We start from the raw sequence: 144,179 nt of genomic DNA on the forward strand, positions 1-144,179 counted from the left end.
ACCATGCTGCCCGTCTGAAGTAAAACCTCCTATCCTTCCAGGGACCATATCCCTCTATTCCCATCCTGTTCCTGTATTTGTTCAGACGCCCCTTAAAAGTCACTATCGTATCTGCTTTCACTACCTCCCCCGGCAGCGAGTAATGGTGTTATGGTGAGTTCTCACATACCTGATGCGCGTTATCACACACGAGGCTTGAGATGCTCAGGAAATAAAGGCTTTTATTTGCTGTAACAACGAAGCTACTAATTATATACACGATCCCAGACTGAGGGGTCCCAGACAGAGCAGAGACCTTTATACCTCTCCCAGGAGGCGGAGCCCGACTGGGATGTACCACAATAACTATAATACAAGGTGTAACAGCCCAACCCTAACCCCAACAGCAACAAGTAGAACAACCCATCCCTAACCCCAACAGCAACATATATACATACTTGTAGTACTGGCCAGACCCTGGCTCAGTACTATCTAGTGGGAACCAATGATGGTTCACCACATTACCTCTCCTGCCTCTCTCAACACTGACTGAAATCAGGTGGAGTGGTGTATTTCAATGGAGCAGGCAAGGAACTCGCACTCCCCAGTCTGACTATCTGTGTTTTTAAAATACAGACAGTAACTGACACAGACTTCCAGATATACTTGAAGCTTTGAAGATACCAACAGGCCTAATTTGACATTTTAACCTGAGATTGGAATCTGCGTTAGTGAGGGTGTCACCACCAGGCAACAAACCAGGCCAGAAGAGGCCCAGTAAATATCCTTCAAAAAAGACATGAGATTCTTTGTGGACTAAGAACAGCAGGGAAACTGGGTGCCTTCTTGTTTCCGGCTTCCTGGGTACTCCTTGGCGATATATTCTCACCACACAATTTAAACAGTAGCCCAGCCTACCAGCTGTTTTTGTAGAATAGAGTCATAGAATCCAGTGCAGAAGGAGGTCATTCAGCCTGCACCGACAGCAATCCCATTCAGGCCCTATGCCCATAACCCCACTTATTTACCCTGCGAATATCCTTGACACTAAGAGGCAATTGAACATGGCCAATCAACCTAACCCGCACATCTTTGGACTGTGGGAGCAAACCAGCGCACAAAGGGAAAACTTACACATAAATGGGGAGAACATGCAAGTTCCATAAAGACAGAAACTCAGCTAATGTTCTGGGGACCCGAGTTCGAATCCCGCCAGAGCAGATGGTGAAATTTGAATTCAATAAAAAAAATCTGGAATTAGGAATCTACTGTTGACCATGAAACCATTGTCGATTGTCGGAAAAAAAACATCTTGTTCGCTAATGTCCTTTAGAAGAGGAAATCTGCTGTCCTTACCTGGTCTGGCCTCCATGTGACTCCAGAGCCACAGCAGTGTGGTTGACTCTCAACTGCCCTGGGGCAACTAGGGATGGGCAATAAATACTGGCCAGCCAGCGAGACCCATTCCCACGAATGAATAAAAAAATTCACTCAAGGCTGGAATTCAATCCAGTTCCCTGGTGCTTTGAGGCAGCAATGTGCCACCATGCCGCCTGTTGATTGGGAAGTTGGGGCGCAACATGCTAATGAGACCTGGCCGTTAAAATCGGACAGGCCATCTGCCACATACTCGCTTTGCTGCCATCCCATCCCGAAGTTAAATTCATATCCCTGGTTTCCAAAAAGGAAGCCAATTATTTGTGACATGCAAGGTCCAGTGAATGTCAAGCAATCTGTTCCACGTGTCTCACCAAATGATTTTGAATTCGTTATCACTTCCTGCCAAAATGTAAACAATTCTCATTTTCAAGCATTTAATCCTTTGGTACCATAGATGCAATTTTCTATTTCACTGCTGCAATGCAGAGTGGATTCTTATTAACACTGCCAGCTCCAGCTGTGACAAACAGGAGAAGCGTCTCATTAAACCAATCAAACCTCTTGTCACAAAATGTGTCATGAATTATTAGTGTACATGTTTATTTCAACTTGCTGTGAAAAATCTTTGCAGAACCATCCACTGTGTTTTGCAAGTTGATCACAATCCATCTAAATGCCGTTAAGGGAGTGCAGCGAAAGTTTACCAGGCTGAATCCGGGGATGGCGGGACTGATGTATGAGGAGAGATTGAATTGGCTAGGATTGTTTTCACTGGAGTTCAGACAAATGAGAGGTGGATCTCATAGAGACTTATAAAATTCTAACAGGACTAAACAGAGTAGATGCAGGGAGGATATCCCCGATGGTGGGGGAGTCCAGAACCAGAGATCACAATCTGAGGATTCGGCGTAGGCCATTTAAGATGGAGGTGAGGAGACATTTCTTCACCCAACGAGTGGTTAGCCTGTGGAATTCATTACCACAGGAAGTAGTTGATGCCAAAACATTGAACGTATTCAGGAGGCAGCTAGATATAGCACTAGGGGCGAATGGGATCAAAGGTTATGGGGCGAAAGCAGGATTAGGCTATTGAGTTGGACGATCAGCCATGATCATAATGAATGGCGGAGCAGGCTGGAAGGGCCAAATGGCCTCCTCCTGCTCCTATCTTTTATGTTTCTATCTAAATTAATTATTTTTAGGGTACACATTTAATAAATATTGAATAATACTGATCAACTTTCAACATTTTTTCGTCAATGTGGTTAGACTGAACTTTTGCTTTTCTCATTTAAATTGTGAGATGTAAAGTCAGAGTTTATTGTGTTTATTAAAAACATAGTAAAGGCTAAAGAGTCATTACTCTAATCAGGCATTGCTTCCTTAAAAGCTACCTCTTTGACCAAGCTTTTGGTCATCTATGGAAACCTATAGAGGTTTATAAAATCATGAGGGGCATCGATAAGGTGAATAGTCAAGGTCTTTTCCCCAGGATGGGGGAGTCCAAAACTAGAGAGCATAGGTTTAAGGTGAGAAGGGAAAGATTTAAAAAGGACCTGAGGGTCAACTTCTTCACACAGAGGGTGGTGCGTATATGGAATGAGCTACCAGAGGAGGTGGTAGAGGCGGGTACAATTACAATATTTAAAAGATATTTGGACAAGTACTTGGATGGGAAAGGTTTAGAGGGATATGGGCCAAATGCAGGCAAATTGGACTAGTTCAGTTTAGGAAACCTGCTCGGCATGGACGAGTTGGGCCGAAGGGCCTATTTCCATGCTGTATATCTCTATGACTCTATCTGCCTGTTGCTTTATAATGTTCTGTGAAGTTCCTTTATACACTTTATTCCATTAAAGGTACTATACAAGTGCATGTTGTTGTAGCCAAATTTAACTTTAGTGATAGTATTTCAGTTTTTAAAATGAGTTGTCAAATAGGGCGGTGTTCTTTCATTTGGCTCTTTCATCTCCGTGGTCTGAATGTGGATTTATCCCAAACAAACAAAATGAAAGTCTATCTCTATTGGTGTCAGCCTTGGCTCAGTGGCAGCCTTCTTGTCCCCTGTTGTTAAGAGCTAGAACATAAATCAGAAGAGAAGTTTTTCGCAGATTCCTCTTGCATTGAATCTACTTTCATCGTGGACTTGACTCCAATCCTGAGAGAACGTTTTAAATAAATGCTCTCAAACCCCCAAAACTAATCAAACAATATTCCCCAATGCTTATCCATTCCCACGTCCTCAGTTTTCAATAGCGTCTTTATGCCAAAATGACACTAGGCCCCAGTGGTAAAGAAACTGCTCCACTGCAGAAACCAACACGTTTCAAGACAAATCAATTAACTTTATTCAATTCTGGAGTCCAAACTAGTATCAGTGTCAGGAACAATGTGTATCTTTAATTTATATTTGTGTGTTTAGAAAGATTTCAATTTCATTGAGTTTTTTTCTGATCTCAGTGCCAGGTCTGGAAGGCCTCCTCTCAAGATGGTCAGGTTTTCTGGATTTGTTTGGATAACATGCATTTTTAATAAGGTTTTACAACCTTTGAAGTGAAAAGAAGGGTTACAAAGGGGTTAATAGTTTAGTGATTTTGTGGGCGACGAGGTGGGGGAGGGTGGTGGAAGTAGAAAAACCCTTGCTGTTACCTAAAGTCGTTTGCAACTGGACCAGCCCATATTGGTCCTTGGTGTTAAGATAGTGGTGAATCTTCACTGGGTTTTCGTGTCTGTAAGGGTATACATACAAAGTAAGAGCAGAAGTAGGCCATTTTGCCCCTTGAGTTTAATCCACCATTCAATAAGATCATGGCTAATCTGTTTGTGTTGAGTTCCACATTCCCCAGTTACCCTCGATAATCTTTAATTTCCTTGCCCAACAAGAATGCATCTACCTTTGCCTTAAAATATTCAGTGGTCCTGCTTCACCCACCCTTTGAGTCACAGTGCCAATGTTGCACAGCCCTCTGAAAAGGAACAATGGAACTTTCAATCCTTTTCTGGCGCTTGCACTGAGATCTTTCTAACCTTTGTGTCTGGTATAATACAGTTCATTTTTCCTTGCTTAATAAATGTTTTATTCCTTATGTTAAAGGTTCATCAGTAAACTCCTGTGAATTTCTTCGGTAACTTTCTTAAAAAATAAATAAAATTAGGATCTACCAAGGCTAGTTTCACCCTGGGATCTGACATGTCCAGTAGTAACATAAGCTGGGATTGTAACTATCAGTTACAGCTATCATTGTAACGAGCCAATCTTTTCTAAATGATTAAAGTCAACTGAAGCGAGAAATTGGGTTTGTGGCGGGAGAGTGGTGTGGAGCAGCAATGGACCCAAAATTGTTCAGGACTCCCAACTTCAGAATGAAAGAAACTGAGCCACACTGGTAACTGCTCCACTGTTTTATTCCCAGGAGAATTAGTGTGGCACAGTGGCAAGCACTGCTGCCTCACAGTGCCAGAGACCCGGCTTCAATTTCAGCCTCGGGACACTGTCTATGTGGAGTTTTCACATTCTCCCCATGTCGGATTTGATTTCATTTATTATTGTCACATGTATTAGGATAGTGAAAAGTATTGTTTCTTGCACGCTATAGAGACAAAGCATACCATATGTAGGGAAGGAAAGGAGTGCAGAATGTAGTGTTACAGTCAAAGAAGAGTTAGAATAAAGTTTTAGAAGCACAGAATGAGAGTAAAAGATAGAATTAGAAGGTACGCTGGGCACAGCTTGCAAGAAGTCACCTCGCTCTGGTGCCATCTCCAGTCTGCGTGGGTTTCCTCCGGGTGCTCCGGTTTCCTCCCACAATCCAAAGATGTACAGGTTAGATGGATTGCCCATGCTAAATTGTCAGGGGAATTAGAGGGGTAAATACATGGGGTTACAGGGATAAGGTATGGGTGGGATGGTTGCCGGTGCAGGCTTGATGGGCTGAATGGCCACCTTATGCACTGTAGGGATTCTATGAGAATTTAATAATTCATTCACCCCAGAATTCATTAAACTTAAAGCAACATGATCATCAGTCTGAGACTGGGAGGGGTGTGGCCTGAGAGTGCATCACAAAATTAATTTTCTGGTCATGAGATTGGGTAGAAAATTTGCCATGGGGGTTCAGTGTAGAGAAAGGGAGGTTTTCTGGAATATGATTGGTGATTAACCAGTAGGAAGTGACCAATTAGGAAAAAAGAAAGAAATCATCAGAATGAAAGCTGCTCGTAATACAACAATGTTTCAATATAAGCGTAAAACTTTATAAGTTTAAAAAAAAATTCTTTCCCAGGGTATAAGCATCATCAGTAAGGCCAGCATTTATTATAAAAGTAAAATACTGCAGACGCTGGAAATCTGAAATAAAAACAGAAAACGCTGGAAAAACTCAGCAGGTCTGGCAGCATCAGTGGAAAGAAGTTAATGTTTCGAGTCCACTATGACTCTTCTTCGAAACCAACTTTATTATCCTGGTTACGCTCGAGACAGGATGGTAATGAGCCACCCTCATGAAATGCTGAGGTCCAAGTGTTACAGGTATTCCCATAGGGCAATTAAGGAGTTCCAGGAATTTGACAGAGCGGTGATGGAGGACAGTGACACATATCCAATTCAGGCTGCTGTCTGGCTTGGAAGGGTACTTGGAGATGATGGCGTTCTCATATATTGGCTGCCCTTGTTCTTCGAGATGGTGGAGATCATGGTTTCAGAAAGTGCTGTTGGAAAACAATCGGCAGATAAATCAACAGGTAATATAGGTCGGAAAAAGAATATTGTTCAAAAACATTGGTCTGAATTCAACAGTCACAACAATAGGACCTTGTCGTCAGTAAGGCCCTCCTTTGGACATAGGGGGCAGAATTTTACCGGCATGTCTGCCTGGGATTCGTATGATTCCGCCCGAGGCCAATGGAGAACGCCGTTCTCCGAGCCTCGCCTGCCCCCGGAATCGGGGCGGACGTGTCGGTAAAATTCCGGCCAGGGTGTTCCTGGGGTGGAATATTAAATTCCACACATCATTTCCGGACAAATTAATTTTTACTAAGTTCAAAATCGTGAAACTTTGACTGGAAGAGAGATTTAGATTTCCAAATATTTGAACTTGCATGCGTGTTCCCCAATTCAAAATTTCACGTGATCCTTTCACATACAAGTGTGAATGCACACTTTGATTTAACTAATGGGTGAACTGGCAATTCCAGTTGTATTACTGTGAAGACAGGAAGTAACATGATGCGTGCAGGTTGAAATGCTAACTCTTGTTTCATTTACGTAAAGTAGTTATTAAGCTGGATATTGTTTGTTTCTGAGAAATCACCTTGGTCCACTATAGTAAAAGGTAGCACAATGTAAACAGCAACAGTCAGATCTGAAGCATTTTCTCAGCAGCTGCTAAATGATACAAGAAATTCTCAGTTGCTGGTGGGAAGCGGTGCTCCTTCAGAATCTCCCGAGTGATTTTGGGCTTTCCTCCTCCATCCGTTGCCAGCGAGGCTAAATTGGCCAAAATTTCTTTTGTTTTCTGTGAAATGTCCTAAAAATGAGCAATCAAAATGGAGGTCAGCACCAAGAGCAACAAAACCGGAATTTATTATTTTAACCTTTTAGTTCAAATCTTTACCCTTTGCTTCCCGATGGCTCTGGAAATAGATTGCACAAGATGTACAAACCAGGAAGGTCTGGAGGTTAATCCCCAATCAGTACTGAAGTAACTGGGACTATGGTCAATGTGCTACAATTAGCCTCAGTGCCCTGAACAGTGGAAAGTCAGTATGGGCTCCTGCTTAGGACATCAAGATCAGCAACCATCCCTGGCGAGTGTACATACGGGGACTTGGGTGAAGACAAAGTTAGCATTGGCTGTGACGCCAACCATGCCTTAAAGGCCCAGCAACACAGACCATGAAGGTTCATGCATGAATGCAATATGAGTAAGGCACAAAGATAAAAGTACCCTTGCATAAGATTCAACACTTTTAGGAGGGGAAGGGAGGAAAGGAATCGTAAGCAAGTAATGGGAGCTGCAACCTGAAACAAACTCATTGCTTTTAACACAGGTGTCCATGCTCTGGGTAGTGCAATGGGTCCACACATTGTTTTTTCCCCTGCAGGACTGGAATTAGAATCCAATTTAAAGGATTCAATGGAATGGGAGTGAAGTAGTCTTAACCTAATTCCCAATGCATTTGAAGCCTTCACACAGAATTTGTCACTCTGAAAAATCATTAAATAATCCACTGCGATATGGATATTCCATTGGTTCAAGTCTCTTAATTCTAAATGAAAAGCTTCAGATTCTTTTATGAGGCTCTATTTGCCTCCAGTAGGAAACAACTTGGGAAGAATCCATTCTGGAGTCAGTTAGCTCAGTTGGCTAGACGGCTGGTTACAGAGTGATGTCAACTGTGTGGATTCAATTCCCGTACATACTGAGGTTATTCATGAAGGCTCCATTATCTCAATCTTGCTGGTGATCCTCAGGTTAAAATCACCACCTGTCAGCTCACCCCTTTGGGAGCTATGGTCATCTGGGACTATGGAAACTTTACCTATTTTATCTTTATATTGTGCTGGTTCTCTCATATCTAATTGCAAACTAACTATTCTCAAATAAAATAAAATGGTACGTGTGTTAGCTCCATTTGTCATCCAATACTAGTTGCCCTGAGAGAATGCTATACAGTATTACAAATATGAAGTTTGTAAGATGGTTATCTTTTGAGACTGTGGAGTCATGTGACCTGTTCTGAATTCCACCCGACAACAAACTTGGATGGCTTGGTGGTTAAAGGAAGGCCCATGATGTCTTACTGGGAAAAAGCTGCAAGTTATTCACACCTGTAAACAATGACCAATGCAAGTCACAGGGAGGTGTTAGGAATGTCAAGTTTTGTAAATGGTAATACTTTAAACTGTCTATTTAATTGCAAAATAGAAGAGTGTTGGGGTTCAATAGGAATAACTAAGTAGCATTACTACCTGAATACAAGGTCCATATGAATCACTTTGGCGTGAATTTGGCTTTGAGAAGGGAAGAGTCCATACCACCATTGTAATACCAGGTTTCAGGTTAGATATCGCTAAAACTGACAGACAGATCAGTCTGCCATAATTTGAGAAAGAGAGCAGAGAGATAGAGGCAGTCAGTGCTGCACCTGAAGCAGAGAAAATCCTGGCCCTGTTGGTCAGCATGCAAAAAGCAGGTGGGATCTCAAGCTTAGACTGAAGAGACCAAGTTCATGAACATTTGAAGGAGACTGTAAATTTGCCTTGCTTGGCTAGAGAGAAGAAACTCTAATTTGTCTTTCACCATGAAACTCAGTTCTGGGGTTAGCATCCTGCTGGGAAAGAGAAAAAAGGTTGCAAGTAATCAAGAGCTGAGAATAGCTTTGTACAGACTCCTGAAGAATTAAGTGTCCACTTAAGGGACAGAGTAAAGTATAACCATGGAGGGGAAGTTTCTGTCATTTCAAAATTAAATGGGGATCGTTTCCATAGTTTAGAGCCTAAGTTGTCCACTGAATAATGTTTTGATAATGTTGCCTTTAGTTTGTTTATACAGTAAAAGTCTTAAAATTTTAAATTTTGCCACATGATTAGGCACTGGAAGTTTAAGTGTCTTTCTAAAGGTATTGGTGTCTATGGGGATCATAATAGGAGGACATTTTGTGTCACATGTAAAACAGACCGGGTAGAAGTGGCGAGTTTACTTGATTTAACTTTGTTAGTAAAGCAGTTGGGTTTTGATAATAATCAGACAGCCTTCATGGTTATGGCTTTCTGTTGGCAAATGTATTGAATTCATTGCAACACAACAACTTGACTCGGTAAAATTTGAAATTGAAATTAAGCTTCAGATTGCTAATCCAATGTCATAACCATTTACTCAATCCCTCTTTTGAAAGATCTTTTCTCCTTATCACCCATGAAAACTTTGAGATTGGGAACTCGTGGGTTTTTGTTTTTCCACTCACCCTCTAATGTATGCAGAAAAGAGGGTAAGGTTTGTGAACCACAGGGGAAAAAAAAACTTCTCACGGGCAGGTAATTCTGTATAAAAGGCTTAAAAAAATAAAATGAACCAACTAACTGTGAGTGAATGGAACAGACACTATGTATTCTCCAAACTTCTGCAGACAAAGACATAATAGAAAATAATTACCTTAATCACTTGACCATCTGATTTCTCTGCATCACCGGCTGACTGAACAATGAGTTGTCCAATATCCTTGTGTAGTTTACCCATCGTCATTGTTTCTATAAGAGAGAGAGTTAAACAGTTCCACCTATGTCATTAAAGAGTAATAATAAAATCAGTACTAATTTCATCCTGTGTTAACAGATCTCCCTGATGTGTTGTGAAAATTGATGTTTTTTAAAATATTTTTGGGGAAATAATTTTATGACACTAGGATAAGGGTAATAGAGACAGCCTGCCTGTGGGAGCTGAGGCATGAAAAGGAACTGAACATGCTAAATGCATGCATTCATAATGATAGTATGGTCAAGTGGTGTTAGACATAAATAGGCCAGGTTTAGAAATTTGCATTAGGAGATGCATTAGGGATCTTTTTTAGCATGTGATGATGCTGTGTCTTTAAGAAATGTATTTTTTCTCATTTTTCTTGTGAGGGCTATGTTTAATATTCAGCTCTGTTTTATACAGCAGCAATTAGTCTGTAAACCAGGCAGCTCACATGCTGAGAATGCAGGCTAAGGATTCATTTTAGCCAGGGATGTGTTTTTTAAAATCTGTGTTAATGCAGTTTTGTTTATTTTGTTTTTCCCCTGGGGTCTCAGAGTAGGGTTTTGATTAGGTTGGTTGACAGAGACAGTCATGTGCTTAATGGGAGGAGCTAAGCTTGCAGGGAAAAGCGTGCGGTTATTGCTGGATTCTGAAAGAAGCAAGAAGTGCCTCTCTCTCTGAAGGTCACTATTTGAGACCTGAGGAGGAATGAGTCTCTCTCTCTCTCTCTCTCTCTCTCACTCACCAGAGGTATTCTGGAGGCTCGAAGACTGGCAGTCCAAGTCTAATCATGTAAGCCTGTATTTTGCTAATTGATTTTGAAGAGGCATTTAGGTCCATAAGAGGAATATTGCTTGAAGTGGAACTAATGGAGATAGCAGTTAAGAATTATATCTTGTCATGTTTAAGTATTTCAATTGGTAAAAGTTAAGCTAATTCTTTTGTTATAGTTAAACTGTATTGTTAAAATAAAGTTTGTTTTGATAAAAGCTTCTTAGTGTGTCAATAGAATCACACCTGGAGTGAAACATCTTATCCTCACATTAATGCCAAAATAGAAATAACTGTTGAGGCTAGTCAGGCTTCATAACATACTTTGGGGTTTCTGTTCTGGTACCCTAACAAGTGGTTAATTTTTAAAATTCATTCATGAGATGTGGGCATTGCTGGCAAGGCCGGTTTTTTATTCCCATCCTTAATTGCCCTTAGACTGAAGGGCAGTTAAGAGTCAACCACATTGCTGTGGATTTGGAAACACATTGAGGCCAAACCAGGTAAAGAAAGCAGATTCTTCCACTAAAGGACATTAGTGAACCAGCTAGGTTTAGTCAACATTAGACTCTTAATTCCAGATTTTTGTTGACTGCAAATTCCACCATCTGCCATGGTGGGATTTGAACCCGGGTCCTTGGACCATTATCCTGGGTCTCTGGATTACTGATCAAAGTGGAGTAAGTAACTTCTACAACTTACAAAGGTTTCATGAGTAAACATGGGAAAGTTATTAAATTTTATTTGAGCTGAAAGTTGGGGCCATGGGAAACAAGAAAGATTTTTATATTTTGAAAAGGTTGAGTTCAAAGAAGTGCTGAAGACAATGGAATTCTGGATGAAAGGGAAAAAGGATATTTAAGGAGAGATGTTGAGTTGATTAGGTATTGACTGATTGATGATTCTGAAAGAAGCAAGAAGTGCCTCTCTCTCTCTCTCTGAAGGTCACTGTTTGAGACCTGAGGAGAAATAAGTCTCTCTCTTAGAAACAGCTCTGGGCCAGGAAAAAGTGCAGTTTGGAAGCAACCATGCAGTACAAAGAACAAAGAACAAAGAACAATACAGCACAGGAATAGGCCCTTCGGCCCTCCAAGCCCGCGCCGCTCCCCGGTCCAGGATTGAATCCTGAATCCAGGATCCCCGCCCAATTTTCCAGCCTATCTACATACCAATATCCTATCCACCGAGCTGTCCCCCACAGCTACGATGCTTTGTTCATTACAACCTATTAACTCACCCCCACCCCCCCATTCCAGACCATGTGATCTCCAGGGAGAGGCGAAAACCCAGAGTGAAAAACCCCAGGGCCAATATGGGGAAAAAAAAATCTGGGAAATTCCTCTCCGACCCCCTGAGGCGATCGAAACGAGTCCAGGAGATCACAATGGCCTTGATCGGAAAATGCTTCCCAACCCTAGTCATTTCCACTTCCACGAGAAACAAGGAACAATTAGCCCGCGCCGCTCCCTGGTCCAAACTAGACCACTCTTTTGTATCCCTCCATTCCCACTCCGTTCATATAGCTGTCTAGATAAGTCTTAAACGTTCCCAGTGTGTCCGCCTCCACCACCTTGCCCGGCAACACATTCCAGGCCCCCACGACCCTCTGTGTGAAATATGTCCTTCTGATATCTGTGTTAAACCTCCCCCCCTTCACCTTGAACCTATGACCCCTCGTGAACGTCACCACCGACCCGGGGAAAAGCTTCCCACCGTTCACCCTATCTATGCCTTTCATAATTTTATACACCTCTATTAAGTCTCCCCTCATCCTCCGTCTTTCCAAGGAGAACAACCCCAGTTTCCCCAATCTCTCCTCATAACCAAGCCCCTCCATACCAGGCAACATCCTGGTAAACCTCCTCTGTACTCTCTCCAAAGCCTCCACGTCCTTCTGGTAATGTGGCGACCAGAACTGGACGCAGTATTCCAAATGCGGCCGAACCAACGTTCTATACATCTGCAACATCAGACCCCAACTTTTATACTCTATGCCCCGTCCTATAAAGGCAAGCATGCCATATGCCTTCTTCACCACCTTCTCCACCTGTGACGTCACCTTCAAAGATCTGTGGACTTGCACACCCAGGTCCCTCTGCGTCTCTACACCCTTTATGGTTCTTCCATTTATCGTGTAGCTCCTCCTTACATTATTCCCACCAAAATGCATCACTTCGCATTTATCAGGATTGAACTCCATCTGCCATTTCCTTGCCCAAATTTCCAGCCTATCTATATCCTTCTGTAGCCTCTGACAATGTTCCTCACTATCTGCAAGTCCTGCCAGTTTTGTGTCGTCCGCAAACTTACTGATCACCCCAGTTACTCCTTCTTCCAGATCATTTATATAAATCACAAACAGCAGAGGTCCCAATACAGAGCCCTGCGGTACACCACTAGTCACAGGCCTCCAGCCGGAAAAAGACCCTTCCACTACCACCCTCTGTCTTCTATGACCAAGCCAGTTCTCCACCCATCTAGCCACCTCCCCCTTTATCCCATGGGATCCAACCTTTTTCACTAGCCTACCATGAGGGACTTTGTCAAACGCTTTACTAAAGTCCATATAGACAACATCCACGGCCCTTCCTTCGTCAACCATTTTGGTCACTTCTTCAAAAAACACCACCAGGTTAGTGAGGCATGACCTCCCTCTCACAAAACCATGTTGACTATCGTTAATGAGTTTATTCCTTTCTAAATGCGCATACATCCTATCTTTAAGAATCTTCTCCAACAACTTCCCCACCACCGACATCAAGCTCACCGGCCTATAATTACCCGGGTTATCCTTCCTACCCTTCTTAAATAACGGGACCACATTGGCTATCCTCCAATCCTCTGGGACCTCACCTGTGTCCAGTGACGAGACAAAGATTTGCGTCAGAGGCCCAACGATTTCACCTCTCGTCTCCCTGAGCAGCCTTGGATAGATTCCATCAGGCCCTGGGGATTTGTCAGTCTTTATATTCTCTAACAAACCTAACACTTCCTCCTTTGTAATGGAGATTTTCTCCAACGGTTCAACACTCCCCTCCGAGACACTCCCAGTCAACACATCCCTCTCCTTTGTGAATACCGACGCAAAGTATTCATTTAGGATCTCCCCTACCTCTTTGGGCTCCAAGCATAATTCCCCACTTTTGTCCCTGAGAGGTCCGATTTTTTCCCTAACAACCCTTTTGTTCCTAACGTATGAATAAAATGCCTTGGGATTCTCCTTAATCCTGTCTGCCAAGAACATTTCGTGACCCCTTTTTGCTCTTCTAATTCCCCGTTTGAGTATTTTCCTACTTTCATTGTACTCCTCCAGAGCTCCCTCCGTTTTTAGCTGATTGGACCTAACATACGCCTCTCTTTTCCTTTTGACCAGTCCCTCAATTTCCCTGGTTATCCACGGTTCCCTAATCCTACCCTTCCTATCCTTCTTTTTTACAGGCACATGCTTGTCCTGTAGCCCTAACAACCGTTCCTTAAAAGACTGCCACATACCAGATGTGGATTTACCCTCAAACAGCCTCTCCCAATCAAGAGCTGCCAATTTCTGCCTGATCCCAATAAAGTTAGCCTTCCCCCAATCCAACACCTTACCCTTGGGACACCACTCATCCTTTTCCATCACTATCCTAAAGCTAACAGAATTGTGGTCACTATTTGCCACATGTTCCCCAACCAAAACTTTGAAGACCTGACCGGGCTCATTCCCCAGTACCAGGTCCAGTATAGCCCCCTCTCTAGTTGGGTTGTCCACATATTGTTCCAACGAACCCTCCTGTACACATTTTACAAATTCCTCCCCATCCAGAGTCCCTGCCCTCAGCGATTTCCAGTCTATACCAGGGAAATTGAAGTCTCCCACTACAACAACCCTATATTTCCTGCACCTATCCAGTATCTCCTGACATATCCATTCTTCCACTTCCCTTGGGCTGTTGGGGGGCCTGTAGTACACCCCCAACATAGTGACTGCGCCTTTCCTGTTTCTAAGCTCCACCCAGAGTGACTCGCTACACGACTCCTCCGAATTGTCCTCCCTCTGCACCGCTGTAATATGCTCTCCAACCAATACCGCTACTCCCCCACCTCTTTTGGCCCCTCCTCTGTCTCGCCTAAAACACTTGTACCCTGGAATATTCAGCTGCCAGTCCTGTCCCTCTTTCAACCAAGTCTCTGTCACCGCAACCACATCCAAATTCCTCGTGCGCATTAAGGCCCCAAGTTCGTCTGTTTTACCTGCTACGCTCCTTGCATTGAAGTATAAGCACTCCAGACCCCCAGGCTCAGTGAGGTCGTCCTCCCCCAGAGTGCTCTTCTTCTTTGCCAGCCTTGTCCCAGCCCCAAGCTCGTCCCCAGCCACCACACTTATAGACCTAATAGTTTGATCCCCACCCCCCTGCCATACTAGTTTAAACCCCCCCGAACTGCATTAGCAAAGCTCCCAGCCAGGATATTTGTGCCCTTCCAACTTAGTTGTGACCCCTCCCTCTTGTACAGGTGCCATCCTCTCCTGAAAACCTCCCATTGGTCTATGAAAATAAAGCCCTCCCTCCTGGACCAGTCCTTTAGCCAGGCATTCATTTGAACCAACTCCCTATTCTTAGCCTCACTGGCACGAGGCATTGGGAGCAGCCCAGAGATGGCCACCCTAGTGACCCTACTTTTTAGTCTATTTCCCAACTCCCTGAATTGCTCTCTTAGGACCCCCCTACTCTTCCTATCTACGTCATTTCCACCAATGTGTATAATGACATCCGTTTCTTTATCTTCCCCTTTTAAAATGCCTCCTATCCGCTCGGAGACATCCGTGACCCCAGCACCAGGTAGGCAGACTACCATCCTGGAGTCCCGTTCGCCCCCACAGAATCGCCTGTCTGTGCCTCTAACTGACGCATCCCCCACCACTATCGCTCTCCTAACCCCTCTCTTCCCTTTCCGGGCCACAGAGCCTGACTGTGTGCCAGTGACCTGGTCACTGTGTCTTACCCCTGGAGAGGCACACTCCTCCACACTATCTAAAACAATGTACCTGTTTTGGAGTGGGACAACCACAGGTGACCCCTCTTCTAACTGTCCACTCCCCTCCCCTCTCACACCTGTCACCAAGCCCTTCCTATTTTGAGACACCTCTGGAGTCCTCCCTTGTACTTTACCCTTCTGCCCTTTACTCCTCCTAACTGTGACCCACGTGTCATTCTCCCGATGCCCTGGTGTAACTAGTTGCCTATAACTGCTGTCAATTTTTCTCCCATTTTCCCTGACTAGGCTAAGGTCAGCGATCTGCAGCTCCAGTTCCCTAACACGGTCCCTTAAGAGCTGCAGTTCCACGCACCTGGCACATATGTGAACCTCCGGGAAGCTAGGTGTTTGCAGGAACTCCCACATCCCACATCGGAAGCACTGAACTGGCCGATCACTCATACCTGCCATTATCCTTTACAGGGTTGGGTAAAAAATAACTAGCCTTGCCTCGCCCTTTCAGCCCAAGCCCTGTGAGCCAAAGCCCTTATAGTTCACACTCTGCTTCCCCACTCACTCCACTGCCCGCTCCCGACGCTGCCCGCTGTATAGTGCAGACGGCTTTTTATGCTCCCGGCGAACCCCCCAAGTAACTGCCTTTTATACTAAGACTCAACCTCCCAGAATCCCCTTCAGCTGACCTCACTTCCTCAATTCAAAACCCTGAAAAAAGCCCGCGAAATATACTAGGAATACCCTTAAATGAATAAATGAATAATTAAATCAGAAAAGTAAAGCCAGAAAAGTCTGGGGTGGCAAAAAAAACAAGTCTGGTTTCAGAAGGTTTCTTAGATTTCCACAGCAGAGTGGAAGAAGGCTTAAGTTTTCTTTTCTTCTTGTAAATAAACCTTTTACTTTTAATTTTTTGAAAACCCAAAAATATCACAGGACTTCTTGCTGCCAGGATCACTATGTTTTCTTCTTGTTTACAGAATACAAAAAAAGGCTATGGCCTGTAGGCCAAATTTCCCTCTAGGATTTGGTTTGCTCAGCGACTAACATCACAGTGAGTCAGACAATGTATTACAATTGGCCAATAAAATGTGACAGGAAATGTTGCAGGATGTTAATGTCGCACAAGAAAAGAATGCTATACATAAAAATTTTAATACATTGGTTAGAAATGGGTATAAAATCATAATTCTCTGAACATAAAACCTATTGATGGCATTGAACACATGAACCAAAACTGAACAATATTCTATTAACAATAATGAGATTATGTTAATGTTCTGTTGAAAATAATGCGAGACCAGTATGCTTCTTGCATGGAATTCTTAATCAACAGCCTCAAATTGCTCTAAACACGACCAGCACCAGTGACAGATCTGCAGCTACCATAACATCTGCTGCCTGATCAGAGACCAACATCTCCCCAATACTGGTCACACCATTGGGAACAATGACCCCTGCTGATACTATACCCAGAGCTTGAGGAGGTAAGCTGTGCTAAATCCAGCCCAGCAGCTGAATCTGGGATCTCCACAGCTGTCTTGCTGGAAGGCCCCATAGAGGGGCATGGGAGCCAGGGTTTGTGAGGCCATAGCGGAACCTGGTGGAGTAACAACTTTGAGAGGCCCATAAATGAAGAGGTCTCCTGAAAGTGGAGCCCTCCCCCTGCTCACCACCAGCTCGCACAGGAAACCCTGCAAGGCTGGGAGCTTGGCGTGGGCTTCTCCCGCCAACACTTAAATCCCAATGACTGTGGGATCTCTTAAGTGGCCTTAAATCGCGGCACTTTAGGGCCTCAACTGGCCCAGTGGTGAGCGGGCTCTCCGACAGCATTCCCACCACCAGCCCCCGCACCACCACTGCTGGTAAAGCTGCGGCAGGGGCAGGGATGGTGAGGTAGGTGGCAGCAGGAAGCCTGCTGGATTTTACATTTCCTCTGCCATCAAACGCACTGGATAGGGAGCATACAATCCAGTATTATAATTCTACTGGTGCATAAAATCTTAGCGCCGACACTAATTTAGAGTTGCATTATGTAGAGTCTTTTGTAAGTAATAAACATCTCCAAGCACTTCACAGGGCTGATACTAAACAAAATAGGATGATGAGGACAGGAGACCAAAAGCCTGGTCAAAAGACAGGTGTTAAAAGACATCTTAAAGGAGAGGAGAGAACCATTGAAACCCTACAGTGCAAAAGGAGGCCATTCCTCCCATCGAGTCTGTACCAACTCTCCGAAAGAGCATCTTACCTAGACCCAACCGTCCACGCCTTATCCCCGAAACCCCGTGCATTTACCATGGCTAATCCACCTAAGCTACACATATTTGGACACTAAGGGAAATTTAGAATGGCCAATCCATCTTTGGACTGTGGGAGGAAACCGGAGCACCCGGAGGAAACTCACGCAGACACGGGGAGAATGTGCAAACTCCACACACAGTCACCCAAGGCCAGAATTGAACGCAGGTCCCTGGTGCTGCGAAGCAGCAGTGCTAACCACTGTGCCACCCTGCCGCCCCAAGTTAGACAGATGGAAAGACTCCAGGGGGAAATTCCAACAGCTCTGGGCCTCTGGATGAAGACATGGCCGCAAAGGGCAGCACGATGAAAAATGAGCAAAAGGCCGGATTGGAGAAGCACAGAGATTATGGAGAGGTGCAGGATTGGAGAAGGTTAGAGAGATAGGGAGGTTCGAGGCCATGATGGGACTTGCAAACAAGGATGACAGCTTTAAAATCGAGGCAATGCCTAACCGAGAGCCAATGTAGATGAAGCAGTACAGGGGTGATAGATCAATGGGACTTCAGTGAAACAAGAATGACAGTGAAGCACACAAACAAACACCAGTGATACCTTTAGCATGTGGTGCAATAACGATCTCACTTTCTACCAGGTTCACAAATACATCATAGATGTCGGAGCGGTCGGTCACTTTTAACTCTGTGAAACCAGCTACATAACCTGCATGTGAAGTGAAAACAACTGTTACTAAAGGCTATGGATATTTGCCCTCTATTAGTTGGGAAAATATATCAGAGTTTGCTGCCAGATGAATGGACAGCTGGAAATTCATAAGCACTTTACACATCCCAGAATTAGACAAAGTTTGCATTTTCCTATCAAGTTCCAAGTGGAATTAGAAGTTGCAGGATTAGCATAACAGAAATGACTTTCTATGTAGTTTTGGAAAAGCAAACAATCTTCTTACCAGTACAAGTCTTCAAGGCCTCGAGCTCATCTTGATTTAAATGCACATAAGGATGAAGTACTGACCAGTCCTGCCGATGCCAAATTAATGTGGGCAAAGTCCTGGAATACAAAGTTACAAAGCACAATGGTTAGCACTAGTCCCTCACAGCGCCAGGGACCCAGGTTCAATTCTAGCCTTGGGTCACTGTTTGTGTGGAGTTTGCACATTCTCCCTGTGTTTCGGTGGGTTTCCTCCGGGTGCTCCAGTTTCCTCCCACAGTCCAAAGACATGCAGGTTTGGTGCATTGGCCGGGCTAAATTAACCCTTACTGGCCAAGATGTGCAGGCCATGTGGGGGGGGGGTTAGGGCAGGGATTGGGTCTAGGTAGTGTGTTCTTTCGCAGGATTGGTGCAGACCCGATAGCTTAAATGGCCTCTTCTGCACTGTAGGGATCCTATGATTCTATGAACATGAATATTTGTCACACTTCTCTGCCACCATATCTCTAAGTGTCAAACCATAGGTTGGGGTGGTGGGGGGGGGGAATTCTAAGTGTTGATTTCATGTAAAAACTGGAATAAATCCCGCTGTTTACTTCAGTGGGAATTTCCAATCATTTCTCCATATGTACAGAAAGAGACAAGTGAGAACCCACACAGTTGGTACAGATTATTCATTGCAAAGGACACCTCCAAATACGGAAACAATGAAAGGATGTTTCAGAGATTGGGGGAAAACAAGATAACAAGGTAAAGCCATGAGTAAATGGCATAATAGACCACATCCTTGCTTACAGGATACTAGAGATAGCGCCACGTAACTTACATTCTTTTCTTTTGCAGGATTTTCATAGTATGCGCTGCCAATGCATATTCAGCCAAGAAGAATACAGGATATTGACACAGGTATACAAAAGACTGATCAGCCAAAGATTCTAGCATCACGCTTAGGCGCTCACCAAAGCATACTTTCCCCATCTCCAGCTCAATCAGGAGCGCCACTGATACAAATCAATGTATTTTCCCAGGATATGTTCTCTGTCTGCAAAGTTACAGGAGTCCGTCTGGGATTCCTTGATCCCAAAATAACCAAAATACAGAAACAAACTATGCAACACCGATAGTTCTAAGGGGGTTTTCCTCACCAGCAGTGAGAATTTGTTGGATCATACCGCATCCTCTACCTCAAACCACCCACCTATCTCCCCGCTATGGCGCTACTCATATTAGCCAGTTCAAGAGTAAAGGATACCACATAGTTTTTTCCTCCATTATAAATGCAAGGATTATAAGAAAAATCACGTGCCATACAACCTACCCAGATGCTCCCCAACATTCTTAAGCTCTTTAAGGCTATTAAACCATTAGGATTCAATTTTGTCACAGGACCAGAAGCAATTCAGGTAGTCCCCTGTGCCCACCTTGCATCCCTGACATAACAAGGATATAGGAGGAACAAATCTGTGTCTCAAGCTTAGAGTAAGTAAAGGAACACACTGAGAGATGCATTCCATTATAAACTAATAGACATCCTTGGTTTTCAAAGGTAGCAGGCAAAATTCACCCCAGTGCTCATACTCTATCGCCCCTGTCAACATGATAAATAACATGACAAAATCAAAAAAAGGAGTGTAATGACAGTGAGTAAAGTCCAGGATTATCGACGAACTGCAAATTGTGACTCTAAATTATAGCCATCCACGGAGTTTAGAGAGGCCAAAGCCTTAGTAGGATTGTGGTACAGTCTTAAGGATCCATCAGATGTTACCCTTAGGGTAGCAGGATAAAGCAGGGCCAACTGCATTCGGATGGCTTTCAGATCATTTCCAGCCTCATTGAAACCTCTGACCAAAGCTATGAAAATGCATGATTACCAACCGGGGGCAAGCCTCGAACGCGGGAATGTGACATGCACCTTCGAGATTAATGCAGCCGGCTTTCGTGTTGAGATTAAGAAAATGTGGTAGTCAGTTCTCAAATTTAGCTAGCAGCTCGCCCTCAGCTTCTTTTGGAAAGCCGGTCACATGGACACTCCTCCTCTGGCCTCAGCTCTCCAGGTCAATCAGGATATCTGACATTCCATGTAGCTGATTTTCCAAGGATTGAAAGCAAGCCTCAACTGAGGAAGCTGCATTCTCGGCAATAAGAATTTTTTCCTTCGCTTCGTCAAGCTTCTTATCAGTACTCTGCAGTTCAGCAATCTGAGCATCGAAATTCTGTGCCAAAATGCTAATCGTATTGGCAGTCGTCATTGACAATTCCTTCAACGTCACCGGGTCAAGAGCCCGCTCACTGACCAAATCGCCACATTGTGAGCTCAGCTCCACCTGGGCTGCTTCTTTCCATCGAGGATTTTCATGACTTTTACTCGGCATTTTGTCCCAAAATTTAACCAGAAATCTTCCAGGGATATAGTGCGGAGCTTTCCTTCAGGATCAGGTACTAATGGGCTGTGCATCAGGATAAATGAAAGGATTAAAAGATGCGTAGCGCCAGAGCTCCTGGAGACACAGATATTCCCACGCTCACACCATGTGACCCCCTCTGAGGGTTGTTTTTACCTGGTAAACTCCTGCAATGCTTCGATGCGAGGATGGTAGACCACAATCCTCTTCTTTAGCATGAGTGCAGTGTACAGGATAATGGTTTCCATTCCAAACTGATTTACTACATCTGTGAAAACAAAATGCATTCCATTGAACACAAAAACGTCTCTACGCATTTCACATAATCACCAGAAGAAAACTTGTTTTATACCGAATATTAAATAGTGCAAAATAAGACTATAATGAAAAGTCAAAGAATCCCGGCTCACTTCAAAGAAATCAATTGACATCACCACGATCCCAGGTTTGAGTTACCTCCTTTCAGCTGAGACTAGAGTTGAGGCTTCTGGGCATGACAGAAGAGGGATGCAGTGCATTGTGATATTGTCGCTAGACTAGTAATCCAGAGACTGAAAGGAATGCTCAAGGGACCTGGGTTTGAATCCCACCATTGGTAGTTGGATTTTAATTCAACAAAAAAGTTTGGAATTAAAAGTCGAATGATGACCATGAAACTGTTGACGATTGTTGTAGAAACCCATCTGGTTCACAAATGCCCTGTAGGGAAGGAAATCTGCTGTCCTTACCAGTTCTGGCCTACATGTGACTCCAAAGCCACAGCAATGTGGTTGACTTTTAAGTGCCCTCTGAAATGGCCTAGCAAGGCACTCAGCTGCATCAAACCACTAAAAGGATGTTAGTAAGGAACAAAACCAGATGGACCATCTGGCATTGAACTCGGCACCAGAGATGACAATGGCAAACCCAGTCCTGTCGACCCTGCAAAATCCTTGGGGGTTTGTGCTGAAACTGGGAGAGCTGTCTCACAGACTAGTCAAGCAACAGCCTGACATAGTCATGCACATGGAATCATACATTATAGATAATGTCCCAGATACCACCATTACCACTCCTGGATATGTCCTGTCCCACCGGCAGGACAGACCCAGCAGAGGTGGTAGCACAATGGTTTACAATCAGCAGGAAGTTGCCCTGGGAGTCCTCAACATTGAATCCGACCCCATGAAGTCTCATGTCTCACCAGGGCAAACATGGACAAGGAAACCTCCTCCTGATTGCCACATAAATGTTCCTGCACCCCCAACACTCTTCCCCCCCGCCCCTAACCCCTGCAGCTGATGAATCAGAACTCCTCCATGTTGAACACGACTTAGAGAAAGCACTGAGGGTGGCAAGGTCACAGAATGTACTCTGGGTGGGGACTTCAATGCCCATCACCAAGAGAGGCTCGGTAGCAGCACTACCGACTCCTAAAGAACATAGCTGCTAAACTGGGTCTGCAGCAGGTGGGGAGGGGATCAACAAAGGGAAAAACATAACAGACCTCAGCCTCTCCTACCAGCCTGCCTCAGATGCATCTTTGAACAGATCTAGCAACTCAAGACTTGGCAACCATGAGGCACTGTGGGCCATCAGCAGCAGCAACAGAAATGGACTGAACCACAATCTGTAACCTCATGGCCTGGCATTTCCCCATTCTACTGTTACCAGCAAGCTATGGGATCAACACTGGTTGAACGGAGAGTGCAGGAGGGCATGCCAGGAGCAGCAGCAGCCTACCTAAAAATGAGGTATCAACCTGGTGAAGCTGCAACACAGGAATACTTGCATGCCAAACAACATAAACAGCAAGTGATAGACAGAGCTAAGTGATTCTACACCCAGTGAATCAGATCTAAGCTCTGCAGTCCTGTCATGTCCAGCCATGGATGTTGGTGGATAATTAAACAACCGGGGGGGAAGAGGTTCCACAAATTTCCTCATCCTCAATGATGGAGGAGCCCAGCACATCGGTGCAAAAGTTAAGGCTGAAACAACTTCTGTAATCTTCAGCCAGGAGGGCGGAGTGGATGATCCATCCCGGCTTAGTCCAACGATCTACAGCATCATGGATGCCAGTGTTCAGACAACTTGATTCACTCCATGTGATATCAAGAAATGGCTGAAGGTACTGGCTACTGCAAAGGCTATGAGTCCTGACACTATTCCGGCAATAGTACTGAAGACGTGTGGTCCAGAACTTGCTGAGCCCCTAGCCAAGCTGTTCCAGTACAGCAACAGCACTGCATCCAATGTGGAAAGTTCCCCAGGTATGTTCTGTGCACAAAATGTAGGGCAAAGCCAATTGGGCCAACAACCACCCCATCAGTCTACTTTTGATTATCAGCGATGGAACAGGTCACCAACAGTGCTATCAAGTGGCACTTGCTTAGCAATAGCCTGCTCGTTGACACTCAGTTTGGGTTCCACCAGAACCATTCAATCCCTCTTTACAACGTTAGTCCAAACATGGACAAAAGGGCTGAACTCCAGAAGTGAGCTGAGAGTGACTGCCCTTGACATCAAGATCACATTGACCAAGTGTGGCATCAAGGAGCCTCAGCAAAACTGGGGTCAATGGAAATCATGAAGAAAACCCTTTGAAGATGGTTGTGGATGTTGGAGGTCAGTCATCTCAGCTCCAGGACATTGCGGCAGGAGTTCCTTAGGGTAGTGTCCTTGGCCCAATCATCATCAGCTGCTTTGTCAATGACCTTCCTTCCATCATAAAGTCAAAAATGGAATGTTCCCTGATGACTGCATAATGTTCATCATCATTCGCAACTCCTCAGATACTGAAGCAGTCCATGTCCAAGTAAGACCTGGACAATATCCAGGTTTGGGCTGACAAGTGGCATGTAACAGAGACACTACACAAGTGCCAGGCAATGACCATCACCACCAAGAAAGAATCTACCATTGCCCCTTGACATTCAATGGCTTTACTATTACTGAATCTCCCATTATCAATATCCTGGGGTTACAACTGACCAGAAACTGAACTGGACTATCCATATAAATACTGTGGCTACCAGAGCAGGTCAGAGGCGAGGAATTCTGTGGTGGTTAACTCACCTCCTGACTCCCCAAACCCTGTCCACATTCTATAAGGCACAAGTCAGGAGTGGGATGGGATATTTAAAAAAGTTTATTTAATAGTCACAAGTAAGGCTTACATTAACACCACAATGAAGTTACTGTGAAATTCCCCTAGTCACCACTGTCCAATGCCTGTTCGGGTCAATTCATCTAACCAGCACGTCTTTCAGAATGTGGGAGGAAACCGGAGCACCCGGAGGAAACCCACGCAGACACGGGGAGAACGTGCAAACTCCACACAAACAATGACCTAAGCTAGGAATCGAACCCGGGTCCCTGGTGCTGTGAAGCAGCAGTGCTAACCACTGTGCTACCATGCCACCTCAACCTTTGCCTGGATGAGTGCAGCTCCAACAACACTCAAGAAACCTGACGCCACCCAGGCCAAAGCAGCTCACTTGATTGGCACCCCATCAACAAACAGCGATGCCCACATCCCTGAATGAATGAAACATCAATTATTGGCCCAAGCCCTGATTGCTATCCATTTTTCCTTGCTGAAATATCTGTATGTGTCCAAATGTACTGAAATAACGGAATTTAAACTCCATAGCTACCATGTCAGTCTTTGAACTCACATCTCGAATTATTAGCCCAGTAACATAACCATTATACTACTGTACCCTTAGGTGAATGTGAGTGTGGGTGAGATATTAGAGGATAGCGAGTGGCTGTCTACTTTCAAGAGAGGCTGCATGTAAAATTAAACTATGAATAGTTACCTAATTATGGATAATGGATCATCATATGTAAAATGGTTAAGCTAAAATAAAACCAGCTCCAAAATAAACAATTCCAGATACAATATAGGAGTATAAATATGTTTGAAATAGATATTCCTATTATTGTAGTTAGTTACACATTACCATACTGTTTGATACAAATAGCTTAATATATCAATAGTTCTAAAGTTCTGCTTGGTAGAAAGTGACACAGTACTGTATCTAACACAAGTTGCAGGGTCCAAATAGATCAGACATTAATATGTGTAGGTGACCATATTTGCTCAGAAATAAGGGCATTCTCATACACGCAACATTGCTTATTGCACAAGAGTAAATCGGTAAAAGGAACAAACTCTTCCTTAACCAACTGTCCCATTTAAGGGACGTTATCTTGCCCTTGGTTCCGGCAGTTTTCCCAGACAACATACCATGCTCCATATCATAACTCAAGAGAAAGAGCAAACGAGGTCAGGGAACAACATCACTGGACTGGACTGCACCTCAACCGCACTCAGTACTTAATGCTGGATCCTATGTTTAACATTTTTTGTGCTTACCTTTAATGGACCCAGCAAGATATGCCTTTCTTGAATCGTAATCCTTCATAAGAAATGACCCATTCTCTTCACTTTGACAGATGCCATTGGTAAGAACAGAAATATAACCTTCCATCATCCTGGCTGGGCTACCATATTTCATGTATATCCTTTGGAAAAATTAGAAATCAAGAGATTTAATAACTAATTTTATAAACATTTTTTACGCGAGGAAGTGTGTTTTTAATGACTGGAATGGTACAGAAAGATACTAATTGCTCTGGCATGGAAAGGCTTTCCCCCATTACCCCCCCCCCCCCGCCCCCCATCCCCACTCCGAAGTGAGAACCAGGGACTCAAAGGTTAATCTTTCTAAATTGCAGGAGCCAGTAAATTTTCAGATTCAAATTCTCGACTCGTGCTTCCTGTTTATCAACTGCCGCTGGGTCAAAATCCTGGAACTAACTGTCGGTATGCCTACATCACAAAGACTTCAACTGTTCATGAAGATGGTTCATCACCACCTTCTCAAAGGCAATTGGGGATGGGCAATGAATGCTGGCCTTGTTGTTGATGCCCATATCGCATGAATGAATAAAAACAAAAACCCACCAGGCAAATGCATTTCAAGTTTAATTTGTACCAATCATGTCTTATCTATGCAACCAACCAGATATTAACTACATATCTCAGAAATATAATATAATGTGACCCCATAATACAAAGTACAGTAAACAGAATAACTGACTGGCAAAGCCTTAATAAATGGCATCATAGAATCGGTCATTGCAGAGCAGCCCAAAAATGTTTTGTTGTTGCCTAAGCATGGCAGCCAATATCTATCAATTAGTCCATGAGCAGGCTTGAGCTTAGGAAAAACTCCAGTGGTGGAAAGTGTTGGGAACTGTAGGTCAAAAATCATCAGTTCTTTCTAAGCATGTTATGTCCACCATATTTCATGTCTCAAAATAATCATATACTGTATCTTAAAATATCATTTTCTTCAAGAAATCTATCTCATTTGAATTTGAATGTTTCAATACCATCTGTTTCCATTGTCTCCCTAGGAAGCCTGTTACATAAATGTACCACTTGCTCAGTGAAATGCTAGCCCTGATATTTATGGTGTGGGAGACCAGATCAGAAACTCCAAGGTATGTTATGAAGTTAGCTTAAACCCCAACTTTTTTTTGATTCACTCGAGTATGATTCAATTGATCCACTAGGAAGCCTTTATTAAAACAAACTTTAATTTTAACAACATAGTTAAAATATAACAAAAAGAGCTAGCATAACTTTTACCAATTGGAAATACTTAAACATGACAAGGTATAATTCTTAACAGCTAACTATCTCTATAGTTCCAACATAAGAAGTGTCCTCATAGACATAAATCCCTCTTCAGAATTGGCACAAAACAGATATGCTCTTGTGGGTGCTACGTTTCCAGCTTTTTAACCCCTCTAGAGAAAGATCCACCCCCAAACAGCAGAACCCCAGAGAAACAAATTTACTTCCTGGCAGATCCCAGTCTTAAAATCCAGAGAGAAAAAGTGACACAGAGAAAGCAATCTCTCTCTTCCAAACACCAAACTGATCTTGATTTTTTTTTTGTAAGCCTAGAGATTTTTCTGTCAATCAACCTAATCAAGCCCTACTCTGCAAGATCCAAGAGGAACACACTAAAATAAGAAAACAGCATTAGGCCAGACTTAAAACACCCATTCTAGCACTTGGGACCAATTATGCTGCTGCAGTAACGACAGAGGTTGCCGGTTACGTACCAAGCGGCAGCAGTTAGAACAGACTGCTAAAAAAATCCTGCATAGAAACATGACTCAAATACATTTCTTAAAGGCACAATATAGTCACAGTGGGATGTAGGAAGAGTGTCAATGAAGTTGAAAACAGCTGAAGAATTCAGTGAGGCTAGGAAGTCCTGATGATTCACCTCATTTGGATCTTGCAGCCAGCTCTACTTCCTGTCTGGCAGCTCGGGAAACACAAAACTTGGCTGGAAGGTAGAGGGGTACACAAGCAGCAGGAAATCACCCTTGGGGACAGTCCCTGGTAATTGGTGGGAGTGGTCGGGAATTAGGAGAGAGCAGGAAGCTCCAGTGGGCAATCGAGGTGGGGAGATGCCCACTTGTAGAGTGCCAAAGAGGAGGCTGGAGATTGGGACTGAGGGAGATGGAAGGCTTCCTAGAAGGGATGGGGAAAAGCACTCCATAAGGGCAATCCTTCCCATAAGGCTCCTCAGAAGGCCCAACCCTGGCACAGGTTGGCACTGCCAGGGTTGCACTGCCAGAATGTGATTCTTAATTGTTTTAAGTTCTTCCTTCTCTATCACCTCCTGATTCACAATTATTTCAGGGATGTTATTTATATTCTCTACAGTGAAGAGAAACACAAAATATCTGTTAAATTCATCAAATTTCCTTATTTTCCACTATTAATTCCCCATGCACACTCTCTCGAAGACCAAAGCTCATTTGACTTACTCTTTTCCTTTTTAAATGTCTGCAGAAATTTTTAGTATGTTTTTATGTTTCTAGCTAGCTTTTCCTCATACTCTAATTTTGCCCTCCTTATTAATCTTTTAGTCATTCTTTGCTGTTCTCTATATTTTGTCCAACATTCTGATCTGCCACTTATATTTGCAGAATTATACCCTTCTTTCAATTTGATACTATTTTTATCTTCTTTAGTTAGTCATGGATGGTGCGCCCTTCCCTTAGAGTCTTTCTTTCTCACAGAAATGTATCTTTTCTGAGTATTCTGAAATATCATCTTAAATATCTGCCACTGCATCTCCACTGTCCTTTAACGTAATTTCCCAGTTCACTTTAGCCAGTTCTGTCTTCATATCCTCATAATTGCCCTTATTTAAGTTTGAAACACTACTCTCCGATCCACTCCTCTCTCCCTCAAACTTAATGCGAATTTCAATCATATTATGATCACTGCTACCTAGGTGCGCCTTCACAATAAGATCATGAATTAATCATGTCTCAATGCACATGATGTGGAGATGCTGCATGATGCACATGAACAGCTCTACCTGCTTGGTGCTAAAACATGCTGCGGCCTCAGAAATTGTCCTGGAAATACCCTATTCCTTAGCTAACATCACAAAAACAGATTATCTTTTTGTTGTTACTAAGACTGTGCAAGTTGACTGCAATGTTACTTATATTACAACAGTGAGACACTTAAGAAAATAGCGCATTAGCTGTAACACCTTTTGGGATGTCCTGAGGCCATGAAAGGTGCTACATAAATGAAAATTCTCTTCTCAGTATGCAAGAGAACTAATCAACTAAGTCACTTAAGGAAGCTGATTAAATGTAAATTCTTTCTTTCTATGCATATAAAATGATAATTTGTGATTATTTTTAGCCATAAGCCACTGAGTATATGAACTGTACCCAGCAAAGTAGGATATTGATGCATGTGCAATCCTCAGAGAGATCCATAATGATGGTGATATAAGGTGCAACATTATGTAAAAACTTGTAACTCACCTACATAACACTCTCCCAAAAGATGCATATTTCTCTGGGTTAAAGTCTCTGGCAGTTAGAACTAAAGAAAAATGGGTCACCTGTGGTAAGAATGAAGAAGAGGATAAATTTCATATGCATCATTGTTACACTTACACTTTTATTTCAACTCTTAAGTTCTATGCAAAATATGAAATAAGAGTTTTGGAGTGCAAACTAATATGGCAAAGACATAACAAAGTTCTCCATATTCACTGCCATATTATATACTATTTACAGCACAGGTCATTCAAGAATTCACAGAGTTTCCTGACTCTGTCTCTGAACAGACATATCAAACAATATTTCCATTATCCAAATCTTCATTTCAAGGCCTCTCAGAATTAAAGTTGTTCTGTTCAAAATAAAAATATTAACCAACCAAAGAACAAAGAACAGTACAGCACAGGAAACAGGCCCTTCGGCCCTCCAAGCCTGTGCCGCTCCTTGGTCCAACTAGACCAATCGTTTGTATCCCTCCATTCCCAGGCTGCTCATGTGACTACCCAGGTAAGTCTTAAACGATGTCAGCGTGCCTGCCTCCACCACCCTACTTGGCAGCGCATTCCAGGCCCCCACCACCCTCTGTGTAAAAAACATCCCTCTAATATCTGAGTTATACTTCGCCCCTCTCACCTTGAGCCCGTGACCCCTCGTGATCATCACTTCTGATCTGGGAAAAAGCTTCCCACCGTTCACCCTATCTATCCCCTTCATAATCTTGTACACCTCTATTAGACCTCCCCTCATTCTCCGTCTTTCCAGGGAGAACAACCCCAGTTTACCCAATCTCTCCTCATAGCTAAGACCCTCCATACCAGGCAACATCCTGGTAAACCTTCTCTGCACTCTCTCTAACGCCTCCACGTCCTTCTGGTAGTGCGGCGACCAGAACTGGACGCAGTACTCCAAATGTGGCCTAACCAGCGTTCTATACAGCTGCATCATCAGACTCCAGCTTTTATACTCTATACCCCGTCCTATAAAGGCAAGCATACCATATGCCTTCTTCACCACCTTCTCCACCTGTGTTGCCACCTTCAAGGATTTGTGGACTTGCACACCTAGGTCCCTCTGTGTTTCTATACTCCTGATGACTCTGCCATTTATTGTATAACTCCTCCCTACATTATTTCTTCCAAAATGCATCACTTCGCATTTATCCGGATTAAACTCCATCTGCCACCTCTCCGCCCAATTTTCCAGCCTATCTATATCCTGCTGTATTGCCCGACAATGCTCTTCGCTATCCGCAAGTCCAGCTTTTTTTTTCAAATGTCACCATCATTTGTGCATGAATGAATGGAAAACTGAGCTCCACATATCAATGTCACTTGGATCTACCATATACACTGAAACTCCATATGTTATCAATCAGGAAGGCTGCCTAAGTTTATGTCTTACATTAACACTGCAAAGAAGTTACTGTGAAATTCCCCCAGCCGCCACACATTGGCACCTGTTCGGGTCAATACACCTAATCAGCATGTCTTTCAGACCATGGGAGGAAACCAGAGCACCGGAGGAAACCCACGCAGACACGGGGAGAATGTGCAAACTCCACACAGATAAGCCGGGAATCGAACCCAGGTCCCTGGCGCTGTGAGGCAGCAGTGCTAACCACTGTGGCACCGTGCCGCCCATGACTTCTTCAAGGTTCTGCACTCTGGCTCCTGAACTCCATGCTTTGTCAACTCCAACTCAGTCAAAACTGAGTTGACACTAACTCTACTTCCCTTGTGAACCTCCTCCATGTGCCACGGTGTGGAGATGCCAGCATTAACTGGGGTGGGCACAGTAAGAAGTCTCACAACACCAGGTTAAAGTCCAATAGGTTTATATGGAATCACGAGTTTTCGGAGCACTGCTCCTTCATCAGATGAGCGAGACTTCTTATTGTCTTCTATGTGAGTTCAGTTTGACCATTTTCATGCTTTTTTGAAAGGGTTCTAGCACAGTAAATTCTTTAACTTTGTTTCTTTGAACAGCAAACGTACACTAATAATCGAGGATCATAAAACATGACTGACTGTGCAGTTTTTAAAAAGTTATTTTGCTTATATTTTGCCAAATCAGAAGGATACCAAACACCATTGTTATGACTCTGTCCTTCTCTAGCACAGAGCAGCCTTCAGAAGCAGCTTGGTAAGAATATAATTGTTGGTGTTCTGAGGAGTATCTCCTTGTTTTCTTTCAAAAATGTACTAATAAAAAAATGAAAAGTTGCTGCTTATGTGGAAGTGCACACATCTCCCCTCTGAAGCTACCTTGGGCAAATTAAAAGAGTAATGAGTGGTCATTTCTCAACTTTGCTGAAAATGGCCTCTTTCTTAGTCATAGAATCCCTACAGCGAAGGAGGCCATTCAACCCATCAACTTTACACTGACCCTCTGAAAGAGCATCCTAAAGTTAAAGTTAAACCTTAACAGACAAGGCGAGGAGATGCAAACTCCACACAGTCACCCGAGGCTGGCGCTGTGAGGCAGCAATGCTAGCCACTGAGCCACCGCACCACTGCTATTAATTGAAAAAATGATTTTGTTTTTCTCTACACTTCCAATCCCCAAATCGAAACTACACTGGCACCGAGGGGGAAGATTCCCCCTGTGTACCACATGTATCAAAGTTTAAACAGGTGTACAATTTATTACACTTTGTGCACTAAATAGACCTCTGCTTTCCCCACATTGTTGGGTAGACAACCTATTCTGTGGTCTTTATTTGTCATCCAGCTTCTGGGAGATGCACTAGTATGGTGCAGTTTGGCAGAGTCTGAAATTCCCCCTGACTCTGCTGAAGAGAGCTCTCCCTTTTGTTTAGTCAGTGTGTCCCTGAGTGACAAAACAACAGTGTCCCTGGAACAGGTCGGTTTGTACGCGGCCCCAGAGGCTGACATTGAAAGAGGGGAAGAAAAGAAAATTTGTCCTCAGATTAAGACACATCTATAAACTGTTACATACCTTTGACAATGCGGTGGTGTCCTGGACTTGTGTGGTTATGATATAATACCAGGTTCTTCTGAACTGGCCAAAGACAAAGGTGTGAAGGACATCATTTTCACCAGAAAGGCAGCATTTCCTTAAAAGTAGTACTCGGAGTTCTGCTGTGATGGTTGGATAGCACCACACCCACAACGCATCGCCATTTGTGTCTTTTTCTAAGAGAGAAGGACATTCATCTTGAGTGCGTGGAGGAGCAGTATTGAAGTTATAAAGATGTATTTAACATGAGCCCTGTTGGGAAATTCACCTTTAAAACAGCAGCTCCCCCTTCCCCACTGATGCATTCAGAAATCAAATGTGTTGCTAAGAATTAAATGGATGTGTCAATAGTATGAGGGACTTCTGCAGAAGAATTCCTGAATATGGCAATTAGCATGCAGAACTGTGCTGAGGTGGCACCCAGTTTAATGGCTATCACTACTTCAGTGGGGCAGCATAGTGGTTAGCATTTCTGGGTTCGATTCCCGGCTTGGTCACTGTCTGTGTGGAGTTTGCACATTGTCTGCGTGGGTTTCCTCCCACAGTCCGAAAGACATGCTGGTTAGGTGAATTCTCCCTCAGCGTACCCAAACAGGTGCCAGAGTGCGATGATTAGGGGATTTTCACAGTAACTTAATTGCAGTGTTAATGTAAGCCTACCTGTGACGCTAATAAACATTAAACTTTAAAAAATGCCTCTTACATTATCAGGATCTGTAAAATTTCATTATTTATCATCTCTAATGTACATGACCATAAAATGTCCACAAAGTCAAGCACGCACAAACAGTACTTTGACCAAGTACTGCATTAGCCCCGAGTTACAATAATTGCAATCCTATGGCAAACTTTTTTTAAGTGCAATTCTTTTTCAACTTTTTTGATGATCAAATTTGATTACGATGCAGGAGGAATATGGAATTTAAAATGCTGTGGGTATAAATGCGGTTGGACACAATCATACAGAGCTGTACAATTCCTGGGGTGGTGGGGGTGAGACATCATTAATGAATGGAAAGGAATGAAGGAGTGCTCCTCCACATTGAGCAGCAGGTTTTTCTACCCAACACAAGGCGAGTCTGCCTGTGACAATGTCTCTTTTCTCTGCGAGATAGTTTGTTCTATAAAGCTTTGTGAGCACCAGGCCTTTAGACCTCATACCAGCATCATGTGACCGAATAGGAAACACGGAAATCCCATTTCCAACATATATGTTTGCAACATGGATCAACCACTTCGATGTAGGAAACAAAACGCGTACTGCCTGAGCATATATTGTTTATATCGGAATAATAAAATCCATTGGATTTAATCTGCATTGCAGGATCTCTTTTGTACACACCCTGGGAGCGAGAGAGGGGAGCCGAAATTGCAAAATGCAAACCTTGTATGGACCTAAAAGACCGGACAAGCGGGCAGCACTCAGCACAGCGTTAGTACAGAGCAAGAGTCAGGGGAACCTATTATCCAAGGCAGGCTCGCTCCATGTCTGCCGACCCTTACCGACCAGCCCCACACTCAGCATCAAAGGCGTCTCAGCCATGGTCTGCCCAGCAGCTCAGTAAATCAATGGGGGGGAAAACACTCCCTCTGCAGCAAATCTTCAGCAGGAGTTGGACAAGAAATCACTGTGGAGGGAAACGAGATTGTTACTGTCCGCTGCTTACTGGAACAATCACTTGTGCTGTCACTGATACAATGTAACCAGGAGTAATGTGTTACTAACACTCTTAATGTCAATTACAGATTGTGTCACTGCGACTTATCGCTACTATCGTCCATGTAAATCTTACTGCAGCTGGTACTCTTGACTGTTCTCGCTCAGAAGCATCAATTTTCGGCCCAAATAGCACAGGCTCACTGTTACCTTTCAGGACCTCGGGTGTCCCAGTTAAAAACTGTCCGCCTGGCACTGACAAGTCTTTTTTTTATATATATATACGATTGTGCAGGAACTGAGGTGGCCGAATGGAGGCGTGCAAGAAGCAACATAATGTGCACACGCTCAATGAGTGAAGTCTTCCAAGACTACAGGATATTTTAAAACGCTGTTTTCAGTTTGCAGGCTTGAAATGAGCACTCTAAATAGAAACCGGAGCCTGCCATTGTGCCAATAAAATAATCAGAACATACGCTGCGAGCAAAAAGCATAGGGTATTCAATGGGATCACTTTGTGACAAATGTTTCCTGAATCTTATAACACTGTGACAGATCGTATGAGGAAAGGCTGAGGGACTTGAGGTTGTTTTCATTAGAGAGAAGAAGGTGACTTAATAGAGGCATACAAGATGATCAGAGGATTAGATAGAATGGATAGTGAGAGCCTTTTTCCTCGGATGGTGATGGCTAACACGAGGGGACATAGCTTTAAATTGAGGGGTGATAGATATAGGACAGATGTCAGAGGTAGGTTCTTTACTCAGAGAGTAGTAAGGGCGTGGAATGCCCTGCCTGCAACAGAAGTGGACTCGCCAACATTAAGAGCATTCAAATGGTTATTGGATAAACATATGGATGATATTGGAATAGTGTAGATTAGAGGGGCTTTAGATTGGTTTCACTGGTCGACGCAACATCGAGGGCCGAAGGGCCTGTACTGCGCTGTAATGTTCTATGTTCTATAAATGTGTCCCACAGCGATTCTCTGTCAAAATTAGCTGTGAAGAAAGTGTTCTCCAAAATATCGCCTTGCAACATTTTTTTCTGTATGTCTCCTAATTGCAACAACAAAAACATTAACAGCTGAGAATTCTTAAGAATTTTCATGGTCTCCTTGTGCCTGCCACTTGTACTCAAACATTGCTGTTTATTTTAAAATACAAAATATATAATCACATACAATGCAGTGTATTACGTGCAAAGGTCAGATACCCTTTGGTGTATTTATTCTAGGCGATCCGTCAACACTGGATTAATGTTGGTGTTCTGGGTTGTGATGTAAATGCTCAATATAGACACTAGATAGTGGTCAGTCTAAAGCAGCACACCATGTGGGCAGAAATCATTTGCCTCATTAAAGCCCCCTGACTCTTAGTGTGACCGTTTGAACGTATCACCAAAGATAAAAGTAAATGAAAATCATACAAATCATAACATCTGGAGAAAATACCAACAGGAACTCACTAAGATTCCTTAGACAGCATCTTCCAAGCCCACAACCACTACCATCTAGAAGGTCAAGGGCAGCAGATACATGGGAACACCACCACCTGGAAATTACCCTCCAAACCACTCACCATCCTGACTTGGAATATATCGCCGTTCCTTCACTGTCATTGGGTCAAAATCCTGGAGCTCCCTCCCTAACAGCACTCTGAGTGTACCTGCACTATGTGGACTGCAGCGGTTAAAGAAGGCAGCTCACCACCACCTTCTGGATGGCAATTAGGGATGGGCATTGCATGCTCCCCAACCAGTGACGCCCGCATCCCATGAATGAGTTTTAAAAATTAATATAAAACCAATAATAAAAAATTACTGTGGAAAATCTTTATAGATATTTTAAGATGTATTGCTGCAATATTTGAATATGTCTCCAGTGTGGGATTTACATATGGACCAGGCAACAACAGTCTCTCATGCATCTACTCCTCCTGAATCAGGTTTTAACTGGTAGGGGCTAAAGATGCTGAAGTCACATATTATTTTAAAAAAATGTAATAGATTGCCATTCCGAAATGAAAGATCTACTTCATAATATTATAAAATAATTTAACATTGATACAAACTATTTAAATTCCATCATGGATCATGATAATTTGAGGAAACAAAACTATTACACCTGTTGAAAATGAAAGGAATATATTACTGAAAATAAATATTTTGCAAACTTGTCTGCATTTTAAAGAATCGCTCTCAGAATGTGCATGACATTGACATGTCTTGCTGATGCCTAGTTTCTCTGCAAGTTGGTGGTGTGGTTCATAGAATCATAGAATCCCACAGTGCAGAAGGAGGCCATTCAGCCCCTCGAGTCTGCACCAACCACAATCCCACCCAGGCCCTATCCACTTAACTCCATGCATTTGCCCTAACTAGTCTCCCTGACACAAAGGGGCAATTTAGCATGGCCAATCCACCTAACCCGCACATCTTTGGAGTGTGGGAGGAAACTGGAGCACCCGAAGGAAACCCACGCAGACACGGGGAGAACATGCAAACTCCACACACACAGTGACCTAAGCTGGGAATCTAATCCGGGTCCCTGGTGCTGTGAGGGAGCAGTGCTAACCACTGTGTCACCATGCCACCCATTGTTGTTTGTAAAACACTGAAGTCCATGTGGCATTCTTTATAGTTTGATACAGCTGAGTGCCTCACTAAACCACTTCCCTTGCTGATGTAAGATTGGAGTCATCTTTCTGCCAAACCAGGTAGCGACAGCAGGTGTCATCACCGCCTCCCCTGTCCCCCAAGAAAATACATTAGTTAACCACAGTCCATACAGTCGCTTTTACCTATACCAGCCTTTTATTTCCAAATTAAAAAATAATAAACTGAACTCAAATTCTCACAGAGCCATGGCAGCATTTTAACTCACATTCTCTAGATTATCAGTTCAATGGAATTTGTTATGGCAGGAAACTTGTTATTTGCCTGTGATGTTAAACATGATAATATTATTTTAGTGCTTTTGTGTGTAGTGTCCCTTGCCTCCAAACTAAATTTTAAAATGATAATTCTAATCATTAATGTGTAGGTTTTAGTTGATTTTTAATCCATAGTGTTTATCATAATTAAAGTATATTTTGGTGCAATTATATGCTTCAACATACAAATGACATGTAATGTCATATTTGATCCAGTTGGCAGTATTCTTGCCTGAATCCGAAAGAGTCCCATTTCAGGGCTTGAGAACAAAAAGCTACATGGTCACCTCAGCACAATACTGAGAGAGTTCTGCACTGTTGGATATGTTATTGTTTGGCCGAGGTATTAATTTGACAGGCCTCTCAGGTGGATGTAAAGGATGCTGGTGTTATTTTAAGCACTATATCTGAGACCAAGAGCTCTGAAGAAGGGCAGAGGAACTCTCCCAAGTGTCCTCACCAACATTTATCCTTCAATAAACATCATATAAAGCACAGTGCTTAGCACTGCAGTCTCACAGTGCCAAGAACCTGTGTTTGATTCCAGCTTTGGGTGACTATGTAGAGTTGAACGTTCTCCCCAAGTCTGCATGGGTTTCCTCCAGGTACTCTGGTTTCCTCCCACAGTCCAAAGATATGCAGGTTATGTTGATTGGCCATGTTAAATTGCCCCTTTATGTTCCAAGATGTGTAGGTTAGGGGGATTAGAGGGATAAATACATGGGATTGCAGGAAAAGGGCTTGGGTAAGGTACTCCGTGGCAGAGTCAGCACAGATCCCATGGGCCGAATGGCCTCCTTCTGCACTGTAAGGATTCTGATTACACCTCGCTGTTTGTGGGAGGTTGCTGCACAATTGCTGCCTTTGGTTGCTGCATTTCCTACATGACAACAGTGATTAAACCTCAAAAACACTTCACTGACTGTACAGCACTTTGGGAACTTCTGAGGTCGTGAAAGGCGGTACAAAAATACATTTTTCATTCTGTTGTTCACTGGCTCTTGAGATTCTCAACAGTCCACAGGATGCTCAAGGGTTGGGAGCAGCTGAGCTTTCAGGCCCATGTTCCCACAGCATGATTCCAGGGCGCATGCGCTAGATCCAAGCTGTGCAGTTGGCGTGAGTGTGCGTCAGATCCGGTGGGGTCAGAGCCGGGCTGAGGGGGTCGGAGTGCGTGTGCGCCGGAGCCGGCGGGAAGCACGCCGGGCAGCGTGATCGGAGTGCGCCTGCGCCGGAGCTAACGGGAAGGATGCCTGACAGCATGGTCCGAGTGCGCCTGCGCCGCAGCCGACGGGAAGGACGCCGGGCAGCGTGTTCGGGGTGCGCCTGCGCCACATCCGGCGGGCGCCGGGGCAGGTCACGTGGCGCCGGTCTCCATTTTGAAGGGGTCCGTAGAGCGCCGAGCACCTCTGGGGGAGGCCAGGTTGCGGAGGGAGTCCGGAGCCTGAAACCATGCCGGCCTATTTCCAGAGACCGGAGAACGCCCTTAAAAGGGCTAACGGTGAGCAAGTGGGTTAAAGGGACAGATGGCATGAGCCCCGGGGCCCGCTCGGCCATATGGCTGAGGTGGCACTGGCCTGGGGAAGGGAGAGGCTGCAGTCTCTAACCAGGCCTATGGCTCCTGCACATGTTGTCCGACCTCTCAATTTAATGGCGGCTCCTAATTTTTCCCTAAATAAATATAGCTTAGCAAATAGGGAGTGGCGCCAAATAAAACTCTGCTGAAGATTTTTGGGTTTGTGCGTTACCCTGGAAGAAGAAAATCTGTCCCTCTTAATCGGTAGCAGAAATGATATTACTTAAATCTAGATTCATGCATCAGCAAATTAGGTAGAATATGTTAGCTTTTTTAAAATGTTTGGTGCTACCTTGTTTTTTTTGTGTGCTTAACTTCGAGATTGAAAGTTACACAAAATGATCCTCAGATCAAAATGTACTTCATCGCACAGATTGTATTTATTTGCTTCTTTTATTGTCGATGAGATTTACCTCTGAAACCCCAATCATTTGAATGTTCCAGTTCCCAGTCAAATTAATAGCTGTTTCCCTTTTTCTAAATTTCCTTTTGGTAGCAAAATTTTTGTCCATTAATCTGACGTGCTTAAAATATATTCACTTTAGTCACCCATTTATTTTGTCCGTGAATTTTACTGAGATATTTTGTCAGTGATAAGCTTTAACTACTGACTGACAGTTGGGTGGGGTATGTAGGCTCAGTATGATGCATCTTGGTTTGAGATATGTATTTTAAGCAGATCTTTGTCAAAGTTGAAAATTTGAAGGATTATCAAGATAATGTTAAGTAAAACTGCATATTAAGGATAACTAGAAAGTGCTTGAAACCAATAAAAGGGGAGAATCTTTGGCAATAATGTAAAAGGGGGAAAGAGGGGAACTGATAAAGATAGCATGAAGATTATGGTGGAGACATCAGGAAACAAACATTTTTCAGTTTAACATCAGCTCTGGTAAAGTTCCTGGAGTCTAGTTGGGCCATTGTGAATGAGCACAAGGAACTGTCTTAAGCTGATCATTAAGAATCAGCATGGATCTGTAAAGGGGAGATGATATCTGACTTATCTAATTTAGCATGGCCAATACACCTAACCAGCACGCCTTTCAGACTGTGGGAGGAAACCAGAGCACCTGGAGCAAACCCATGCAGATACAGGGAGAACATGCACACTCTGCACGGACAGTGACCCGAGCCGGGAATCGAACCTGGGTCCCTGGCACTGTGAGGCAGCAGTGCTAACCACTGTGCCGCCTCAGGTGAACGTTTGAAGCAGGTCACCACTTTCGAAGTGCATTTGCTGAGATTCTGTTTGGGAGATTTTTAGCTAAAGTAAGTGCATGAAATTGGAGTTAACCCTGTGTTAAAATTGTAGCAGATGCTCCTCAATAGGGAAAAGTGGTGAGGTCATACACTTTGGATCCAAAATAGACATACCTGAATATCTAAAGCTAAAATATGAAGTGCGGCAGAGCAAAGTGAATTGGGTGTCTGTATACAAAACAATTCTAAAAGTAATCAAAACGGTTAATGGAATCTTGGTGCTAGTATACCAAGAGGAGGAAGTTTGTACAAGTGCCTTGATCAGGCATCCGTCGGGCATACTGCATTCAGTTTTGAGCACCACTCCTTGGGAAGAGGGTACGATGACAAACTGCCGGAATAGTACTGAAGCATAAAGTTGCATAAGCTCGCTTGAATTTTGACGGTTACTGGTTGATCGAATTGAGGTGTTTAAAATAAGAGAAATAATAGGGTAGCTACAAGGAAACTATTTCCCTTAATGATATGAATCCAAAACAAGGACACAATCTTTAAATTAGTGCAAGGCCACTAAGTGAAATCAGGAAGCAGGTTTTCCACTCTTCTGGGTCGGTTGATACTTTCAAGATTGAGATTGATAGATTTTGTTCTTTATGAATGGGTAAACGAATGTGTTTGGCAGAACCATATAGGGACACAGGGATCACTGCTGTCCAGTAAACCATGATCTTGGATTTTTAGATCCAGCTCCTCAAATACTCTCTTCCTCAGCCGGCTGAAGGCTGATTTGACACATTGGAGACAGTGATGAATTTTGATAAAGATGGAAAATGGTCCATGTTTTCCAGTATCTCATCGTAGATCTTAATTGCCATGGGGAGGGGTTTTGTTCTGGGAGTTGGTTGGAAAAGACCTTTAGTTTGTAGGTGTTTGGTGAAAGGCCCATTTTCTTGTGCTTTGGAGGGGTCATCAGAGATCTGGAGCTCAGGTTCTGAGTGAGTGTACACAAACGTCATCTACATACTGAGGCTATATGACTGAGGTTGAAATGGTTTTGGATTGAAGGTGGTGTATGTTGAGCAATTTTCCATCTGTGTAGATTATCTCAGGAGGTAGTTGTGAGAAAGAAAGTTGGTACAATAACACAGCATTACTTGACTTCATTTTTCATTGAGACCAGGTCTATGGTGATTCAGTTGGCCGAGTTCATGGTTTGAAAGTCCTGTGCAGTGGGCAAAAGATAGTGACATATTTAAGGGCAGCCAAATTTGAAGAGGACACTCCATAACAGAATGCAGGGCTTTTTTGAGGCTGAAAAAGTTGATTTACAGCAGTTGGTACTGTTCTTGCATTTTTTTCTTGAATTTCCTGCATACCAGGCAGCAGTGATCGCTACAACTCCTATACATTGTAGACTCGCACAACCTTTCGCAGGCATCTCAAAGCACTGGAGCAGTAGCAACATCCCCACCATGGGGGACATCCTTCCTGATTCTACCCTGTCTAGTCCTATTAGAATTTTATAGGTTTCTATGAGATTCCCCCCACCCCCATTCTTCTGAACTCCAGCGAATATAACCCTAACCGACTCAATCTCGGCTTGTACGTCAGTCTCGCCATCCCAGGAATTGGTCTGGTAATCCTTCGCTGCGCACACTCTATAGCAAGAACATTGTTCCTCAGATAAGGAGTCCAAAACTACAAACATACCAGAAGACTCCAGGGAAACCTTGGCTTGCGACCAGCCAAAATGCAAAAGGTTCATTTGGGATGGTACCTAACACATCAAGATACTTCACCGCAAGGGGGCGAGACAAAATCAAGGCTTTGGCAGAAATGCACAAACCTCCAAACAACCCATCTACCCAACCCTTGAAATGCTACTTGCCCCACGTGGCAGAGTTTGCAGGTTGTGCATTGGACTTATCAGCCATTTCAGAACACAGCGAATTAGAGTGGAAGTCATCCTCAATCCTAAGGGAATACCTAAGAAGAAGCTTGGCAGAACAGTCTTGAGCTGCTAAATGGTCTACCATTCTACATCTAAATTTTGTTGGAAGAAAATCACTAATATTTTCCATAAAGCTAAAGTATACTTGCGCTAAGCATTCACTAGTTCAAAGTGCTGTTAATGCATGACATGTTAAATTGCCCCTCAGTGTCCCAAGATGCATAGGTTCAGGGGTTAGTGGATAAATGCATGGGGTTACGGGAGTGGGGAGTGGTCTTGGTAAGATGCTCTGTCGCAGGGTCGTCGCAGGGTCAGTGCAGCCTCAGTGGGCTCAACGATCTCCCTCTGCACTGTCGGGATTCTATGATATAGACAATGAATTCGCCTCCACAGCAGAAATGTGACATTGTCAAAAGCAGCATAGGTTAAACAATGTTCTTTTCATTCCTTACACTGAACATTCCACATAAATTTTATCATTCACTTTTCCTTCCTCTCTCCACCACACCCCCACTGTTTCCAGCCCAAAGTTCACATGGTGGTGATCAGTTATGAGCAAGGATCATCAATGTCAGTTGTGTTCTATTCCTTGGCCAAGAGGGCGTTATTCTGAGTACCAGCACACTGGATGTCACCCAAACAATCCAGTGCTCAGCTGATGACCTTGTGAACTTTCCAATAAACTATTATTTATAGATAATGGACCTACGTGCAATAATATTTGTATCACATTTAAACACCAAGACCCTGTGAGTTGATTATTTATTTAGTGTATGCACATCGATACATGTGTATCATTCTTTTGGAGAGGACCAGTTTTTTTGTATCATTTGGAAGTGTTTGTTTTTTGGCAGGGAAATAGCACTTCCATTGTATGTTCCATTTTTTGTATTTTGGCACTCGCCTATGAGGCCTGATGCACTGATAGGCTTACCTTTACGTTAGCGCAGCACCTTAGCCACAAATGGCAAATGAAGTTTGTACCTGTGGAAGCAACTTCTAATATAAAATCTTGGTCAATAACAATATGTATTTTAACAACTTCGGGACTGTATAATTAACAGTAACTGTAAAACAAAGGAGATATGATTATGACCAAAAACCCGACAACGAGGTGGGTTTCAAGAGTCTTGAAGGGATTCGAAGAGAATTTGAGCATAATGCCTGACAGCATGGCCAACAGTGGTGGGGTGTAGGGGGATTCCAGTAAGTCAGAGTTAAAACTACTGTCAGAATCTGGGATGAATGGAAAGTCTGGAGGTGTCAAATGCATGGATGAAGATTTCTGCTGCACATGGGTTCAGTCAGAATGACAACTGGTGGTCTTTGTGATAAAAATATGGAGTCCCAGCTTGGATCAGTTGGGGCGCTGAGGTTATGAACAGTCTGAATCAGCTTTAGACAGTGGTTGGGAAGAGTATGGAATTGAAGATAATGTTACACAGAATGTGGATGGATGCGAAAGACACTGACTTCAGTTTCCCTAGATCTAGTTGGGTGAAACTGACTCATCTGAGAGTGTAATTTTGACAAGTAGCCTGATGGAGAAGTCATCAGTGCACTCTTGGAGGCTGACCCCATGTCTTTGAGTGATGTCGCTGAGGGGCAGAATATTTGAGAAGGGAGACCACCAAGGATGAATCCATGGGACTCTACAGATGTAATGTAGGAGTGGTACAAGTGCATTGCTGGGAATACTCCTGGTTACAACTGAAAGGATAATAGTGGAACCAAGCAAGGGCAATCCTGTGGATCAGGCCAGTGGAGAGGTGTTGGAGAAGGATGGATTGGGTGACTTTTTCAAATGGTCTACAGAGGTCCAGGAGTAAAGCAGTCACGGATGTGATTTTGGTTAAAGCCAGTTCAGTGCTGTAATGGGGCAGACATTTGGAGACATTAAAACAGTTGTAGGAAAATTTGGCACTTGTGCAGCATGGACAAAAGCATCAATCTTTTTCTGAATGGGTAGTAATGATATTGTTCATGGGAATGGATCAGTGCTTGAGAGGAAACCATTTATAAGCATCATTTAGCATGGGGCCTGGATGGGACATTAGAAATAGAGTCACAGGAACAGGAGATGGACCTCCAACATGAGATGAACATAGAAGTAGAGAGAAATAGAGGTAGACATATTCAGGGTTAAGGGGTGGGTAGTTGCCTTTGTGGGAAGTGGAGTAAGTAGCAAAGTAAACGGAATCGATGCCAGCCTTGGTACAAGATATCCATGAGTTGCATGATGGAAGTGAGTAAAGAAACTAATGAAAAGGGTTTATGGAGCTAAGGAGAAAATGAAAACAGGATGCAAGCAGGAGGTTATCTTTGCTATCCAGTATTCAGTCTTGGAGTAGTAATAGTTTTGGCTGAAGATGATGCTGGTATCACTGATTGTGATCCAGCCAAAAATGCAAAAGTGAAGATTTTATTGGGGACATAGATATTGATGGCAGAGATGAAGTTACCAAATTAGCAGCTTCACAAGTATAGCAAATGGAAGGACAAAGGTTGAGCAATTGACAGTTTGAGAGTTGTAAATGAAACAAAAGCAGAAAATGCAACAAATACTCAGGTCAAGCAGCATCTATGCTGAGAGAAACAGTTAATATTTCAGGGTGATAATCTTCACCCTATATACCTCCTACCAAGTATTTTATCTCAAATTTGTAGCATATATTGCTTTGCACTGTTGTAAATGCCTTTGAGAGCTTTTTCCAAGGACAGATGTAGAAAGAAATGGGGAGTAGTGGATGATGAGGAATGCAAGAAAGTAGTTGAAGATTTCCTTATATCCAAAAAAGACTGACGGAGTGGCCTTGCATACAAGTTAGATTTTGGAGGGCAGTGATCGCAGAAGAGGGGGTAAGCCAACTTGAGATGGGAATGAAAATCACTCCGCAGAAGATAAGGGGAAATATCTTGATGAGAAACTTGGCTTGCAGCTTGGGACAGTCAATGGTGTGGGTTTCAAATAAAGCTGTCGTTGTCTCAGATGATCATAGGCTACTCTTCCCCCTTTTGAGGGGGAGAGCTGACTCCCCTCCCTTAATGAAGACACCTTCATGAATAACCTAGACCGGTAGGGGAATTGAACCCATTCTGTTGGTATCACTGCATTATGAACTAGCCAAAGGAGCTAACCAACTCCTATTAAGATAGGATGGGGATGGAGAAAGTGAGGTGCTCAAAACAAGAGAATCCATCGGAGGTGTAATGGGTGAAACCCAGGATGTGACTTGGTGATGAGGCCACACATGAATGTGACTGGTTTGGGGGAAGCAGCTGATTTTTAAAAATCTGCCCGTAGTCTGGATGTCTAGTGGTCCAGAATAAAGTTGTGATGGCAGAGTCTTAATCTGCTGGCAGAATCAAAGGGGCTAAACAGGGTAAGGAGAGTGGTGAGGTTACGGTGGGCAGCAACCTCCAGAGGAGAATGTGTCTGTCAGCCTTTCTGATTATAAGCAGTGACGTGCTAATGTAATGGGTTTCTTTTAAGAGGCACAGAGTAACAATAAATTGGAAATGAGGCCAGGTTTTATGGAAAAAGATTTGATTTCACTACAAGCCATTTATGCAATTGCTTATGGGGAAAATGCCGATCTTTTTGTTCGAATAAAATTTGATAGTCATCCACAAGTGGTGGTATATTAAGTAAATTAGAATGAGACGGTTCCGTTGTCTTTCATGATTGTTTGGTTACACTGAGCTTTGTGATGTGCCAAGTTTGAGGATCGTTCTAATTAACAATGTGCCTGTTTGATTGCAGAGTTCTTGGAGGTTGGCAAGAAGCAACCCGCTCTCGATGTGTTGTACGATGTTATTAAAAGCAAAAAGCATCGAACATGGCAGAAAATCCACGAGCCTATTATGCTCAAATACCTAGAGCTATGTGTGGATCTTCGTAAAAGCCACCTAGCAAAAGAAGGATTGTATCAGTACAAGAATATCTGCCAGCAGGTATGTTGAACTTCAAGAATGCCGTGCACACACATTGGGTTAGTCTCCTGGAGAAGGCCATGCTGATGTAATGGGGATTGTTAATCCAGGCACTACCCAGTTTTATTTTTCATGTTTCTGAAGTTTTGCAGACTGGAATTCAGCAAATAGCATTGTTAATGTTGTTTTAATTACTATTCAACTACATAGTTTGTAATTAAAATGTTTTTGTGATTTTTATCTTTTTAGTGCACGTTATTTTCTGTGCCTTACTTGTCCGTTTTTTGTAGAATCATAGAATCCCTACAGTGCAGAAGGAGGCCATTTGGCCCATTGAGCCTGCACCGACAACAGTCCCACCCAGGCCTTATCCCCCGTAACCCCACGTATTTGCCCTGCTAATCCCCCTGACATTAAGGGGCAATTCAGCATGGCCAATCAACCTAACATGCACGTCTTTGGGAGGAAACCAGAGCACCCGGAGGAAACCCACACAGACACGGAGAATGTGCAAACTCCACACAGACAGTCACAGGTGTCCCTGGAGCTGTGAGGCAGCAGTGCTAACCACTGTGCCACTCGTGCACTTTTCAATAAAAAAAACAAAATGGTGAAAGGAAGATCAGTCTGCCTGTGAACAGCAATATAACTAGCAGCTAACATCTGTTTCATGCACATAAATATCCCAAGATGCTTTAATTAAGGGCATGAAAATTGGATGCGAAGTGGAAATTGAGAGTAAATTGAAGAAGTAGATTCTAAGGAAAGATGCAACAAGGGTTGGTGGGGCACGGGAAAGTCCTTTGGGCTGTGGTAAAGCAGCAAGTGGTGGACAAAGTTAAGTCTAGAGGCAAGATGAGAGCATGTGAACTGGGATGAAAGGGTGGGCAAGGCATTAAGGAGATTTTTAGTTATGGATTTTCTTCCTTGAAATCCATACAATGTTTAACCAGTGGGAACATTTGTAAAGGTATGAGTGAAAGGTGAAAATAGTATGCTTGTGTGCTGCTTTTGGATAAGCTTGATTATATTGATTGGAGCGCAGAAGATCCAATAGCAGACTTATGGCAAAATCAAACTTAGGGATCACAGTCATGGTGAAGTTTCAGTGGCAGCGAGTTGAGAAGTCCAAAGGCAAAAAAGCAGATTACTTTTCTAGTAGCTTGAGATATAGGGTTTAAAATCCAGCTTAGGTTCAAGTTGCCTACCAAGGTTTAGGTGGTGATATGTAGAGGGACAGGTAGTATTGGAGAAGCAGGGGGGCTGCAGAAGGACTTGGACAGGTTAGGAGAGTGGGCAAAGAAGTGGCAGATGGAATACAATGTGGAAAAGTGTGAGGTTATGCACTTTGGAAGGAGGAATGGAGGCATAGACTATTTTCTAAATGGGGAAATGCTTAGGAAATCAGAAACACAAAGGGACTTGGGAGTCATTGTTCAAGATTCTCTTGGGGTAACGTGCAGGTTCAGTCGGCAGTTAGAAAGGCAAATGCAATGTTAGCATTCATGCCGAGAGGGCTGGAATACAAGAGCAGGGATGTATTTCTGAGGCTGTATAAGGCTCGATTCAGACCCCATTTGGAGTATTGTGAGCAGTTTTGGACCCCATATCTAAGGAATAATGTGCTAGCCTTGGAAAGGATCCAGAGGAGGTTCACAAGAATGATCCCTGGAATGAAGAGCTTGTCATATGAGGAACGGTTGAGTCCTCAACCGTTGGAGTTTAGAAGGATGAGGGGGGATTTTATTGAAACCTACAGGATACTGCGAGACCTGGATAGAGTGGACATGGAGAGGATGTTTTCACTAGCAGGAAAAACTAGAACCAGAGGGCACAACCTCAGGCTGAAGGGACGATTCTTTAAAACAGAGATGAGGAGGAATTTCTTCAGCCAGAGAGTGGTGAATCTGTGGAATACTTTGCCACAGAAGGCTGTGGAGGCCAGGTCATTGAGTGTCTTTAAGACAGAGAGGTTCTTGATTGATATGGGGATCAGAGGTTATGGGAACATGCAGAAGAGTGGGGATGAGAAAAAAACAGCTATGATTGAATGGCGGAGCAGACTCGATGGGCTGAGTGGCCTAATTCTGCTCCTATATATGGTCTTATAGTGTTTGGCTAGGAAAGGTGTATGCAGGCAAGGACTAGGTGTGAAGTTTATTTTCTCCTCTTCCCAACCCCCCAAACAACATCTCTTATTTTCTAACAAGGAAATTCTTGATGTAATCCAATAGCAGATGGAATTATGGAGTTTCACAGCTGTTTGTTGGCTCCAGGATCTGCCACTAAGAACTGGGATTGGCTACTCAACTGGTGCTTTTTGAGAAATCTTGATCAAAGATATCAGAATAGATTCATTATTTGAAGTTAGAATGTCAACCTGTGTTACCTATTAACTTGATTTGCTCAAATTCAAATGTGGTTGATTATTACAAATTTACCTCTATGGCTGCTGTAAGAAGTCTAAATGTTTGACTCCGAATTGCCTAATGTCCACTTGACTTCGCATAATGATAATACTTTATGGTCCCGAACTGCATTTTCTTTTGCACGTATGTATGTCCATCTCCAAAAGTGAATCAAGCCCGAACTACTTCAATCCAGGCCTGGTACAAATTGTTAGGCTGTTATTATTTTGTATGAATTGTGCTGATTGATAATACAGCTTTTTTTTATACAAATGCATGTGCTGCACTTCTCCACACTAGATGTGTCCTTTGATTTGAACAACATTTTTTGACTATTTTCTCCACCAACTGTTGACTGCCTCACTGGATACTTTTTACATTAGAAATATTGACTGTCTTTTTGGCTCTTGCTTGATCTCTGTTCATCTGTCTGAGTTTTTTATCTCTTGTAGTTTAAGAGGGAGAGTCACTCCACTCCCTGCCAAGCACCACCCAGTAACTTGCCAGCACAATGGGTGTGATCGTTTGTTGTTAGGAAATTGTTAACAAGCCTTTCAATACCCACATTTCATGTGGAAACGGTCGCTGCACTTAGATTTTTCTTGTGTGAATACACTTTGCTTAAAATCGATATTCAAAAATAACTCTTCTTTACTCCAGTCTATCCTGTAGATAAATGATGAAAAGATTCTCCAATGATGTTTTTTTTTACAGGTAAATATCAAATCCTTGGAGGATGTGGTTAGGGCTTATCTTAAGTTAGCTGAGGAAAAGACTGAAGCTGCTAAAGGAGAGTCTCAGCAGATGGTACTGGATATTGAAGACTTGGACAATATTCAAACTCCAGAAAGGTAAGTTTTCATCAAGGGCTTTGGTGCCACTGGCTTGTGTATTTGGAGCCTGAAAGAATTGAAATTTGAGACTTTTCTATGTACGGATATTCTCAAGGTAAATTGAGTGGTATACTGTTAGCAGGAGTTTCCCATGTAATGTATCTATTAATCATGTATATGTTATTAATTTGCTCTGGTGGTATTTTCTTTAAACTGTCTTGTTTTTAAGGCCAGAAAATAGTATTGTGGTTTTAAAAAAATGACAATCAGCCTGAGGTCATTGAGTGGTTATTTGGTCAAGGAATGTGAAAATTTGAATGTGCTGGGTCAGTTGTATGCTCTAAGTTGGAAGTGCACTTACTTAAGGATCATACTGTAAATGTAAAATTCCTTAGTCAAATAACAGTTAAACAGTGAATGGTCTGAGGTTCTGATTATTTAACGTTAGCTTTTGTGGCCTTAAGTGACCTTCACTGTCCCAAAGAAAAAAAGCATTGTGTTCTGTAAATTATCTCACACCATGACATGATCTGGAATGTACTGTCCGAAGGGATGGAAAACTCAAGTGTGATTGCCAAAGGAGAATTTGGATAAGTACTTGGAGAAAATTTCAGGCAAGGCATGGAGTGGGACTAGCTGAATTATTCTTGCGGAGAGCCAGCACAGATTTGGCAGGCTGAGTGGTGCTGTGCTGTAACCATGCTATAATGCATTATTTGGGCACTGTAAAGCCATGTCCCTTTAAAGTTATAAAGTCTAATTGTTAACAGAAACTCAAGTCAGCGATTAACCTGCTAGCTTAAAGCAGGTCAGAAGTGCCCAGTGCTACTGTGATCATTTCACATCTGTACCAAAAATGTGGCATAAGAGTCCAATACAATCGATATGCTGGGTATCTGGAATGTTTGCAATGTACTGTTTTAAATATGTTCAAAGACAGAATCGGTAAAATAACCGTTTTATTGAAACAGTACAGCTGTACTGCAGCTTTTAATATCAAGAACCACTTCTGATCTGTTATACCAATCAACACACGATGCATAAATACATGCCGGCCCTCTGTAAAAACAATTCAGCCAGTCCCATTCTGCCTTTCCCGTTAACCCTGAAATTTTCACTCCAGGTACTTGTCCAAATTCCCCTTTGGCTATCACAATTGAGTTTGCCGTCTCTGCCGACAATGCATTCCAGATCATGTCACACAATGTAATGTGATAAGTTACATAACACGTTTTGTTTCTTATTTTGTGCATCTTTTAATACCGATGAAACTCAAATTTCGTTGTACGAGTTTCTGAATCATTCCATCGGCGGGGCAAGGAATTATGTTAACAATTGGGAATTGAGAAAAGTTTCCTTGGTGTTTTACTCTCCCTGTAAACGTACAAGAGGCTAATTTGTGGTATTTTTGTGGTGGGATTGCGAGGCAAAAAAAATCAATTGTAAGTTGACTCCTGCTTGTCTCAAATGCCTGCACCCACTGCCACCAATTTTTAAGCCTAAATTCATCCTGCTCTCAGATTAAACGGCTGACATTGAAGGATCCTGTGCAGGCATTGGTGGCAAATTGTGAAGTGGTGAACTTTTTTGAGGGCATGAGTTTTGCTGCCAGTAGCCATGAGGTTGGAATCCAAGTCAGTGAGAAAGAAGTCCAGATATGTGGGTTACTGATGTATGTGGAAATTGTGGGAGAATGCTGCTGTTGTGCGAATAAGGAAGCAGCCTAAGTGAACAGAAACAAAAAAACCAGTCCGCACTGAAGCCATGGTGTCTAAATTTGTGCAATGGCTGAGAAAATGATTACTAAGCCTGATATCCTGATTGAACTGTTTTCTGTGCAAAATACTTTTCTGCCAGTAATGTATTTTGCCACCTCAGAATTTTGTAAAATAACAACTTTGTGCACACCTCCAGCATTGAGTCCCAGGCATGGCATAAATTGCTCTGATGTTTTGAGACGTTTTTCATGTTCTTTGCAGTATTTTGCTGTGCTGTTTCTTAAAATTAATTCTGGGTAGGTCAGTGTGGAAGGGAGTTTTAGTTATTTGGAATTGCATGAATAGGCTTTATAGCAGCTTTCTTAATACAAGTTCATTCAGTTTGCCTGTATTAAACTACTCATTTTTTATTTTTTTAAAGTTGACGCTGCCACCATCTTCTGTGTCATTAAATATGGTTGAAGTTGCACAGAAGCTGTTGGATTGGATAAATCTGAGACAGAAAAAATGTGTCTAAGCTTTCAATGTTGACTATTTACAGTGTGCTGCTTAGTGCTGTTAGTGGTGAGGATACCCAAGATCGTACAGATCGTCTGCTGCTAACTCCATGGGTTAAATTTCTTTGGGAGTCTTACAGACAATGTTTGGATCTATTGCGTAACAACTCTAAAGTGGAGCGCCTTTATCATGACATTGCTCAACAAGGTAGAGGTTTTTTTTTGGTGAACTTGATTTTCTGTCTAATCTGTCATCTCCCCCAATGCGCGCACACATACCCCTCCTTTGACTAACTTCTTAAATGGTGACATGACCTCTGCTTCAGTTATGAATTGCATAGTTCTTTCCACAGATTCAAACCCATTGTTTAAATCTCTCCTCTTTGTCCTAAATCTTGTGCACTTAATGTTATGTGTATATTGCCTCATTCTAGATCCCTCAACTGTTGAATATTTTTTAAAAATCGACCTTGCCTAACCCCATTTCTAGTGTAAACCCCAAACACTGTAGGGTATTCCAACTGTGGCCTTAGTAAAGTTGTATATTAAGGTTACCATTATATTTTGAGGTTTAATATTTTACATCTACTTATATTAGCTTTTTTTATGTCCATCAATTTGAGGTGGTTTTGATAATCATTGCATTCAAATGTTGCCAAAATATGCTATCAAATTTTTGCCACTTTTTGCCCATTCCAGCATTTTATCAATATCTTATTGTAATTTTCTTTTCATCTTCAGAATGATTTACTATGCTTCCTATTTGAGTATTGTTTGAATTTGGATGCTACTTCCTGTTTGTACGTCAACAATTTGTATATTGACTTAGTGGACGGAAGCAGTTCCAGTACAGTTTGTTGGAAATGGCTATCCCCATACAATCACCAAGAAGTGGCCCTTACCACCACTGTTTCCTCCCTTCTAACCTAAGATGTAAAAAAGGATGCTATGAATAAATATATAGCCACCTTGTCAAGTAGATAATGTTTGTGAAATGTGATGACATTTTTGTAATTTTACTTTTAACAATTTTCCTTGCAATGAACGTAGTACGTCTGGTATTTTTGTCTTGTTTTTCTGTGAAGGATTCCACAGTTGGATGGAACCTCAAAGAGGCTGACCCCATTTTCAGTTGTGGACAGCTCCTAATGTTAATATTGCTATTTTTGTTCAGCCATTGCTGCAAGTGTTATCTGTTGCTTTTGGTGTTGAAAAGTTACCTCGACATTATCGACTCGTCTTTTTTGCAGCTTTCAAGTTCTGCCTGCAGTATACTCGTAAGGCAGAATTCCGCAAGTTATGTGACAACTTGCGTATGCACTTGGGACAGATCCAGCGTCACCATAACCAAAGCACAGCAATCAACCTTAATAATCCTGAGAGCCAATCCATGCATCTGGAGACTCGCCTTGTACAGTTAGATAGTGCAATCAGTATGGAGCTTTGGCAGGTAACACTTGAACTTCATTAATTACCATTGACTTGTCTATAACGAGTTGGTTGCCTAAGGCATAGCTTATTAAAACATTACCATTTAGGGTTATTTAAATTGCTGTCATTGTGTTGGATCCTGTAATGATAAAAGGGAGTCAGATTGTGAACTTTCATTAAATGAGCAGACAGGTTCATTCCCCAATTACCTGCTATCTCTTGGTTCCATGAAGCATCGTAGAATGAACTTACTGCTGCACAAAGGACATTCTAGATAACCACTTGTAGTGGAGGGAGTAATTCCTTAGAAATCCTATTTTACATTTGATACTCTCTTGATTTTGGATAAGGGTATAATTCATGTCCTGCTTTGTTGGTGTCAAATCCTTGCCCATTAACCATATGCTGGTGTGCCTCCAGGTAGACCTGGAAGGGAAAAATATTCTAGTTTTTTTAAGTACTGAAAAGCCAATCTTTGCTAGATGTGTTCCTGAATCTATCCATATCACTTTGAGTCAAATACACAATGATTTACAGTGCATTTAAACATTCAGACACAGGCTGCATCAGAGGTGATTGCCTTGATTACAGCCTTTCAAAGTGCTGCACGCAAGAGATCCAAAAGGATGATTCAATGTCAAGACCTAAAACAGCCGACACATGTTGGTTTAATTGATCAACAATGTTGAAACTATTAGCAATGTTAAAATAGATTTATTTGCTGCTTGGTTTGCAGGAAATGCCTGCTATGTGGGCACCCGTAATAAATGGAGCTAACTTTAGATGTAATTTCCAGTCCCGGCAACAAGATGGATCCATAAAGAGATTGCCAAACCTGTCAGTAGGAACACTATTGGTTGAGATGTGGATTAGAATGACGGGCGGCACGGTAGCACAGTGGTTAGCACTGCTGCTTCACAGCTCCAGGGTCCCGGGTTCGATTCCCGGCTCGGGTCACTGTCTGTGTGGAGTTTGCACATTCTCCTTGTGTCTGCGTGGGTTTCCTCCGGGTGCTCCGGTTTCCTCCCACAGTCCAAAGATGTGCGGGTTAGGTTGATTGGCCAGGTTAAAAATTGCCCCTTAGAGTCCTGGGATATGTAGGTTAGAGGGATTAGCGGGTAAAATATGTGGGGGTAGGGCCTGGGTGGGATTGTGGTCGGTGCAGACTCGATGGGCCGAATGGCCTCCTTCTGCACTGTAGGGTTTCTATGATTCTATACCTCCTAATTAAATCCATTAGGTCTTTTTAAACCTACTCCTAAAAATATTTAACTGTGGGAATTCAAATTTTATATAAATGTTTGAATTAATGAGGATCCGGGTACGATGTTTGTTTATAAAGCATATTTATTTTGTAGGAAGCTTTCAAGGCAGTCGAAGACATCCACGGGCTATTCTCCTTGTCCAAGAAGCCTCCCAAGCCTCAGCTGATGGCCAACTACTATAATAAAGTTTCCACAGTATTCTGGAAATCAGGAAATGCTCTGTTTCATGCGTCCACTCTTCACCGGCTGTACCATTTGTCCAGAGAGATGAGAAAGAATCTTTCTCAAGAGGAGATGCAGAGGTGCAAAAATATTTAACTGCATAACTAGTAATGAACACTGAAGTGTTTTAGATTATAATAAAACACTAGGGAGAAGAGACATGTTGATCGGTGGAACACAGCATTAAAGTTATATGGTGAAGTGTAGTTGATATACGAATGCTCTACACCATAGAATGGCAAGTAGTAGGTTCCAGTTTCCCCATGAAGGTGTGAACTCTTGATCTCAAGGTCCTGATCTTAAAGTGCTTCCCATTATTGAAACAATATGAATAATATGATGACTCCAGGTCAGTCGCACTTGGTAGTTGCAGATGAGGCTACTTGTACAAGCTTTTGAAAGCAAAATTATATGGAAATAATTGGAGAAAGACTACAAGAGAAAGGTGACCTTAATGACAAAAGCAATATGCTACAGATGCTGGAAATGGAAAAAACTAAAAACAAGAGGTGCTGGAAATATTTAGGTCAGGCTTTAATGGACCGTAATTTCCAGGCTTCCCAGCATCGGATTTAGGAGGAGTACCCCAAAGATATGTTGGGGAATCCTCTGAGGTTCCTAGGTAAATATTTATATGGCAATTGTCTAGACATGCTGGCTTCCTCTGGGCAATTGTACATCCTGGGACCCATCCGAGAGAGTGATTTAAGTTGCTAACTTCAGGTGGTTCCACAAAGGTTATGCTAATAGTTATTCAGGAAAAAGTTAGAAGAATTAAAACCTCTTCTAACTTCTGTGTAATTTAAAGGAACAGACTGACCTGCCCCTGCATGCACGGGACCCACCCCAAAACCGTGGGCCCAACAGACTTGCAGCACACTCTCCCTCTCCCCCCCCCTCCCCCAAATGAATGGGCCTGTCTCTCAACATCCCTCCTCCCTCCCACCCCAATCTTATCCACTTGCCTTAGAAACTTGTTGTCTCCCTGGCCTGTTAATTTCAATTAGACTTTTTAAACATACCTGTTTTAGGGCAGTTAGAACAGTTAAAAAAGGAGTGTGTCCTCTGTTAGACTTCGACGCTGAGCCCTGGTGAAAGCTGCGCTGCATCGATGTCGCCCGGCCTGAATCAGGAAGGACGGGCAAGGAAGAAATTTGGAGGTAGGTAAGTTGGTATGGAGTAGTAATCCAACACTGATTGCCACTCAAAGGAACTTGTCGCCCAGTGTTTAAGGTAAATCAAGGCGGAGAACAAAAGAAAAGGTCTTATATGGTGGGGGGCAGGACACATTAAATTGCAAAAGTAGCTGGTAATGGGACAAGAACAAGTAATAAAGTTGGCCTTTGAATTAAGCAACACTAATTGCCATCAGAAAAGGAAAAGAAATGGTGTACAGATTATGATCTGAAATTGAACTCAGTTTTTAGTTGAGAAAGCGGTTCTTAATCGTAAGTTTGAGATGCTGGTCTTTGTGCTTTGAGCTTCATTGGAATGTTATAGGAGGCTGAGGACAGGAATGGGATGAATAATTAAAATGGGAGACAATTTAATTATCTGGCAAGGGCAATGGGATTTTTAAAATACTCAACTTTTCTTTGGATTTTAAATGATAAATTACATAAGAACAGTCTTGAACAATTATTTTGGGCTACAGCGCGCAAACTAGAGGCTAGAATACATTTCTGCACTGTGGTTGTACCTATACCTGGGACTTCAGTTCAAGAAGGTAGCTCGCCATTATCTTGAGAGCAACTAGGGATAGGCAATAAATGCCAGTCTAGCCAGCCATGCAGACATCCCATAATTGAATAAATTTAATGGTATCATTTGATGTGGAGGTAATCCCTGCCTCATTAGATTGTAAGATAGCAGGTCCTAAAAGAGTAAAGAGCCCCGATTTGATTTTTTTAATGCAAGAAATAGTAAAAAGTTCTTGTTGCATTGGCAACGTTTTATCAATTTGCTGTTTATTTCTTCAAAAAATACAGGCTAGCTGCTATTTGTGATAGATACAAAGCCAGAGTATGCTGAATGTCAACCCCTGGTGCTTTTAAGGGTAGTAATTGTATTGCATGTGTGTGTAAAACCATTTATGCTGAAATATTTTCTAGTCACAACACGTAGTTTCCCTGTGCACTGAACTTGTAGTTAAAATCACTTTAGTTGAAATAACTACTGCTTTCCGTTAATAATGTGTTTTGATAAGTTACATTAAATGTATGTTTGCTTTTATTGTGGCAAGTGTTATGTTCTCTGGTTGATGCAACCATTTGATTTACTATATTCACAGGATGTCTACCAGAGTGCTTTTGGCTACTTTATCAATTCCTATTACTCCTGAAAGGACAGACATTGCCCGATTGCTCGACATGGATGGTATTATCGTCGAGAAGCATCGACGACTGGCTACGCTTTTGGGATTACAGGCACCTCCAACTAGACAAAGTCTAATTAATGACATGGTATGATTTTGGTGTATCCAAATGGCCATCCCACCGAACAAACCTTAATTTTGATAACAGTGTCATTTGTTCTCTGGATATGACACTGGCAAAGGTCAGTGTTTATTGCCCCATTGGCGTGGCATAGAAAGACCGAATGAGGTAAACGCTGTAGGTTTCTCCCTCCCCAAAGGATGTCAGTGAAGTACCGAAGTTGTTGGGAAAATACAACCACTTCCTGACTTTTTTCAGCCAGCCTTTACTTTGATATCTTTTTAATTTGAAGTTAAATTCTCAGTAACATGGTAGGATTTGAACTTGCATTCTATAGATTACTAACCCAGTAAAATAACCATTCCACTACTGCGGTGCACCATTCCAGTGTTTTTTTTTAAAAAATTGATAATTAAGTAGAAGGCTGGGGATTTGGAGAGACTCTGTCCTTCCTTCATGTAATGGTAGAAATTGTTTCATTATCCAGAATGTTCTACTTTTTTCTAAGAAGCGTTTTTACTTGAGCTGAAAATTTTGTTGATGTACGGATGGATTTGCCATTGTGGCAAAGTGGAATGCGTTGTAAAAAGGCATGTTTCATTATCTCGATTCTCAATCTTAATGAGATCTATGATATTTCTTGCATGCCAGAATAAGAGTTGAAGGTTAATTAGCAGCATGACTAATTCGAACGTAGCACTGCTGCCAGTCACCTTCAGACAAGATCGACCATACAGGGAATTCTCACTGTTCGTAAAACACAGCAGGCCAGCTATATTAAGATTCAAAATGAGGAGGTCGTCAATGAATTGTGTAATAGTTAGTTAATAAATGGTCTCTGTAGTAAATTCTTTCCATGAATTAAATTACATCTTTAACATGCATTTTATTTAATTTGTTTTCTGATCTAGCATTGGCAAGGTATTTATGTATATCTTGCAGACAAACCTGTATAATAAATCTACTCCAGTGGATATGTAAGATCGTCTTCTATTTCATTAGTAATTTCATTATCTGCCAACCAGAATCTTGATTGTCAGTTTCAGAGAATCCAGTTACACTTCCAAGATGAAATATGTGGCAAATATTCAGGCAGTGCTGGTAGTTATGTATTTTGCAGAGATTTGTTGAAAATCTTAGGATTTGATATTCATTTCAAATGGCTAATAAAATTCTCTGTAACTTCAACAAAATCCGATTAAGCGTCAGTTGTCACAGTTTAATGAGGCACTTTTAGATTCTTGGTATACTGAGGTCCTTCAGTGTCCATGGTGTACATATTAACATTAAAATGGGAATATGAAAAATTTGATCTATTAAAGCTGAACTTTCAGCCAATTTTCCTTTTTTATTAGTTGACTTTAATCCATGTTAGGTTGATTGGCCATGCTAAACTTCCTCTCAAGTGTCCCAAGATGTGTAGGATAGGGGGATTAATAGGGTGAATGCATGGAGTTATGGCAGTAGGACCTGAGTAAGGTGCTCTTAAAAAGAGTCAGTGCAGAATCGATGGGCTGAATGGCTTCCTCGTGCACTGTAGGCATTCTGTGACTTTGTGGATAAATTGTTTCAGGGCTGTTCAGTGATGCCTTTGATTTTACTTTACGTCTCCTTTCTGAGCCATTATTTCTCCTCTTTAAAAAAAACAGGTCCGTTTCAATGTGATGCAGTATGCTGTGCCTGAAGTGAAGGGTGTGTATAATTGGTTAGAAATGGAATTCCACCCACTCAAGCTCTGTGGGCGTGTTACTAAGGTAACAACTACATTCAGCTTCTATATTTTGTGTTTGAACTGTTTTGCAGGGATAAGTTGAATGTCTAAGATGTACTATTCAAGTTATAATGTTCCAATTTAAAGCTAATCCAGGGTTTAAAAAGTTGAGGGCGATCTAATCAATGTAACACAGATAAAGAAAAGCTACAGGGTCAATGCAAATAAACAGTTTCCCTTGATAGATGAAATCAGAACAAGGCCTAGGCTTCAATTTTCGGATTGAAATCTAGAAGCATTTTTGTCTCGGGTGGTAAAAATTTGGAACGCCCTTCCCCAAAATACAGTGGATGCTAGGTCAATTAAAATCTTCAAGGTGGAAGTCAAAATTGTTATTGGTAAGAGTATCAAAGGATATGGAACAAAGATAGGAAAATGGAATTTGGGTATCATCTGTTAAAATGGCAGAATGAATATTTGGGTGAGGGTGGTGGAGTGGCCTACTCCCTCCTATCTTCCTGTTTTTGCCCTGTAATTTTCTGTAATGTTGCTGTCAGCACCTTTTCATTATCTTGTTCTCTGTTGTGAGATCAATGATATTTCTAATGTGCTAGATTAAAATTGGAGGTTAATTAGCAGGTGGTCTAACCAAGTAACCATAGCTGCCAGTCCCCTCCATACATTTAGATTAGTACAGTCTCACGTTTTATTTCCATATTGCAATGAAATGACATCCTTAGGCATGTTTGGGTCATATACAAATTTCCTTGTTAATTAGCTACTAAGAATCAGTCAGACCTTTATTGGTGGGAATTGCATTAAATCAATACTTTATTGTTTCAGTCAGTGTATTTTGTATAACAGCCAAATTATGTATAGCGAAACTCTTCAAATAAATACTGAGTTGACATTGTGTAAACCATAATTTTGCCTTTTTCAATTCTCTTAAGGTTCTCAATTGGATCCGAGATCAGTCAGAAAAAGAATCTGACCTTCAGCATTATGTGCCTCATTTGCAGAGTAACACCATCCTTCGACTCCTTCAACAGGTGTGTACGTATTTCAATAGATCACGGTAGAAGTGCAGTTCATTTTTGAATGGCTTAATGCAAAGGCCTGAGGTTTAAATTTAACTGGTGGGTGATGCTTGGACGGCAGGATGTTTCTGCTACTCAGTTTGTGCCTTGATCCTCTCTCAAGAACCCAGCATTCATTATGTGACACCTGTCTGCTTTTCGTGAGGAATCCTTAATCAAGGTTTGCATCAGTAATTTGCAACTCCAAGGCGCTGGATGCATGCTGCAGTGCTAGAATATTGCAATTTCTAAGGGTCAGATTTAGACGCTAAAATGTTGATCTGATCATTTATTCACAATTGAATTTGATACTCGTGCCTGTTTGTTTTTGTTTTATGGCCAACTTAGACACTATTTATAAACTGGCGAACATTACCTTCAAAGAACAACGAACATATTTGTATCCTTTTGTGAAGTATCAGCACTTTCTTTTAGATGTATTTTTCATCGTTCAGATTTCCTGCGTGCTAGGGCAAAACAGAGTTAATTAGCAAAACGCTTGCACAAATAGACATGATTGGCAATCTCTCATTGTGCATAAATGAATTGAAGTGTGTGAATTGAACCAGGCTGCATTATTTCAAACCAATCTCCAATTTTATTGTGACACCAAGCATTCATAGGAAAGCTTGCCACAATGGGTTTTCATACTGCATAAATCTCCCAAGTTTTGAATGAGTTTATTTTGCATTATTAGTTTTTGCTGTTTGTATGCCTTGTATTGTTTGGGAGTACTCATTAACAGTAGACACTGATTAGGTTAGATGTAAGCAATGATCATATCCGAAGAAAAAATACTAATTTATATGAGAATTCCTATTTTTGATCCACGGGATGAGGATATTGTTAGCAAGACCAGCATTTCTTGCCCATCCCTAATTACTCCACCTTCTCGAACTGCTGCAATCTGTGATGTAGCTGCTCCGATGATTAAGCTATTTAGGGAATTCTAGGCTTTTGACCCAGTGACAATGAAGGAATGGAGATGAATTTCCAAGTCAGGATACTGTATCATTGGTGGTACTCTTCACTTGCCTCGAGGCAGCAGACATTGAGTTTACTGTGCATCTTGTAGATGATGCACACTATAACCATGGTGTGTTGGAGGGATTGAATGATTGAAATGTATTCTTATCTAACATATTTATTGGGGCAAAATCGTTGCAAATTTTGGGTCTGGCTTTGATATTTTCTCAGAACTGGCCAGCACCACGATCTCTGAGTGATCTGAATTTGCACCCTTAAATTATTCCAGCATTACTTCAAATTCGTTCTGATGTTTTAGCATTCAGCCTCTAGAAGAAAACTATAATGGCATATGCTTAAAAGCATATGAGCAAATGGTGTAGACATCAATTACCTAGTTAGTCTAGGCTGAAGCACAAAGTCAATAACAACAACCAGTTGAAGTCTGGGGACATAAATATGCATCAGGTCTCTGAAAAACATGCAAAGTAAAGTTTTTGATCTAATCCCATATTCATTTTGTACCACTTTTATTTGTGCAGGTGGCCCAGATTTATCAAAGTATAGAGTTTACCCGTTTGGCTTCCTTGGTTCCCTTTGTTGATGCCTTTCAACTGGAGCGTGCCATTGTTGATGCTGCCAGGCACTGTGATTTGCAGGTAATGCCAACAATCACAGATATTGATCCGTGTGGTGGTGTCAAAGTCCTGTTAGAATTTGAATATTGAGCTTAGTTATTGAGTTGAAGTTTAATAACTTAAAGCATTGGTTTGCATTAGAAACAGATATAGCTTTCTCACATCAAATGCAATCAGCTGAAATTAGCCCTCCAAGACACTCAGGCCATTTGATTCTGAGCCTGCTCCACCATTCAATAAGATCATGGCTGATCTGGTCTCAAACTCCACTTTCTTGTCTGCCTCCCAGAACTCTTGACTCCCTTGCCTTACAAAAATCTAACTCTGCCTTGAATAAATTCACAGACCCATCCTCCACAACTTTTTAGTGAAGAGAATTTTACATATTAATCATCCTCCGGGAGAAATAAATTCTCTTCATTTGCGTCTTAAAAGGGAGACCTCTTATTTTTAAACTGTGACCTAATTTTAGTCTTCCCCCACACGAGGAAACGTCCTCTGGGTATCCACTCTATGAAGTACCCTCAGGATCTTAAATTCCAATAGCCTAACCTGTTCATCTTTCTTTATAAAACAACCCCATTTGTCCCAGAAATGAGCCCAGTGGACCTTCTCTGAACTGCTTCTAAAGCAATTATTTTTTTTAGATGAGGATACGGTATTCCAGATGTGGTTTTGCCTGTACAGCCCTGTAAAACTTCCCAACTTTTATATTCCATTTCTCTTGCAATAGGTGCCAACATTTCATTTGCCTTCCTAATCACTTGGTGCCCCTGCATAACAATTATGGATTCATGTACCATAACGCCTAGATAGATCCCTCTGTATCACCAAGTTCTGTAACCTTACTCCATTTAAATATTATACTGCTTTTCTGTACTTAACTCCCAAATTTAACAAGTTCCCATTTACTGCTTTATACTCCACCTGCTTTTTTTTAAAAACCACTCACTTAACCTATATATACCTTTGCAGACACTGTCATTGGCAAATTCGGCTATCATACGTTTGGTCCCTTCATCTAAGTCATTGATATTGATTGTAAGTAGTTGAGGACCCAACACTGATCCCTGTGGCACTGCACTAGTTAAAACTTGCCAATCCAAAAAAGGCCGATTTATCCCTACAAACTGATAGGCAGCATGTATTCTTGACTCTGAATTCATACTGTTGATAACACAACAATCTTAATTTGTGGAGATCTATTGCAGTGTAGTTCATGCTAATTTCTTCATACAACATCAAAAGTCTGATTTAAATCTTAACTACCATTATTTTCAAAACCTAAATGGGCACTTTTGGGGAAAGTATTTCCAAGGGGAAATTATAGCTGGGCTATTTACACATGAGAGAAGAATTTTTGTGGAGCTGTCTTACTTTAACTTCAGTTCAGAGTCAAAAGACTCTTTCTAGTCATAGTGCTTGTCTTTCCATGGGTTCTACTGACCTTTGTGCTGAAAATTACAAGAGATTAGAAGGGCTTCGTAAAAAATTGGCATTGTCTTTAAAATTGTACATAGAATGTTGGAGACCATTAAGCAAAAACTTTTATACTACTGAATGCAGGCTAATTTATACTAAACTTTAAACAGCATTTTCTCATAGCCTTTTGGGTAACTTTATTCCTGCTTCAACCCAAAGATGGGCTTTTGAGGCACAGCAAATATATTTAAGGGAAGCATATTTTTCAAAGTAGACATTTGTCGGATCAAACATGTTCCTCCAGATTGGTTCCAAATACAATTAGTAACATCGGAACAGAAGTAGGCAAATTCAGCTCTTCAAGCCTGCTCTGCCATTCAGTCAGGTCATTGCTGATCTCTCCCTGGTCTCAAATCTACCTCCCCACCTGTTTCCCCAAATCCCATTTTTCATTAGAAATGTATCTATCTATCTCCTTGAAACTATTCAATGATTCAGGCACTGCACTGTGGGGCAGCAAGTTCCACAAGTTCACCGCCTTCTGTGAGAATTAGTTCCCCCTCATCTCGGTTTTAAATCTGCCGCCCCTCAACTATACCTGTGACCTCTTGTTCTAGATTGCCTCATAAGAGGAAACATTTGGTTTACTTTATTTACTCTATCAATGCCTTTTGAAATTTTATATACACCGATCATATCCCCTCTCCTTCTAAGCTTCCTATATTCCTATATACAATTAGATGAATTTGGGTAGTTTTGCTTTTGAGTTACCAAAATCCTTGCAAATGGGAGCTATGTATTACTTGCTGATTTTGTTGACTGTTCTAGGTTCGCATAGATCATTCTTCTCGTACTTTGAGTTTTGGCTCAGACCTTAACTATTCTCCACGCGAAGATTCACCAGTGGGTCCTTACTTGCAACCTATGCCTTCAGAGCAAATCAGAAGCCAGCTGACTGCTATGTCTACTGCATTAGCTAAGGCTATCCAAGTCGTCAAGCCAACACACTTGCTTGTAAGTTTATTTTGTCTCAATAACGTCAAGTCTGTTACCTATTAGGTCCAGTGATCCAAAGTGGGCGAGCAATAGGAGTCTTAGTAGTATAATATGTTGGTGAACTATGCTAAACTTCAGCAGTCTTGAACACACACAGAATGTTGCTCCACTTTGATTTGTTGGCAACCCGTAGTAAGGTTTTCTGGGCTAATTAATATGGATTGCACTCTTAAATGTAGATAAAGCAGTTTACTGTCAAGCACTCTGTTGGAGAGTGTAATAAAGTTTTCATAGATGCAATATGCATCTATGCATAAAGAATGCCCAATTTTGGCAGAACTGTCCAGATAAGCGGTCCCTACAGTTAGCTGAGGTCTGCTAACGTAGCATGGGCTGAAATTGAACTAGGATCTGGTCTTTCTGGCTCAGTTGTGTATAGTCGCAATTATCTGAGCCATGAGGGGGGAGCTCTACATACGTATGAATTTAAATATTAGGGATTTCTGTTTTTTTAACTTGGCATTCATGAATGCATCCCTATATTTCCTATATTTAATGCTTTAGAGTGAAAAGGAAGAACAGCACCAGCAAGCTGTCACTGCTTATTTGAAAAATGCCAGGAAGGAACACCAGCGAATCCTTGCCCGTCGTCAGACTATTGAGGAGAGAAAGGAACGCCTCGAAAGCCTGAATGTTCAACGGGAGAAAGAAGAAATGGAGTTGCGAGAGGCAGAGCTTCAGAAAGTTCGCAAAGCTGAAGAAGAGCGTTTACGTCAAGAGGCACAGGAAAGAGAGAAAGAACGTCTTATGCAGGAGCATGAAAACATCAAAAGGAAACATGTGCGAGAACGTCTGGAGCAGATCAAAAAAACTGAACTGGGAGCGAAGGCATTTCGAGATATTGACATTGAGGTAAGATACAGTCCTGCATACCTTTATCTGCAAGTTCCTGCCTGTAAAATGCTTTCTTGTTTTGATAAACAACATTACCATAGAACTTACAGCAGAAGGCCATTCAGCCCATAAGTCCATGCTTGTGTTTATGCCCTATTCAAACCTTCTCTTATCCATCCTCAGCTATCAGCACCAGCCACTTTGCTATAATTTATCGCAGCAGTAAAGAGTTGCACGTTCTCATCTCACCAATTTTTGGGTAAAGCAGTTTCTTCAAAGTTCTCCTTTTGATTTCTTGATAATTAGAGACCATCAATACAAGATAAGTTTGCTTTTTTTCCACAAGTGGAAGGATTATCTATTCCATCAAACCTTTTTTATAATATTGAAGATCTCTTGGGTCATCTTCAATAGCCCCGTTGTCCAGTGGCATTTCTTAAACCCAAGAATCACACAAGAATTGCAGTTAGCAACTTAAACCATAAAGGCTTTATCCAAGACTTGAAGTACCAAATCCTCACTTGCTAATTTTCATCCCATAACTTACTTTTCCTCCCCACATCTGATGGAACCTGTTTCTTCAGATCTCTGCATTGCTCTTTCAGGAGGTTTGGTAGACAATATGACTTCATGCTCCCACTTGCTTTGTAACTACATATGAAGTACACTTTTTAACATTATCTTCCCTGCACTTGCTTTGCTGGGATGAGATAACTTGATGTATCGGGGTTGAGGGCAAGAATTTGCAGCACCATGTAAAGTGAGAAATTGCTTCTTGTATAAGCTAATGCCATATAAATTACAAGAGGTTAGCGCATTTTTAGTTGTGTGTAAATTGCACAAATTTTGTGCTGTATATTTTGGTGCTCACTATCTGATTATGAACCTTCAATATTTTTCGAAGAATCTCGAAGAACTGGATCCAGATTTTATCATGGCAAAGCAGGTTGAGCAATTGGAGAAAGAAAAGAAGGAACTTCAAGAACGTTTGAAAAATCAGGAAAAGAAGGTGAGCTGATGGGTCATTCAATGAAACACAATCAATAAAATAAAATGGTGACATCTGCTTCTTGGTAAGGTATGAAGTTGGAATGTTGGTACTGATGTGATAACTAGATTAAAACGAGTAAGGGTTCATTGAGACAAGTTGGTTGTGTGATATTGTGTCTTAGTGGTGGCGATGGCAAAGCTAGTAAGGGTGCTGTTCATTGGTTGAAGTGGTGTATTGAAACTTCATTATATTGTAGCGTGAAGTAGTAAAAGATGGTGTTGCATCTGCAATTATTGCTATAGCTAATTATCAAACTGTAGAGCACATTTCAAGCTAAGTGCTTTCCTATTTTAGAGTGAAGGATAAAGAGAGAGCAATAAAATCCTAGTGGTTGTTTTAAACAATATATCCAATCTCCTGCCAGCCTTTGGCTTTTAGCTTATCAATACTGGGATAATACATTAAAATTTCAGAATATTAATTACACTCCAGGGGAGGAATAAAATAAACTCAAACTAAATTTTGCCTATACTTTTGAGATGGTTAGTATGCAGCCTGCATCAAGGGAGTGATTCATTTGCTGTTTCCTTGTCCTTAGTAGTTTGTACTATTTCCAAAATATCTGTTCTTAATAGATTGTTTTTGTAACAGATGAAAAGTTGCTTGCTATCTGCAGTCATGAGTAAATTTCTACCAAGTTAACAACCAGAAGTAACTTATTAAAATCTGCCCTGGCATTGAGCATGGTTTAAAATCTTTCCCAATGTCTCTAGAATATTAAACAATATTGATTTCTTTAAAAGTGAGTGATACTGGTAATTCTGCTTACGGTTGGTTTCTTCTTTGTGCAGATTGACTTTTATGAAAGAGCCAAGCGATTGGAAGAAATACCTTTGCTCAAAAATGCATTTGAGGAACAGCGAATAAAAGATATGGAACTGTGGGAACTTCAAGAGGAGGAAAGGGTGAGTAATATCATTGTATACATATGCTTTTCAGATGTGCTCTTTTACTTTCTGCTTGATGCAATCCTTTTGAACATTGCTCTCAATGTCCCTTGATGTTGTAACCTGTATTAAGTTCTTTGATTTAACAATAGAGTTAAATTATATCTGTTTTGTAATTGAGAGTGAATTTCTTTTTTGTAGATAACTAATATGAAAGTCGAGCGTGAGAGGGCACTTGAGCACAAGAATCGAATGTCAAGGATGATGGAGGATCAAGATATGTTCCTAACCAAGCTTATGGCTTCACGACGTACTGTTTATGAGGTCTGCAATTTATTAAATAACTTGTTAATAGTATTTTAGCTTGAAGATATTCTTAACCATAATTTCAGAAATCGCCCAGTATTTTTAGTTTCCGTAAGATCAGTAGTTTGTCCGTATAAATATTGCTCTGGTAGCAAGTTGGTTAAATCACATCAGTACAGCAAAGGGTTCTATTTCCTTTGATTAAGTTGCATTCTGTTTTGTTCTGAGAAAAGGAAAAACTGAAGAATTTCCAAGAGAAGCTCAATGAAGAACGGAAGATGCGTTTGGAGGAACGTAAGAAACAACGTAAAGAGGAAAGACGCAGGATCTACTACATAGAAAAAGAGGAGGAAGCTCAGCGATTGGAGGAAGAAAAGCTTAAGAAAGGTTTGACTGTGTAGTTGCTTTATTTTCAGAATAAAACAGACGTGAACAGTTTCAATGCAGGGATTCTTATTTTTGAAGTTTCTTGGTTTAGAGCGCGAAGAAAAGGAACGATGTGAGCGCGAAAAACGGGAAGCAGAGGAGCGCGAGTACCAGGAAAAACTAAGGAAATTGGAAGAAACTGAAAGGAAACGGCGTCAGCGAGAGATGGAAATTGAAGAACGGGAGCGTCGTAAAGAAGAAGAAAGGAAATCTACTGAAGATCAATTTCGTAGAAAGGTAATTCTCTCTCTGGCATCGTTGCCTTTGTTCATTGTTCTGTTTCAAATGTCCAAAGCATCAAATTTCTTGATGATTCTCATTGTCACTCTGATACAGCAGCAAAAAGTGGAAATCAAATAAGTCAAGATGGGCAGTGTCCATTTTCCACATTCATAATTGAATGCCTTGCTTCTACGCAGTGTTCTCTTGTACAATTTAGAAAAGGTGATACATAACCTTACCTGAAGTGCATACTTTTGATGGGATGTGCTGCTTTGAGAAAGCAATGGAAGTTTCATCCTTAGGACTGGAGCGGTTATTTTCACTATTCACGTCTGGAAGCGCTATCACCACCTCCAGGTTTGAGTAAAGAACACTGGTTATTAAACTTTCATGTTGTTGTCCACAGTGGTTAACACTGCTGTCTCAGCACCCAGGGGCTCTGGTTCGATTCCCGGCTTGGTCCACCGTCTGAGTGGAGTCTGCACGTTCTTCCTGTGTGGGTTTCCTCCGGGTGCTCTGGTTTCCTCCCACAGTCCGAAAGATGTGCTGGTTAGGTGGAGTGGCCATGCTAAATTCTCCCTCAGTGTATCTAATGTGGCAACTCGGGAATTTTCAGTAACTTGATTGCAGTGTTAATGTTAACCTACATGTGACAAATAAATAAACTTTTAAAACTTTAACTTAAACTGAGGCAAAGAGTTGGGTAGCATGATTGTAGTTGGCCATTTCTATAGCTAGTGGAACAGAGCAACTTGAGACAAGCAACTAATCAGAAGTGTAGAAAATCTATTTGACAATGAAATTTATTTAGGACATTTTGTGTTCAAATATGCAAGCTGTTATTAGTGACGTCCCACAGTCTAAATTTTGAGGGTGAGAGGTGATGTGTTTATTGCATTAGAATGTATTTTATTACAACTAAATTTGTACTGGTTTATACAGGATTAATCATAGACTCATAGAAACCCTACAGTGCAGAAAGAGGCCATCTGGCCCATCGACACTGCACCGACCACAATCCCACCCAGGCCCTACCCCCATATCCCTACATATTTACCCGCTAATCCCTCTAATCTATGCATCTCAGGACACTAAGGGGCAATTTTAGCATGGCCAGTCAACCTAACCCGCACATCTTTGGACTGAGGGAGGAAACCGGAGCACCTGGAGGAAACCCACGCAGACGCGAGGAGAATGTGTGGAGTTTGCATATTCTCCTCGTGTCTGCTTGGGTTTCCTCCGGGTGCTCCGGTTTCCTCCCACAGTCCAAAGATGTGCGGGTTAGGTTGATTGGCCATGCTAAAATTGCCCCTTAGTGTCCTGAGATGCGTAGGTTAGAGGGATTAGCGGGTAAATATGTAGGGATATGGGGGTCGGGCCTGGGTGGGATTGTGGTCGGGGCAGACCCGATGGGCCAGATGGCCTCTTTCTGCACTGTAGGGTTGCTATGCTATGATTATTAATTTTAAGATTAAGAAATATTAGCACAGTAGATGATGTTTAAGATGACTTTTTTTGGCCAGCAAAATAAATGTATTTAATGTTGCCACTTGTCCATAATTGTCTGTTAAGTGAAAAGGTTAATATTATGTAATCCAATCTCATTGCAAACTGAATAACTCGCAAAAATATAATAAACTTTTCCGTTTCCCAGCTAGGGGATGCTTTGCTACATTATCATTAGATGAGTTTGTGTTTTGAGTAGATTGACCCACAATTTTAAAAACTAACGTTAGTTTTGAGCTTGCCTTAGATTAATATTCATATACAACAGGATTCATTCTGTTGGAGAATTACAGTGGAATTGTACTTGGATACGAATTATGAAGAAAACAATAACATTTTAGAAGAAAGCTACTTTTCACTGGTGTTGACAGTTACATATTTGAACGTTTTTCTTGGCAGGATTCCCAGCGCTGGAGTGACAGGGACACTGATCGCGATGGCTGGAGGGATTCCCGTGTTATAGAAAGGGATTCTGAATGGAGACGTGGTGGAACTGATGCGTAAGTGGCTAAAACCAAGTTAGTGATTGTAAAATCAAACCGCGCAATTGCAGGCCATTGGGCCTAATGATTTGAAAGAGCTAAGGATTCCCACTCTTCTTTCCCTGTAGCCCTACATATTTTCCCTTTAAGTATATCTACATCCCTTTTTGAAAATTAATATTGAATCTGCTTCCACAAGCCTTTCGGGTCATAACTTTAAGTTTATAGAATCATAAAATGGAAAGAAAACATTTCAGCTGTTAAAGCCTGTTTCAATTCTCCAGAGCAATTTAGCTAGTCCGACTTCCCCGCTCTTTTCTTGTAATCCATTTACCTTTCAGGTGCTTCCTGATTGAATGCCATTCCAGATTCATTTCAGATCATAACCTCTTGCTGCTTAAAAATAACTTTTCCTCAAATTGCCATTGGTTTTTTTGCTAGCCACTTTAGATGTATATCTTCTGATCTTGACACTGTTGCTAGTTGGAATAGCTTCTCTCTCCCACTCTATCTAAACTCCTTTCACCTCTCTCTAAACAACGTTGAGTCAAGAACAACCCCAGCCCCTCCACTCTCTCCATGTAACAGAGGTTCCTCATCCCTGGAACCATTTTCAAATCTTTTCTGTACCCTCTGTAAAGTCTTCGAGTGTGCTGCCCAGAATTGGGCATAATACTTGAGTTGAGGCCGAATAAAGGTTTATTGTGAACTCTACCCCTCTATTTATGGAGTTAGAATTGTGTACGTTTTAGTAACCAATTTCTCTATCTGTCCTGCCATCTTCAACAATTTATGCTTGGAGTTGTGCCAAAATGTATCGTCTCTGTCGTATACAAGTGCGCTCTGGACTCTTTCTTTCCCTTCCTAGTTCTCCTTGACTGTCTGACATAGTCCTCAGCTTCCTAGATGCATGCAGTAATTCCAGCTACTGTTGGAGTTCCTCCAGCTGATGACATTTCCTTCATGTGGTTCTCATGGAACAAGCTGTGCATTGCTCTGTACTTGAGTGCCTGCCATGCCTCAATTGGAACTGAATAGAAATAAACAAATTTAAAAGCTTTTAACAGCTTTATCAACTTCAACGATTTCTGTGAACCCCGTGGTTCTCATTGTTGTTGCACTCCCTTTACATGTATATCATTCAGAATGTGTTGCATTTCCTTGGGTTGGATTATACATTCCCCACCAGCGGATTTGAAGGAAGGGCGACACATGGCCCAATCAGCAGAACATGCTGTGTCTACTACCCCCCCACCACCACCACCTTGCTGTGGTCTGCCAGCTTGGCACCTGGGGAGACACTCGACTCACATGGGCTGTATCAGCACAGCTTGTCGCCTCAAGTTCCGAGTCCAGTATCAACAGAAGTGATCGAGATGATGGTATAAGAACTGTTCCCGTTAGCACTGCCTGTACTGGTGAGCTGCAGGCTTCTAACTGGCCAGTAGATATCTACGGTTGGGCTTCCTGATCTGGAAGGACGGATATATCACCTTCAGTCTATTAACAGCATATTTCCTTTTAAATGAGTGTGGGATAGCTGGTGTTCCCCCTCACCGGACTACCCCCATCCCACTTTTTAAGCTCTGTAGTGGTGGGGAGTCGTAGAAAAATCATAGAATCCCTATAGTGCAGAAGGAGGCCATTCAGCCCATCGCGCCTGCACTGACGACAATCCCACATTGGCTCTATCCCCATTACCCCACACATTTACCATAATAATCCCTCTGACGCTAAGGAGCAATTTAGCATGGCCAATCAACCTAACTCGCACATTTTTTGAGTCCGTTACCTTGCGCAATTCTGCCGTTCATTTTCCTTCAGAAATGTATGCGTTCGCATTTTCCTCTTGCACTTTGCCTGCCTATATTTCTCTATCATTAATGTTCTCCTGAGGTATTCTGCTATCCTTCTCACTGATCACTTGTCATTAGTAAAGTTTGAAATTATGGCCTCTGTACCAAAAGCCAACTCTAGCATTTTGCAGGATATAGTTATGAAATGTTGTTATAGTTTTGGGACTTGTTTTTTTTCATAGAGAGTGGCGGCGAGGGGAAAGTCGTGGCTTTGATGATGATAGGCCAGCCTTCCGTCGTGCGGAGGACAGAATTCGACGGGACGATGATAGGGAGCCGCTGTTCAAAAGAGGAGATGATGATCGTGGTCCGTTGTTCAGGAGAGGTGATGATGATCGGGGATCTTGGCGAGACGATGACAGAGGACCTCGGCGTGTGGATGATTCAAGACCTAGCCCGTGGAGACCACTTGATAAACCTGGTACAAGAAACCTCTAACTTTTCTGAGTGTGGCCTTGCTTAACTGAGACAATTGGATTATTGTGCATTTTAAAGTATATGGTTGGGTGCACAAACTTGGAACAGCTTTTCTCTAGATTCCCCATTCAGAGTTGTTTTTGGCAAGGTGTGAACTTGGAACAATTGAATCCTTATGCCTATTATTTTGGGGTATTCTTTGAAAGGAAATCCATAAAACCAGTTTTTGTGTATATGTTATGTTAAAATATAACCATTTAAAACAGATTTACAGCAAGTGTATAGCGATTTTGTGCATTCTCATTGATAGTGATCTGCATGTGACAGATTTTTAACCCTTTTATAAATAGAACACGATGGCAGAAATGTATAAGAATATTTTTTAAAAAGAAGCTTCTGTATTTCTTTACTTTTTGTATGTCAGGTGGTGGATGGAGAGAGAGGGAAAAAGCGCGTGAAGAAAGCTGGGCCCCACCCAGAGACACCAGGTCTTCAGAAGAGAACAGGGACCTTGAATCAGATAGAGATCAAGATCGCCGTATGACATTTAGGTTTGTAGATCAAGGATTATGAACAAACTTGTCTTTCTTCCAAGTTCTTCTGTTGATGGCAGTTCCACTGGGTGTGTTATGGTAGATGGCTTCCATTTAAATACTGAGTACCCCGAGTTTGCTTTTACATTGTGGAAGAAAACTTGTGTAATTGTTTCATTCTCACTGATTGGCAAGGTTGGATATTCTGATTGTTTTTCATCTCTATCTCAGAACTTAAAATCCTGGTTAAAAATATTGTAACTGGACAGTAAAATTAAATACTCCACTTTTTTCCTCCTTGTTTTCTCCTTTTTAAAAAAATGGTTATCCTGTAGCTAGAATACAGATGAAACACACTCTGGTCCTATGTTCAATTGGCCATGATTTATGTATTTGCCTTGATGGTGAATGTTGGTAGAAAGGCTATATTGCACAAGTGTGCTTCCAGATAGATAGCAACCAGAAATGGGAACTCTGACCATTACCTACTGCCACTTAACCTGTGGTATCAAGGCCTGGGGTTAGATTCTCACATCTTTGCTGCTGTTCAAGCTGAGTATACATAACTTGGCACAGGCAAGAGACTAAACCTGTGTGTTGTGTACCTACAGCTTTACCCACTGGATGACTTACTGAGCTGTGGAGAGAACTGTTCTTGTTCCTTTGCAAGATTTACTTATCAATTACTTTGCTGGTCAGAATTCCAATTATATTTGCAGACTTGATCCGTGGTCTTTGAGAAAAGTGCTGCAGTACAAGACCTTACAAACAGGTGGCGATAGTTTAAGTCTCTTCACCCAGGTGCCATGGCTGATATAAGGTGCTAGTTAAATGCTGAGACAGTGTTGGGTGGGGCAAATGGGGGAAGCAAAAAACCTACTCTGGAAAAGGCAAAATAAAACTGGAAATGCTAGGGTAGCCAATTTTATGCACACCGTTCAATCTGTTTGTATTTCACGGACATGAATAATGAATTTGTTGTTAATGCAGAGACAAAGATGATGGCCCTTGGAGACGTGGTGGTGGCGGTGGCGGTTCTGAAGAGACTAATAGCTGGAGAGAAGCTCCACGGCGTGAAGACCGGGATGGTGATCGAGATCGTAAAGACTTGCGTGAACGTAGAGACACCAAGACTCGTAAAGATGAGCCAGAGCGCCGTGCTACACCTGTTAAAAGTGATCGAGATGATGGTAAAAGAGCAGAATACCTTTAACGCTCCCGCTACTCTTTTCAGGAAAAATGAAACAATTTCTCCTCATTTTTTGTGAGGATGTTCTCAGTAGAATTTCTTGGTAATGCAAATGTGTATCAATAATGTCAATCAATGTAAACGTCAAAGCCATAAAAAGTGATTTCACCTCTTATTGTTTTTGAAGTTATGGTGTGGGGAAAATTTGGCTTCAAGGATTTTTTTTTTTTAAATTCAGAATGAGAAAGATAGAATGCAATGAGATGCTCTTGTCGTGATTTGTATATATTTATTGCTCGCGCAACAGTGATGGGCAAACAAACGTCAGATCCAAGTTGCAATCTGTTTTCCGCTCTCAATTTCCCCTGCAAATTTTGGATTTCAGTAAGTTTGTCAAATACATTGAAGATTGGCCATGTAGTTGCCCAAGGCTTGGGGAAATCCTGTAATGCCTAGCTGTGTCTGTGGAGGGAAGAGTTGATGTTTTAGGTCAGGGATTTTCATCAGAACACAGTTCTGGTGAGCTACTAATCTCTTCAGATTATCAACCTGAAAGGTTAACTTGTTTCTTCCTCCACAGTTGCTGCTACCTGAGTATTTGCAGCATTTTATGTCTTTATTTCAGATTTCCAATATCTGCAGTGTTTTGCTTCTGTAATATCTAATTTCAGTTTGTACACAGGTTTAGGACATCCAAAAAGTTTTTGAAAGCGCCAGTACAGATATGATGGGCCAAATGACCATCTGTGTTGTAAAATGTTGTGATTCTAAGACTATAGTGCCTATAGTGAAATATGAGTGGAACAATGTAAGTTGAGGAAAGCTAGTCATATTTTTGGTCTTTTGAGAGGTTGTAACCAGCTTATGATGGTAGTACATTTGTGTTTTTATCAAATGGAAATTCAGTATCCTTGACCCAACCATGTTCAGCTGCTTCATCAATGGGGTTCTTTTATAAGGTCAGAAGTCAAGATGTTCAGGTTCAATCCCCTTCATAACTACTCAGATAATGAAGTAGTTTGTGCCTTGCATGCCGCAAAATCTGATCAACATTCTGGCTTGAGTAGATAAGTAGCAAATAAGATTCGCAACACGCGAGTGCCAGGCAATGATAGAAGCAAATTCCCACGTGATTAAAATCCATGGAGGAGAGAACTTGTGTTTTTGTATTTTGAGAGGGTACGGGTGACTGGTTAAGCAATTGTAGTGTTTGGGTGCTAAATTTGAATTTGAAAAGCCTGAAAACTTTGGGAAGGAAGTGAAAACTGAAACAAATAAGACTAGATGTACGAGACTATTGATGATCTACAAACATGTCGTTATAGGATGTGTGGGGTTGTGTATCATCTATTAAATAGTGGAAAAAAGGTTAAGGCATTGGAGAAAGAGATCAGACATTGGAAGAGAGTGGAATTGCCCATTAAATAGGTTAGGTCTGTCCAGTGGTGTTGAGGCACTTAGCGTTAAGAACGCAAATATTATACAGATAAACTGCAAAAGGTTTCTACAGCAAGTTCCTCATTTTTGTTGGTGAGAGGTGCAGGTGCAGTAACGGATGTGCTCTTTTGTCAAAGCAAACCTATCCCAATCTTTATAGATTTTTTTGGGCAGGTAATTTTGATTTAATTACAAAATTCTAAATAGATTCTAAGTCTTGTTTTTAAATCATCGGTATAAAATTGAATTGGTTTACAGGTGTGTGGCGGCGTGGTGGCGAGGATAGACAAGGTGAAGAAGACCAGGGCAACCAAAATGCGCAGGATACTCCCCTGAAAGGTCCACCAGTTAAGGACAGTGATCAAGAAACATCAGCCTGGAGAACTGACAAGGATAAAGAGGCACCTCGTCGTACCAAAAATGTAATTGATGACGAAGGCTGGACTACTGTTCGCCGCTAAATTTATCTTCATGCCCAATTTACCAAGACCAACTAGCCGAATTCTTTTGAATCTGAATAACAGTAACTTCATGGCAAACTCTTAAATTTTTTTTGAAACTAACCAGTAAAATTGACATTTGTCAAACTGTACGCATGTACCTATTTTAGTACAGCAAATTTAATACAAGTCGATCATGCAGCTAAAATAATAGAAGCCTGCTAAATGAAACACCTGTTGCATGTCAAAACCTTGCCTTTACTCTGTCAACATTTCACTTGGTGGTCTAAACATGACAGCTGCCTACCTTGAATTTTCAAGATTTCCCAGTTTTCTTAAGTTACGGCAACTTTGATAGTAAACGGAACACAATTAGCGTCTAGGTGCAGCAGTGATGTGAAAATGAAATATACACCAGCCTACTCTTCAAATCTCATCAGCTAATTTGGATAAAAGTAGCCTAGCTGTATGATGTAGACACGATAAAGGCTTTTATTATCCAACTATTTGGTATCGGTACATGTATTTGCCAGTATGTCTGCTACCTTCACAGATAATACATTGTTGATTATTGTGTGAGCGTATTTTTAAAGTCGCATACTCATTATTTAAACCTTTGCAGTTCGGAGTATTTTTTTGGTCAGGTTTGCTACCCTTTTCTGATTTGGATTATTAACTTGATTCGGACCTCATTTTCTTCGCACCTTTAGAACAAAGGTTTTCCTCACCAAATCGGTCTTTGTGGTAATGATTGTGTTACATATTGGCAAGTCAGTTCAAGAAAAAGAAATGGTCAAATAAAAAAACTTCAATGATTAGCTGTCTGTTTTGTTCATTTGGAAAACAGCTTCAATATTGTAGGTCAACAACATTTGGTTTGTTCCTCTCTGTTATGGCTGATAGGACTGTGCAGCTACCATTGTATACCCAACCACAGAGATATACTTAGAAACCAATAGGGTGATTTGTTGCAGTTTGGTTTTTGTGGCAGATGTCTGGTTTGCTCATTTCCACAAAACAGCCTAAGATTGGAAACTTGGAAGATGAGTGCTGCCTAAGCTAGTTTAAAAATATCAAAATAATTGAGGTGAACTAAATTCTCAGAGAATTGCTTAGTGATGGAAATAAACTAATTCCATCAGATGTTTTAGTATTTTCTTCATAACTCACTGGCATGCTCACCGTACCATTCAAATATAGTTATTAAACTGCTGCTGCTGCATGTTACTCCCATAGGAAAAAGTGGAATGTCCTCATTTAAAGTTTCCTCTTTCGCACCAGTTTTACTATTTCATTAGCAACTTGTAGCTGAGGGGCCTGAGTTGTTGCTGATCTTTTTTGCATCATTGTTTCAAAGGGCTGCGAATGTGCAAGCCACTCTTGTCTGCTATACCTCCTGTTTGTGTGTGAACTAGTTAATTTGCTGAACCTGGCAGGTAATTAGTTATGTGGAGATGCCGGCGTTGGACTGGGGTAAGCACAGTAAGAAGTCTCACAACACCAGGTTAAAGTCCAAGAGGTTTATTTGGCAGCACACGCTTTCGGAATCTCGCTCATTCCTCAGGTGAGTGAGGAGTTGTGCCCACAAACAGGGCATATACAGACACAAACTCAATTTACAAAATAATGGTTGGAATGCGAGTCTTTACAGGTAATCAAGTCTTAAAGGTACAGACAATGTGAGTGGGGAGAGGGTTAAGCACAGGTTAAAGAGATGTGTATTGTCTCCAGCCAGGATAGTTCATAGAAATCATAGAAACCCTACAGTGCAGAAGGAGGCCATTCGGCCCATCGAGTCTGCACCGACCACAATCCTACCCCCACATATTTACCCGCTAATCCCTCTAACCTACACATCTCAGGGGCAATTTTAACCTGGCCAATCAACCTAACCCGCACATCTTTGGACTGTGGGAGGAAACCGGAGCACCTGGAGGAAACCCACGCAAACACGAGGAGAATGTGCAAACTCCACAGACAGTGACCCGAGCCGGGAATCGAACCCGGGACCCTGGAGCTGTGAAGCAGCAGTGCTAACTACTGTGCTACCGTGCCGCCGAGTTAGTGAGATTTTGCAAGCCCAGGCAAGTAGTGGGGGTTACAGATAGTGTGACATGAACCCAAGATCCCGGTTGAGGTCATCCTCATGTACGCGGAACTTGGCTATCAGTTTCTGCTCAGTGATTCTGCGTTGTGTGTCGTGGAGGCTGCCTTGGAGAACGCTTACCCGAAGATCAGAGGCTGAATGCCCGTGACTGCTGAAGTGTTCGCCAACTGGAAGGGAACACTCCTGCCTTGTGATTGTCATCACAGTAAGAGTTTTAACAACACCAGGTTAAAGTCCAACAGGTTTATTTGGTAGCAAATACCATAAGCTTTCGGAGCGCTGCTCCTTCGTCAGTTTCCACTCCATCTGACGAAGGAGCAGCGCTCCGAAAGCTTATGGTATTTGCTACCAAATAAACCTGTTGGACTTTAACCTGGTGTTGTTAAAACTCAGTGTTCACCCCAGTCCAACGCTGGCATCTCCACATGGTGATTGTCGAAGCTTTCATTCATTCGTTGTCGAAGCGCCTGCATAGCCTCCCCAATGTACCATGCCTCGGGACATCCTTTCCTGCAGCGATCAGGTAGACAACGTTGGCCGAGTCGCAAGAATATTTACAGTGTACCTGGTGGATGGTGTTCTCACGTGACATGATGGCATCCGTTTCGATGATCCGATAATTGGTTGTCATAAGTGAGGAGTGCATGTGAATTAATCAATTTTTCCCCCTTAATGTCTGTTCTGAGCTGTTCCCAAACTCATATGATCAACTATAACCAGAGAAGCTGAGAAAAGACCACAAATGAGATGAAATTATGAATTCCTGTGATGGAAAGCAATATTGCAATATCTGTTCATGCTACCAGCAGAGGGGGCAGTGAGGCTGGTGTAAATGGAAGCTACAGTATAGAAATTTGGGCTGGTTTTAGATATAGCTGGTAAAACAAGAACAAAGGCTGCTTTCAGGTGTTAAATGTATCAAAAGGAATTTGTAAAATGTGAAATGTTTTTGAATGGCAACCAAATGTTTTGTCTTAAATTTAGATCCTGTCATCAATAGCTTAGAACAGTGCTGTTACTGGATTGATCTAGAGAATGTAAATCAAATTCTCAAACTGACATGATTTAAAGACCCTTTTTTACAAAAAAAATCTGGAAATAAAAAGCAGGCACCAGGGAAAGTGACCATGCAGCTGTCAGATTGTCTTTGAGAGAAAAATATCTTTGTTGTGGCCTAGCAAACCAGTATTGTACCAAACTGCTGAAAGGAATAGAAATAAGAACACAGGCCTCATGCAAGCAAGCTTGCTTTTTATCAGCTGATGGATTGTTAAAACTCATTTGGAGGAAGAACTAAAGCCATCAAAGGTGCAGAATAAGCTGCTGGTTATTGAAGGCTAATCATCTCAATCACTGCACGAAGGAGTGCAGAAAACCAAACTAAATTGCAAAAAGAGTGCAGAAAAGATTTGAAGATGCTACCGGGACTTGATGGTTTGAGTTATAAGGAGAGGCTGGATAGACTGGGACTTTTTTCCCTGGAGTGTAGGAGGCTTAGGGGTGATCTGATAAAGATCTATAAAATAATGAGGGGCATAGATGAGGCAGATGGTCAACATCTTTTTGCTAAGGTAGGGGAGTCTGAAGCTCGAGGGCATAGGTTTAAGGTGAGAGATACAAAAAGGGTCCAGAGGAGCAATTTTTTCTCATGGTGGTGAGCGTCTGGAATGAGCTGCTAGCGGTGGGTACAATCTTGTCTTGTAAAAAGCATTTGGACAGCTACATGGATAAGATAGGTGTAGAGGGATATGGGCCAAACGTGGGCAATTGGGACTAGCTTAGTGGTTTAAAAAAAGGCAGCATGGACAAGTTGGGCTGAAGGGCCTGTTTCCAGACTGTAAACTCTATGACTCTGTCTTTGGCCCAACCATCTTCACCCATTTCATTAAGTGGGCTTGTTTGATGATTGCACAACCCTTCACAATACCTTACCCACTGAAGCAGTCTGCATCCATATGCAGCGAGACCTGGACAACATTCAAGTTTGGGCCAATAAAAGTGGCAAGTATCATTTGTGCCACAAGTGCCAGGCAATGACCATCTCCATTGAGAAAATATAACCATATACAGTTGATGTTGAATGGCATCAACATCAATGAATCCCCAATTACCAATATCTTGGTGGGTTTTTTTCCATTGACCAGAAATTGAACTGTGCTAGCCATATAAATACAGCTACAACAGCAGGTCAAAGGTTGAGAATTCTGCAGAGAGTAACTCAATTCCTGCCTTTCCACTGTTGACAAATTTGCTACCAAATAAACCTGTTGGACTTTAACCTGGTGTTGTGAGACTTTTTACTGGACAAAGAACAAGCCAGGAGTGTAATGGAATAGTCTTCACTTGCCTGGATAAATGTCTCTGGTGCCACATCCCATGAAAACAAAACGTTACATTTCATTGTTCATCAAGAGTGGTCTGGTAGTACCACCACTGACCATGCTAGCTGAGGGGCTGACAGTACCATCACTGATGTAAAGAAATTAACTGTTAAACTGAGCAGAGAGAGCTCTCACCACTACTTTGTTATGGCTCCACTAGAATTGCTTTGCTCCAGCTCTCATTAGTCGTGTCTTAAACGTTGCTACAAAGTGGAATTCTAAAGGTGTAGATAAGAGTGATTTCAGAGAGTCTGCGTAAAACTTAACGGGCAAGAGGTTTAAAAACTCCAACAGCTAGTATCACATCTACCATAAAGGAAGAGGTCAGAAATTTCAGCCCCAGGCTATCATTGTAGAAATTCCTCAGGGCATTGTCCTGAATCTAAGTCTTATTATGAAGCAATTTGTGCCTCCAACAAGTGACAACTAACAGTTGTGCTGTACCAGTGTCAGGCAATTACCATCAACAAGGGAGCCTAACCATCTTCCCATGATATTACAATCACTGAAATACCCATCAAGATTGCTGAAGTTACCACTGATCCGAACTAGTCTAGCTGCATAAAAAGAAATTTAAACTATTCATGCGATGATGACAAATGGCATTTATTATCTATCTTCCCTCGGGAGGGTGGTGGTGAGCCACCTTCTTGAAATGCTGCAGTCCATTTGATGTCGAGTTCGTAAAAATGGCAACAATATGTAGAATCAATCTGGTGTAACAATGACCTTTAATCTTTAAGATTGGAGTTCGAGTGAAGTCAAGGTCAGTGAAATGAAATTTATTCACTAAGGGCGCTTTCTGAAATGAAATTGCGTGGTCTGAACCCATTAACTCGTTCACAACGTAAAACTGTCGATTCTCAGTAAGAGACCAGAAGGAATTTTGTTTTTAGAGACGTAACTACAAACCGAAGTAGAAAGCACTTTGCTGGCGGTGAGATTGATATTATTTGAGCAGAAATAACTTTTTTTTGAATTCTTGGGGTACAGTCGTCACTGGCATTTATTGTCCAGCCCTATTTATTCCTGAGAAGGCAGGCTGCCGCGTCAGACTGCTACAGTCCATATGGTGAAAGTACTTCCACACTGCTTTGGGTAGGAAGTTCTGGAATATTGAATTGATGGCGATTAAGGAACAGCAATATATGTCCAACTCAGGAGGGTGTGCCCAGGTGGAAGGGATCCTGAAGGCTATGGTGCTGCCATGTACCTTGTTACCCTTGGTGATGGAGGTGCTGCCAAAGAAGGCCTCAGCGACTTGCTGGCAATGCTCTATAAATAGATAATACTTGATACATGATGGTGGAGGAACTGGATATTTAAGCTATTGCCAACCTTGCAGGCTGCTTTATCCTGGATGGTACCAGTTGAGCATCAGTGTTATAACTGCACCCATCCAGGCAAGCAGGGAGTATCTCATCACACTCCTGATTTGTTTTTCAGTTTTCACACACTGCAATTAAACAAAATAACCAATTCCCAACAAGAGTTCACACAGAGCACCACCACTAACACAATAGCTTTAAACAAGCTTAATTTGCAAACAAGAAAATGACATTCATTAGCACTAAAACACAAAATATCCTATTGTGCCCACTGGTTTACAAAGGCCATGTACCATCATTCCAGGGTCACCCAGGCACATTCAAGGCTGCTGCTGCTTTTGAAGGTCTTTGCAGAAGGAACAAAATAACTTGTGTATCACTGTTAATGTTCTCAGGCCACACCAAAAACTTCACAACCAATTGCTTTTGGAATACAGTCACTGCATGTTGGGGGGAAAGCAACAGGTAATATACGCAGAACAAAAATGAAATAATCAGCTAACCTGGTAATGTAATGTTTTTGGAAGAAATATTGTCAGGATAAATTTTGTACACAGGCCCTTTTACAACCTCCTGAACAAGGCTCTCAGTTTTGCGCTTCTAATAATTTAGCACCTCAGTGCTGCACTGGGGTTTAAAGTTTATTTATTAGTCACAAGTAGGCTTACCTTCACACTGCAATGAAGTTACTGTGAAAATCCCCTCGTTGCCACATTCCGGCACCTGTTTGGGTACACGGAGGGAGAATTTAGCACGGCCAATACACCCAAGGAGCACATCTTTGGACTGTGGGAGGAAACCGGAGGAATCGCACGCAGACATGGGGAGAACAAGCAAACTCCACACAGTGACCCAAAACAGGAATCGAATCCAGGTCCCTGGCGCCGTGAAGCAGCAGTGCTAACCACTGTGTCACCGTGCTGCATGTGAATGCTAACATTGATACTTAAACGATATGGGGCTGAAAAATGTAGCACAATCCCTAACAGTTGTTGCTGAATATTTGACTCCTTCCTTTTCAGTCTCTTGAAAACTTCAAAAATTCTCAATTTTTCAGGGACCTGGATTTGATTCCCAGCTTGGGTCACTGTCTGTGTGGAGTTTGCACATTCTCCTCGTGTCTGTGTGGGTTTCCTCCAGGTGCTCCGGTTTCCTCCCACAGTTCAAAGATGTGCGGGTTAGGTTGATTGGCTATGCTAAAAATTGCCCTTAGGGTCCTGAGATGCGTAGGTTAGAGGGATTAGTGGGTAAATATGTAGGGATATGGGGGTAGGGCCAGGTGGGATTGTAGTCGGTGCAGACTCGATGGGCCGGATGGCCTCTTTCTGTACTGTAGGGTTTCTATGATTCTTTTCAAAAGACTGTTAGGATAAGGAAAACCATTCATCTCATAATCTATGCACCAGAAACATCCTCAGTTCCTCCATTGTAGCATCTCTTGGTTTCTCGAATGTTTCCAAGATTTTCTCTCTATATTCTATCCAGCAGTCATTAACTTATTGGTCACTTTAAAATCGAATTCAATGATCTATTGGCTTTATTGCTTGTTGCACAGGTCAAATGTAAGAATCTCTGAACTTCAGCCGTAGTTATTTCGGTCCCTGTCAGAGTACGTGTTGCTTATTCCTCCTCCCTCTGTGCAGTACTTTATGTTCCAGCTGCTCAAAGTGCCCACTTACATATTTTGTCCAATTTATCTGATCTGAACTGCCTCTTCCAAACCCCTTGCATTTCCTAGTTTTATGATCTCGGCAAATTTGACCAGTTTTGCGTTTCTGAATTCAACTCATTGATGTGAATTGGAATTGGATGTGGTCCCAATACCCATAGAGTTCAGTGGTCAGTACACTTGCCTCGAGTCATAAAGTTCCAGGTTCGAGTACCACCCCAGGGGTGAACGCACACGATCAATTCTTGACACTTTGTACCAAGGGAGTGCTGCATTGTTGGAGGTGCTGCCTTTCAGATGTGGTATTCAGGTGGGCTGCAAAAGATCCCACGACCTTGTCTTGGAAGAAGAGCAAGGAGTGTTGTTACTGGTGTCCTGACCCTCAATAACCATGACATAAAAACAGATTATTTGGTTCTCACAGTACTGTACGACAATTGGCGGCCGCATTTCCTACACATCAAAAATACTTCATTGCCGTCTTGGTGGTTGTGAGGGGTGCTATATAAATGAAAAGCTGCCTAACCAGTGCTAATATCCATCCCCCAAAACCAGCGCTTTTCCAACGATCAGCCCTTGCTCCAGCTTACAAAAGTAATCGCCACATCCAATGTATTTTCTCCAGAAATCGATCATTACAAACCTCGAAATAAAATGAAATCCATTTCACTTGCGCAGTAATTTAAACCATGCATCCATAGCCGGTGGAGATCTCTTAAATCATGATCACAGCAGCGACCCAAGGCTTGGAGGGGGCGGGGGGCGAGGCACAAACGTGGAGGCACTTTTACTAGGATAGCAAGTTCCAGTTGTAAATAATCAGGTGACGAGTCTCTGGAAATACTATAAAAGTAGACGTTGGCTCGGCGACAACAAAAGATCAAATTAAAGTCTGGCCAGCTATGTTTAAAAAGTGTGACCACCAAAACATCAAGTACACACAAAACAAGGGTTTATTCCCACTATGGTTAACTGGGATTTAAAGTGTGTTCCTCAACTGTTGCCCACAAGAACACTCCACATCTCAACTGTTGCCCACAAGAACACTCCACATCTCAACTGTTGCCCACAAGAAGGCGCTCCAGGTCGGAGTGCTACATTAATTCGCCTCTTCCCACATTGATTCATTGAAAAGCAGAAACACACAATAGCTGCTGCTAAAACGTGAAAATTTATTGGCTCCCCGGACTGTTGTTTAAACGCAATTACTCATTAGTAATCTTTAGATCTGCTTTACATCTCACTTTTTTTTTTAAAAATAGCAAACATTAACATTCAGGAAAAAAATCAAAATACATCCTCTACAATATATAATATCACTGTTAAAGTTTACCTTAAATTTTCCGAAAAACGAAATGCACATAGTGAATTCGAAAAAAAAACAAACAAAAAAGATTATGGCGTTCTCTTAATTCCATAAACTATATATTTATATAACTGAGGTAGATTCCTGGGCTATAGATATTCAACCAGCAACATTAGATTGTAAACAAATTTAGACAAAGAGTGTACATTCAGTCACTATAAAACGTGTATTCCCAGACTCAGTATAATCTCAATAAATGTCCATGTATTTATTATTAGTCTAGGAAGCCTGGAAGGGGATATTTGGGCTCACAATGCCTTTTAAAGGGGGGGGTTCTTCATTAACGGACCCTCTTGCTAACGCAGTTTCTGGTCTTCAGTTTAGGGATAGTGGGCTGCAGCTTGGAGAGTGGGCAGTATTTGATGGTGTGCGCGTTGTCTCCGTTGGCACCGCACAGGGGGCATGTGTAGCGCCTGAGGATGGGGCACAGCACCCGGCCGTCGGGGCTCTTCAGGATGTGGGTGGTGTACAGGGTGACCGACTCGTTGTTGTTCCGGCAGAAGACGCAGATCTGCAGCTCTGCCTTGCCCCTGCTGGCTCGCTGCTGAACAGGAGGAGGGGGTGGCGGAGGGTGGTGCTGTTGCTGGTGGTGATAGTGGGCCAGTTGCAGGTGGCTCTTGTTGTCCATCATGATCACATCCAGCCGGTTCCAGTCGCCGGGCTCCCTCTCTCTGTCGGCCCGCTGCTGCTGCTGCTGCAGCTCGCCGCCGCCGCCCCTCGCCGCCGAGAAGGGGCTGAAGTCGGCGAAGCCCCCCTCCAGCCCGGTGGCCAGCAGCGCGTCGTGGTGCGAGCACAGCCCCAGCTGCAGCGAGCGGGCCAGGCAAGCCGGAGCGCCGGGCTGCAGCTTCAGCTGGCTGCCCGGGGCCAGTCCGCCCTTGCCCCCCTCGCCCCCAGCCTTGCCCACCAGCGTGCTCAAGCCCAGGTAGTCATTCCACGAGTTGAAGGTGTTCTCGGAAGTTCCGGCGTATCTCTGGCGCAGGTAATCCACCGAGCTGCTGTGCTTCTCCAAGCGAAGCTGGCTGTCTATAGAGCCGAAAGTTTCCATTTCTCATGGATCAGCTTTCACCTCCTCCCCCCCTCTCCCCTGTAAAGCTGCCCCCTCCCCTACTAATTTTGTTGCTTAAAAAGTGTAAATCTTCCCAGTTCTCCTTGCACATCGATACAACAGGACTTTTCTTTACCGAACCTTGGGAACCGATGTACGCACACACACACACCCTTTAAATCCAGCTACTTTCCATCCCAGCCAGGTCCCCCCTCCAGCGCCATTCCTCTTCTCTCTGACTCCAGCCAGCCCACCCTCTCTTTGCAAATAGTCACCCACTTCCTCCGGACCCGCCCGCCGCCGCTGCTGGTTGGACGGGCTGTCCAGCAATCAGGGAAGGGGATTGAGAAGGTGTCCCTTTGATTGGTTTCTGGGCGCTTGTCAATTCCAGCCAAAGGTTCCCTCCCTGCCACTCATGAATGGCCAGTGCTCCCCCTTGGCCAGCAGCGAAGCTCTGAACAGCACACACACACACAGGGATTATTGCTCACTGTCAATCTGGCATCTTGTTCCTGTGTACGTATCCACAGACAACATGCAGGTTAACCTCCATACCCAGTCTGAAGGGGATTTGTTTTTTTTTAAAAGCAAAACTACCAGGAGAGAAGTGTTTAAGAGGTCACCAGCAGTTTCAGAAATCATTGGTCATTGATGTTAAATGTAGGGACAGATCTCATTACAGTGTGTGTTTTTAAATTCCATATCCTGCAGATTAGCAACTCCAATATTTTTAAAATTTACTTATTATTGTCACAATTAGGCTTACATTAACATTGCAGAAACGTTAGATTGTAAACAAATTTAGACAGAGTGTACAGTCAGTCACAATAAAACGTGTATTCCCAAACTCAGTATAGTCTCAATAAATGTTCACGAAGTTACTGTGAATACCCCCTAGTCGCCACACTCTGGCGCCTGTTCGGGTACACTGAGGGAGAATTTAGCATGGCCAATGCACCTAACCAGCATGTCTTTCGGACTGTGGGAGGAAACCGGGACACCTGGAGGAAACCCATGCAGGCACAGGGAGAACTTGCAGATTCGCACAGACAGTGACCCAACCTGGGTCCCTGAAGCTGTGAGGCAGCAATGCTAACCACTGTGCCGCCCCTCATTACAGTATGAATTTTTTTTTTGATTCCTTGGGTTACTTGTCCTACAGATTAGCAACTCCACTATCTTCACTTTATTGCCACTTTGAGATGTACAGTGCTGAGCTCCACACTATAGGAAGGATGTGAATGCATTGATGAGAGACAGTGCAGAAGAGGTTTACAAGAATATTTCCAGGGATGAGAAACTTCAGTGATGAGGATAGATTGGAGAGGTTGGGACTGTTCTCCTTGGAGAGAAGAAGGCTAAGAGGAGATTTGTAGAGATGTCCAAAATTATGAGGGGGTTGGACAGAGTAAATAAGGAGAAACCGTTCCCCTTTGTAAAAGGATCGAGAACAACAGGGCACAGATTTAAGGTGTTTTGCAAAAGAAGCAAATGTGATTTAAAAAATAACTTTTTCACACGGTGAGTGGTTCAGGTCTGAAATGCGCTGCCTGTAAGTGTGGTAGAGGCAGGTTCAATTAAGGAATTCAAGGGGGAATTAGATAATTATTTGAATAGAAACAATGTGCAGGGGTACAGGGAGAAGGCAGGGAATGGTGCTAAGTCTTGATGCTCATTTGAGCATCATGACTTGAGAGGTTGGATAGGCTTCGGTTGTTTTCTCTGGAGTAGAGAAGACTGAGAGGTGACCAGATCGAGGTGTTCAAGATTATGAGCGGCATGGACAGGGTGGATAGGGAGCAGCTTTTCTCCTTTGATCAAGCAGATGCAGCATGGATTCATGAAGGGAAAGTCGTGTTTGACGAATTTACTGGATTTTTATGAAGATGTAACGAGTGCAGTTGACAGAGGGGAACCGGTGGATGTGGTGTTTTTGGATTTCCAGAACGCGTTCAATAAGGTGCCTCACAAAAGGTTGCTGCAGAAGATTTGGGTACACGGAGTTGGGGGTAAAGTGTTAGCGTGGATTGAGGATTGGCTATCTAACAGGAAGCAGAGAGTAGGAATAAATGGGTGCTTTTCTGGTTGGCAGTTGGTGACTAGTGGCGTGCCGCAGGGATCGGTGCTGGGGCCTCAACTGTTTACCATATACATAGACGATCTGGAGGAGGGGACCGAGTGTAGGGTAACAAAGTTTGCGGATGATACAAAGATGAGTGGGAAAGCGAATTGCGTGGAGGATGCGGAAAGTCTGCAGAGAGATTTGGATAGGCTAAGTGAGTGGGCGAGGATCTGGCAGATGGAGTATAACGTTGACAAGTGTGAGGTTACCCACTTTGGAAGGAATAATAGTAAAATGGACTATTATTTAAATAGTGAAAAATTACTACATGCTACTGTGCAGAGGGACCTGCATGAATCGCAAAAACTCAGTTTGCAGGTGCAGCAGGTGATCAAGAAGGCAAATGGAATGTTGGCCTTTATCACGAAGGGGATGGAGTATAAAAGCAGGGAGGTCTTGCTGCAACTGTACAAGGTACTGGTGAGGCCGCAACTGGAGTACTGTGTGCAATTTTGGTCCCCTTATTTGCAGAAGGATGTATTGGCCTTGGAGGGAATACAGAGAAGGTTCACCAGGTTGATACTGGAGATGAGGGGGTTAGCTTATGAGGAGAGATTGAGTAGATTGGGCCTGTACTCGTTGGAGTTTAGAAGGCTATGGGGAGATCTTATAGAGACATATAAGATAATGAAGGGGCTCGACAGGGTAGAGGCAGAGAGATTCTTTCCACTTAGAAAGGAAACAAGAACGAGAGGACACAGCCTCAAAATAAGGGGGAGCCAGTTTAGGACAGAGTTGAGGAGGAACTTCTTCTCTCAGAGGGTAGTGAATCTCTGGAATTCTCTGCCCATTGAAGCAGTGGAGGCTACCTCGTAAAGTATGTTTAAGTCACAGGTAGATAGATTTCTGATCAATAAGGGAATTAAGGGTTATGGGGAGTGGGCGGGTAAGTGGAACTAAACCACTATCAGATCAGCCATGATCTTATTGAATGGCGGGGAAGGCTCGAGGGGCTAGATGGCCTACTCCTGCTCCTATTTCTTATGTTCTTATGTTCTTATATTCGTTGAAGGGTCAGTTACAAGGGAACAAAAGTTTAAAAGTGAGATGGGAGGTTTAGGGTGAATTTGAAGTAAATCATTTTTACTCAGAGGGTGGTGACGGTCTGGAATGCACTGCCTGGGAGGGTGGTGGAGGCGGGATGCCTCACATCCTTTAAAAAGTACCTGGATGACTACTTGGCACACCATAACATTCAAGGCTGTGGGCCAAGTTCTGGCAAGTGGGATTAGGTGGGCAGATCAGGGCCTTTCATGCGTCAGTGCAGACTCGATGGGCTGAAGGGCCTCTTCTGCACTGTAGGATTCTGTGATTCATTTGGAGAGCCAATGCAGACATGATGGTCCAAATGGCTTCCTTCTGCGGCCGTAACAATTCTGTTATTTTGAATAGCTGGATGGGCTGAGATCCACAGTATATTGGTCAGATCGGGTTAATTTATTGGTTATGGAGGGGGGAGGGGGAAAACATGACAAAAAAACACTCAATGAGGTTGAGAATTTCTGAGATATGACAATTATTCTGAGAAATTATTAATGTTAGAAATTGTACAACCAGAATTGGTGAACAAACTGGGGTAGGCATGGTGCGATGAGAATAGCCCCCGGGGGAGAAGGACATGGCTGGGAAGTGGCCCGGCAATGTCCTCTGGCACTGCCCCTTGGCACAGGTTGTTACTGCCAGGCTGGCATCATACCCACGCCAACCTGGTAGTGCTAGCTTGGCAGTTCCAGCCAGTGCCGGGGGCGAGCACCAGTGGGAGCAGCATGGAGGAGGGGGAGGAGGATTCATTCAGATTTGGTTGTGAGCTGGGAGTAGAGGGAGGAGCTGGGGTGATGGCTGTTGTGGGGGAGGAGAGGGGGTGGGTGGGTACTGAATGGCATGTGGGTGCCGACTCCAGCAGTGGGGCCGTGGGGGGGAGGGAGGGTGCGGAGGTGCGGTGATTGGGGGGGAAGAGGGAGATTGGGTGGGAGAAGGTCTGGATGATCGGGGTGGTTGGGGGGGGGGGGGGGGGGGTGGTTGCTGGTGGGTGGTGGTAGACAAGGGCCGACTCCGATTGGGGCTGAGGACGGGAGCCACTGAGAATTCCATGGTGGGCTCAGGCGGGGGGGGGGGGGGGGGGGAGAGGTTTACTCAGGTTCTGATTGGGGCGCTGATGCGCGTTATCACACACGAGGCTTGATGCTCAGGAAATAAAGGCTTTTATTTGCTGTAACAAAGCAGCTAACAATTATATACACGATCCCAGACTGAGGGGTCCCAGCCAGAGCAGGGACTTTTATACCTCTCCCAGGAGGTGGAGCCCGACTGGGATGTACCACAACACTACAATACAAAGGTGTAACAACCCCACGCTAACCCTAACAGCAACAAGTAGCACAACCCATCCCTAACCCAACAGCAACATGTGTACATACTTGTAGTACTGGCCAGACCCTGGCTCAGTACTATCCAGTGGGAACCAACGATGGCTCACCACATTCACCCCTCCTTTGAGAACAAAGGCCGGCGGGGTACAAAAACAGAATAATTTGTCATCAGTCTATAAGTTCAGACGGTCAGGGGGACCGCACCATCGTTCTGACCTCCTCAATACCGGCGGTGACACCGGAGTAGGCACTTGCGGTGGCGTTCTCCCCAAGGCGATGTCCAGCTGTTCCTCCACAGACTCACAGGCCGGTTGACCCTGAGGTGACGGTAATCCATGGAGTCCCGACACGCCCTGAAGTGGCGACCATCCTCTGGACTCAGGCAAGCTGTACACGGGAGTAAAAGGGTTAAGCAATGGTCCCGATGCTGCCCGCGCCGTGTCCGGGGGAGAAACAAGAGTTAAGGGGTTTGTAAGAGGGGGTATGGGAGCGACAGGTGTTGCTACATCCCCTGCTGGCGCCAGGTCTCGGATTGAGACCGTGTCCTCTCGCCCGTCAGGGTATGCCACATAGGCATACTGAGGGTTGGCGTGGAGGAGATGGACCTGTTCGACCAACGGGTCGGACTTACGGGCCCTTACATGTCGTCGCAGGAGGACGGGTCCTGAGTACCTCAACCAAGACGGTAATGAGGTCCCTGAGGAAGACTTCTGAGGGAATGAAAACATCCTCTCATGGGGAGTAGCATTGGTTGCCGTACACAGGAGTGAGCGAATAGAATGGAGCGCATCAGGGAGCACCTCTTGCCAACGGGAGACTGGAAGGCTTTTTGACTTCAACGCCAGTAAGACAGCCTTCCAGACTGTAGCATTCTCATGTTCCACCTGTCCGTTACCCCTAGGGTTGTAGCTCGTGGTCCTACTAGAGGCAATCCCGTATGAGAGCAGGTATTGCCTCAAGTCATCGCTCATGAACGACGAGCCCCTGTCGCTGTGAATGTAGCCGGGGTACCCGAACAGGGTAAAAAGATCACGGAATGCCTTGATAACCGTGGCAGCGGATGTATCAGAGCAGGGAACAACAAAAGGGAACCTAGAGTACTCGTCAATGATGTTGAGGAAGTACACATTCCGATCTGTTGAGGGAATGGGGCCCTTAAAATCGACACTCAGTCTCTCGAAGGGACGAGTGGCCTTGACTAAATGTGCCCGGTCAGGTCGGTAAAAGTGCGGTTTGCATTCCGCGCATACCCGACAGCTTCTTGTTATGGACCTGACGTCCTCCACCGAGTAGGGCAGATTGCGGGCTTTTATAAAGTGGTAGAGCCGAGTGACCCCAGGATGGCATAGGTCATTATGGAGAGCCTGCAAACGGTCCTCCTGTATGCTGGCGCATGTTCCACGTGAGAGGGCATCCAAGGGCTCATTGAGTTTCCCTGGACGATACATGATGTCATAGTTATAGGTGGAGAGTTCAATTCTCCACCGCAAGATCTTGTCATTCTTGATCTTGCCCCTCTGCGTGTTGTTAAACATGAACGCCACAGACCGCTGGTCCGTGATCAGGGTGAACCGTTTTCCTGCCAAGTAATGGCGCCAGTGCCTGACGGCCTCCACAATGGCCTGGGCCTCCTTTTCCACCGCTGAATGCCGAATTTCGGGGCCTTGGAGGGTGCGGGAAGAAAGTGTGACGGGCCTGCCCGCCTGGTTAAGTGTGGCGGCCAGGGCGAAATCAGATGCATCGCTCTCCACCTGAAAGGGGATGGACTCATCAACAGCGTGCATCGTAGTTTAAGTCGAATGTACGACGATCCGACTCCCGCCACAAACGCATCTCGGGCGAGGTCGTTCATACTCTGCTCAGCCGACACAGCTTTGCAGTTACAGCCCCTGGCTAGCTGTAGGAGCTCGTTCGCGTATTCCTCCATCGTTTTGCCAGACTGCCGCCGCCGAGTGGCTAAGAGGTAACGAGCGTGTATTTCGTTGGGTGGTTTAATATAACGCTTCTTCAGAAGCACGAGGGCCTTTGTGTAATCGGTGGTCGCACGGATCGCGAGGTAGACAGTGTCGCTTACCCTCGCATGGAGGACCCGGAGTCTGTCATCATCTGTGGTGACCGCTGCGGAGGCTGCCAGGTAGTCTTCAAAACACTTCAGCCAGTGGTCGAAGGTGTTAGAGGCGCCCACCGCACGTGGATCTAGTGTAAGGCGTTCCGGCTTCAGTATCTGCTCCATACTCTCTTTTTTTTTTCTTCGACGAGAGTTTATTTACAGCAAATAAAGTTGATGCGCGTTATCATACACGATGCTCAGGAAATAAAGGCTTTTATTTGCTGTAACAAAGCAGCTAACAATTATATACACGATCCCAGACTGAGGGGTCCCAGCCAGAGCAGGGACCTTTATACCTCTCCCAGGAGGTGGAGCCCGACTGGGATGTACCACAACACTACAATACAAAGGTGTAACAACCCCACCCTAACCCCAACAGCAACAAGTAGCACAACCCATCCCTAACCCAACAGCAACATATGTACATACTTGTACTGGCCAGACCCTGGCTCAGTACTATCCAGTGGGAACCAACGATGGTTCACCACAGGCGCCTTTAAAGAACTCTGTGCAGCTGGGTTTTGCCAGGTGTTTGAGCTCCGCCCCTAGAGGGGAGGGGGAGAGGGGGGAGGGTGGGAGGAGGGGGGAAGAGGGGGAGGGGGGAGGGGGAGGAGGAGGGGGAGGGGGGGAGGAGGTGGGATGGGGAGAGGGAGAGGAGGGGGGATGGGAGGAGGGAGGGGGGGAGGGGGTAAGGGGAAACACACCCCCTTGATTTTTCTTTGGCAGACTATCATAAGTTCTGGAGAGAAAACCGACTGCCTTCTCTGAAGAGAAACACGTCGGTTTTCTCGACGGAAACAACACTGTTATTTTTTGCTAAGATTCCTCCCAAAGAGTCATAGAGGTACACAGCCCAGAAAAAGGCCCTTCGGCCCATCATGTCTGCACTGGTCGAAAACAAACCACCCGACTATTCTCTTCAATGTGGCACTTCAATGTTTTATTTGAGTTCTTATTTAATAATTTGATTGGTTTTGTAAGATGGCAAGTAATTGTGACATTATGTGAATGAACTTAATCAGATAAATCATTAAATTGGAACATAGCATTTGAAGCAATCCAGCCTTTCTAGGGGCAGTTAGATAACCATGGTCATATCCTACACTGGCCTTTTACTGCTGCATTTGCAAATAATATTGAGACATTACTTGGTCAGTTTATATTTTGTTCAGAACACAAATTTGCATTTGAATTTGGGTGTTTTTTTTATTCATTCATGGGACATGGACATTGCTCGCTGGCCAGTATTTATTGCCCATCCCTGGTTGCCCGAGGGCAGATGAGAGTCAACCACATTGCTGTGGCTCTGGAGTCACGTGAAGGCCAGGCCAGGTAAGGACGGCAGATTTCCTTCCCTCAAGGGCATTAGTGAACCAAATGGGTTTTCCCGACAATCGACAATGGTTTCATGGTCATCAGCAGATTCTTAATTCCAGATATTTTCTTTTTATTGAATTCAAATTCCACCATCTGCCATGGCGGGGATTTGAACCTGGGTCCTCAGAACATTAGTTGAGTTTCTGGATTAATAGTCCAACGATGATACCACTAGGCCATCACCTCCCTGTTTTAAGACATGAAACGTGATTTCTAATACCATTGAGTATAACTGCATATGTTATCACTAGAAACCTCTCTTTCTTCTTACGCTGGCAGAGAAATACGCAATCTTTATCACCATCTGTTTTCAGAAAATACAAATCCAGCAAAAAATCGTTTGGGAGAGAGATGTTGATTAAACTCCTAACTGAGAATGAAGGAACATCCAACAGTGCATGAAACACTGGTGTGCCAGAAAAACAAATTAAAATTAACTTCTGACCATGTCACACCTGCTTCCATCTGTACAAAAAGAACTCCAGAGTTCCAGTGTGAAGTCATAATGATAGAAAAGGCGCAATTGTTAAAATTTACAGGCAGAAATCAAACCCACCTTGAAAAAGATGCTGACGAGGTCAAAAGAAATTCAACAACAATAACTGATGGCTTAAAGGTAAACTAACAGTGGGCCATCCCCTAGTGATCCTGCCTAGATTCAGGTATGAGCAAGCTGCTGGATTTTGAAGCTTAACTGCATCCGATAACTCAGGAAGCTTTTGTGAGCTGCTTTACTGGCCAAAAGGTTACCGCATCCGTGTGGTTTTAGAATCGTAGAATCCCTACAGAGCAGGAGGAGGCCAGTTGGCCCATCGAGTCTGCACCGACCACACTCCCACCCAGGCCCTATTCCCGTAACTCCACATATTTACCCCGCTAATCCCCCTGACACTAAGGGGCAATTTAGCATGGCCAATCAACCTAACCTGCACATCTTTGGACTGTGTGAGGAAACCAGAGCACCCGGAGAAAACTCACGCACACACGGGGAGATTGTGCAAATTCCACACAGACAATGACCCGAAGCCATAATTGAACCTGAGTCCCTGGTGCTGTGAGGCAGCAATGCTAACCACTGTGCCACCATTCATAAAGTTACAGAGCCAATGCTCAGAATGGACTGGGCAAGTCTAAAGCCATTCCTTGCTCGCTCCAAAAACCAAAATCAAATTGAATCCAATTCATGGGGCGGGATTTTCCAGCCATGCTCGCCCCAAGACTGGAAAATCCCGCCCGAGGTCAATGGACTGTTGCATGGTCTGTGTCCTGCCCGCTACGATTCCCGTGGCAGACGGGATGGGAAAATTCCACCCATGGTCTCCACATGTACTGGCTGTAGGATTCGCATTCTAATCAGTATTCTGTAACTTGATTTTGTGTCTCTGTGCACTGTTGGAGAACAGATTTTCACTCCATCTGACGAAGGAGCAGCGCTCCGAAAGCTTATGGTTTTTGCTACCAAATAAACCTGTTGGACTTTAACCTGGTGTTGTGAGACTTCTTACTCCACAAGAGAGACATAGAAGATCCAAGTTGACAAGAAAAGGCATTGCACCTGATCTTGGTTTTCATCTGATGCTTGATGTAGCCAAAAAGATTGAGAGTCGCACCTCTGCCAGGTGGTCATGGTTTCACCCCAGCCATCCTGCAGCCCTCATCTTTTCACCCAGCCTATTTGAGTTAAATCACTGCCAATAAATGAGTACCAGCACCGAATAATTGGGCCAACGGGTCTGTTTCTGTGCTGGCTATTCTAAGTAATTCTATGCATGCATCAATGCTCATTGGTTGCGTTTAATTCTCTTTCAAAGAAATACATTAAAGGAGGGCAACATAAAGGTATGTTTCAAGGATTGTAATTTTCTTGCCTCGAGAAGCTTGCTTCCTCTGTGCATTGTTACATCAACATTTCAGACATGCCAGCACATCTTCCTTCATCACAAGCTACACAATGATTCTACATCGTATATGCAGGAATTTGCAAAGAAAATTAAAATTCAAAATTAAGAAAATGATGTTTCATAATATAGTACGTTACTTGTGCCAATACTTAATGTAATTACAATTTTAGCTTGATATATATATATATATAAATATAGACACACACATATATTTAAATAAATCATGACCTTTTTTCTTTTTCTTTTCAAATTAAATGGAAACCCAACAGTACAACATCTATAAATGAAGAGCTTTACAATTTTCAACATAGCGATAGGTAGTTCTCCTGTAGAAGAATTCCCTTTTCACCTGTGGGACTTTGGGTCAAATTCAGCCCTTGACTGATGAATTTAAAATATTCTCTTTTCCTCTGGTTATAATGAATGCTTTCAGGCAATTATCTGCCCAATTGTTAATGAGCAGGATTTTACTGTACAAAGCTGCCCATAACTTGTTAAACTGACTGACTTACTACAGCCGCAAGGGTGGGTGGAGTGGAAAATGGAAACACTAGTTAAATTAGCCTGTCCTATTCTGAAATTGGGAATGGGACAGAGTATTAATGTAGAGCGGGGGAACCTTACTCTTCATTTTCATACATGCTGTGACTGATGTACTGATGATAACTTGACTGTGTTTGAAAATATGAAATTGACACAAAATGAAATCATAGCTAAAAATGGCAAGTGAAGAGTTAACAATCAGGAGCACCTGATACTGATGTGACCTACTGATGTAGCTATAATGCAATGTCACATGACCAAGACTGCGATCTGGTGGGAAGCAGAGATACAACCTTGTGGAGATACTGAGATATACATAAATCTGTAAAGGTAAAGTTGCCTTTGTCCCAGATGACCATAGACTGCTCTCCCCTTTGAGGGGGAGAGCTGACTGGTGATGATTTAACCTGAGGATCATCACACCTCAGGAGAGGGGCAAGATTGAGTCTTCATGAATAATCCTCAGAGAGTACGGGAATTGAACCCGCGCAGTTGGCGTCGCTCTGCATCACCAACCAACCGTCCAGCCAACTGAGCCAACCAACCCCACAGGTAGAACTCATGTACATGGATCTGGATGGAAACAAGAATGGGTTTTATGGATTATAATCTATGGTGACTAGGGTTTAGGATCTAGGGTTTGTCTTCCACCCTAAGAATCGGGTAGAAGGCAAACGCTAAAGAAACCCCATCCAAAGCCTGAACCTATGACAATGGGCAGAGAATAAAGACCCAGGAAAGCTGAAGAAGATTGCAGGCCCGAAAGATCTACAAATCCTTGAAAAAAGGATCTGTGAGTTCAGATCAGCCAAATGACTGAAACAGGGACAAATCCAGAGCTTAGGGTAAGCATGGAGTCTACGTTACCACTCTGCGCTGAAGGAGAAGGCTCACAACAGGCTCAACACTAGGACAATTGGAGGAAGTGATTCTCTAGATACACAACAACTTCAAGTTTGCTTAAAAAGGACCAGAATGATCAGTACTTTACAATGCATCTCCCCCTGCCCCCCAAGTCTATATACATCCACCTACTGACATGTTTTGATTGTGAAGCATTCTATTAATGTTTTGGGGATAGAGCTAACTAAAACTTTTACTTCTACTTGTCCTTTAAATATTTGAAAAATTCTAACCAAGAATAAATTATGACAGAATGTTGATCCTGCATTTGTTATTTCATGTTGCTCCATCTTTTAAAGTTTTAATTAGCATTGAGCTGTGTTAAGCAGTGGACCCTGTCGGGAGTGGGAAAGGAGTTTGACGGGGCTGGAAAATACTGGTGCCAGTCAATGTGTTGGTTACCCAACCCTATTTCCAGAGGTGGCCATTTTTGCTGAGGCGTGTTTGGAACCGGTAGGACTACCCAATGTAGCGGATAGATGATTGAACTGATTAAGAGCCTTTTGAAGCCTGCTTAAAGTTGGCTGACTGGAATTTCCAGTTTCCTGCATCAGTGGCTGCCAGTTTACATGCCTGGTGGAGGGAACAGTGGGGCACCAACACTGCAGGCAGGCCTAGAGGCCTCCTCTGTCTGCCTGGATGTGGGTGCAGCTATTGGCTACACTGTGGAGGGATTTCTACATCCACGCCCTCCCACCCCCCCCCCAAAAAAGTGGAGGCCTAGCAGTTTAATTTTTTTTACATTTAAAATTGACAAATGTTGGTGAGAGGGCACCTGCTCAGTTACTTACCATCCATTGCAGGTTGCTGCTCCAGTGACAATATCACTACGTCACCGCCTCCCTAGGAATAGAAGTAGACCATATGGCCCATTGAACCTGCAATGCCATTCAGTGTGACCATGGCTGATCTTCAGTTTCAATTGCCCTTTCCTGCCTGTTCCCCAGATTCCTTGCTTCCCTGAGAGACTAAAGACTCTGTCAGTTACAGCTTTAAATATGTTTAATGATGGCGCATCTACAAGCCTGTTCACAATTCTTTCAGTGAAGAAATTCCTCCTCATCTCAGCGATAAATGACTGTTCCTTATCCCGGAACTGTGCGCCATGTTCTAGATTCCCCATCCATACTGTCTGCTCTGTTAATCCCCTTCAAAACCTTGCGTGTTGCAATCACCTTTCATTCTTTTAAACTCCAGGCAGTATAAACCCATTTTATTCAGCCTCTCATCATAAAACAACTCTCATCCCAGGAGCCAATCCAGTACTGCCTCCAATGGAAGTATATCCTGCCTTAAGTATGGAGAACAAAACTACGCACAGTATTCCATGTGCGGTCTCACCAAAGACCTGTACGATTGGAACACATCTTCTTTAATCTTGTAGCCCAATCTCAAATGAGTTCCAAATCGTTTGCTGTACCTCCATACTAACTTTCTGTAAAGACAAAAGAAGTGTTGAGAAAGGAGATGACACTAACTGGTACTGCCAGTGGTATGCCACCTGATTACAGGTTTTCTTGTGCTGACCTAGAACCCGTTGAGATAGTGTCCTACAACCATTGTCAGGTAGGTATGCAGGACCTGTGGGTATGTTTGGTGCACAGTTGTGACTTGTTTCTTTAGAAGGAACTCTTCAAAATGCAGATAATGAAAATATAACAAAACTTACTCCAACTTATAAATCAAAGAAAGGAAACTTAATTACTCCAAACTTGGAGCCTCGCCCTGGGCCACTCCAAGCTCCCCACAATTCCAAACAGGTGCTTATTTGTAGTGAATCAGCTGGTCAGCTGACTATTACATCACTCTGTAATTGGTTCCATGGTTTATTGGGTCAGCTGACCCTTATAGCTTGTTACCATTGGTCACATTACATCCAATACAAAGTTGTCACCGGTTGCATTCTAACAACTGTGGGCAGTAATTCTGCAACAGCTGATTGTCCTAACATACAGTTCCATCATCTTGTTTAAGTTTTTTTCTTAACTTTATTTTTTAGTGTCACAAGTAGGCTTATATTAACACTGCAATGAAGTTACTGTGAAAATCCCCTAGTCGCCACACTCTGGTGCCTGTTCGGGTACACTGAGGGAGAATTTAGCATGGCCAATGCACCTAACCTGCGTGCCTTTCGGACTGTGGGAGGAAACAGGAGCATCCGGAAGAAATCCATGCAGACACGGGGAGAATGTGCAGACTCCGCACAGACATTGACCCAAGCCGGGAATTGAACCCGTGTCTCTGGCGCTGTGCTAACCATTGTGTCACATCAGCATGAGCTATTGTGCTTGTGATGTGCAGCCGGTTGATACATGACACACGACATTGTTTCTCTCTCGCACCAATGTTTGTGGCATCACACATCCCAGTGCATACAGTTAGTGAGCTGGAGGAGGTTGCAACAAGTGGGTTATATGATGCTGATGGGGACAAACCATTGTTGGTGGCAGAGGAGGAATAACAACCTTCTAGTCACCATGAAGGATCTGCAGAGCACTGGGAAATGCAGCAGTAGGGTGACATTCAACATGCTCCTGTTGCCCATCACAAAGAAAGGAATTGAAAAGCTGACCATTGCATCAGTTTGTGGGAGACTCAGAGCCTGACGGTGCAAACAATTTCTATACCATGCTATGAATTTCTTCCCTCAGAGGGTTGTGAATCTTTGGAATTCTCTACCCCAGGTATCTTTGGAGGTGAGTCATTGAATATATTCAGGGCTGAGATAGACAGCATTTTGAACTGTAGGGGAATCAAAGGTTATGGGAAAAAGGCAGAAAGGGCCCAGATCAGAGCAGCCATGATATTGTTGAATGGTGGAGCAGGCTAAGGCTATGGCCTGCTCCTATTTCTTATTATCTTATGCAGGGCAGAAAGGAAATGTGGTAAAGAAAAGTTGAATACTGGGTAAGCTTGCCTGCCCTGAGAAGGTGCTCTTTCAGCATGTGGCAAAACTCCTTCGTGACTCACAGCCATTTCTCATTGCTAGGAAGGTGTGCCAGGACTTATGGGATTTTTTCCAGTGACATAATAGTAGATGTAGTCAATTGGCTTGGATGGCTTTCTATCATTCTTCATTGATTTTGTGGTATGTAAAGCACAAGCTACTGTGTCCTATCAAAGCACCCCCTCTCCAGCACTAAGGCAAATGACATAGCAATTGGTGAGCTTCCAGTCAGCTACAGTAACATAACCCGAGGTGATAGGAACATTAACGCTGATACTTTACTGAATCCATCCTCTTTAAGAATCTTTTTATTCTGCTGACATCTTGGAAGGTTTCTGCACAGTTTCTCTCTGCTACTGCGAGCAATAGTTGAGTCTTTTTTTGTTACACCAACATTTTATGGCACAGTTTCATCCGGAAGACACTGGGGAAATACATTGAACATTAGCCGGAAAATGAAAATTAAATGAATTCTGGAAAAATTACCAACCCCCACCCAAAGTAGAACATTGAAATTGTTTCATTCTGTTACTTAAATTGGGACTTCATCCAGCTTTCCTTTGATGTCTGATTAGGATGTAAGAAAATCCTCAGAGCAAGACTTCGAAGCAGATATCCGAAGGTTAAAGGGGCCTGCTCATGCCTTCATTAATATGCTGGAACGTTGCTTAAGTAGCCTCCCACTCATTGGGAGTGGGAGTAGATTGCCTGGTTATAGAGTCCCAAATTGAAGAAGTTTAGCAGGCACTTTAAATGAGGATCAAGTGTAGGCGCTAGTCACACAAATTTCCGACAAGTGCTAACAACATCAGTGATCAGAAAAGTCACCCAACTGTCCCTAGTTTTCAAAGTTGGGGAACTGAAATGTGACTCCTGGTGGTCAATCCAATTGGTCCAGGCTTTTGGTTTCCCAGAGGCAGCCATTTTAGGCAGTGAGGTTGTCCTCTCATTGTTTTGTTTATCACAGTTTCAGAGATAAGAAGGTGTCTGCTCCAACTGAGAGATATTCTATTAAAGCAGGAGAGTAACCTCATTTTCTGTAACGCACCACGGAATCTCTAAGTGAGTTCAACAACATCTGTTGTCCTGTGGGAGGAGACCCAGAAACACAGAGGAGTATACTTTTGTTAATGCCATGATTGATGGAGAAGTGGCCAAAGGGAGTGCCTTAAATACTTCGTCAAATAATTAAATTGCAATAACCAGTTCCTAATCTGTTTTTGAATTAATACTTGTGGATCAGGCCTCTCTCAGGCCTTGTTGTGGATTCTTCCTTCAATTAGAACATAATATATTGTCAGCATACGGTGGCACAGTGGTTAGCACTGCTGTCTCACAGCGCCAGGACCCAGGTTCGATTCCCAGCTTGGGTCACTGTCAGTGTGGTATTTGTACATTCACCCCATATCTACGTGGGTTTCCAGTGGGTGCTCCAGTTTCCTCCCACAGTCTGAAAGATGCGCTCGTTAGGTGCATTGACCGTGCTAAATTCTCCCTCAGTGCACCCGAACAGGCACCGGAGTGTGTCGACTCGGGGATTTTCACAATAACTTCACTGCAGTATTAATGTAAGCCTACTTGTGACACTAATAAATAAACAAAATATTGTTTCCCTTCATTGAAGATTATTTTTTGAAAGATCGCAAGTCAACGGATTACAATCATTGTTCTTCCAGTGTCCAATGCCATTGCATATGAGTGACATGTTTAAAGTTTTATTTATTAGCGTCACAAGTAGGCTTACATTAACGCTGCAATGGAGTTACTGTGAAGATCACCTAGTCGTCACACTCCGGCACCTGTTCGGGTACACTGAAGGAGAATTCAGCATGGCGAATGCACCAAACCAGCACGCCTTTTGGACTGTGGGGGGAAACTGGAGCACCCGGAGGAAACCCACGCAGACACGGGGAGAACGTGCAGACTCCGCACAGACAGTGACCCAAGCCGGGAATCGAACATAGGCCGCCCCACACTGCAGCACATTGGCTGGCAACATCCATGCTGACCTTTCTTTTTGCAGATGAAAACCCAAGGAATTTTCATTAATAATGATATCCCAGCTCCAAAACATGCATGAAAGAGCTATTGAGGTTAATGGATTTTTTAATTACAGTGTGGCTTTCCCTTTCTCTGTAACAATGGCCAAGATCAACATTTGTCTCCAGATTGTGCAGCTTTTTTTTTAATGCAATATTTCTCCTTGAGAAAACCATTTAATATTTCAATTTCTCATCCCTTAACATTGTTACATTGTTTTGATTAGTCTCACTACAGAGTGCATGAGCACTTCTATTATTGAACGCGTTTCTCAACACAATGTATTTGGTTCCTCATGTGTGTACAGTATGTCTTTCAAACAAAAGATTGGTGCATTTCATTATGCATTAGAAGTCAGTGAATCAGGTGCACACTCAATGTTTCAAATCCCCCAAATCCTTTGTAGTTTTCTTTAAATTTCCAACACAGCAACTCCCTTTGAAGCTTTTTTCAGAAGGGGTCACAACTGCTCTGTGCCATTGTCACAGAAGTCTGTGGATTGAAACAAGAAAGGATTCTGAATGTAGCACATGGAAAGAAAGATAGGGCAGCCAAGCAGAGAATCAACCTCAGATTTGCACTGAAAGGGTTGGATTTACTCGTGTGTAGGTGCTCGTGGCAGCTTACTGTGAAACGACTGAGTCGCCTATTTTCTGGGGAGCTGAAATTGCTTCACATTGTCAAAGTGAAGTAGCTCGTTTTAATGCACAGAATGCCTTTGCACTACAGTGCTCCAGAATCGTCATGCTCCAGCCTTAGCATCATGAGGTTACATTCGTAATGTTTCTGATTTTTAAAATAAGCTACATTTAGGGGCGGCACGGTATCACAGTGGTTGGCATTGCTGCCTCACAGCGCCAGGAACCCAGGTTCGATTCCCAGCTTGGGTCACTGTCTGTGTGGAGTTTGCACATTCTCCCTCCTCATGCCTGCATGGATTTCCTCCGGGTGCTCCGGTTTCCTCCCACAGTCCAAAGATGTGCAGGTTCGGTGCATTGGCCATGCTAAATTGCCCCTTGGTGTTAGGGGTATAGTAGGGTAAATAAGTAGATAAATAAATAATACACCTTAGCTATGACTGTAACATTACATTCTGCACTCTCTCGTTTCCTTCTCTATGAATGGTATGCTTTGTATAGCTCGCAAGAAACAATACTTTTCACTGTACACTAATATATGTGACAATAGCAAATCAAATCAAATCAAAGGTTATGGGGATAGGCCTGGGTGGGATTGTGGTCGGTGCAGACTCGATGGGCCGAATGACCTTCTTCTGCACTGTAGGGATTCTATGATTCTACATTTAATTTAAAGCTTGAATCAGTCGGAATAAAAAGAAGAGGGAGGGGAAGAATTTGTCGTTTTTGGCCACAGATTTCACTTCTCCGTGGAATATGTTTCATTCCAGTGGTCATTGTAGGTTCACCACTTGGAAATGTAATAAAATGTCAGTGGAAGAAACACCCTGGGCACGGCAATAATGTAATCTCCCCCGTTGCAGAATGCTGCAGCTTTAATGTGCCTTGAGCAGACAGAGAGGAAGAATGCAGAAAATCACTCCAAATTTCAGACAACGTTTTGCAAAATAAGTACAATATTGTCCAAATTAAATTTTTTTTTTGCCCATCCCACGCAAATGTACCAGGCCACAATGTGCCAGAGATGACAATTCTTCTCGGAAAAGGAATAGACGCGGCGACTCCCCTTGGGGAGCCTTGACCCTTTTGGAAATTGTCACCCAGGCATTACACCACCAAGATAATTCTATTTCCAAATGTTGCATTTTAAATTTTCAGCATATATTTATTAAGATTATCCTTTGTCTTTGCGGGTAAAATTTCATTGACCAGGCCCAACTAATACTCAAGTATGTAAGGCATGACAATCAGCAGCATAAACCTAATCTGAAATGTATTACATTTCCGTACAAAGCTCATATTGAGGCATAAACCTTTGTTTGAAGAGTTTATTAAAAAGGAAATTGTTGGAGATTAACAGCACTGCATCGCAGATGTGGTTTCTTAGACTTCATGTATACTTAGGGGGATAAAAAAATCAAATCCATGGTCTGATCTTTACATTGCACTCCTGAGACCAATACCCGTGCTAAACTACATTCTGTCACTTAAATATAATGGATAAGTAGAAAAATGAATCTTTTCATCTTTTTTGTACCATATAGATCACCTATAGTTTACATGCAGTTGTAGTTTAAACCTATCATTATATATATAAAACTGGGTAGAATTTTGCAACATTAAGTAGAAATAGTCTAAAGAATTGGCATCTATAAATTGAAGAGTGACTAGTGTTTTTGGTGCCCTGTAGTTCAATCATTGAATTATATATTTTTTTGACAGTAGTTGGGGTTTGCAGCCCTCCCTGCTGGCGGAATCTTCTGGTCCCGCCATGCCAAAGATGCCCCCATTCCCCGCGGCAGCTTCCCTAATGGGCGAGATGGACGGGCCACACACACCGCTGTAGACATCAGTGGGATTGGAAGATTCCGTCAGTGGTCAAAGGTGAGACGTCTCAGCTGCCACAAACACGCCGGGGGGGGGGGGGGGGGGGGGGGGGCGGGGGGGGGGAGGAGGTGGAAAATCCCACTCCAGTTAGTAAGTAAATTACGGGCTAAGCTGGTTTGGTTCTTCTAACTTGTTTTAAGTAACTGAAGTGGTAACTCAAACACCTGTGGTCAAATAAAAAGCAAAATCTGTTTGTTGTCCAAGTGTTCTTCAGAATGGGGGAGGTGGGAGAATGGGGTTGAGAAACCTATCAGCCATGACTGAATGGCGGAGCAGACTCGATGGGCCGAATGGCCTAATTCTGATTCTGTATCTTATGGTCTTATGGTCTCATACATTCGGATGCTGGGAGGCTACAGACTGAACTCGCTCACATGAGTGTTGTTAGGCACTTGTAGATAACGGGAACTTATGTAAATTTTCAACCACTCCTGTCAATGTCAACAGGGCGGCACAGTGGTTAGCACTGCTGCCTCACAGCGCCAAGCACCTGGGTTCGATTCTGGCCTTGGCTGACTATGTGGAGTTTGCACCTTCTCCCCATGTCTGTGTGGGTTTCCTCTGGGTGCTCCGGTTTCCTCCCACAGTCCAAATATGTGTATTGTGCGTGGATTGGTCATGATCAATGTACGGGGTTACGGGGATAGGGCGGGAGGAGTGGACGTTGGTAGAATGCTCTTTCTGAAGGTCGGTGCAGATTCAATGGGCTGAATGGCCTCCTTCTCCATTCTAGGGATTCTGTGGATACTTTGTGACTCTGTGCTCTCATTAGATTCTCCATAAAGTGTCGCTGAGACAACTGCATCCATCTAACACTGAAAGGCTGGATGCTCACACACACAGAGCGCCTCTTCTATCTGCTCTCTGCAAAGCAGCCAGCTCACTGGTGTTCCCCCATAGAGACAGGACACATCAGTCATGTCTGTGTCTCCCTGGTAATTATGAGCTCCCCCACAATGGTCAAAACCAACACTCAACCCAATCATCTGATCTCATGGTTCCGAGCACCTGGACCCTTGTGAAAATGGTAGCTGTAGCACAGGTGACACTGATCCTTCGTGGCACCCCTAGCTAAGGTGGAGCCTGCATCAGGAGAGAAAAACCTGTCTGTGTAACATTGCCCTGATATGACCCTGGCCACTGGGAGTTCACGAGCTGCCTTCAGCCAGACAGTAATCAGACATTCTTTGAGGAACGCTGCTCTGTCCTCATCATTCTCCTGCATTGTCGGGACTAGGAGCAACCCTTCCTTCCCATGACTCAAACCATATCAGGCTTGGGTGAGCACTGCAAGCAAACAGTCAGGAAGGGCCATCTCCCATTATGGTGGTCACCCTAATCCTGGTCATCAGTGAAGCAGGAAGCAATGATGGCGTCCTGAGTTCTCCTCCCATTTCTGGCCCTCACTACCACATGATAGCCTTCCTCTGCCTTCCTCTGCCTCCTCATCATCCATCTTGATGTCCTCTATCAGAGGGGATATGCCACTCATTCATCTCCTCCTCGGCCAGCTCCTCACCCCATTGAAGCACCGGGTTGTGGAGGGCAAAGCTCACAGCCACGATGCGGGGATACTCTCACGGGACTGTATTGGAACATTCCACCCACCTGGTCCAGGCATCGGAACAGCACCTTGACCAGTTTAGGCCTACATTCTCTGGAACTTAGAAGAATGAGGGGAGATCAAATTGAGGTATACAAGATGATAAAAGGTATGGATAAAATAGACATTCCTCTTGTGGGGCATTCTGGGACAAGAGGTCATAGTCTTAGGATAAGGGGTAGCAAATGTTAAACAGAGTTGAGCAGAAACTACTTCGCCCAAAGGGTTGTGAATCTGTGGCATTTGCTGCCCCAAAGTGTGGTGGATGCTGGGACAGTGAGTAAATTTAAGGAGGAGTTAGACAGATTTTTAATTGGTAATGGGTTGAAGGGTTATGGGGAGAAGGCAGGAAAATGGGGATGAGGAGCATATCAGCCATGATTGAATGGTGGAGGAGACTCGATGGGCCGAATGGCCTAATTCTGCTCCTCTATCTTATGAACTTATGAGCCCTAGGTTTGTACGATCCTGCCCGAGGCCAACGGAGAATACCGTTCCCTGAGCCTCGCCCACCCCCGGGCGATCCGGTAAAATTCCGGCCATAGCGTTTCTTAACAATGTTGCTGAATACAAGATGTGTTATCATGAATGTACGTTTCACAGGCTTGCAAAGAAACACTTGAAACTCAGGATAAGTTCTATAAATATTTTTTTTCAATTACTCCTCTGCATTCAGTTTCGACTTGGTCCCTGAACATCTTAATCCAAAATTTGATTTCCTCCATAAAATAATAACATCTGTAAGCTTTTGAGGATGAGGTTCAAGTTAAGTGGCGATTGTATTCCAGGGGTACTTGTTTGTGGCGCCCTTTTAAAGCACAGAAATCTTCTCTGGAGCAGATTTACCATAAATTCTTAGTCTGACCTTTTCCTTCCCATCCCCCCCTGCCTGCCACCTTTTATCCTACCTGTGGACATTCTGCATTCCTCAGAGAGCTTGGATTAAGCGTCTGTATGGCTGCTGTTACAATCCTTCTTCTGTTTTGGTGAATGTGAGAGTTTGAAAGACCCCTGTGTTTTACAAAAGCCAGTATAAAACGACACACCCAGTGACACTTTATCCTTTTGCAAGAATACCTGACTGAGAAACAGGGAAATCCTACACACGATTTGTAATGACTGGGTGCCGATCATTTTACTTAACCCTTAAGAGAAGGCCTTTCTGACACCACCAAAATCACTATATCTGTAAAGGTTCAGCACATTCGGAGGGAAATTGCTTGTCTTATTTCATCAGTGCAACTGCACATAATATAAAGAATTGTGTAAGCTGAAGCAGTGAGTTCTCAGTGGACTGGACTGATATATGGTGCATTGTGATATGTGCTACTCGTGACACTAAAGGCTGCTTTCAGAGTATTTTTATTCACTTGCCAAGGAGAATGCATATTTTCTAGATTGGTGCCTCATATGTACTGCAATGACAATAAATACATTGGTTAACTAGTATTAGAAAAGGGACTGGTGCACTCATTCTCCAGTCAATGGGGTCTTACATCATTGCACTCACAGAGATAATAATGCATTGAAACACTAACTGAGGGGGGGATCGAATGTTCCTCCTGTTTGCTAACAATGAGTGAACGGTTGAATGTATGTGATGTTAGTGATGGGTTAGCAAGCAATTCCCAGACCAGTTTAATCTGTTGCCACACCCCAGGCAGGTAGTGAACGAAATGGACATTTGATCTTTGACATTTCTTTGTGGGATTTTGACAACCACTGGATCCTATATCCCTGAGTTAATAAGGACACCAAAGAAACTGGTGTCTGTAAAACAGGATTTTCTGGCCGTTCATGCTAGTGGGATTCTCTGGTCCCGCTGCAGCGAATGGAGATTTAGCTGAGCACCAACTTCTCCATCCTTAATGGCAGAGGTCAAAGGGGGTGAAGGGCCGGATAGTCCCAACCCATGTAGGATTCCAGTGATCATTCTTACTCTCAGAAATATACTTTGTCTTGTACACAAATTTGTATTGATGGTATTGTGAGTAATGCCCTTATGAACACTGATGTGGAGATGCTGGCGTTGGATTGGGGTAGGCACAGTAAGAAGACTCACAACACCGGGTTAAAGTCCAACAGGTTTATTTGGTAGCATGAGCTTTTGGAGCGCTGCCCCTTCATCAGGTGAGTGACCACAACGTCTTCACATCAGGACCACAATCAGTTCTTCATCCAGACACACGGAACAGCCATGGGGACCAAATTCGCACCTCAATATGCCAACATCTTAATGCACAGGTTCAAACGAGGCCTCTTCACCGCACAGGACCTTCAACCGACGTTATATACTAGATACATCGATGACATTTTCTTCCTTTGGACTCACGGTGAACAATCACTGAAACAACTATATGATGACTTCAACAAGTTCCATCCCACCGTCAGACTCACCATGGACTACTCTCCGTAATCGGTTGCATTCTTGGACACACGCATCTCCATCAAGGACAGTCACTTCAGCACTTCACTGTACCGCAAGCCCACGGATAACCTCACGATGCTCCACTTCTCCAGCTTCCACCCTAAACACGTTAAAGAAGCCATCCCCTACGGACAAGCCCTCCGTATACACAGGATCTGCTCGGATGAAGAGGATCGCAACAGACACCTACTGAAAAAGAAAATTCACCAGATAAAGAGGCAGCGCTCTAAAAGCCTGTGCTACCAAATAAATCTGTTGGATTTTAACCTGGTGTTCTGAGACTTCTTACTTATGAACACTATTAGTGCAGCAGTGTTCTGTGCTGTGATAACTCACTGATATTCAAGAGGCAATGTTTTGCATGCCACTAGAACATGCTGTGTTAGTATCGTGTTCAGTTTATCTGTGTTTAATTATGTGAGTCTAGTAACTGTGTTTGATTGTTTAAGTCTGGGCGATGACTCAGAGCAAATTAAACAAACAGCACAGAAGCTACTAGAAGCTGAGCTGGGTAAAGCATGAGTGCAGTCATTTGGTGATGGAGGAGTTATTTTAAACCTCTTGTAAAATACTTGTTGCATACTTAGAAACAAGTGTCATCACGGCACTGAGATACACAAAATATACAACAGTTAGTAATAGCAAAATCCATTAGTAAACTCAAACTTCCAATGATTAGTTAAGAAATTTCAACTGAATAGGCAAAAAGGAAATGGAGTAATCATGTACTCACTGATGCGCGATTAATCCACTCGGGAGGCTAGATCGTACCCGGGAATAAAGGCTTTTATTCGCATCAAGAATAGAGCATACTGCTTAACAATACAATCCCAGACTAAAGGGTCACTAGGAAGTGCAGTGACCTTTATACTCCTATAGGAAGGTGGAGCCAACCGGAGTGTACCACAGAACAATGCTAACAGGTGGAACACCCCAACCCTAACCCCAACAGTAACAAGAGTAACATATGTACAAGTACCCATAGTGATAACCATCTATGGTTCACCACACTCACGTGATCTCATTCTTATCTATCTCACCTGAATCTCACCTGATGAAGGAGCAGCGCTCTGAAAGCTAGTGATACCAAATAAACCAGTTGGACTTTAACCTGGTGTTGAGAGACTTCTTACTGTGCCCACCCCAGTCCAACGCCGGCATCTCCATCATATCTAATTGTAGCCAGAGAATTACCTGCAACTGCTCCTCTTCTCACTCTGCACTGTTACCTCTGATACCCCCAATAAGCTATCCTTGCCCTTCCCTCCTATTCTCATCTTTGTGTTGTTCCTCAGAGTTAACATTGTAAAACACAACATCAGTTTTCACAGGTAGCTTTCTACTACAGAATCATGGTGTCAACTGTATCACATTTGCCACTGAGAGAGATGGTCATGTGTTCAAGTCTTACTTTGGACTTGAGCCCATGAATCAAGACTGACATACTTGTGCATTACTGACAGCGGTGGTGTCTTTTGGATCAGATGTTAGAAGTGAAGCCCGGCCTGTTCTAAGATAACCCATGGTAATATTTCAGAGGTGAGCAGGGGAGTTATCCCCAGGGTCCCGGCTAATATTTAATCCCTCAATCAACTTCACAAATACAGCATCACAAAAACAGGTTATTTGATCATTACCGCATTCTGTTTGTGGAAGCTTCCTGTGCACAAGTTGACTGCCACATTTTCTAATTATCACATTGACTGCACTTCAAAAGCATGCCATTGGCTGCAAAATGCTTTGGCCGGTCTGGTGGCCAGGAAAGGTGCTATATAAATGAAAGTCTTCCAAGTTATTTTTCTTGATCCCATCAGGCTGCACGAGTTGTCAGGCTGCTGGAATAGCAGAAATCTCCTCCAACTAAATATGGGAAAAAACTAGGCCGTTGTCTTCTATTGTTGCAATCAACTCTGTTCCCTGCCACCAACTCAATCCCTCCCCCTGACAACTGCCTGAGGCTGAACCAGACTCTTTGTAACTTTGGTGTGATATTTGGCCCCAAGATGAGCTTCCAATCACACATCCATGTCATCACCAAGGCAGACTATTTCTACCTCATAGAGGTTTACAGCATGGAAACAGGCCCTTCGGCCCAACTTGTCCATGCCGCCCTTTTTTTTAAAACCCCTAAGCTAATCCCAATTACCCGCATTTGGCCCATATCCCTCTATACCCATTGTATCCATGTAACTGTCTAAATGCTTTTTAAAAGACAATGTTACCTCTGTAACATTGCCTGACTTTGCCTTTGTCTCAGATCATCTACAACTGAAACCCTCATCATGACTTCACTCTGTAAGGCTTGAATATTCTAATACTCTCCTGACTGGCCTCCCATGCTTCAGGTCTTCCAAATGCCACAAGTCTTGTTCCATTTTCACCGCTGTGCCTTTGATCTACACTGGCCCCATTGAGCAACAGCTTGATTTAAAAATTCTTAGCCTTGTATTCAAATTCCTCCATGGTCTTGCTGTAGTTTCTGCAGTGTGGTGGTTATCACGTTCGTCTAACATGTGAAAGGTGCGAAAATGGGCAGAAACATGAAATGGTTCTCATTCAGTTTATGGACACAGTGGTTAGCACTGCTGCCTCACAGTGCAGGGACCCGGGTTCGATTTCCTGGCTTGGGTCACTGTCTGTGTGGAGTTTGCAAGTTCTCCCCGTGTCTGTGTGGGTTTCCTCCAGTTTCCTCCCACAGTTTGAAAGATGTGCTGGTTAGGTGAATTGTCCATGCTAAATTCTTCCTCAGTGTACCCGAACAGACGCCGGAGTGTGGCGACTCGGGGATTTTCGCAGTAACTTCATTGCTGTGTTAACGAAGCCTACTTGTGACACTAATAAATAAACTTTAAACTTTAACTGTACATCCTCGCCCTTCCCCTGTCTCCTCCAACCTCTCAACCCTCTGAGAGATTTATGCTTCTGTCATGCTCCCCAAGTATAATCAATGCATCTTGATGGCCAAACCTTTAGCTGCCAAGAGCCTAAGCACTGGAATTCCCTCTGTAAATCTCTCTGTGCCTCATCCTCTCTTTCCTCTTTTAAGACACTACTTAATGTATCTCTTTGACCAAAATTGGGACCATCTGCCCTAATTTCTCCTTGCGTCGCTTGGTGTCAATATTTGTTTTTCTAACACAACTGTGATGCAATTTGGGACACGTCACTATGTTAAAGGTGCTATATAAATACAAATTGGTGTTGCATGACGTGAACAGAACAACTGCATTTGAGGAAGCTAGGGAGAAAACCAATGGAAAGAAATGTGGATAGGATGGGGAAGTAAACAGCGTGGAAAGAATAGCACGTGGAATATAAATACTGGCACTAGTTGGGCTGAATAGTCTATTTCTGTACATTTTATTTAAGATCACTTGTTATCATTTGCAATCAAGATACTGATTTCATGGTAATCCTGGGATAAAATAGCATCAAGTAAGTCTCATACTGGTTTTATACTAAAGACTGTTAAGGGTATATATTGCAAACTTTATGGTAACAATCTTGATCTTGTAAAATTATAATCTTATTAGTGCGAGTGTGGAGCTCAGATTTTTTTTAACTTTATATTAAATTTGATTGAACCTGCTATAGATAGTTCTGGAGTTTCTGTGGCCTGGATTTAATGGCATGCCAGAGTCCCCCCCCATCCTCGGTTTAATTAACAAACAGAGAAAAATGGCTGCCCTGAAGCCATTTAATGGCCAAGTGGCTGTCAACAGACTGGGACTGGAGGCGGGTCTTCTGTCCCTCAGGAACAGGAAGTCCCCATGTCACTGACCTGTTGGCCAATCAAGCAGAGCCTTGTCACTCTCCTGTACCAGCTGTGCCCCTGGGAGTGGTGGCCACTGCCAGTATACACTGGGGCCTTTACCTGGCTGCTTGAAGAGAGTCATTGTGGGTGGGATGGGGTAGCAGGGAGGGGGTGGCACCAGTGAGGGGTCAAGGCCAAATGACCTGGGGGGGGGGGAAAGGGGCAACGTCCTGCCTAAACACCCTCCACCCGCACATCCTACTGCCTGCCCACGCATGGAAACATGTCAGCTGGTTGCTTGGCATTGGTCTCTGCCGCTGGTGGTTAAATCCCAGCAGTGACAGGATGAGTCCCTTAAGTGGAAATTAATTGTCCACTGAAGACCCTCAATTAATCCATTAGTGAGCCGACTGCCCGAATCCCCTAATCCCCCATCCGCACCCTGGGCCCCTGGTAAAACTGCATTGGGGGCAGGGCACTCGCTGAATTTAACGCGCTCCCTGACCTTCACCAGCATGGGAGTATTAAACTCAGCCACCAATCTCCACAATGACCTGCAATTCCAAACCAATGAAATAGGAGCATAAGTAGGCCATACGGCCCTCTGAGCCAATAAGATCATGGCTAACCTGCTTGCGTTTCATAATTCTCATCTACCCCCAAGAAAATTTGATTCCCTCACCTAACACAAATCTATCTCCATCCACCTTAAAAATATTCAGTGACTCTGCCTCCACCACCTTCTGAGGCAGAGAGTGCCAAAGTAACACAACCCTCTGAGAGAAAGAAAATCTCATTTCCATCCTAAAAGGGCGATCCTTAATTTTGAAACAATGCCCCCTAGTTCTGAACTCGCCCACAAGAGGAAAGTTCCTTTCCACATCCACCTCATCGAGACCATTCAGGATCTGAAATACTTCAATCAGGTCACCCCTCACTCATCTGAACTTCAGTGGAAATAAGGCCAGCCTACCCATCCTTTCCTCATAAGACAACCTACTCATTCCAAGTATCAATCTAGTAAGACTCCTCTAAAACCTCCTCCAACATATTTACATCCTTCCATAAATAAGGAAAGCGAAACAGCACACAATATTCAAGGTGTGGTCTCACCAATGCCCTGTATAACTCACCTGATGAAGGAGCAGTGCTCCGAAAGCTCGTGATTCCAAATAAGCCTGTTGGACTTTAACCTGCTGTTGTGAGAATTCTTACTGTACAACTGAAGCATACCATCCTTATCTTTATGTTCAATTCCTCTCAAAATAAAGGATAGCATTCCATTAGTCTTCGTCATGACCTGTTGCACCAGCGTACTAACTTTTGGCTACTTATGCACTAGATCTCTCTGTAACTGTTCTCCATTTAGGTAATACTCTGCCTTTTTATTCTCTCTGCCAAAGCGAACATCTTTACACTCTCCCACATTATACGCCATCTGCCAGATCTTTGCCCATTCTTTAAACTATGTATATTTGTCTGCAACCTCCTTATGTTTTCTTTACAACATACTTTCCTAGCTATCCTTGCATCTTCTGCAAATTTATTTACCATGCCTTTGCTCCCCTCATCTAATTCACTGATGTGAATAGTAAAAAGTTGAGATTCCAGCACAGATCCCTGTGGGACTCCACTCGTTACATCCTGCCAATCAGAAAAAGACCCATTTATGCCTACTCTCTGTTTCCTTCAGCCAGCCAATCTTCTGTCCAGGCTAATATGTTACCCCGCATACAATGAGCTTTTATTTTACGCAATAACCTCTGATGCGGCACCTTATCAAATGCCTTCTGGAAATCCAAGAACAGCACACCTACAGGCTCCCCTTTGTCCACAGCGCATGTCACTCCTTCAAAGAACTCCAGTACATTGGTTAAACATGATGTGCAGATGCCGGCATTGGACTCGGGTAGGCACAGTAAGAAGTCTCACAACACCAGGTTAAAGTCCAACAGGTTTATTTGGAATCACGAGCTTTCGGAGCGCTGTTCCTTCATCAGGTGAGGATGAAGGAGCAGTGCTCCAAAAGCTTGTGATTCCAAATAAACCCGTTGGACTTTAACCTAGTGTTGTGAGACTTCTTAATTGTTAAAAATGATTACCCTTTCGCAAAACCAAAACAAGTTCTGTTCTCTAGTCATGCGTAAGTGCACAGATCAGGAGATTGGATTCCACAACAGTTGCTGACAGATTCTATAAGATACCTGTTATATTATTTAAAGATAGCAAGAAATGCTGACACTAAACTTTCATACTGTTTTTAAAAGGCAGGTCCTGGGAATTCTAAGTCCCTCTGATCTGTAGCTATTGAAGGAATGCCTTTCACCGACCAAGGTCAGATTTCTTGTATTGTCACTGCCACCTGTTCCTTCTGTCTTTTGCGCCGCGTATCATCTTTGAACTTGATTTTCAATCCTTTATCCGCAATGTCAATATTTATACATCATTTAAAATCTGCAATTTTCAACAGAGCATCACATCCAAAGATGTGCGGGTTAGGTTGATTGGCCATGCTAAATTGACCCTCGGTTCAGCGGGGGATTAGCAGGGTAAATATGTGGGGTTGCAGGGATAGGGTGGGATGGTTGTTGGGGCAGGCTCGATGGGCTGAATGGCCTCCTTCTGTACTGTAGGGATTCTATGATTTGGTCCTGCTGTCCGGACATAAGGGAGAGAAAGATTGCACAGGCTTCGTGATTCAAATAGCTTGCTGGCCCTTATTGTGAAGAATCTCCGATGAGAATTGGAAGATGTACTGGAGGGCAGCTGGCTCCCTTACAGTGTATCCCAGCAAGAGGGAAGCGAGGAGAGGTGGGGAGAACATCCGAGTCAGGAGAAAGTAGATCCTTGCTGCAGCATTTTATGTCACTACACACTATTACTTTCGAATACTAATATTTAATTTGACATGATTTGTGAACCTGATGGAATATATAATGCTTTGTGTCTTGTACACTGCTCCAAAAATTCAGGTGTCAAAATTTGAGTAGTAATCCAATCAGGGTTTATTTGCATCTTTGACCACTTGCAAAGAGCATTCATGGCACTATTGATAGTTTTACATCACATTTTTGCAGCAGCAAATAACATTAATACATTGTGATATTTTGGTATGTTTCTTAGGAGCAAATCTTATTAATTTATTGCCCTACAGAGATTTTAGGGGCAGATGCAGTGCTTCTGGCTGAAGTGATGTTCGGATTATTGCTCCTTTGCGGGATTCATACATTGAGAGTGTTTTGCTGACCTTGTCCAGTTCATGCCACTTCAGGTAGGCACCATGCTAACACACCTTTCTTTCATCTATATGTGGGAGTGTCTCAGTGTGTAGCCAGAGGTGATGCGGAGATGCCGGCGTTGGACGGGGTGAAGCACAGTAAGAAGTCTCACAACACCAGGTTAAAGTCCAACAGGTTTATTTGGTAGCACAAGCTTTCGGAGCACTGCCCCTTCATCAGGTGAGTGGGAGTTGTGTTCACAAACAGGGCATATATAGACACAAACTCAATTTACAAGATAATCGTTGGAATGTGAGTCTTTACAGGTAATCAAGTCTTAAACGTACAGACAATGTGAGCGGAGAGAGGGTTAAGCACAGGTTAAAGAGGTGTGTATTGTCTCCAGCCAGGACAGTTAGTGAGATTTTGCAAGCCCAGGCAAGTCGTGAGGGTTACAGACAGTGTGACATGAACCCAAGATCCCGGTTGAGGCCGTCCTCATGTGTGCGGAACTTGGCTATCAGTTTCTGCTCAGCGATTCTGCGTTGTCGTGTGTCGTGAAGGCCACCTTGGAGAACGAAGAGGTGAGACTTCTTACTATGCTTACCCCAGTCCAATGCCGGCATCTCCACATCATAGCCAGAGGTGGTCAGGAAGCCTGTCCATCTCATCCAAGCACCAATTCAATAGCTCACAAGGTCCAAATAGTTGCAACATGTCAGCAACAGCACACTGAGGAGACAATAACCAATTGGATGGAGGCTGTGCCCCATTAAAGTTTTTGTTTCATTCATTCATGCGGCATGAGTGTCGCTGGCAAGGCCAACATTTCTTACCCATCCCTAATTAGCCTTGAACTGAGTGGCTTGCTAGGCCTTTTCAGAGGACATTTAGGATTTGGAGTCACATGTGGGGCCAGGTAAGGATATCAGATTTCTTTCCCTAAAGGACATTAATGAGCCAGATGTGTTTTTATGACAATCGGCAATGGTTTCATGGTCACTATTAAACCACTACGCCACAATCTCCCTATGTCAAAGACACCAAGGGAATGGGGCGAAGGGAGGTATATAGAGTTACATCTCAGATCAGACATGATCTTACTGAATGGTAGAACAGGCTCGAGGGGGTTAAGTGGCCCTTAACCCTGTTCCGATTTTCCGAGATGATAGTTAGCTGCAGAGGCCAGAGATTTTTACTTTGTGAGAGCTGTGCATAGAAAAGAGATTATTAAAGACTAACCCCCCGATATCAGAGCTGTGATCACAGTTACACAGCTCTGATATCAGGGGGGGTTTCAGAAACCCTGAATTTTGCTGCAGATTTCAGGACCTCGGTATCAAATCTGTGCTTGCTAGCAATGGGACCAATTTTGAAATGTTCCTGGAGGTGGATGTCAAATTCAGGCCGCTTCAGAACTTGCTGTGCAGTTATGGACAGTGGATGATAGGTGGATGTGGCTGGCCCAATCAGAAGGAGAGCTGGGCACTGCTGAGATAGGTCACGGATTCAGAAATCTCCTTGACATGGAGGTGTCCTTGGCAAGGTAAGTAGTGTTATCCAACTGGAATACTTAAACCTTTCTCCCCAGATATTTTCTGCTTGTGTGACTAATGAAAGACATTTTTTAGTAGCAAATCCATCGATATGATTTCTATGATACCCCACTAACCCTAAAAAAGATTGAAGCAAATTTACATCTTTTGGACGAGGCAACCACACGAATGATTCAATGTGCCTCTGTTCAATTTCACACTTCCCGTGGGTTACCACAACTCTCAAATACACCACCTGAGACTTCATCATTTGCACCTTCCTAGGATTTATTTTAAGTCCTAACAAAGTGAGGAGGGTTAATAATTCATCCAGTAGTTGAAAATGTTTGTCTCTCGTATCAGTTTGGAGAAAGAGATTGTCTACATACTGGATTAAACAGGCAAGTCATCAAAAACCCTTTAGCCAATCTTCGATGGAAGATTGATGGAGAGTCGTACAACACTTGGCAAAAATAAATCCACAGAATCATAGAATCATCCAGAGCAGAAGAGGCCTTTGGCCCAACGAGTCTGCACCGACACATTAGAGACACCTGAACTCCCACCTAATCCTATCTGCCAGCACTTGGCCCCTAGCCCTGAATGTTATGATGTGCCAAGTGCTCATCTAGGTACTATTTAAAGGATGTGAGGCAACCCGCCTCTACCATCCTTCCAGGCAGTGTATTCCAGGCCATATATTGCTGAAGTCCATGCATATTGCTGACCTTGAAACGTAAAAGCGAGTTTGTACTGACATTGCTAATTTAAAGGAATTGATCAGTACCATTACTAAAATCAAAGACAGTAAAATATCTCGCTTGTGGAACCTGTTTCACCATTGTCTGGGAATTAGTTGTTTCCATTGGTGCTGTTAATGGAGTCATTTTATTTAACTCTCCATAATCAATTGTCAGTCTCTAAGAACCATTCGGTTTCCTAACTGGCCAAATTGGTGAATTGTTTGTGGAAGGTACAAACTCCCTGTTGCAGCAGACTTGTGATACTTTTGCAACCTCTCCTTCAGCTTCTTTAGGGAAACTGAATTGCTTTTGAGGTTTTGGATCAGAGCCCTTTCCGATTACTTCTCCTCTTATTTGACTACAGTTTTGCTTATGCATTGCAAATGCAGCTGCATGTTTAGCAATAACCTCCTGTATTGTTACATCATTGAATACATCGGCAGGTTTAAGCCAGAATTCCCTAACTGTACAGACCCTGTCTGCATAAATCCTTGTGGCTATCTCTATTGGCGCTTCATTCTCATCAGCCATCTGCCAGACGTAACAATTCGCCGAGTCAAAGACAAACTACGCCTGCTCATAAAATCAGAACCCAAAATGTGCTCTGCATTCAGGGAGGATGTACTAATATAGCTGAGTGATAATAAACGGCATCCCCCAACTTAACCTCTATCAGGTCTATTTCAAGTTCTTCTTGAATGTCCTGTAAACTCACTCGAACTAATTGTCCCTTTCTTTCTCCAAGATAAACCAGTATCTCTGGATGTATTAAGGGTAGTACGGGAACCCCTTGTATGCCATAGGAATTCGACAGGGTGGCCTCCCACCTCGCCTTCTACCACAGGTCTCCGTACACTATCCCACCCAGCATCGCACACCCACACTGGAGAGGACGGGCACGGTCGTGCCCTCGGATTTGAATCCGGTACCGGCGGATAAAGAGAAGCATTCTCCTTCACTTCCCTTACTGGTGTCTGCTGCACTGGTCCCTCTTGTGGGAGGGCTCGATATCCCTGTCCTGCTCCCTGTCCCTCTAACAGCAAAGCTCAGAATCCCTGTCCCAACATTCTTATTCTCCCTCTATTTTTCTCCACTTTCTTTCTATCTCCATTTTATTCTCATCTCTCTCTCGCAAATGTTCGTTGAGAGCGGGCAGTCCTCTGAGTGGCTATTATGTGTGTCTTATAAGCACAAGTACAGGCAGGCCATATAACTGTGGAAGCCTTTGCAGTCAAGCCTCATCTGTTGTTTTCATTATCCAACACCTTTAGGTGAACACCTTCAATGGGATATGTTTTCTCTCTTCGCTTCCTTAACCCAGGGGCACAGAGGCCAATTGTAGCATCCTGAGACTTAATCGGTGTGAACTAGGAACCATAACATTCTTTCCTGTTTGACTCAGTACCACACCAAACAGTACATTTAGCCATTAAGAGAATAGGGAGCTGATGGCCTAGTGGTATTATCGCTAACCTATTAATCCAGAAACTCAGCCAAAGTTCTGGGGACCCGGATTCGAATCCTGCCATGGAAGATGGTGGAATTTGAACTCAATCCAAAAACCTGGAATTAAAAATCTGATGACCATGAAACCATTGCTGATTGTCGGAAAAATCCATCTGGTTCACTAATGCCCTTCAGGGAAGCAAGTCTGCTGTCCTTACCTGGTCTGGCCTACATATGACTTCAGAGCCACAGCAATATGGTCGACTCTCAACTGCCCTCCAAGGGCAACTAGGGATGGGCAATAAATGCTGGCCAGCCAGCGACACACATGTCCCACAGATGAATTTTTAAAAAAAAGCTATCCAATGTTTATTCTCACAGATTGTCCTCTTCCTTCATGGAAGTTTAAGTCAAGTTGCTGCATTTCACTTTCTCTGACCTCATAGATACCCACAAACCATAACATCGTCCCAGCCTTAGGTTAAGTCGCCATGGTCCCAGATGACTATACTTGCTTTCCCCTTTGAGGGGGGGAAGAGCTGATTGGTGGTGATTTAACCTGAGGATCACCACACCTCAGGCGAGTGGCAAGGTTGAGAAGGTGGGGCCTTCATGAGTAACCTCAGCCGGTACGGGAATTGAACCCAAGCTGTTGGGTTAGCTCTGCTATAGGAACCAGCTGTCCAGCCAACTGAGCTAAACCTACCCCCTCCCAGTCTTACACACTGTGGGACCTCAGGGTTTTCAATTAAACAACAGCTTGTAGTACCTCATCTGTCCCTCCCGCTCATGCTGGCACTCATGTTACTCTCCCATTTTCCCGGCCTGCAACTCACCTATCAATTTGGCTGTGTATAAACCACACAACCATAGTTTCCCCCATCTTACTGGACATAGACAAAAAAAAGGTAAATGTTGTTACTTTTCCTATGATTTCCCTGGTTAACTTTGTAATGAGATGTAATAAAGTTGATATTGAGTCATAGGGTGGGATTTTCCAGCCGCACTCACCCCAAGGCCGGAAAATCCCACCCGCTACAATTCCTGTGATGGGCTGGACGGGAAAATTCCACCCATAGAGTCATAGAGATATACAGCACGGAAACAGGCCCTTTGGTTCAACTCGTCCATCTGACCAGATTTCCTAAGTTGATGTGATATGTTGCCAGAAAGGACAGCCATTTAACTTATTGGCATCACCGACTGGGTCATTGAGGTGAAGGAGACCAGACTGAGCAAACATTAATCTTTTCCCAAGTTGTTCATAAAATATTTTCGGGGACGATAATCGAGAACCTGAATTGAAATCATGTGTGGAGATACTCTGTAGGAGCTGTTGATAAGAAGGCAAATAATGCACATGGGCATAGGTGTAGTTCAGAAAGAGAAAAGCAATTGTGAAATAATCATATAAAGTGTATATCAATTCACTTACATTCTTGCCTTTATTTGGTTTAAGACTTGCGTCTTATATTTTGGAAACCATTCTCTGTCCTCAAAGAGATGCTGTCTGAAGTGGCTGTCGTAGTTAATACTGTCTTGGACTACGTTACCAAATTCTCTCCAAAACAATGGATAATATCACAGGCATTACGGTTTACAGGGCAAAGCCACAAATAACTTTATTTATAGAACTAAAAATAGAAATTGCATTCATATAGTGTCCTTCATGACCCAAGGATGTCCCAAAGTGCTTCAGTTTATTTGTTAGTGTCACAGGTAGGCTTACATTAACACTGCAATGAAGTTACTGTGAGAATCCCCGAGTCGCCACACTCTAGCACCCGTTCAGGTATACTGAGGGAGAATTTAACATGGCCAATGCACCTAACCAACACCTAAGCTCTTTTGGACTGTGGGAGGAAACCGGAGCACCCGGAGGGAACCCACGCAGACATGGGGAGAATGTGCAGACTCTGCACAGACAGTGACCCAAGCCGGGAGTCAAACCTGAGTTCCTGGCGCTGTGAGGCAGCAGTGTGTCACCCATGCCACCCCCAAGGAAGTACTTTTGAAGTGTAGTCATTGTTGTAACGTGGGAAACCCGGCAGTCACTATGTGAACGGTAAACTGTTAGAAACAACAATGTGATAATGAGCAGACAATCTGTTTCAGGGATGTCGATTGCAGTACATACCGATATATTGACCAGGAAACTGGAGAGAACCACCCTGCTCTCATCTGAAATGGTGCCATGGGATCTGTGAGAGCAGACCAGGCCTCAGTTGACATTGTTTACTGATAGAAACAAACCCGATTACAGTGCAGGAGTCCCTCAGTACTGCAATGAAATAAAATAGCAGTATAAACTGTAAGAAATGACAGATACTAAAACTACAATATCTCCCTGATCTAAACATGATGAAAATGTCCATTATGGGTTAAAGTCTTTAGTAATCATTCCAAATGCCTGTTTGTAGCATGCATTTGTTTCTTGTTATGTAAAAATGTTTTTATTCATCTGCATTGGGGGAAATCGAGGAAGATATTCATGGCAAACACCTCTGTAGCAGATCCTGAATAAAAATTGATGCTCGACAGCTAGGGTGGGATTTTCTGGTCCTGTCAAAGGTCGGTCCTGTCAAAGGTCACCCTTGTGGCGTGGCGAATTCTCCAACGGGAGGAAGGGTGAGACACGCAAAAATGGCATAGACATCAGCAGGACCGGAAGATGCCGCTGGGGGCCAATGGTGAGCTGCCTCTGCTGCCGGAAAACGCGCCGCGAGAGGGGGTCTGGAAAATCCTGCCCCCTAGTCCTTTACATACTGGAAAAGAATTTGTCCTATTTTGCTGATAGAATTATCTCGCTTACTAAACATAACCCTCCTTTGTCTGCTGAATGTTTCAGAGTTAGCACCATCTTTAACATCTGAAAAAGTTGACATTGCATTACGACCATCTCTATCTACTCCAGCATAACAATTGACAATCTTTTTAGACCATTAGTCTTCAAAAAATCTCTCAAAGGTTTCTGCTTTTATATCCTTTAAGCTTCAATATCATTAATCCCGGTATCTTTCGAAAAAATCTGTTTTGATTCACGTAATGTTTGACGTCATTCTCCAATTTCCTCTTGTGCAACTGTACCCAAGTTATAAACATGTTCAAAAAGGTAGAATTTACAAAGATTTTGTTGAAGATTAACACAAATCCTTCAGGAAATCTTGTGGCAGAATCTTCAATCTTTGGTAGTTAATAGAAATGGAACACCGATATCGGGCTTTCCTTAAAGATTCTTTTCATAATGTGTGATTTTATTAATCTGCAATGGAGAACTGGGAAACAAATTCATGGTAAAACTATCTACGACAGGTCCTTATGTCCTTAAGTGGCACAGTGGTTAGCACTGCTACCTCACAGCACCAGGGACCCAGGTTCAATTTCGGCCTTGGGTGACCGTGTGGAGTTTGCACTTTCTCCCCGTGTCTGCGTGGGTTTCCTCCAGGTGCTCCAGTTTCCTCCTACAATCCAAAGATGTATGGGTTAGGTTGATTGGCCGTGCTAAATTGATCCTAGTGTCAGGGGCTTAACAGGGTAAATATGCGGGGTTACGGGAGTAGGGCTTGGGTGGGATTGTGGTCGGTACAGACTCGATGGGCCGAACAGCCTTCTTCTGTACTGTAGGGATTCTATGATTCTTACTAAAAACGAGAGAGCTGGTTTCGGGCAGCTCAGCCTTTACACTATGGAAAATAATTAGTTATTTTGTTTAGAGTACAGTTAACCTCTCTCGCCGAACAGCAGCCTCTTTTGCGTGCTGTATGTTACATGGATGGCAACATGTCTGACATATAGTTATCTATAATTGTCATTTCAAGGGGCAGGCTATGTTCTAGGTTTTATTTGATTTCAATTGCAAGAGGGGAATAGAAGCCAGATGAGCCACATGTGCCTTACAGGGCCCCATGGCTGTATATGTGACAGCTGTTAATAATGATTCTGAATGTGTGCGATGCTGTGCTCTCACAGACTGGTACATTATTTCTGAAGCAGCGTTCTGCACTGATTGTAATCATCTGGTAGTACGGCACCATGTTTCAAACCAAGCCATCCTGTGCTCTAAACAGAAGTCAGTATCATCATTTAATAATTAAGCACAGCCCAGCCCTATTTTCGCCAGATAAAAGCCCACCCCCCGCCCCACCCCTCCACCCTCCCACCCACCCCCATGGACCAGTTCACATCCACCGAGCACAGTGATGCTTCAGTGTTTTGTCCCTGGAGTGCAGCTGCTTTCTTCACATGATCTTTTCTGTTCAATCCGTGTCATTGGCTGGGCGGGGTATGAGCGCTAACTACTGAGCAGCAAAGCCAAAGGCTAAACTTGTTCTGGAGAACATCAGAGACACTCAACAGCTGGGTTGTGCGAGCGTCTTGCTCTCACCGACTGCTACAACCACGTGGGAGCCCAGCCACCCATCTGCTTGCTGACACTCTGCAATGCCAATTATTTGCTGGTTGCATTGAAGCAAGTTGACGAATATTGTCCCAGAAGGTTGTGTCAGAAATGGGGAAAAGCAGAAGACCACAAATAAAATCAGGCGACTTTGAGTTTTGAGTTAGCCCTCCTTTCTGCATTCTCCAGAATGTTTTTTTTAAAACTTAAATTGTTGCATCTGCACTGAAGCTTTTCATTTCAAATCCCCTTTTCCTCCAGGTGCGGGAGTAGACAGCAGATAAAACCACTAATATTTTATGTGTCTGCTGTGGGAAATGTTTCTTCATTGCATGGTAATTACGGACAAACCAGGCTTCTTCCTGAAGTGTAATTAGTTCTTTAAGGATGCCTGATGGAAGATTAGCAAACCTGTTAAGTGGCAGCACACATGTCGGGCAGACGGGAGCTTTCTTAGTGTTTCTTGGAGTTCAGTGAGGTGCAGTAAATGCCAGTGCTGCTTCTGAACCAAAACTTGAAGCTGATGTGAAACATCAGGCAGCAAAATTGGTAATGGCATCAAAGGATAAGACAGAAGGGTTTGCATTTATATAGCACATTGGGAACCTTAGGAACCTTAGGAGAGGTTGGCCAGGCTAGGACTTTATTGCTTGGAATGTAGGAGAATGAAGGGTGACCTTACTGAGGTATATAAAATCATGAGGAGCATGGATAGGATAGACGCACACTGTTTTATTTTCCAGGGAAGGGGAATTTAAAACTAAAGGGCATAGGTTTAAGGTGAGGGGAGAAAGATTTAAAAAGGGCAACTTCTTCATGCAGAGGATGGTGTGTATATGGGATGAGCTGCCAGAGGAAGTGGTTGAGACAGGTTCAATAGCAACATTTAGAAATTATTTGTATCAGTACATGGATGGGAAAGGATTAGAGGGATATGGACCAAATGCAGGCAATTGGGACTAGCTGGGAGGGCACCATGGTCGTCATGGACTGGTTGGGCCGAAGGGCCTGTTTCTGTGCTGTATTGCTCCATAACTCTCTGACAATCCAAAGTGCTTTACAGCCAATGAAATACTTTTCTGAAGTGCAGTCATTATTGTAATGAAAAGGGTCGATAAGGGTAATGTAGTAGATGTAATACATCTGGATTTCCAAATGGCTGTCAATAAGGTGGTGCATTTTATACTCATGATTAAGATCAGAACATATGGAGTCAGGAAACAATAAGTAGCAGAGTGGAGTGCAAGGTAGAAAACAGAAGGATAAGGGTTAAAGTTAGTGACTCAGATTGGCAAAAGATGGACATGATATTAGACAGGGATCAATCCTGGGACCAATGTTATTCATCATTTACAACAATGATTTGGACTTGGGAATTGAAAGTTAATTTTCAAAATTTGGAGATGACACAACATTTGGGGGGTTGGGGGGTAGAGTAAAACTGATAGAATACAGGAAAGCATCAATGAGCTTGTAGAATGGATGTGTCATTGGCAAATTTACTTCAATATAGTTCAATATGTGGTTGTACGTTCTGGTGGGAAGTATAAGGAGGCTACATATTGCTTAGGCAATACATCTCAATGGGATACAGGCACAGAGGGGTCTGGAGGTACAGATACACACATGACTAAAAGTAAAAATACAATAAAGCTAAAAATAGCAAGCATAGCACAGGGAGTTATTTCTAGAGGGATGGAATTTGGAAGCAGAGAAGTTATGTTAAATTTGCATGGTGTACTTGGAGTATTGTGAATAATTCTGGGCCAGAATTCTCCAACCTCACGCGTGGTTAGGATTCTCTGGTCCCACCGCAGTGAACAGATATTTGGCTGAGCGCCAAATTTTCCATTCTTGCTGGCAGCGGTGGTGGTGGGACACGGGACACTGGAGAATTCAAGGTCTAGTCTCCATATTATAAAGCATGTATCGAGCCCCCAGGGATACAGTGCAAAAAACATTTACTCAAATCATACCAGAACTGAAAGAAATGGGCTGGATTCTCCAACCTCGCCTGCAGCTGGGATTGTCCAGTCCCGCTGCAGTGAACAGAGATTTGGCTGAGCGCGACATTCCCCATCCTTGCTGACAGCGGCAGAGGGGCGTGGACGGCCAGAGAATTTTGGACTATATCTATCAAAACAGATTGAACAGGCTAACGTTTTCTTCAACAGAAAGGAGAAGACCAACGGGTAACCCAAGAAAGTATTTAAGATCATGAAAGGGTTTATAGAGAAACACGGCGGCATGGTGGCACAGTGGTTAGCACTGCTACCTCACAGCTCCAGGGACTCGGGTTCAATTCCAGCCTCAGGTGACTGTGTGGAGTTTGCATGTTCTCCCCGTGTCTGTGTGGGTTTCCTCCGGGTGCTCCGGTTTCCTCCCACAGTCCAAAGATGTGCAGTTAGGTTGATTGGCCATGATAAATTGCCCTTTAATGTCAGATTGATCAGTAGGGTAAATATATGGGGTTACGGGGATAGGACAGTACCTGAATGGGATTATTGTTGGTGCAGGCTCGATGAGCCAAATGGCCTCCTTAAGGGCGGCACAGTCGTTAGCACTGCTGCCTCACTTCGCCAGAGGCCCGGGTCCGATTCCCAGCTTGGATGACTGTCTGCGTGGAGTTTGCACGTTCTCCCCGTGTCTGTGGATTTCCTCTGGGTGCTCCAGTTTCTTCCCACAGTCAAAAGATGTGCGGGTTAGGTTGATTGGGCTATGCTAAATTTCCCCTTAGTATCAGAGGGTTAGCAGGGTAAATAAGTGGGGTTATGGGGATAGGGCCTGGGTGGGATTGTGATCAGTGCAGACTCGATGGGCCAAGTGGCCTCTTTCTGCACTGTAGGGGTTCTACGATAAGAGAAGATGTTTTCATCTGTGGGTGATGGCAGAACCAGGGGCCACAAAAATAAGATAGTCACTAATTAGTCCGGTAGGAATGAGTTCCTAGTATGAGAAAAATTTCTAAAATTAAACTCCTGTGATTCCGATACTCACCGGAGGGGTTTGTTCCATTACTAACTTTATTTGATTGTTTCCACCACATTCTGGACACAAAGATATGTTCTTGGAGGTGTTTTGTTAAATATTGTAAGGAATTTCTCATAGGGTCTTACTTTTTCAAGTGGAGATTTACAAACATTGAAAGCAAGTTTGTTCTGTCATGCGTGTGTCTGCAGGCTTCAAATTTTCACATTCTTAAATGTCACTCATATTTCCTTTAATTGCCGGGATCTGTACTTTCCTTCAAGCAGCTTGAGGAGAGGTCAGGACTCTTCTAAGCCATTGTCACATGAGACAAGGGTTTCAAACAAACAAAGTAGTCTGAAAATAGCATTGCAAGAGAAGCTAGAAGAGTGATGTGGAGAAACAGCTATAGAAGTGTAAGAAAAAAGGGATCTAAAGATTTTCATTTTCCTGCATCTTCTGTAGGTTTCCACAAAGGCTCGCTTTAAAATGTAGAATTGCCCTCTGGGGCAGTCACAGCTTTAGAAAATTGAACACCCCCTCTCCACCTGTTGAAGGTTTTTTCTCTGTATATGAAGAACTTTGAATCTTAACAATGGCCCTGCCTTCATAGAATCCCCACAGTGCAGAAAGAGGCCATTTGGCCCATCGAGTCTGCATTGATTCCCTGACAGAGGATCCCAGCCAGGTCCTATCCCCCGTAATCCCACATATTTACTCTGGTAATGCCTCTAAACTACATATCTTGGGACAATAAGGAGCAATTTAGCATGGCCAATCCACCTAACCCGCACGTCTTTGGCTGTGGGAAGAAACTGGAGCACCCGGAGGAAACCCACACAGACACTGGGAGAATGTACAAATTCCACACAGACAGTCACCCGAGGTCAGAATTGAACCCGGAACCTGGCACTGTGAGGCAGCAGTGCTAACCATTGTGCCACTGTGCCCTAAAATTTTCTAGAATTTTCTTTGTGAGCCCTGTCCCATCTCCTCCTGCCTTTAAAACTTCCTCAAAATCGGATGTTGTCTCCTTCATTAAATCCTATTCTCTGCTGGGTGTTTGATCTTTTTATCTCTCTCATTCATAGAATTCCTACAGTGCAGAAGGAGGCCATTCAGTCCATTGAATCTGCACCAACAACAATCCTACCTAGGCCTTATCCCCGTAGCCCCACATATTTACCCTGCTAATCTACGCACCCTTGGACACTAAGGGGCAATTTAGCATGGCTAATGCACCTAACCCGCTCATCTTTGGACTGTGGGAGGAAACCAGAGCACCTGAAGGAGACCCACACAGACAATGTGCAGACAGTCACCCAAGTCGGGAATCGAACCTGGGTCCCTGGAGCTGTGAGGCAACAGTGCTAGCCACTGTGCCACCATGCCTGTTGAAGCACTTTGAATCATTTTGTTGCATTCACGATGAATTTAGATTTTGGATGTTCTGGGGGGGAGAAGGAGCACGGGCCTACAGCACCTAGTTTCCCAACATTTAAATAAATGAAAAATCAGGGGTTACAGGACCGTTTCTCCCTGCGGACTGAGGGGAATCAGTCCCATTAGCTGTAAAAGAATGTTGCAATAAAACATTTTATCATAGGTTCTGATGGACGATGGTGAATAAAGTGGAAAAGTTTAGGTTCTGTTATATAAGACAGCTTTAAATAGCAATGTGTCACTTCACATTACCGCTAGCAGAGCAAGGCACTTTGTGGCCGCAAGGAATGTATAAATGCCTTGTACTTATAGGGTAAGCGATTTCAAAAAGTCGATTTTAACGAGAGGTCGCCGGCAAATGAATAAAAGATCAAAGATTATTTTGTTCTTTGTGTAACTGGGAATCTTTAATGCAGCTTAGCATGACCATGTTAGAGAAAGTATCTGTGTCAACTGACTACACAGATTGTGTTTGAAAACAAAAGGCCGTTTCTTCTTTTTTTTTCAAAAAAAATAAGTAATTTTAGGTATGACCATTCGAGAATGATCTGGGTTGCTGAAAACATAGCAGCATAAAAGGAAACCGTAATTTCTAATTTAATTTTTGAAGCATTTGAATAGACTATTAAAGCTGAAGTAATTTTAAAGCTCCTTGAAATTATTTTGAATATCAAAGCATTCTAACTAGGATGAATTATGTTGGGTTTTTTTGATAACAGTGAAAGAACATGCAGCTTCACTAATCTGGTCAATTTATATATGTATATTAATTCCACTCCATTATGCTATTGGATTCAGTCTAAGTTCACCAGAGGCTTTGAAAGACCCGTATTTATATAGCACCCTTCATGACCTTCAGATGTCTCAAAACACTTTCCAGCCAATAAGGAAGATTTGCAGTTAACTAGCACCTCCTTCATGATTACAGGACAAGTTCAAAAGCACTTTACAGCCAGGTAAACGTACTGTTTGAAATGTAGTCACTATTGCAATATAGGAAACACAGCAGCCAATTCATGCCTGGCTGCGTATGCTGCCAATGCCATGCATGCACAGTTGTACACTGATAGTAGACCCAGGTAATGCCCACCTTTATAGGGGAGGCAATGTATAGCAGGGTGCATGTGTAGCCACCATCTTTATAAGGGACAGTGCGCAACAGGGTGCATGTGTGGCCACCATCTTTAGGGGGCAGTATGCAGCAGTGTGCATGTGTAGCCACCATCTTTATAAGGGGCAGTGTACAGCAGGGTGCATATGGGGCCACCATCTTTATAGGGGGCAGTGTGCAGGAGGGTGCATGTGTGGCCACCATCTTTCTAGGGGGCAATGTGCAGCAGGGTGCATGTGTGGCCACCATCTTTATAAGGGCCGGTGTGCAGCAGGTTGCATGTGTGGCTGCCATCTTTATAGGGGGCAGTGTGCAGGAGGGTGAACGTATGGCCACCATCTTTATAAGGGGCAGTGTGCAGCAGGGTGCATGTGTGGCCACCATCTTTATAAGGGGTAGTGTGCAGCAGGATCCGTATATGTGTGGCCACCATCTTTATAAGGGGTAGTGTGCAGCAGGGCTCATTTGCATGCATTGCTATCCCTGTCAGCAGGAGGAGGGACTGACAGTGATGGATTTTGGAAACTCCTTTCACAAGGGGTTAGAAGGGAAGGATTTGCAGATGGGAGAGTAAAACCTTTGCCTTGTGGGATATTTTACTGAAGTCATGTAGGTCAGTGTTTCTGAACTCTAGCCGGAATCTTACCACCGTTCACGCTGGCGGGATATTCCCATTGCATCGCAGTGAATGAAGGTTTAGCTGGCCGCCAAGTTCTCTGACCTCGCTGTAGCAGGAGAGTGGCGTGAATGGCAGGTAAGATCGCGCCCTCTGTTTCACTATCTCAGTAATGTAAATGGATTGTGTGTTGCCCTGAGCGTTAGACTATATTGCCTCTCCTTATTCTTCCCTTTCTCTCATGCTGAGTTGCAGGCTGCAGGCTCCAGCAGTTATAGAGTCATAGAGGTTTACAGCACGGAAACAGGCCCTTCGGCCCAACTTGTCCATGCCGCCCTTTTTTTTAAAAACCCCTAAGCTAATCCCAATTGCCCGCATTTGGCCCATATCCCTCTATACCCATTGTACCCATGTAACTATCTAAATGCTCTTTAAAAGACAAAATTGTACCCGCCTCTACCACTATCGCTGACAGCTTGTTCCAGACACTCACCACCCTCTGTGTGAAACAATTGCCCCTCTGGACACTTTTGTATCTCTCCCCTCTCACCTTAAACCTATGCCCTCTAGTTTTAGACTCCCCTACCTTTCGGAAAAGATATTAAGTATCTCGCTGATCTGTGCCCCTCATTATTTTATAGACCTCAATAAGATCACCCCTCAGCCTCCTACGCTCCAGAGAAAAAAGTCCCAGTCTATCCAGCCTCTCCTTATAACTCAATCCATCAAGTCCCGGTAGCATCCTAGTAAATCTTTTCTGCACTCTTTCTAGTTCAATAATATCCTTTCTATAATAGGGTGACCAGAATTGCACACAGTATTCCAAGTGTGGCCGTACCAATGACTTGTACAACTTCAGCAAAACATTCCAACTCCTGTATTCAATGTTCTGACCGATGAAACCAAGCATGCCGAATGCCTTCTTCACCACTCTGTCCACCTGTGACTCCACTTTCAAGGAGCTATGAACATGTACCCCTCGATCTCTTTGTTCTGTAATTCTCCCCAATGCCCTACCATTAACGGAGTTATTGAGTTGTGTCATTGGATTTCTGTGCATGCATAAATGACTAATGGTGGCCATCTTTTTCAACCATATTGCATTTGCACCCAAGGTCAGCTAGATCCAATATTCAGGCAGATCGCCTGAAAGAAATTTGTAAGGCTGCTTAGGTACACATATTGGATCCTATGCCAATGTGAAATACCAGTTACAGAATTCAGGTGCAGATGGACAATGTGTGCATTTTACCCAGGTGTGAGGGGACTAAGAGCTCATATGAGCTCTTAAAATAAAATGTATATTTTTATTAAGTATACATAGGTATTCATGGCTATTACTAAAAATGTTGAAACTGGATAAAAACCCTTGAAAATGGCTGAAGCTGTCTGTCTCTCACCCTCAAATAAAAGGAGCTACCAGGCAGTATTGAAGAAAATTACACCTTGCTATCTCTGAAGAGACAATAATGACCTCCCATAGAATAGAAAATTACAGCTCAGAAACAGGCCTTTTGGCCCTTCTTGTCTGTGCCGAACCATTTTATGCCTAGTCCCACTGACCTGCACTTGGACCATATCCCTCCACACCCCTCTCATCCATGAACCCGTCCAAGTTTTTCTTAAATGTTAAAAGTGACCCCGCATTTACCACTTTATCCGGCAGCTCATTCCACACTCCCACCACTCTCTGCGTGAAGAAGCCCCCCCTAATATTCCCTTTAAACTTTTCTCCTTTCACCCTTAACCCATGCCCTCTGGTTTTTTTCTCCCCTAGCCTCAGCGGAAAAAGCCTGCTTGCATTCACTCTATCTATACCCATCAAAATCTTATACACCTCTATCAAATCTCCCCTCAATCTTCTACGCTCCAGATCAAATCTCCCCTCAATCTTCTACGCTCCCTGTGGGCTGCACAGGCCAAATTCAAAAGCTATTTGCATTTTGGCACCCAGGTTGACCAACCGGAGTCTACTCATTGCTAGGACAAAGGACCTCATAATCTTCCTTTCAGTTCTTAATGGTTGGGGCAGTCAATAATCTCGCAAACCCAGGCTTGTTAACAACAAGAGGCAAGAGTCATGTGACAAGGACCTCCAGTTTGTGGAACCTGTTACATTGCCTTGCTGTACTGCAAACACAGTCTGCCATTTTGCCATCTAACTAGCAGCATCACAGAAAAGGAGCTCTGCCCAGATTGAATACTTGGGGCGGCACGGTGGCACAGTGGTTCGCACTGCTGCCTCACAGCACCAGGGACCCGAGTTCGATTCCCAGCTTGGGTCACTGTCTGTGCGGAGCCTGTATGTTCTCCCCGTGTCTGCATGGGTTTCCTCTGGGTGCTCTGGTTTCCTCCCACAGTCCAGAAGACATGCTGGTCAGGTGGATTGGCCATGGTAAATTCTCCCTCAGTGTACTCGAACAGGCGCCGGAGTGGGGAGACTGGGGGATGTTCACAATAACCTCAATGCAGTGTTAATGTAAGCGTACTTGTGACATTAATAAGTAAATTAAATTTAAACTAAACTTGGTCCCATCTATATTGTTTTGGATAGAACTTCTGTACCCTCACCTAGAAGACTGATTCATCTCTGCATATCTATCTCATTGTGTGAAGTCAACACCACTGGGAAAGTGAATTACACAGCATAGTTTTTCAGCCCGCTGTCCTCTATGAAGGAACACCACATTGGACTTTGATTCTGGACTCTGGAGCCATATGAAACAATATTTCTTTTCACGTTGGCCTTTGTACTGTAAACCTTTCTTTTCTCTATTCCTGTTCTACTGTATGATTGCAAAGGAGGCAAAATTGCTACCCCCCTTCTGCAGTTTGAGTGTGTGCAAATAAATTAACCCTGTGAATCCATCCTATCTCGAGTTTGCTATGGGGTTATTAAAAGAACATTGGATCACACCAAAACTGAGAGTTTGGGAAATACATCACTGTTTATAAAGGGGGGAATCAAATCAAAAGGACATTTCTGTTTACCAATGGGCAGTGAGAGGAGAAATTATTGCTGTTTAACGTAATCCCCCTCCTGTCTGTAAGACAGGCATTGAGCTTTCTAACTAATGATGCTTAAAGGGACATCCAGAGATTGCCTTAAAAAAAGGACTGGACAATTTTCCAGTTTTTCTTTTCTGACCCAAGAGTACCTCTTGGGCTGAGGAGGATTATGGGTTTGTTTGAGGCCCTTTCACAGCATCACCTTCCAGCTAAAGGTTCCACCTTCTACCAAGGGAGTGGACCTGGTTGACCAATGGTGGTCATGATGTGGAGATGCCGGCGTTGGACTGGGGTAAACACAGTAAGAAGTTTAACAACACCAGGTTAAAGTCCAACAGGTTTATTTGGTAGCAAAAGCCACACAAGCTTTCGGAGCTGCAAGCCCCTTCTTCAGGTGAGTGGGAATTCTGTTCACAAACAGAGCATATAAAGACACAAACTCAATTTACATGAATAATGGTTGGAATGCGAATACTTACAACTAATCAAGTCTTTAAGAAACAAAACACCGTGAGTGGAGAGAGCATCAAGACAGGCTAAAAAGATGTGTATTGTCTCCAGACAAGACAGCCAGTGAAACTCTGTGGGGGTTACAAATAGTGTGACATGAACCCAATATCCCGGTTGAGGCCGTCCTCGTGTGTGCGGAACATTTGCTACCAATGGTGGGACAGCCATTTCTTGCTCATAAGTAGCAAGTAAATGAGACCCAAAGTATAATGTGGCTTGGACCCAAAGCCAGCATGTGCCAGCGCATGGAACAACCATGCAGTTTTATTGTCCTGTCCCTTAAGTAAGCACAAGTGAAACCTGCTCCACCATTCAATAAAATCATGGCTGCCATGATCGTGACATTAACGTCACGTTTTGCCCATCCTCCATAACCCTTGACTCCCTTGTCATTCAAAAATCTGTCTATCTCAGCCTTGAATATATTCAATGACCCAGCCTCCACTGCTCTTTCTGGGTAAAACATAGAAACATAGAAACCCTACAGTGCAGAAGGAGGCCATTCGGCCCATCGAGTCTGCACCGACCACAACCCCACCCAGGACCTACCCCCACATATTTACCCGCTAATCCCTCTAACTACACATCTCAGGGACAATTTTTAACCTGACCAATCAACCTAACCCGCACATCTTTGGACGGTGGGAGGAAACCGGAGTACCCGGAGGAAACCCACGCAGACACGAGGAGAATGTGCAAACTCCACACAGACAGTGACCCGAGCCGGGAATCGAACCCAGGACCCTGGAGCTGTGAAGCAGCAGTGCTAACCAATGTGCTACCGTGCCGCATCTATTTCTATTTCATTTAATATTTTGGTTCAGATTTTTGCTTGCGGGTCGAATGCACAGGGGCGGGAAGATTCCCGGCTATGCGAAACAGGCTTTTAAAAATAGCCAGCTGCATTTGGGAGATTCCGTCTGGGGCACACACTGGATTGGAAGTTGGGACTACTGTCCCCCCCCCTGCCAGCTGTGGAGGTGGACCAGGCACGAGGCCTGCCTCTGCGCTCTGGCACTTTGTTTAAGTTATTTTAAAGAGGATTGAAACAAAAAACAGCCCTCCAGCCCTAGCTCTTCATATTTCCACTCACAGCCTATGCGTTATCCATGCCAACCTATGCCACCTCATGACTACCACCCTTCTCCCTTGGGCTTTCAGACCCCTCATACGCCAAGCCATACAAATTCCCAATTTATAGCCCCAATGCCAATTTAGTGCCAATTCACGTCCCCAACCTTTGTCTTACCCCCTGCATGCCAACTCACTGTGTACTCTGACAATTCTTTGACAGCTTAACAGTTCTTAGACAGTTCTGGCAACTTAATGGTTCCTTGACAGCTTTGAAAGTTCCTTGACACCTTGACAGTTCTTTGACATCCTGATAGGTCTCTGACAGCTTTGACAGTCCCTTGACAGTTTTTGACAGTCCTTTGACATCTTTGAAAGTGCCTTGGAAGCTTTGACAGTCCCTTGACAGCTTGATCGTTCATTCTCAGTGTGGCAGTTTTTTTGGACAGTTTTTTTTTGGACAGTTCCAAAGTCTTTATGTACTTCTTACATGCAATCATATTCACTTTTAACAATCCCAAAGGTTACCTTATCTCTCCCAAAGGTGGCCCAGAATCCTATCCAAATGTGTGCCTTACATCTCTAAAGGATTACCCTGGATATGAATTCACCGAGGCTACACCTCCTCTTACTTGTTCTAATTTTCACATTTTGGGTTTCTGGCCTACCAAAATCCCCTTTCAGTGGAGGCAGCTGGTGATTTAAATGGCCAGTTGCCTTTGTAAATCAAGCATACATGAACACCAGCTGGCATCCAGTCCCGCCCCCATCCTGGAACCATTCTTGTAAACCTCTTCTGCACTCTCTCCAATGCATTCACATCCTTCCGATAGTGTGGTACCTAGAACTGTACACCATGTTCCAGCTGAGGTCTAACTACCATTTGTATAAGTTCAGCATAAACTTTCTCTTGTACTCCATGCCCTTATTAATAAAGCCCAGAATATTAGATGTTTTATTAACTGCTCTCTCTACCTGTCCTGCCTCCTTCAATGATCTATATACACCCAGGTCCCTTTGCTGCTGCTCCCCCTTAAAAATGTTATCCCTTATTTTATATTCCATGTTCTTTATACCAAAATACATCACAAAGTGCAGAGTTCCATTGTCGCCGGAATCCCAATGAGAAACAGTCGTCAGTAAGGTCTTCCAGCAGCAGATTATGCAGTAACTGCTCAGAGAATGATCTATCATTTAACTGCAGTTGTAGTGAGACACTGCACTAAACCATAAACTCTGATTGTACCTGCCTTGTCCAACTTACAGCACATCAGATTTTATGGCCCCTTATGCTCCCTTGGGGCAGTACGGTGGCACAGTGGTTAGCACTGCTGTCTCACAATGCCAGGGACCCGGGTTCGATTCCCGGCTTGGGTCACTGTCTGTGCAGAGTCTGCACGTTCTCCCCGTGTCTGAGTGGGTTTCGTCCGGGTGCTCCGGTTTCCTCCCACACTCCAAAGATGTGCGGGTTAGGTGGATTGGCCATGCTCAATTGCCCCTTAGTGTCAAGGGGACTGGCTAGGGTAAATGCATGGGGTCATGGGGATAGAACCTGGGTGGGATTGTGGTTGGTGCAGACTCAATGGGCCGAATGGCCTCCTTCTGCACTGTAGGATTCTATTATTCTATTAAACCAAAGAACAAATAAAAAAATATGTAACAATCATTGACTGTCTATGATGTTCAGGATCCTAATTTGCAGAATCCCCAAATGAGGGTGAGATTAATTCCTGTTACCTCCTCATATCCATTCTTCTTTGAACAGAATCTGATGTCATTAAGTTTTTAAAAAATAACTTGAAGTAGTAGTTTATTTTTTTATGAGGTGTAGAGACAGGCTGTTTAATCTTGAAATGCTGGGTTTTAAAATGTGACAGTGCCAAGCCTGGCCTCTGGAGCCACAGATGCTTCTGTCAGGAACTGCAAGGTGTTGAAATCCCAGCGGGATGGAGAGAGTGAGTCGGAGAGTTGGACACCCGGCACAGGAGGTGTCCATCAGAAAACACCCAAAGGACTCTGAAGAGTCAAACAATCTGGTTTCAACAGCTGTGGTAAAGCAATTTGAGTGTAATAAGGTAAAATACTGCACAGTGAAAGCAAGGCAAAATCTCAAATACACCCTCAGCATTGGAGTGCAAAGCAGCACAATTACAGCAATTAAAGCAGATTGCAAATGATTCTCTGCCTATTTACATACATCTGCCCCTTGGAATCTCCGCAATCCTGTCCCTGGTTCCCCCTCTTGGCAAGCAACAAGGCAATGCAGAGCTGATTTGATCATTTTCAGCTTTTAAATATTCATTCACAAGTTCTGAGCTTCCCAATCTTTGCAAATGTGCTCCGTAAAACAATTACATGCCTACAGTCCCGAGATGCTCCTTTTGCAGAAAATGCGTCACCATTTTATAACTTCACCAGTCTCTCAAGCTGCGTCCCGGAGCTGTCAGTTCGACTAATTGGTTAATTATGTTGATATGGAGGATAAAGAAAGAAGGAATGTTCATACTCTTTCTCAATAGTAACCAAATATTGGCCAAAATATTTGCTTGCAAGCATGGCATTCTCACTGGGCGGGATTTTCCAGCCCCGCTCAGCCCAAGACCGGAAAATCCTGCCCGAGCGGGACTGGAAAATTCCGCCCACTCTGTCTGTTTGTCCCTGGCAAGAGAAAATACAGTATAGTTTACTCCCATTGAATAGAGAGCCTCGGTCCCTTATGTAACAATGGATGGCAAATATAAGTGCTGCAAAATGGGATAGGAATGGGTAGTTGCTTGATGGCTGGCACAGACATGATGGACCGATGGGCCTTTTTTCATACTGTAAAGTTCTATGATTCTATTACTAAACTTCTCCAGCTCAATGCTGAGAGGAACCAGGCGCATAAACGTTTATTGCCAGAGCCACATTCATAGCCAGGTTAACACAGTAACTTCATTGCAGTGTTAATGTAAGCCTACTTGTGATACTAATAAATAAACTTTAAACTTTAATCCGGGCCAGAATGCAAACACATGCACATCAGATTAAAATTCTCAAACGAACTGAAATTTTCTCCATGGTTGGTATATGGAAAGATAGTTAAAAATTGGACTAATTTACCAATCTTACTACTGAGAGCAATGAACATATTAATATATGTCCTCATCCTTTCTATTTCCACGTGCAGCCCCTTCATATCCTGACGTGCAGAGTAGGATCTTAACAAATGTATCTTGAAATTCCTCCGGGATGGTAACAGGATATGAATATGACATGGATGTTCAATTCACCATAGAATGAGGGCAAACTTTCTGGAGTTCAAACACACTCCAAATGGAAGTGAAAATCAAACACTGTAAAACGGGTGGCTGCTTCCATTCTGTGCAGCTGACTAAAAGGCCAATTTCAGCCCGATTACATTCAAAATAAATCTCTGCCAAGCACCGTACAGATAAATGTAACATGAATCTGTCATTTATGCATATCTCCTCCAGCTCAATGTAAACTTTCAAACAGGGGCTACGTAAACAATTTCTACAGTGATTACAGCACTTTGAAGTACCAAGCATTGGAATGCTGAAAGTATCTGTGCGGAGAAAGAAGCAAACTGGTAAAAACGTAATCTAGCTTTTCGCTATCTTGCTATGAATATGTTGACCCTTGCTATTGAATTCTTTTTACTGTTTCTTCTGCAAGATCTTAAATAAAATATGCTATTAAATCCCGTGGCATTCCAAATTTAGTTAATAAATGAAAATAGAAAAAAGCACTTGGAAAAATAGTGTTTTATAAACAGAAAAGTATACACGGTGCTGTTTTTGTGTGCTGATATTTACAGTGGTCCGCAGTAAGTGTTCATTAACTCGGCTCCAGTACAACTATCTAGATGCAGGAACATATTTTTGTTTATTGCAGGATGTCTTTTAAGTATTTATTACAAGTAGTGGGGAAGTAATCTACTTCCTTTCTGCCTTGTGGCCAATAACAATCTCAAATCTAATGAACAAGGACTGGTTTCAGCTGAGGGCTGACCTTGGCCTGTAGCTCAAACCAACATTGTAAATGTTTTCAAGATGTGGAGCTCATCCAGACCCCGGGCTTTGATAAGAACCAACTTTACTTTATTAAGGTGATTTAAAGCCAGTTCTTTTCTTTCCCTAATGAGTTGCACGTGGGGAGTAATTCTTCAACCTCTAAAACCATTTTTAGAGCGCTGTCCCTCTGTTCCACACCACAGTTATCACAGTGACACCATATCATTACATCTTTTATTCCTGTCTAAGCTTTTCCAATCAGTGAAAGGTGGTCATACTGGAGGAAGAAGCCACTTTTTACACTCAGATTTAGATGCAGCAGCGTTAATTTCAGCCTCAAAGTAGATCCTTTTACTGGAACGATGTAAACGCACCACCTACTGTGCACTTTGCTACTCAGTACTCAAATACTGACCAGGAAAACCACAAGTTCAATTTCCTGTTGAGTTTACATAAGAGTACATTGGATGAATGGCACAGAAACAGGTCCTTTGACCCAACCAGTTTATGCTGGTGTCTGTGCTCCTGTTAAGCCTCCTCCCAACATTTCTCATTGAAATTTACCATCTGTTCCACATCTCCCTCAAATACATGTCTAACTTCCCATTAAATACATCTATCCTATTTGCTTCAATTTCTCCCTTTGGTAATGAACTCCACATTCTCACCACTCTTTGAGTAAAGAAGTTTATTCTGAATTCCCAATAAGATTTCTTGGTAACTATCTTGTATTGATGGACCTCAGTTATGCTCTTCCTCACAAGAGGAAACATTCTCTCTCTATCCATTCCATCAAAACCTTAAAGACCACTATTAGGTCATCTCTCAGCCTCTTTTTTCCAAGAGAAAAGAGACCCAGCCTGACAATCCTTTCCCGATATGTTTACCAAGCATTGCTGTAAATCTTCTCCACATCCTCTTCATAGCTCTATCACAATAACACAGTGGTTAGCACTGCTGCCTTACAGTGCCAGGGACCCGGGTTCGATTTCCAGCTTGGGTGACTGTCTGTGCGGAGTCTGCATATCCTCCCCGTGTCTGCCTGCGTGCTCCAGTTTCCTCCCACAAGTCTGAAAGACGTGCTGGTTAGGCATATTGGCCATGCTGAATTCTCCCTCAGTGTACCCGAACAGGCGCCTGAGTGTAACGACTAGGGGGTTTTCACAGTAACTCCATTGCAGTGTTAACGTAAGCCTACTTGTGACACTAATAAATAAATAAAATCTGTTTCACAATATGGCGAGCTGAACTGCTTGAACTGTAGTCTAAGCAAGGTTTGATACAGGTTAGGCATAACTTCTCTACAATTCTATTCCTCTAGAAATAAAGACTAGTGATTTACTTTTTTTAAGGCCTTGTTAACCTGTGGCACAACTTTTAGTGATTGATATATTTGAACTCCAAGAACCCGTTATGTAATATAATAGGTTCTCACTTTCAAATATGTATCCAGCTCTCTTTTGAAACCTCCTATGGAATCCACTTCCACCACTCTCCCAGGCAGCACATTCCAAACCCCAACAACTCTCTGAGTGAAGAAATTTCTCCTCACCTCATTCTTAGCTCCCTTGCTGACCATTTTGAAATTGTGACTCCTAGTCACTGACATACCAACTAGTGGAAACAAAATATCCTTCTCTACCCTGTCAAAATTGTTCATAATTTTGAACACCTCAATAAGGTCATCTCTTAATCTTCTCTGCTCCAAGGAGAATAAGCCCAATTTCTCCAATCTTTCCTTGTATCCAAACTTCTTGATTCCTGATATCATTCTAGTAAATCTCCTTGGCACTCTCCCTAGGGCCTCAGCATCCTTCCTTAAATAAGGTGCCCAGAACTCAACACAATACTCCAAATGTGGTCTGACCAATGATTTGTAGAGCGTCCCAGGTGAAATGATTGTGACTTATATCACTAAACTGAAACAGATATTGACGTACTGTGATTTTAGAACAACCTTGAATGATATGTTATGGGACCGATTAGACTATGGGGTGACTAATGAGGTGATTCAATGAAGATTGCTTGCAGAGGTCAATATAAATTTAAATGAGCAATGGAGATAGCTCTGGCAATGAAAAACATCTGTAGGCCAAAGAGACAGAAGGAAGGCCCCAATTTATTCCACTATTTAAGAATGTTCCATTATTTAAGAAGGGTTGTAGAGATAAACCAGGGAACTGCAAACCAATGAGTCTCACGTCAGTGGTAAGGAATCTATTAGAGAAACATCTGAAGGAGAGCATCTATCTCCAATTGGAAAGGCAAAGCTTGATCAGGGATAGTCAGGATGGCTTCGTCAAGGGGGGGTCATGCCTAACAAATTTGACTGAATTTTTTGAGGAGGTGACCAGACGTGTAGATGAGGGTAGTGCAGTCAATATAGTTTATATGGATTTCAGCAAAGCTTTTGACAAGGTTCCACATGGGAGACTTGTAAAGAAGATAAATTCACATGGGATACAGGGTAATTTGATAAAATGGGTTCAAAATTGGCTCAGTTGTAGGAGACAGAGGATAATGACAGAAGGCTGCTTTAGTGATTGGAAGCCAGTGTCCTGTGGTGTACCACAGGGATCTGTGTTGGGCCCCCTATTATTCGTCATTTATATAAATGACATTGATGACAATGTGGGGGGTAGGATTAGTAAGTTTGTGGATGACACAGAGATTGGCCGGGTGGTTAACAGTGAGGCGGAGAGCCTTGGGCTACAAGAAGATATAGACAGAATGGTCAAATGGGCAGATAAGTGGCAGGTGGAATTTAACCCTGAAAAGTGTGAGGTGATACACTTTGGAAGGAGTAATTTGGCAAGAAAGTATTCAATGACTGATAGGACACGAGGAACTTCTGTGGAACAAAGGGACCTTGCTGTGTTTGACAACAGATCTCTAAAAGTGAAAGGGCATGTTAGTAGGGTGGTGAAAAAGGCATATGGGACACTTGCCTTTCTCAATTGAGGCATCGATTACAAAAGCAGGGAAGTCATGTTGGAGTTGTATAGAATATTGGTGAGGCCACAGCTGGAGTACTGTGTGCAGGTCTGGTGGCCACATTATCGGAAGGATGTGATTGCACTGAAGCCAGCGAGAATGAAGAATTCAACCAAAACTCCATTCACTGCAGCAGCACTGGAGAACCTCAGCCGTGGACAAGTTCGGAGGTTTTCGGCGATGTTCTTTATTAAATTCCTGTAAGAGCCTTGTGGAATGTTATCTGTACTGATATTAATTAGAAAGATCAAGGAATCTGTTTCTATTTAAAGATAAGTTTATACTCATCAGGAAAAGCTGAACACCTGGGGTTTTTCCCTCTGAAAAAGAGAAGGTTGATGGGTTAACGGTGTTTCAAATGATAAAACAAGTCTGGAAGCGTTGATGTAGAGAAGCTGTTTACAATTGTGAGGGTGAGCAAAATTTAAAAATTTAAGATAGTCACTAATAAATCTAGTCAGGAATTTTTTACACGGAGAGTGGTGTGAATGTGAATTCACTACTATCAGCAATAGTTGAGGCAAATAGTATCAATTAATTTATCAATGAAATACCTGTGCGGAGTAGTCACTGCTGTGTAGACAAATGCACATCAAAATGTCCCACGGAGGGCAAATGAAAAAAATGACTAGCGAATGGTTTTCTGTGCTATCAGTTGAGTGATCAATGTTTGTCAGGTTTTAGAAGCACTCTCTTCTTCTTCTAAGACTAGATCAACTGGGGTTGTACTCACTGGAATTTATAAGAATGAGAGGGGATCTCATAGAAACATAAAATCCTGATGGGATGGGACAGGCTAGATGCGGGAAGAATGTTCTCGATGTTGGGGAAGTCCAGAATTGGGGTCACAGCCCAAGAATAAAGGGTAAGCCATTCAGGACTGAGATGAGGAAGAACTTCTTCTCTCAGAGAGTTGTGAACCTGTGGAATTCTCTACCACAGAAAGCCAGCTCGTTAGCTATGTTCAAGAGGGAGCTGGACGTGGCCCTTGCGGCTAAAGGGGTCAAGGAGTATGGAGAGAAAGCAGGAGTGAGATCTGAGATTGCATGATCAGCCATGATCATATTGAATGGTGGTGCAGGCTTGAAGGGCTGAATGGCCTTCCCCCGCACCTATTTTCAATGTAAGATAGAATCCATTGTTAGTCTCCTGTAGTGGCAGAGAGGATTGCACAACATGAATGGTGGTGGATATGAGGGGAGGGGAATGTTTATACAGCCGGCATGGCAGGCAACCAATAGGATCGGATTAGCCACCCACTTTACAACCTGCTCGAATTTACATTCCATTGACCTCAATAGAAAGTCAGATTGGGCAGGGTATAAAATAGGATCTGCAGAAGAGAAGGTTAAAATTACCCTCACCAAACGCATCTCATCCAATAGACATTGCACCATTTTCTCAGCATAAATTATATGGTTGCCACCAGTATCCATTTTGTTCAGAGGGCAGAGAGCTATTGTTGAGTCAAGCTGACGTTTAAGTACATATTTGGAAAAACCCCCAGACACTGTGTGAAAAAGCTTTTCTCATACTGCTTTTGCTTCTTTTTTGCAAATTATTCTAAATCTTGATTTTTCCATGAGTGGAAGTAGTTTCTCCCTATCTATTCACAGTGGCACAGTGCTTAGCACAGTGGTTAGCAATACTGCCTCACAGCGCCAGGGATCCAGGTTCAATTCCCTGTCTGTGTGGAGTATGCACTTTCTCCCCGTGTCCACGTGGGTTTCCTCCGGGTGCTCCAGTTTCCTCCCACAGTCTGAAAGACGTGCTGGTTAGGTGCATTGGCCGAGCTAAATTCTCCTTCAGTGTAACCGGCACTGGAGTGTGACGACAAGGGGATTTTCACAGTAACTTCATCGCAATGTTAATGTAAGCCTACTTGTGACTAGTAAATTATAAACTTTATTCTATCCAAGACAAGCTCTGACGAAGGGTCATCCAGACTCGAAACGTTGGCTCTATTCTCTCCTCATTGATGCTGTCAGACCTGCTGGGATTCTCCAGCATTTTCTGTTTTTGAACAAGAGAAGTTGTTTGGTGCAGAACATGAAACAGCAGGTCCCTATGGATTCATTTAAGAGTCAAAAGCCAACTAACCATTGCTGCTTTTGTGACTAAAAATGAGTCCAATGGATTGAGAGTTTAAAATGTCACTCCCAATTGGAAGCAAAAAACTGTTTGAGAGTGGAACTTTGAATATGACTGAAAGAGTTCAGTGGATGTATTTTTTATAAGGCTTTTCAATGCCACAAGATTTCAGGAGCAAACAGATGCCAACTTAACACCAGAAAGACAAGGTTAGTCTTGATGGAGGAACATCTGTGATTCTGTAAGCCAGTGTAATTTAAAAACGTTTAAGTTGACGAATAATGTATCACGCATACCTTCATTTTCAGGAAAATGATATGAAAAATTGACTGCTTCCGCAGAACAGAGGTGCACGACTTGTTCAGCCTGAGGGGCTGGGGAGTATTGATCGCAGCAGGCCTGGGACCAACCTGTAACGTTCCGTTCAGGTGCTGAGTCCAAATTGCACATCAATCTTAGCTGCCTTCCCTTTAGGGGGGAGTACTTACTCATCTCTCACTACATCCCTGCCCTGTTCCAGTCACCCATATAATAATCAGCTTGCAGATTCATTTACCAGCCAGTGTTACTGAGATGGAAATGTGCTCAAGAAGAAAATGCATGTATTTGAGGAGCTGGAAGGTTTGGGAGATTTGGTGAGAAGGCGGGGCTGATATTCTGGGCCTAACAAGATTTTCCAATGGTTTCTTTTAATGTAATTGTTCTATGGCTGATATTGGAAATTTCAGGGGTGAAATAGGTCTTGGGCAGTTATACAAACAATGTGATGGTGAATCAGGTGCCTGATTTACATTTCTTCTGATTTTCATTCCCTTTGCCATGGCATGGTATGGTGGCATAGTGCCTCACAGCGCCAAGGACCCGGGTTCGATTCCGAGCTTGGGTCACTGTCCGTACGGAGTCTGCCCATTCTCCCTGTTGATGCGCGATTAATTCACTCGAGAGGCTCGATCGTACTCGGGAAATAAAGGCTTTTATTAGCAACAAGAATAGAGCATACTGTTTAACCATACAATCCTAGACTAAAGGGTCACTAGGAAGTGCAGTGACCTTTATACCCCTATAGGAAGGCGGAGCCAACCGGAGTGTACCATAGAACAATACCAACAGGTAGAACACCCCAACCCTAACCCCAACAGCAAGCAGAGTAACATATGTACAAGTACCCATAGTGATAACCATCTATGGTTCAGTACCCATAGTGGTAACCATATATGGTTCACCACACCTGTGTCTGCGTGGGTTTCCTCTGATTTTTCTCCCACAGTCCAAAGATGTGTAGGTTAGGTGAATTGGCCTTGCAAAGTTCTCCCGCAGCGTACCCGAACAGGTGCCGGAGTGTGGCGACTAGGGGATTTTCACTGTAACTTCATTGCATTGTGAATGTAAGCCTACTTATAACTAATAAGTAAACTTTAACTTTATGAGCAATCTTACCCCCTGCGATCTAATAATATTTAGTGTGAACACATAGCCCTCTATTACCTGCCTCAGAGTGAAGGAGAATTGGAAACCCAGACCTTTCTCTTTTAGATTTTTAAATCTCATTTTATGATGTGGAGATGCCGGCGTTGGACTGGGATGGAACAGTAAGAAGTCTCACAACACCAGGTTAAAGTCCAACAGGTTTATTTGGTATCACGAGCTGCTGCTCCTTCATCAGGTTTTCTCATTTTATACCTCTCACACTGCTTCCCCTTTTCCCAATCTGTTACTTTTTGGATAGATTATTGGCGTTAACTCATATCACATCCAAAAAGACAAGAAAGAAACCACCAAGCTCAAATGAGTTTGCCGTATTTGTAATGTAATCTCATCCTTCAATATCAGCCCTCCATCTGATAGGAGAGGCTAATTTTAAATGCTCTGGGTTCAAATGCCTCTCTAATCATTTAGCAGCAATCAGGTAAACCGCTGCTGGCCCAGTGCCCACTAGTTATTTTCAGGAAAATGATTCTTAGCTTCCGTATGGTCACGGTTGTCTTTTCCAAAATCCCATTCAACGCAGGATTGGGCTAGTCTTCATTATCTATGGACTATGCATAAGCATTTCCCCGCTGTAAGATTGTTCCTAGAACACCTGCATGTCTATGATATCTGCGATTTGAATTTTCTTATTAAAGTATTTGGACGTGAACAATTATCCTACCATTCCAAAGGTCAGAATCTTTCAAAAATGTCTT

At 43.1% G+C, this 144,179-nt stretch overlaps 3 protein-coding genes and 2 non-coding genes across 13 annotated transcripts; 3 read left to right on the forward strand and 2 right to left on the reverse strand.

Moving 5' to 3' along the window:
• Window positions 1-4,497: 4,497 nt before the first annotated feature.
• Window positions 4,498-37,480, reverse strand: dennd10 (DENN domain containing 10). 9 transcript variants are annotated; one of them, XM_078223234.1, is made up of 11 exons: window positions 37,363-37,480; window positions 33,302-33,426; window positions 31,778-31,974; window positions 28,799-28,878; window positions 25,296-25,444; window positions 21,089-21,200; window positions 18,547-18,647; window positions 18,192-18,299; window positions 9,513-9,607; window positions 6,669-6,884; window positions 4,498-6,066 (listed from the first exon to the last, which is right to left on the reverse strand). In XM_078223234.1, the coding sequence occupies exons 2-10, from the start codon at window positions 33,339-33,341 to the stop codon at window positions 6,714-6,716; spliced, it is 1,053 nt and encodes a 350-aa protein (XP_078079360.1). In that variant the 5' UTR covers window positions 33,342-33,426; window positions 37,363-37,480; the 3' UTR covers window positions 4,498-6,066; window positions 6,669-6,713. The 9 variants fall into 9 exon arrangements, with proteins under 9 accessions (XP_078079360.1, XP_078079357.1, XP_078079355.1 ...); XM_078223231.1 differs by having other exon boundaries at window positions 37,312-37,480; XM_078223229.1 differs by lacking the exon at window positions 37,363-37,480 and adding an exon at window positions 33,592-33,748.
• A 186-nt stretch (window positions 37,481-37,666) lies between these two features.
• eif3s10 (eukaryotic translation initiation factor 3, subunit 10 (theta)) lies at window positions 37,667-75,128 on the forward strand. Its single transcript, XM_078223239.1, has 22 exons — window positions 37,667-37,889; window positions 44,879-45,069; window positions 48,171-48,307; window positions 50,549-50,712; window positions 51,755-51,954; window positions 53,294-53,502; window positions 55,713-55,884; window positions 57,507-57,611; window positions 58,519-58,617; window positions 60,153-60,269; window positions 62,499-62,684; window positions 63,231-63,578; window positions 64,465-64,569; window positions 65,403-65,516; window positions 65,700-65,822; window positions 66,038-66,191; window positions 66,283-66,467; window positions 68,358-68,458; window positions 70,479-70,717; window positions 71,138-71,264; window positions 72,237-72,436; window positions 74,131-75,128. The coding sequence occupies exons 1-22, from the start codon at window positions 37,841-37,843 to the stop codon at window positions 74,331-74,333; spliced, it is 3,528 nt and encodes a 1,175-aa protein (XP_078079365.1). The 5' UTR covers window positions 37,667-37,840; the 3' UTR covers window positions 74,334-75,128.
• Window positions 56,446-56,582, forward strand: LOC144501047 (small nucleolar RNA SNORA19). Its single transcript, XR_013499034.1, has one exon. It is a non-coding gene; the product is annotated as a small nucleolar RNA SNORA19 (small nucleolar RNA).
• On the forward strand, window positions 58,123-58,253 carry LOC144501048 (small nucleolar RNA SNORA19). The gene has a single exon (XR_013499035.1). It is a non-coding gene; the product is annotated as a small nucleolar RNA SNORA19 (small nucleolar RNA).
• Window positions 75,129-82,956: 7,828 nt separating the features above from the next.
• LOC144500875 (nanos homolog 1-like) lies at window positions 82,957-84,446 on the reverse strand. The gene has a single exon (XM_078224348.1). The coding sequence runs from the start codon at window positions 84,206-84,208 to the stop codon at window positions 83,444-83,446; it is 765 nt and encodes a 254-aa protein (XP_078080474.1). The 5' UTR covers window positions 84,209-84,446; the 3' UTR covers window positions 82,957-83,443.
• Window positions 84,447-144,179: the final 59,733 nt, after the last annotated feature.

The sequence above is a fragment of the Mustelus asterias genome, chromosome 11 (genome assembly GCF_964213995.1).
Source record: "Mustelus asterias chromosome 11, sMusAst1.hap1.1, whole genome shotgun sequence".
NCBI lineage: Eukaryota > Metazoa > Chordata > Chondrichthyes > Carcharhiniformes > Triakidae > Mustelus > Mustelus asterias.

What these genes read in the sequence shown, in the direction of transcription:
- dennd10 (XM_078223234.1), bottom strand. Translation starts at nt 33,341, where the DNA reads ATGGCTGAGACGCCTTTGATGCTGAGTGTGGGGCTGGTCG. An exon ending in ACACCACCGCATTGTCAAAG is followed by an intron (nt 28,879 to 31,777) that starts GTATGTAACAGT and finishes TTCTTACCACAG; the next exon opens with GTGACCCATTTTTCTTTAGT. An exon ending in GGCCTTGAAGACTTGTACTG is followed by an intron (nt 18,300 to 18,546) that starts GTAAGAAGATTG and finishes CTTCACATGCAG; the next exon opens with GTTATGTAGCTGGTTTCACA.
- eif3s10 (XM_078223239.1), top strand. Translation starts at nt 37,841, where the DNA reads ATGCCGGCCTATTTCCAGAGACCGGAGAACGCCCTTAAAAGGGCTAAC. An exon ending in CCAGGCACTGTGATTTGCAG is followed by an intron (nt 60,270 to 62,498) that starts GTAATGCCAACA and finishes TGACTGTTCTAG; the next exon opens with GTTCGCATAGATCATTCTTC. An exon ending in CACGACGTACTGTTTATGAG is followed by an intron (nt 65,823 to 66,037) that starts GTCTGCAATTTA and finishes TTCTGAGAAAAG; the next exon opens with GAAAAACTGAAGAATTTCCA.
- LOC144500875 (XM_078224348.1), bottom strand. Translation starts at nt 84,208, where the DNA reads ATGGAAACTTTCGGCTCTATAGACAGCCAGCTTCGCTTGGAGAAGCAC.